We start from the raw sequence: 121,416 nt of genomic DNA on the forward strand, positions 1-121,416 counted from the left end.
AGTAACTACTACATCCTCATTTCTTTTTTTTTTTATTTTATTGGGGAATATTAGGGAACGGTGTGTTTTTCCAGGACCCATCAGCTCCATGTCAAGTCGATCTTTTCAATTTAGTTGTGGAGGGCGCAGCTTACTGGCCCATGTGGGAATTGAACTGGCGACCTTGGTGTTATGCGCACCGCACTCTAACCATTGAGCAACCGGCCGCCTTGGAGTATCTTAACACGCACAACATGGTACCTTTTGATTCCTATAGAAAAACCTAACAGCTTTATTCAATCCACAGGAAGTTTTGTGTGTTTTGTTTTCAAGTGTGCCAGTAAGACTTCTTATTTCTAAGTCAAACTGGGTGGGGGTGGAAAATTACACAAAACCTTCCTTAAGTTCCAACCTTTGTCATTTGCTAGCACTTTAAGCTTATATTATCTCCTGTTCACACTGGTTATTGATGCATGCACAATGGAAGTTCTGAAATCATATTTCTATTTTTTCAAATCAGCTTTATTAAAGTATAATTTACTTACAATAAAGTGTACCCATTTAAGTCTACAGTTTGATGAGTTTTTAAAACTCCGTACACCTGCATCCATAGTTTTTAAAAACTACGTTTACATTTGTGGAATTATGGTTGTAAACGTGGACTTTGAAATCGATCAGACCTGGGTTCAAATTCCAGCTCTGCCCTCTACCAAGCCTCAGTTTCCTCATCAGTAAACTGGATTAATAATATACTCCAAAGGGGTTTTCCTGATGATACAAACGATGACACACTTGAAGTATTTAGCACAGAACTTGCCTGGCATATGGTGAAGTGCTTCATCAGTGGTAATAATAATCACCATTGTTAGTGTTCTCACCATTTCATGATATGCTTGGCTAAGAGAGTCTTTTTTGTCTGTATCTACATATCTTCCCAGGATGATCACACCTTCTCCAAGGCTACAATAATTACTTATACACATGTGATTCCCAAACCAGTGTTTGTAGCCTCCACCTCTCTCTCTCCTGGGCTCCAAAAGAACAGGGCAGTTTCCCCTCAGTCCACCTCAAAGACAGTATGTCCAAAAACTGCACTCTCTGTCTTCCTCCCAACCACTCACCATGTCTCAGACTGCCCATCACAGTCAGTCATCACACCCAGCCTCCTGAGGCAGAACTCTCTTCACAGAAATACCTGGTTCCTTTCTTTCTCACATACACCCTTCATTCATTAGAATATCAGTTGAACTGCATCGAAACAGGCCCAAATGGCTGGAAAGTTATTTTTTGCTCATATAAGTGTCTAGACATAAGCAGTCCATAGCAGATCTGGAGGCTCCAGGATATCTGGGGCCAGGATCTTTCTGTTTGGTTGCTCTGCATTTCCAGTGTGTTGCCTTTGTTCCACAGGGTCTGAGTGGCTTACTACCAAGTCCACTTTTTATGCAGCAGGATGGCTCTTGCTTACAATGCAACATGCACTGCACTTAATCCTTATACCACCTAAGAAACAGTGATTTTTTTAGGTTGAACCATATAAAATTGCCATTTTTGACAGTCAAATATGGTAGAATGTTGGCAATTTCATGTAATTGAACCCAAAGTACCTCAATCTTACAGATAAGGACTCTGAAGCACAGAGAAGTCAAGTAACCCGCCCAAAGTCACACAGCAAGTGAACAGCAGAGAAGGAATTAAAATCTAGAGCCTCCCTGGAAGCTGGGCCTATGGAATATTCTTCAATGAGTAAGGCTTGGTTCCTCTATCCCAATGCGCTCATAACCTAGTTGAAGGGCAATATATGAACACTGGAAAGCTAAACAGAAGTTCAAGAGAGAAACAGCAACAACTTAATATAGCTATGTAAGAATGTCATAAGGGGGGCAGACCCTGTGGCTCAGACAGTTGGAGCTCCGTGCTCCTAACTCCGAAGGCTGCCGGTTCGATTCCTACATGGGCCAGTGGGCTCTCAACCACAAGGTTGCCAGTTTGATCCCTTGACTCCCACAAGGGATGGTGGGCAGCACCCCATGGAACGAGCAACGGCAACTGGGAGCTGAGCTGCGCCCTCCACAACTAAGATTCAAAGGACAACAACTTGACTTGGAAAAAAAAAAAAAGTCCTGGAAGTACACACTATTCCCCAATAAAGTCCTGTTCCCCTTCCCCAATAAAAAAAAAAAAAAGAATGTCATAGGCCATCTATGATTTTTTTTTCCCCAAATGAGTGGAAAGACAAGACATTCTTTTTCTAGAAATTGAAGAGACAGAGCAATGGCTCCAAAATGGTGTGGTCTGGAAGACTCCCCAGAAGAGGGGAGATTTCAGCTAAGTCTTGAAAGCAGAGGAGGGTTAATTTCATGGTAGTAATAGGACAGATGCTTGGTAATAATCTCATTCTGTGTCATTTAACAAAACTTCAAGATGTTATCTTTGAATACTTGGGTCTCTGTCCTTACTTAGTTGTATGTACACATGCACGTGTATATCCTCCTGTAGTGTACCTGTGAATTTCTTCCTGTATGGCGCCCCACATTTCTCACTTTGTGTACGTGTATCTGGGTACATCTTCCCGTGTCTCTATTTGTCTTTCTGTGTCTTAGCATTTGTTTCTCTCTCTCTCCCCTCTCTTCCTTTTTTTATTTCTCTATCACACACTCTCTCATCATCTGTCTCTCCCCATTTTGCTCTATAATTGGCCCCATATAAGTCCTTAGTATATCTTTTATTTTTCATTGCACATATTAAATACTTTGATGTGCCTTTCCCCTAATTTAAAATGCAAAAGAACAGAATGTTCCATCACTCCACCTAAATCTCTTTTCCATTTTATTTATCCTTCCCCTGGCCTTTTACTTAATTTGTTTTTACAGTAGTGCCTCGGTTTTCGAACGTGTCCCTTGATGAACATTTCAGTTTATGAACGCCATAAACCCGGAAGTAAATGCTTCGGTTTTCAAACATTCCTCAGAAGTTGAACATGTCACACAGCTTCTGCTGAGTGCAAGATCCTGAGGCCTAGCTGTCGGCTGTTTTTCGAACATTTCAGAACTGGAATGATCTTCCGGAACGGATTACGTTCGAAAACCAAGGTACCACTGTATTTTTATCAAGTTAGAAATATACATCATTTTAAAAGTCAAGTACAAAAAGACTAATCATGAAGAAAAGCAACTCCACCTCACTGCACTTGACCCACTGATCAAATTCAATGTTTTCAAGTCTTTCAGCCATTTCTTCTGATATAACATGTTTATACAGCTACTTCTTGATTTTTCTTTTTCAGTTTTTGATATGATTTATTTAAACAGAAAGTGAAGTTAATTCTTACACCTCCACCCCCACACACAACTTTTCCCCTTCCCCAACCCTCCCAATACAGTTATATCTTAATTTTAGATTGAGCAGAATCTAAAAATCAGTGTTTTTATTACTATTATTATTTACAGCTGAGCCAATGTGATAGACTATGATTATATTTTATTTGTTAGGGTTTTCTTTCCCTGGAGTTTATCATCTTAAATTTTTGTTTATCTAGTTTTCCAGGTCCCTATCAGGAATTCAGTCCCATCAGGTGACCTATCGGCCTAATTTTTTTCATGGACACATCTGTCCTGCAGCCCTTCATTCCCCGTTACACCCTACAGGGCTTACTGTAGGCTGCAACACAGCTGTCATCATGGGACACTTTTCACCTCTCTCCCTGCTCCTTTTCCAGAGTTCCATGTTTCCTCTTTCTTGGAATAGTCTCTCATTCTATTGGAGCCTATTCTCCAATTGCTTCCTGTGAAAACATGCCTACGAGATCTTGGTGTTTTTTGGTTTTTTTGTTTGTTTGTGTTTGAGACTTCATATACCTGAAAATATCTTTTACCCTAATAGAATCGATAGTTTGGCTAGGTAGAGAATTCTAGGTTTGCAATCATCTTTCCTCAGAATTTTGAAGGCATTGCTTTATTGTCTTCTAGTTTTCAATGATGTTATTAAGAAGTCTGAAGTCATTCTGATTCCCTGTTATTTCTCTCTATAAACTGGCAGGAGTTTTACTTTGGCTTCTGTGTTCTGAAATTTCAAGGTTATTTGTCTTATATATGGGTTTATTTTAATCCATTGCATTGAATACATATAGGCCCTCTCCACCTAGAAATTTAGTTTCCTCAATTCTGGCAGTATTTCTAGAGTTATTTTTTGGACAATTTCTTCCCATCTAGTTTTCTCTTTATGAAACCAATGTTTTTGGATGTGGGATCAATCTCCTAAATGGATCCTTGAATTTTCTTATTTTTTCTCACTTATTTTTGCATCTTTGTCATTTGTTCTACTGTCCATGGGTTTTTTTCAACTCTGCTTTCCAACCCCTCTACTGAATTTTTCATTTTAATGTCATATTTTTAATTTTTAAGAGACTTTTTTCATTCTCTGACTGTTCCTTTTTTATGGTCTTTTGTCCTTGCCTCAAGGATGAAATATCTACTCTTATCTATCCAACAACTAACAATATTAATTTGTTCTTTAAGGTTTTCTTCTGTTCCCGCTTCTTTCAAGGTCATTTTTTCTCTTTGTTGCTTTGGTTTCTGTCTTCCATGCCAAAGGCTGGTGTGACCTTCAATTCTCTATTTATGTATCAATATGCAAAGGTCTTTCCCTTGAGCTGGTTCATGACTCCAGAGAGGACTCCACCAATTATCAGTGGGGGATGGGGGAAGAGGACGTCATAATCCTGGCTTCCAGTGCATAGAAAGGTGAGCTAAGGCAGAGAGGCTGACTGGAGGTCTCACTTGCCCTGTTAAGCTCCCTGCCCTCAACTGTGGTACATCCTCTGGCAAACAAAACAAAAACACACTCAGAGATACAGAGAAAATTTTGTTGGCTGCCATATGGGAGTGGATTGAGGGGTGGGTGAAAAATGGGAAAGGATTAAGAAGTACAAATTGGTTGTTACAAAATAGTCATGGGGATGTAGGTATAGCACAAGAAATATAGTCAATAATATTGTAATAACTATATATGGTGTCAGATGGGTACTAGATTTATCAGGGAGATAGATGAGAGGGGGGTTGGGGGATTGGGTGAAAAAGGTGAAGGGATTAAGAAATACAAATTGGTGGCTCAGGCGGTTGGAGCTCCGTGCTCCTAACTCCGAAGGCTGCCAGTTCTATTCCCACATGGGCCAGTGGGCTCTCAACCACAGGGTTGCCAGTTTGACTCCCGCAAGGGATGGTGGGCTGCACCCCCTGCAACTAGCAACGGCAACTGGACCTGGAGCTGAGCTGTGCCCTCTACAACTAAGACTGAAAGGACAACTTGACTTGGGGAAAAAAAAAGTCCTGGAAGTACACACTGTTCCCCAATAAAGTCCTGTTCCCCTTCCCCAATAAAATCTTAAAAAAAAAAAAAGAAAGAAAGAAAGAAAGAAAGAAAGAAAGAAAGAAAGAAAGAAAGAAAGAAAGAAAGAAATACAAATTGATAGTTACAAAATAGTTATGGGGCTGTAAAGTAAAACACAGGGAATATAGTCAATAATATGGTAATAGCTATGTATAGTGCCAGGTGAGTACTAGACTAGTCAGGGGGATCACTTCTTAAATTATATAAATGTCTAACCACTATGCTGTACACCTGAAATTAATACAAAATAATATTGAATGTCAACTGTAATTAAAATTTTTTTAAAAGGGGTGGAGGTGAAAGGGAATTAGAGGTTCAGATCTCCAGGTATAAAACAAGTCATGGCGACGTAACGTACAGCATAGCGAATATAGTCAATAATATTGTGATAGCATAGTATAGTGTCAGATGGTTGTTGGACTTATGGTGATCACTTCTTTAGGTGTATAAATGTTAAACAACTATGGTGTACACCTAAAACTGATTTAATGTTGTATGTTAACTATATTTTTTAATAAAAATCTTTAAAAAATAAATAAATGTTCATTGGATAAACAAAATGTGGTATATTTATGCAATGGAATATTATTCAGCCATACAAATGAAGTACTGATACATATGATACGGATGAACCTTGAAAACATTATACTAAGTGAAAGAAGCCAATCATAAAAGATCACATATTGTATGGTTCCGTTATATGAAATGTACAGAATTTGCAAATCTGTACTGATAGAATATGGACAACTAGATTAGTGGTTGCTAGGAGTAAGAAATGGGGAATGACTGCTAATGGGTATTGAGTTTCTTTTTGGTGAGGAAATGTTCTGGAATTAGATGGTGATGATGGTTGCATAACCTTGTGAATATACTAGAAACCACTGAACTGTACACGTTAAGATGGTGAATTTTGTGGAAAGTGAATTATATTTCAATTTTTAAAATGTATGTAGGTTAAGAATAAGAGTGAAAATGAGGACAAAAAAATGTAATTTAAGTGATGTAAAACTTCAACAGCACATCAAATTCTCTTTTCGTCATGGATTGTGGAGAGGCAGAATGCAAAGATCAAGATCTGCATTGCAGGCTAAACCTCTGTAGCTCACACCATATTTAACCATCGCATGGCTGGGATTGGCCATGATGCTGAGAAAGGAAGATGCTTTGGTAGGCAACGGAGGACTAGGTGGGAAGATCACAAATAGAAATGAAAAAGCCAGGATTCTGGTCTCTGTCCCGTGAGTCTCTTGTTCTCATCTGTAAAGTGAGAAGGCTAGATTCAATCCGGAGCCCTACTCAGATAAGATTTAGTATCTCTGGGTTGGGCCCCAGAAAGCTCCTTTTTTTAAAAAAAAGTTCCCAGGTGATTCTGAGGCTCATCTAGGTTTAGAAATCTCTTTTTAGAAAATGAAGTGTTCCAATGGTTAAAAAAAAAAAAAAAAACTAATATGTCAAACTGTGTCTGGTCTGAGACCTTGAACTTTTGAAATTCTTTTTATGAAAGGTCAACAGATTAAAAAGTTCAGACACCTCATTGTTTGCTAAGTATATTTTCCCATAGGAAACTTGTAATAAATGTAGTTATTCTAGAGCAGAACTGAGTAGCAAGCCCGTTCATTTCAGACCCTATTCAAAGGGGGTAAATTATCTATGTAGCTCATTCCCCTATTTCGTGCTGTTTTAAGCCTCCCTGCCTTTACCTATCCTGTTCCCTATGCCTGGAATATCTTTCCAATCTTTCTGGATAATTCTTATGCACCCTTCAAGACTCAGTTCAAGTTTGCTTTCCTTCAGAAAACCTCCCAAATCTCTCGTATTGAGTTAATTACCCATCCTTTGTGTTCCTGAGTGCTGTGTTCATCTGTCACCATCATGTTAGTTAACTATTGCTGCATAATAAGTTACCTCAAAACATCATGGCTTAAAACAACAATTATCATTTATTATCTCACGGTGTGTATAGGTCAAGAATTCAGGACATGGTGGGATTGACTTGTCTCTGCTCCACAATGTTTGGGGTCTCATCTGGAAAACTAGAAGTCGGGAGGGCTGAAGTCACCTGCAGGCTTGCCTGAGGCAGGAGAATCCGTTTCCCAGATAGCTCACAACTATGGCGGGCAAGTGGCGCTGGCTATTGGCACAGCCCTCAATTCCTCCCTGTGTGGGCTTCTCCACAGGCTGCTTGGATGGACCCGTGATATGGCAGGCGGCTTCCCCCAGAATGGGAGATCCACAGAGAGCAAGATGGAAGCACAATGTCTTTTACGATCTAGCCTCAGAAGTCACACACTATCATTTCCATCTATTTGTTGGAAGTGAGTCCCTAAGCCTAGCACACATTCGAGTGGAAGGGAAGTAGATTCTACTTTTCAGAGCAAGGAGCATCACAGAATTTGTGGACATATCTTAGGACCACCATAACCATTATGCATTACATAATATTTAATTACATGTTTCTCTGTGTATCCCCACTGGTCTGTGGGCACCTCCATGCCAGGGCTCTGACACCGGGCTTGGCACTGAGGGGGGTGGGCGCTCAAAAGATATTTAGCTATTAATTGGATATCAGAGAATTTAATCTTCTTGACTATGGGGCAGTCAGACCTTCTCCGGCTTCCAAGAATGAGTTCAAGAAACTCGGATGCAGGCTCCAGGCTGTCTGACCTCTCCACCAAATGCCCTCAACACTCTCCGAGATAAACCCTCAGGCTTCATTAAGACATTTCAAGGTTTGAGGTGGGATACTAGTGCAGTCTACAGAACTTAAACTCCAATATACATATTCTAGAGACATAGTAAAATCAACATGCACAAATCATGTGCCTGTCCCTTTCCCAAACCTGCTTCTCCCTGGGTGTCATCATTCCAGTATAGAATGCCAAAGGCCTGGACACCAATCTGTATTCCCACCTCTGCTTTCCCCCTCAAACCACTCAGACACTAAGTCCTGTAATGGGGGGTGGGGACCCAGAGGGAAACAGCCAGTTAGGGCATAAGGGTCTTTAAATCCATATGTACACTGAGTATTGTCTATGGAGTGGATAAACAATATGTCACATATACATAGTTTCAAATTTATATCAATAACATGTTAATAACATATTAAAGTACAAATACACCTAAAAGCATTCCTGAATTCAGAGCAGTCTTTTGTAATGCATGTTTTTTTCCATTAACAGGCAGCACAACTATCTTAATGGGGATCAGTGAAACTTTTTGGTGTTAAAGAGAGAGCCCTAACGTTAATGCCACAAATTTATTTGTACATGAGCAAAGTGTAAATAAATTATCGAATACCCATACGATGGAATATTTGACAGCCATAAAAAGAAACGAAGATGCTCTTTAGGGACTTCTATGGAATGATTTCCAAGATATATTGTTAAATGAAAAAAGTGAGTTGCAAATGCAGTGGGCTACAAATTGTATATACGCCCATAAGATACTGGAGACTCTGGCACACTTACTTTCCCCCAGAGAAGGAGCTGGGGACCACACAGTCTGGAAATTAGTGCTAAGAAGAGAGATTTTTCACAATAAACCCTTAGCACCTTTTGTATTTTGAATCATGTGAATATATCGCCTATTTTTCAAAATCAAATTAAATTGAAATTTTAAGAAGGGAGAGTCTTCCAAATAGATTGGAATTGATGGATTTAGATTCTGTCTCCTCAACATCACTCACACCCATTCAATCTTCTCATAAAATTCTTGAGTAGCTCCTCACTGCTTTTTGCATCAATTTTAAATTCATCAACATGGCATTCACAGCCCTCTTGATCTGGCCCTCTTCAGATTTCTCTCTCTGTCCTCCCTTCTAAACCTTCTGTTCAGCGCTGCTGACCCCTTCCAACGCCCTGAGGGGACCTGGTTTTTCATACGTCCATCCACTGCTCATGTTCTACTTGGAGCCCCCTTCCTCCTCTAATTTCCCTGGCTCATTTCCACCCATGTTCCAGGATTCAACTCATGTGTTACCTCATCTAGGAAGCACTTCCTTCCCCTCTTCCAAGGTGAGTTAGACAATCCTTCTCATTCAGTCAGTCTTCTGTAAAGGTTTATTGTCACCACTTCTGGCCAGGACCCCTACTAGGTGCTGTGGGTACAAAAATTTAAAACATAGCCCCTGCTCTTAAGAAAATAGCCAGTTCATGGAAAGTTACCAGTTAAGATTAAATCAATGCCTCCTTACCAAGTTCTAAGCCTTCAGACTGGGAAGCCAACTTGAGTGTGAAATTTCAATCTTTCAACTGACAGAGCAGTTTCTACCTTCTTCCCTTGTCTTCCTAAGACACTGTGCACACACTAGTCAAAGTATTTTTACATTGTAATACAGAACTCAGTTGTCTCATTTATCCCCTCTACCAGACTGTGCTCCAAAAGAAGGAAGTAAAATGCAGAGACAGACAGAGAGAGAGAGAGAGACAGAGAGACAGAGAGACAGAGAGAGACAGAGAGACAGAGAGAGACAGACAGAGAGAGACAGAGAGAGACAGAGAGAGACAGAGAGACAGAGATTACATGAAGGTGGTAGAATTATCATCAGGCCTTGAAGGACGCAGGTAATTTCAACCCTTGTAGAGGAGAAGGAAGGACATTCCAACTTGAGAGAACAGAGTGAGCAAAGGAGGCATGTGGCAAGATTAAGATTAAAGAAGACATGTGTCCCCTGTGGCTATAATAAAGGATGTGTGTGTGTGTGTGCGCGCGCGCGCGTGCGCGTGCATATTTCTGCATGGTGGGAGAGCGGGATTGTGAAAGAGCTGTGGGAGATAAACTGGGTTCAGATTCTTTGAAAGAATTTGAGAAATAAGGTGACACAGTTAGATTTGGGTTTTAGGAAGGAATCTATGGTGGTGGTTTAGAAGATGGATTAGAATGGGGAGCTCTGTTTGCACTGCTATAACAGAATATCATAGACAGGGGTGTTTATAAACAACACAGATTTGTTTCTCAAAATTCTGGAGGCTGAGAAGTCCAAGATCAAAGTGCTAGCACATATGGTGTCTTATGAGGGCCCACTTCCTGGTTCGTAAATAGCCATCTTCTCACTGTGTCCTCCTGTGGCAGAAAGGGCAAGTGAGCTTTCTGGGGTCTCTTTTATAAGGGCACTATCACATTCATTAGGGCTCTGCCAAAAGGGCCTACCTCCCAAAGGCCCCGCCTCCAAGTGCCATCAGGCTGGGGGTTAGGATTTCAATTTATGAATTTGATGGAGGACACACATTCAGTCTATAGCAGAAGGGGGGCGGAGATAGGCAACAGGGAGATGTGTTAGGAGTCAGGACTCGCTAACTAACTGAACACGGACAGTGAGGGAGACACTGGACCTTTCCCTTTCCTCGGTCCCCATGTGCATCAGTCACCACGTGCTATTGATTTTAGCATCTGCATTGCCACTGCCTTAGCTTAGCTTTCCCCATCTTGGCCTCCTGTCTGGGGCAAGCTGTATAACTTCATGGTGCCTTCCAGTTACATTGCTCCCAACTGCTAAAGAAAAGCAGCCTTGGTCTTTTTTTTTTTTTTTGATATCAGCTTTATTGAGATATAATTAACGTATTACACAATTCACCCACTTACAGTATACATTTAGTGTATTCATAGAATTGTGCAACCATCACCACAATCAGTTTTAGAACATTTTTATAATCTCCAAAAAAACCCTCATACACTTTAGCTGTCACTTTTTAATGGCCCCATCCCCACCCAGTCCTGGACAACTACTAATTTACTTTCTGTCTCTATAGATTTGTCTATTCCAACATTTCATATAAATGAAATCATGCAATATGTGGTCTTTTTTTGTGTTTGAATTCTTTCACTTAGCAGAATGTTTTCGAGGGTTATCCATGTTGTAGCACATATATCAGTACTTCATTCTTTTTTATTGTCAAATAATATTCTATTGTATTTATCCATTCATTAGTTGATGGACATTTGGATTGTTTCCACTTTTTGACTGTTATGCATACTGTTGCTATGAACATTCACATGCAAGTTTTTGTGTGGACATATGTTTTCGGTTCTCATGGGTGTACACCTAGAAGTGGAATTGCTGAGTCCTGAGTAACTGGCAAATTATTTCTCCAAAGCAGCCAAACCATTTTACAATCCCATCACCAGTGTATGAAAGTTCCTAGTTCTCTGCAACTTCACCGATACTTCTTATTTCTATCTTTTTTATTATAGCCATCCAACTGTGTATGAAGGGGTATATCATTGACTGCATTTCCCTAATGACTAATGATGTTGAGCATCTTTTCATGTGCTTATTGGTCATTTGTATATCTTCTTTAGAGAAAAGTTTATTCAGATCCTTTGCCCATTTTTAATTGGGTTATTTGTCTTACTAATACTGAGTTGTAATAGTTCTCTATATAGTCTAGATATGAACCCTTTATCACATATATGATTTGCAAAAATATTCTCCCATTCTGTGCTGTCTTTTTGCTTTTTGATATGCCCTTTGAAACACAAAAGTTTTTAATTTTAATGAATTCCTATTTATTTATTTATTTATTTATTTATTTCATTGCTTATGTTTTTGATGTCATATCTAAGAAAAATTTTCCAATACAAGGTCACAAAAATTTATGCTTATATTACCTTCTAAGTGTTTTATAGTTTTAGCTCTTACATTAGGTCTTTAGTCAATTTTGAATTAATTTTTGTATATGGTATGAGTTAGGAGCCCAACTTAATTCTTTGGCCTGTAGATATCCAGCTGTTCCATTAATATTTGTTGAAAAGACCATTTTTCCCCATTTAGTTTTCTTGGCAATCTTGTCAAAAATCAATTTACCACAAATATTAGGGTTTATTTTTGGACTTCAATTTTATTTCATTGATCTATTTCTATCCTTATGTAAGTAACACACTGTATTGCTTACTCTAGCTTTGTCATAAATTTTGAAATCAGAAAGTGTGAGTCCTCAAACTTTGTTCTTTTCCAAGATTGTTTTGGCTATTCTGAGTCCCTTGAATTTCCATATGAATATTAGGATCAGGTTGTCAATTTCTGCCAAGAAGCTACCTGGGATTTTGATAGGGATTGCATTGAATCTGTAGATCAATTTGGGAAGTATTGCCATCTTAACAATAGCAAGTCTTCCAGTCCATGGATAGAGAATATTTTTCTATTTATTGCATTCTTTTTTAATTTCTCTCAACAAGCTTTTGTAGTTTTCAGAATACACATTTTGCACTTCTTTTGTTAAATTTATTCCTAAGTATTTATTCCTTTTGATGTTATTGTAAATTGAGCTGTTCTTAATTTCACTTTTAGACTATTCATTGCTAGTGTATACAAATGCAATTGATTTTTGCCTATTGGTCCTGTATCTTGCAACCTTGCTGAAGTCATTTGTTAGTTCTATTAGTTTTTAGTGGATTTCTAAAGATTGTCTATATACAAAACCATATCATTGTTAATAGTTTCATTTTTTTCCTTTCCAATCCAGATGCCTTTTATTCAATTTTCTTGCCTAATTGCCTTGGCTAGACCTCTAATACAATGTTTAATAGAAGTGGTAAGAAAGGACATCCTTGTCTTGTTCTTTATCTTAGGGGGAAAGCATTCAGTCTTTCACCATTAAGTGTGATCCTTGCTGTAGGGTTTTTGTAGATTCCCTTTATCAGATTGAGGAAGTTCCCTTGAATTCTAGTTTGTTTAGTGCTTTTATCATGAAGGGGTGTTGAATTTTATCAAATGCCTTTTTTTTTTTTTTGCATCTATTGAAATGGCCATAGGGTTTTTGGTTTTTATCCTACTGATATGGTATACTACATTAACTAATTTTTTTGGATATGAAACCGATCTAGCATTCCACAAATAAACCCCATTTAGCCATGGTATGTAATCCTTTTTATATGTTTCTGGACTGAGTTGGCTCGTATTTTGTTGATGATTTTTGTGTCCATATTCATATTGGTCTATAATTTTTTCTTTGATGTCTTCATGTGGTTTTGGTATCAGGGTATACTGGCCTCATAGAATGAGTTGGGAAGTAGTCCCTCCTGTTTTATTTTTTGGAAGAGTCTGTGAAGAATTGGTATTAATTCTTCTTTAAATGTTGGCAGATTCATCAGTAAAGACATATGGGCCTGGGATTTTCTTTGTATGGAGTTTGTTTTGCTTTGTTTTATAATTACATCTCTTGCTACAGGTCTATTCAGATTTTTTTTCTTGACTTAATCTCCATAGTTTGTATGTTTCTAGGAATTTGTCTATTTCATATAAGTTATCTAACTTATTGACATATAGCTGTTCGTAGTATTCCCTTATAATCCGTTTTATTTCGGTAAGGTCAGTAATAATGCCCCTCTTTCATTCCTGATTTTAGTAATTTGAATCTTGTCTCCAATTATTAGTGATAATTAGAAATTATTATTAATTTCTTGCTCAGTCTAGCTAAAGTTTTGTCAGTTTTGTTCATCTTTTCAAATAAGTAAATTTTGGTTTCAAAATTTTGGTTTCATAGGTTTTCTCTACTGTTTTCTTATTTTCTATTTTATTAATTTCCTCTCCAATCTTCACACTTGCTTCCTTCTTCTTGCTTTAGGTTTAGTTTTCTCTTCTTTTACCAGTGTCTTAAGGTGGAAGGTTGGTTATTGGTTTCAGATCTTTCTCGTTTATTTAATGTAGGCATTTACAACTATAAATTTCCCTCTAAGTACTGCTTTAGCTGCATCTCACAAGTTGTAGTATATTGATTAATTTTCATCCATCTCAAAGTATTTCCTAATTTAACTTGTGATTTCTTCTTTGACCCAGGGTTATTTAAGACTATTGTTTATTTTTCACTTATTTGTGAATTGTCCAAATTTCTCTTTATTATTAATTTCTAATTTTATTTATTATATTTGAAGAACATGCTTTGCATAATTTCAATCTTTTTTAATTTATTGAGATTTGTTTTATGTCATAGTATATTCTGGAGAGTGTTCCAAGTACACTAGAGAAATACACATATTCTGCAGTTCGTGGGTGGAATATTCTATGGATGTCTGTTAGGTTTAGTTGGTTTATACTGTTATTCAAATCTTCTATTTCCTTGTTATCTTCTGCCTACTGTGTTTCCCCAAAAATAAGACCTAGCTGGACCATTAGCTCTAATGCATCTTTTGGAGCAAACATTAACATAAGACCTGGTCTTATATTATATAAGACCCAGTATTATATTATGTTATGTTATGTTATGTTATGTTATGTTATGTTATATTATATTGTATTGTATCTTACTTTAATATAAGACTGGGTCTTATATTAATGTTTGCTCCAAAAGATGCATTAGAGCTGATGGTCCGGCCAGGTCTTATTTTCTGGGAAATACAATACTTGTTCTCTCCGTTATTGAAAGCAGGGTATTAAAGTCTTCTACTATTTTATTGAATTGTGTACTTCTCCTTTTGATTCTGGTAGTTTTTATTTTATGTATTATGGGGCTCTATTATTAGTTGCACATATGTTTATAATTGTTATATTTCCCTGATGGATTAACCATTTTATCATTATAAATTGTTCCTGTTTATCTCTAATAACACTTTTTGTTTTGAAGTTTATTTTGCCTGGTAACAGTATGGCTTCTTCATCTTTATTATTACTATTTTCATGGTAACTTTTTCCATCCTTTTGCTTGAAGCCTTGGGCTTTGAGTAATCATAACTGGACCCTGAATACAGCAGATTGAACTATAGGCTGCCTAATAAAGACATTCTGAGTCTGAAAATGATTAGCCAACCAAATGAGACCCCCAATGCTTAGGGAGGTGATAGTGAGAGAGAGAAGGATGCTATGAGAGAGGCTATGTGCACCATGAGAGACAAAGAGATAATAACCAGTCCCCAGCCTAATGTCAGATTCTGGGTAGATTTCCAGTTCCAGCCCACCTATATCCTTACAGTATACTCACACACTTTTCCCCCCTAAACTTTTCATTTAGACCTTATTTCTTGCAAACAAACTACCAAACTACCCTAACAATCATAGAAGTTTATTCCAGGAGTGAAGTTGCAAGCAACAGAATCTCAGAAGAGGTATGAAATCTGTAATGACATAGTGGAGAAGAAGCAGAAAGAATCTCTGCATCCCTGAATGGGAAATTAGAAGTCTGTGGATCGGTAAAACAGTTAATGGAGTCTTGTATTCAGATATACGTTCATTGAAAGTAAAGCTTTGGTGGACTTTATTGCCATTCCTTTAGAGCACATCCGATCACTGGAAGTACTTTTAAAACCATAGATGCCTGGATTGCATCTTCAGAGATTCTGATTTAATTGTTCTGGGGCCGGGCCAGAGTATTAGGATTTTTCAAATCTTCCCAGCTAATTCTAAATTAAATTACAGTTTGAGAATCACTGCTTGAGAGACATTCTAAGAGAATAAGGAATATAAAGACTGTATGACTAAATGAACATTTTTCACAGCATTAAGTGATTTGCATCAAGATGTAACAAATTTTAGTCCCAGGGTACCTGGGTAGAAACAGATAACAATATTCAAGGCCATTCTCTCGCCCTGCAACAAAAAACACCTTTTACTATTAGTCAATGGTTGGAGACCACTGAAAATTAGATCCCCAAAGTGAATATTGATCATATTCTACTTTTTGAGTGGCGAGCTTACCAGTGTTCATTTATTTTTACACATCATATTTAATATACAGAGGGTGCCAAAAAATGTATACACATTTTAAGAAAGGAAAAAACTGTATTAAAATTGTAATACTCAATATATACCGGTAACAAAAGATGAATACAAATCATGTTTGACTTCTGCAGTTACAAGGGGTGCTCAAAGTGGTTACCATCAGCGTAATTTTAATACAGTTTTTTCCTTTCTTAAAATATGTATTCATTTTTTTGTTTCTGATTTGTTTGTTCATTTATTTTTTTTATGTTTTTTAATTTATCGGGGTGACAATTGTTAGTAAAATTACATAGCTTTCAGGAGTACAATTCTGTATCACATCATCTATAAATCCCATTGTGTGTTCACCACCCAGAGTCAGTTCTCCTTCCATCACTATATATTTGATCCCCCTTACCCTCGTCTCCCACCCCCCACCCTCCTTACCCTCTGGTAACCACTAAACTATTGTCTGTGTTTATGAGTTTGTATTTATTTTTTTTGGCACCCTCCATATGTAATATATATTCTTTGTATATTTTCAAATATGTTATCATAAAATTTTTCTGTCAAATTGTAGGAAAAGGACACAGTAAATTGCCAAACATAGCAGTAGCTATGCTCACAACTGTGCTGGGCTTCTATGGTTAAAATTAGTCTTGATTATCAAGTACTGAAATCTTGGCAGTTGGAGTAGCAATATCTTGAGAGGATGGAGCTCTATAGTCCTCTGGGCCCCTCCAAATAATTTCTACTGCATTCTTGATTGCCAAGCAAATGTGATGAACTCCCTCATCATGAGGGACATCTGGTCGTAGTAGTTTGAAATACCATAAAACCAAGAATGGTGTGCACAATCTGAGCAGGGAAAAGAGGAATTATAGGCAAAATGAATTGCAGGAATGTTCCAGGGAGTTGTTGCAGGACTGACTATGTGGCCTTGAATCCCATGGTGTCAAAATAAAGGAGGATAAAATAAATAAGGGAGGTTAGACTATTACTTTATTTCCTTCCTCTCTCTCTTTATTTCTCTTCTTCTCTGTCCTCACCACTCCCATTTTCCTTCTCTTCCTGCACAGTTAGGCTGATTATACTTCTTTGTCAAGCTGACACTGAAGAGCCTGATGGCTTTTGCCACGCTGTAGATGACTAAATATCAAGATTGAAGGAGAAAGGAATGACAGTCTGTCACCAATGACCTGCTAACATCTGCCTCCCTCCATCCGCATTTCTTCAGAAAATTTCACCACTGATGAAAGACTAATTTAGCAAAGCCTCTTTGTTGTGTGTGGTGGGGGAAGGGTGACACAGGAAGAGCTGTCTCAGCCAGGAACATGGAAGGAGGGCGGTTAATCAAAATGAAGTTACTGGTAACATTGGGAAAGGAGGAAGCTAAGTGGTCAGAACCAAAAGCAGACATGTATTAAAAGCAAAGTGAGTGGACCATCCAGTCTCTGTTCTTTGCTGAGGCCACGCTGACATTCTGCCTGAGGTCATACTGGCTGTTGAAATTCTGAAATGTTTTTCTATCAGTTAGTAAATTGCTGCCTAGACTCTCCTGGTGCCCCCAATCCCATCTACCTGCCTCCAGGCCACCAGACTTCCCTCTCATCCTGAAACTAAAGGGTTAACACTTGGCACAATTGTTGGTCACCAAGAATCTGACTTAGTGCTAAAGTCAGTGTCTATTCTAATTGGTTGGTGACCAGGTAGTAACCAGCTGCTAAATATTTTGAATATCACCCCTAGCTGTGGCCACAAAAAAAATCAAGAGCCAAGTAGGTGTGACCATTTTAGTACAAAAAAAAATGGCCTAACACACTGAGTTGAGGTTTTCGCTTCTGCTTAAAATGTTGACAGGACCAATAGGCAGGCCTGGGTTCTGCTTGATTTACACAGCAAAATAATTCCTTAATTTAACAGACAAAGATGTAACTCAAGCCAGCACACTGCATAGTGGCAGGCCCTCTGGCTGTAATCATCCCTGAGTCATAGACCCAGAGCTCCTTGGAAAGGAGGATGAGAACCTCAAAGGAAGACTGCTACAGCATCATTCAATTCTCCCTGCTGGTTGGTACCAAAGATTGACAGGACTTGAAAAATAATGGAGGGTTACCTCAAGCTGAATTAGGTGGGTATATGATATATGATAAAACTTTTTTTTTCCTGTTTCTCTTTACCCACACCATCAGAAGCTATTTGTCTTCAGCTGGCAGATGTAGTAGCATGTCTTCACAAGGACCTAATCGCTTTACCTAGGGTGACCAATGATGGAGTTTGCCCAGGACTATCTGAGTTCTGCATCCCAGGAAACCCCTGGGTTCCTGGCAAACAGGGATGCTTGATCGTGTTAATTTACTCCTCCACCGATGTCACCCTAATCTTCTAAATCGATGATATCACACTGATTTGCCTTGGACATTAGGAAGTAGCAAGTATCTTTGATATCTAGTTGAGTCATGAACTTAATGGAGATGTGAGATAACACTTGTAGAAATACAAGGACCTGCCATATCAATGAAGCGTTTAGGGGACGACTGTAATAATGTATAATAGACTGTTTCCTGCAAAATGAAAGGAAGGGGTAGGAAGTGAAGGACAAGGTTTATACCTTTTCAACTAACAAGGAGTTTTGGAAGCAGCATGTACCTCTATTTTAGCAGAGCTTTTTTCACGGGAAGAAACAAAAGTTCGTTCAGAAAAGATCTAATAAGGAAAACAGAAGAGAGACTGAGAGAGACCAAATCTCCTAGATCTGAGGTGATGGTGGATTCAAGCTTCACTGACACCCAAGGAAATTCTGGGTCCACAAAAATTCCGGCAATAGGAATTTGTGGATTTTCTTCTATCCCAGATTGTTTACGTGGCTTAGACATCATCTGCCATTCCCGTTGGTGTTTGTTTCCTTCCATCTGGTTCCACATTTCTCACCTGAAAAGCCCAAGAAAGAGAATCTGATTACCTTGTCTTTTTTTAAATTTTTTTTTACCTTTTCTTTTTTAAGTTTATGTTTTTATTTATAATAAAATTTGACACGTACATAATTTAAAGAGTTAACTACTTCCAATGGCTTGGTAGAAACAAAATAATAGAAGACCCCTTTCAACACTTCTCTATGTCCAGCTCCTCAGAAGTAAGCACTTCCAGTTCTTGTGTAGATGCTTGTTTAGTTATTTGGTATTTATCACCATATTTCCAAATAATATGGTTATATATTGAATTCTTGCTTTCTTTTTCAGTTTTAGCCATTATATATTGACCTACTACTGTGGACAATAAGATCTAGCTCTCTTTCACTTCCAGTCTCTCTGTCTCTGTCTCTCTCTCTGTCTCTCTCTGTCTGTCTGTCTCTCTCTCTTTCTCACACACACACACACACACACACACACACACACACACTTCGCATGTCACCATCCTCTGAACATATTTGTCATTTTAATTATGGTTATATTTCTATGACTATGTAATTGCTATTTATAATTGAGCCATACATTATAATGTTATTATTCTATTTGTTTTCCCTGGAGTTAATAATTGTCATGTCTTTTTGTTTGCCTAGTTTTCTAGGTATTTCTTGCTAATTGAACCTCTGATGTATAATTGTCTTCTATTATTTTATTATTTTCAAACATATGGAATAGGCTGTTGCAGATGTAAAGGTTTGTTTTCTGCCTTCAAGGAGAAGGTAAGTTATTGGGTCTTCTATCAGTTTCATCTTCTTAAAGAAATCCCTCCTAGAACCTTCTTCAATCTGAACTGGCTGTTGTCTAGGCCTGCAGCTCAGCTGTCATCTTGTAATCTCCTTTTACCAATCCCTTAGGAATTCCCTTTATCTTTCTGGTGTTTGATATCCCCATTCATGGATCCCAAGCCTTCCTCCTTCCTGCTTCATCCCTTCACTTTGGTGGTATACTCCACCAGTAGCTTCTGAAAGAGTGCTCAGAAAATGTTTAAGACTGTGTAGCAGAGACTGCTACTTATTCCACCCATGTCTGTCTTCTGTTTTTCCACGGTAATAGAGTTTTTAGCCGGACAGAAGACCATCCAAAATAAAGTCTATATTTCTACATTTTCCAGCCTCCCTTGCAACCAAGGTTTGGCTATGTGATCAACTTCTGATCAATGGGATGTAAGCAGAAGTGTTATTTGGCAGTTTGTAAGAAACTTCCTGAAGAGATTGCTGACAAATACCCCTTGTTCCCCCTTCATCATCCCTTCCTCCATCTGGTATCTGTGACTCATATGCTACTATCCTGAACCATGAGGATGACAGCCACATCCTGGGCATGGTGGGGGTGGGGGCTGGAATGAATCTGGGTTGTGGAGAGTTTCAGAGAATAGAGCCCCTCTAGTGACCTGGATTTTTATGAGAGAAAAAAATTGTAACTATTGTTTTGGGTTTTCTGTCACTTGCATCTGAACCTTGAATTAATGAAAATGTCTTTATTCTAGAGTAATTGATAATTGTAGGTTGGCTGTATAAGGAACTGCAGGTTAGAAATTATTTTTCTACAGAATTTTTAATGTATTGCTCATTTGTCTTCTACCCTCCAGAGTTGCTAGTGTAAATTCTAGTTTGGATCATTTATTTGTCCCCTTAGAAATTTACAATACATATAAATAGTTTATCGCCACTATACTAAAAGTTCACAAGGATGTGCTTTGGTGAAGTTCTAAGTTTTTCTCAATTGTGCTGGGACACTTGATAGGTCCTTTACTGCAGATCTCAAAAAGAGCCAGCACAATACATTTCTCAAGAGTGAGGGGCATAACATGAAGCACAAAAGCCATTTCAGGGTCTGTCTCAGGTGTTTGACATGGGGAAACTGGGTAGGCAGAGAGGCAGGCAGAAGCCTCCTAGACCTAGTTTAGCTCTGAGAAGCAGTAGAGGCAGTGGAGAGTGTCACAATCAGACAGGCAGGCATTGCATGAGGAAGCCTCTCTGTCTGCGATAGCAAGGTAAAAGAGGGATTTTACATTATGAAAAATGCTGTAAGTAGTTGGATGTATAAGTAAGAAGTTGGACGACCTCAGTAGCATAAAATAATAAAGTAGATCTGATATTATCAAATACACCTTCGTTTCAGATACTCAGAGAAATCTCACAAAAGTTGGCTACATATTAGGCTACAAAGAAAGCCTCATTAAGTTTAAAAAAATAGAAATAATACATATGTCATTCTCTGATCACAATGCAATACAACTAGACATTAACATTAAAACTAAGGGAAAAAAAATCACCTGATCACATGATTTTCGATCACCTGAAAAGTTTTATTGTTCATTTTTAAAAGAAACTCTTGAGTCAACAAAAAAATGCAAATCAAAATGCTGAATATTTAGAAAATAATAATAAACACCATATCAGAATCTGTGAGCTACAGCTCAAACAGTGCTCAGATGAAATATTTTGGGCCTTACTTAATAAAAAGAGTAAGTGAATTAAGTAGGAGGCTAGATACAGTCTTGAAGCCATAATAGAGCACCTAGCTTCTTGGGAAACTTTCAGGAATCTAGTAGCAGGTTCAACTCTCATAGAGGGTGTGGTGATTTATATGCTCTAGAAAAAACATTTATTCTATACTTGGGTTTTCTTTCCCAGCCTCTGACTACTTCACTATCCCTGGAATTACTGACTTTGCATAACACAGGGTGGTGCGGACAAAATTATCTCCAACCAAGGGAAAGAAATAAAACAGTTGGCAAGCCATGCGCCATTATCATATTTCCCATCCACCAGAAGCAGCTGGTCTTATAGAACAATGAAATGTTGTTCTGAAAACAGATCTGACAGTATCCAGGAGACTGCACCTGTGAGACTAGGATGCTTTCTTGCAGAAAGTGATATGTGATCTCAAACAGTGACTGAAATGCAGTGTCAATTATCCCTCATCCAATATAGAGGTTCAGAAACTAAGGGTTGGGTGAAGAGTGACAGCTTTCACTATTACTTTTCTCTCTAAAAATATTTGCTTTCCATCCCCCAATTCACTCATGATCTGTTGACTTAACTGCCCAAGGGTGAGGTGGTTTCACCAGGGAAACAATAAGGGTTCCACCTAACCATTTGGGATTCTTCCTGCCACTAGGGCAATGGTTCCTGTGCTAGCTCTGCTCCCCCGATTATGAAGGGGGAAATAGCGTTATTCCCCAATAAGGCCTGGGGGCTTCCTTGCACCACCACACTCCGTGGTACAAAGTAACAGAAAACTATCACAATCCATATCAACATTCTAATTTCCCTCCCCCACTATTGTATACATCAGGGTTTTGGTGATAGCTTAGTCTACCAATTTTTCCAAGGTTTCAGGATAGTAAAAATAACCTTTGGTTAATGAGAAACCATACAAGGAATGGGCAGCACTTGGAAACCGTTAACTCTGAAACTTAGAAGGAACATTGAAAGTGATCTGAGATGCCATATCTGCATATCTGGATGTGACTTGATGTTGCCTCCTTTTAGGGATGTTAAAGTGCATTTGTGGCTGTGATAACTAGAAAGGTGGAATAAAGCACACACTGAAGTGTCCGGGCTTAGTTCTGGGCCGTCTTCTCTGTCTCCATGCTGTACCTAAGCAATCTCATCCAGTCCCATGGCTTTAAATAACTCCTCTGTACTGATGACTCCTAAACCTCCTGACCAACTCCTTGGAGGCCTCCCAAAGGTCTCAAATCAACATGTCCAAAGCAAAACTACTAATTTCTGGCTATCAGCATCCTCTAACCTGCTCTTGCTACAGACTACCCTTTTCCAATAAATGGCACCATAAGCCACCCAGTTGTTAAAAAATAAATCTAGAGCTGCCCTGTCCAATATGGTAGTCACTAACCATGTGTGGCTAAATTTTATTTAATTAAAATAAAAATTTCAGGTCCTCAGTTATAGTCTCGTTTCAAGTGCTCAATAGCCACATGTAGCTAGTAGCGACCACATTAGACAGTCAGATATGGAACATTTCCATCATCACAGAGAGTTCTATTGGATGGCGCTTCTCTAGAGAGGTTACCTTTGATTCCTCTTTCCCTCACCTCCCACATGTAATCCATTACAAGTCCTTTGGATTTTACCTCCAAACATTCCCTGAATCAATTAATTTCTCTCCAACCCACTCCTACCATTTCTATTTCACCTGGACTGCTAAACTCACTTCCTAATTGCCCTAATTCCAATCTCACCCACCTATAACCATTTCTCCTATAATGGATAGAATGATTTTTTTCAAAACTGTAAATCAGATCATGTCTTGCCCTTGCTACAATCCTTCCAAGGTTTCTGTGGCTGAGACTGGTTTTATCCTAACATCCTTTCTCTCCTTCTACCTCTGAAGTTTAGATGAGCACGTGGAGGCCCAAAATAAAGAAGACATTCTCCAGAGTCCCTCCTTACACTTACGTGTGGTCATGTGACTGAGTTCTGACCAATGAGGTTGTATGCAATTTCCTGGCTTGTCCTTAAGAAGAGCAGGCTCTTCCTGCTACTGTAACAGACACATGACTGACGCTATAATAGAATAGGTCATGAGGTAAACTTGGGAATGAAGGTAATGCATTATGGAGCAGCTTTACAGGTCCCTGACAAAATGGACCAACCCACCAGCCCTGGAATGCCTACCTAGACTTTTACATGAGAGAAATAAACTTCATCTTTTTTAAGCCCCAATTATTTTGGGTTTTCGTCATAGTGCGACCTAATTCTAACTAATACTGCTTTCCATCACACTTAGAAGAAAATCCAAACTGCTTACCAAAGTCCAGAAGGTTTTACATGATGCGGTCCCACTCCAGTATAATCCCTCCACTTTCCCCTCACTACGCTCCAGTCATTCTGGCTTTCTTTTTTTTTGCTGCTTAAACACACCAAGCTTCTTCATGTTTTAGGGCTTTTGCACATGCTTTTACCTCTTCCTGGCTTGCTTCTCCTCAGATCTCGTCATGGCTGACTCCATTTTGTTATTCAGGTCTCAACTTGCTTTAGACGTAGTTCCTCTGAACAGTTTAAAATACCCAACAAGTCACTCTCTTTTACAATACCTTATTTTAATTCTCTGCACAAAACTTATCACTAACTGATGATTTTTTAACTTGTCTATTGTCCGCGTCCCCTTGCTAGAATGTAAGCTTCATGAAGATGGGAGTTTTGATTGGTTGTCTAGAACAGTGCCTGAAACCTAGTAGACATTCCGTGTTTGTCAAATGAATGGTCAAATACTATTCCATGGATAGTGTGGTTATTAAAAGCAGTTCTAACGTCAGACAACCCAGATTAAAATCCTGGCTGGGCCACGTACCAGTTGTGTGACCTACTGCAAATTATATAACCTAAAACTCTCTGTAAAGTGAGATTTCCTATGGCATAGGGTAGGAGTAAGTAAAATAGCACTTCCTCTCCTTCTCCCTCCCTTGCTCTAAGAGCTCCTTCTCCCCCCCCCCCCCCCACTTCCCTCAGCCCCTCATATGGCCACCTCTCTTTTGCGCTGCTAGCCTCTCAGCAGTCTAGCTGAGACAAGGCTTTTGAAATTTGGCGGGAATAAACATCATCAGACGGGAGGACCAGAGCTGCGCACGCGTGAGACCCCTACTCTTTCTCGCGCACTGACTTTGCAGTCCCGACAGCCAATCACAGTTAGCGTCGGAGCCTAAATTCCGAGAATTCACCAATCGAATCTGGGAGGCGGGCCGCCGTGAAAGCGGTGGCGAGAGGGGGCGGGGATAAGGAGACAGCACGCACAGTTCTCGCAGACAGTTCTCTGCGGGCCAATGGGAGAGGCCTGAGGTCTGAAGGCAGTGAGGCGTGGCATTGGCGGCTCCGCAACTTGAGGCAGTCCAATGTCGGGCCAATCAGAGTGAGGAGACTAGCCAATCATTGTGCAGGATAGGTGAGACTCGGGGTGAGGAGTCTCGCGCGGACGCTGCGGGCTTCCGAGCTTCTGTCAGGGGAGCCGGGCGTGCGGAGGCGACTGAGGAGGCGGGAAGTGGATTGTGGTTAAGGGGCAATAGCTGACTTGCGGGGACGAGGTCCGAGACAGTGGGGCAGCCATGGTGATGGCGGCGAAAAAGGGCCCAGGGCCAGGTGGCGGGGTTGGCGGGGGAAAGGCGGAGGCGGAGGCGGCCTCGGAGGTGTGGTGTCGCCGGGTGAGGGAGCTGGGCGGCTGCAGCCAGGCCGGGAATCGCCACTGCTTCGAGTGCGCCCAGCGCGGGGTCACCTACGTGGATATCACCGTGGGCAGCTTCGTCTGCACCACCTGCTCTGGCCTGCTGTGAGTGGACCGGCGCGGGGGGAAGACCGGGAAGGAGTGGCGGCGAGTCGGCGTGGGGGACAGCGAGGATAAGGGGCGTAGGGACAGCCGAGGTAGGGGACGCGGAAAGGCCTGGAGGGACGCGCCAGGTGTGGCGAGAGGGTTGTCTAATGCAGAGGTGTCGTGGTCAAGGAAAGGGGGCAAGGGAGTCTAGACGCACGATTGGAGTCGCGTTTCATGGGAAGGAAGGACACCGGAGAGAAATGGAGAAACAGCCTAAGGGAAACGAGGAGAACCGAAAATGGGGAAAATTGAAGGGAACTGAGGGGAGAGGGTTAGAGATTTAAAAGGCCAGAGAATGGCATATACCTTGAAAGGGAATTTAATGTAGATGGGGGGCAAAAAGGAAAAAGGTAGGGCAAACTGGGCTCAAGATGAGGGAGTGCCTTCCTTCCTTCCTGCTTGTGCCCATCCTGGAGTGTGAGACGGAGAAACTAAGTTAAAATAGGTAAACTAACCCAGGTTGACAGCACAGAGATACAGGCAGGTAAGGAGCCATGTTCCAGTGTTCAGATGCAGATTCTAATCTTGCAGGGTTTTGAAATGCTACCCAGAAGTAGATATCTTACAAATCTAAGAGATGAGAACTGATGGGTTGCCTTGTTCTGAGAGCTTAACTTTTCCAAAGGTTTGGGGATCTGGATGAGCCATCCTTAAATATAATAATTTATATTTCTAAGCTCCTTGAGGCCAGGACTTGATCCCAGTAGTAGCATCTGGCAACTCTTTCTAGATTGGGGGTTGTTGTATAATGTGATATGCTACACTTGGCACTTGCACTCTATTTGGTCATGCCTGAGCTAATTTAGAACCACATTTCTAGCCCAGATTTCTGATTATATAGTAAATTTCTTTTTCCCCTTAGGGACTTTGGTTAGATGCATGATTAACATTTGATACCAAGCCTGTATCTCTATTTTTTTAATGTTTATCAAGGAATTTATTTTGACTTTTTAAGTATTGTTTTAATACATTGGTTGGTTGGTTTGGTCGTTGGCTTTGTTTTTAGCAAGGAGCACTTTCCTTGTTTCTTTTTATACCTTTAGGAGCCAAGGAGGGAGCAGTGTTGTTCTTGCCTGACAGAAGGGAGAACAGAAGCAAAGAGGTTCAGTAACTTATCTAAGGCCATATGGAGCTTGCTGTTGTCAGCATTTGTTGTTTGATATTAGTTATGATCATGGCAGACCAGAAATGAGGATCCAAGCCTTCCAAGATACAGTTTAGGATTGTTTTCCTATTCAGTTTTTACCTCTTTTGCCAATCTTCTATGTTCTGATCTACCTCACTTATGTGCTGTAGAAGGGACTTGATTTTGGTCTAAGTAAAAACCACTGTGGCTCATGGGACAATGATTTAAAAAGAACCCAAAAGGAATGAATGTGTCTGTCACAAGTTGAGATAGAGACTCAAATGAAGCAAAAGGATAGAGACTTGAGATTGGGATAAGTACTCTGAGAAGAGAAGGAGCAAAGTTTAGGAATATGAATAGCGCAAAGTGGAATGCGAAAGCAGATTTCTGAAAATCTCATTATGAAAAGGAAAATCTGATTAGAGAGTCTGGAGAAAAGTAAAGGGAAGCAGGAAGTTAAAGTTGTTATATCAGAGTCTAGGTCCTAGGAAGAAAATGTTAAGAAACAGTGTTAATTCATTCGGATCAGCTGTGACGGAATGAAAAACGCTGAATACATTGGAAGTGCTGACATCATTATCATTATTTTATCGATCTTGGTTTAAAGTATCCCATTGATAACATTTCCCTTCTATAATGAATCTCCTTTAGTCAGGACAGAAGGAGGGCCACAGGATCTGGGACACTTTAAAAATCTGGTTTCTTTTGCTGGAATAGTTAACTCCTTAAATGTCAGTACACAATTTGCAGAACTTTACCACTTTTCCTTGTGGTCATTATTGTTGATCCCATTAATGAAAAGTCAAACACCTGTGATCTGGAGAGACACTGGGTGGAAGTGTCTATGGCCTGAGATTAATTTAATAGAGAAGTACCCCCAAGAGGCCTGGCTTTGTCTAGGGTGTGTGTACCTCCAACTAGAGGCTTAGCTTTTTATGAACTTAAGTTCAGTGGGAACAAGTGGTAGGAATCTATCCCCCATTTTTTTTTTTACGTTTTTTAGTTTCAAAAGTTTCTAAAAAGGACATTTTGCTTAGTATTTTGGTAAAGCATTGTGAGACTCACTCAGAGTGGTTCTTGAGGTGGTCGACTGTAGGGAACACATTTTGGTGGTTGGGAAATGAGACGCTAGGCCAACCCTTTGTTAGCAGGAAGTGAGAGTAGAGTGAAGGATCAAGAAGAGTCTGGGCCAATAAATGAAACTGAACTGAAGGCACGTTGCGATTATAAAGAGAGAACTATCAAAAGAAACTCTACAAGAAAGCTGTAGTTTCCCTGACTGTCTGGGTTCTGGTGGTACTTCTCATTTGTTAATTGGAGTGCTAATTAGCACGGACTAGAGCAGGGTACATAAAGCTTTTAAAAGGGTCTTAACAAAGTATTACCTGTGTCCTTTGATGTCTTGTGGGAAGGGCTGGGAGTGGGCAGTGGGCCTTCGGCAGAATGTGTGCAGTGGGGCATGTTTATTGCAGCTGCAGAGTGAGGGAGCACACGCGGTCCAGCAAGTGAGGGAGAGGAGAGGCATGGCTCCACGGTGACACGTACAGTTAACATCTTAAATCCACATGGTTGATTGCCCATAGGTTAGGATTTTGTGGTACTGGGAAGTGAAAATTGTGGTAGGCCAACAATGTGCACATACATTCAGTCAGTCAACAAATATTTATTGAGTGTCTATCAAGCCCCAGATACTGTTTTAGGCACTGGAGATATGGTAGTGAACAAAACGGACAAAGTACCCATCTTCATGTAGCTTACGTCCTAGTGGAGGCCGTGGACTTCTATCATTAAATATATAATTGCAGGTAGCGATAAATGCTGTGAGGTAAAATAAAGCTCAGCATGGGCTAGAGAGTGGTAAGAACTCATTGAGGTATGATGATGAAAAGAGAAGAAATATTCTCTGTTAAAATGAAAAGGATATGGGGACGAGGGGGTCAGGAATTGAAGTACCAAAGTTAGCGCCATAGCCAGAGAAAGGAAACAGCAGGATTGGCGTTGTAATTTGAAAGCCAGTTTTCTGTTGAGTATGTTTCAAATATGTCTGTTTCTTAGGGGGATGAAGTATTCTGGAGGCGATGACAATAATTACCAGAGTTCCCAGCTGGCCACATTGGCTGAGGTGACTGTTCCAGCCAAAGTTAAATTTCCCAGATCTGAAGAAAAATTCAGATTTTAATATTGGGGGGTGGGTATGACTATGCCTTCATTTCTGCATATGTGAGCTCATTTTCGATCTCTCTTTTTTAATAAGAAATACTTCTCAGCTGTAGCAAAAACCCACAATGTTGGTGTGAAGGATTGAGAGAGAGGCTGTCAGTTTCTGCAGTTTCTAAATTTACATACATGCTGCCACAATTGTAGGTCCCAAATTTGACCTAGTTTTTACTCATTTGGTTTTCTTCCAATACCTAATTTCCTTAACCTGGATATAGATCCTTTTAATTCGCCTAATATATACATGGGCGTGTTTGTTTAGTTGTATTTCTGACTCTTCTACTAGAGGATGAATCTGCCATTTGAAGCTAGGTTGGGGTAAAAATTACCGCTAAAAAGGATTTATTTCCAAAGCAGTGCCTTGAATGTTCTTTCTTGTTCTGTTTGCTGGCATGCCTCATGAATAAACCACTTTTCCTGAAAAAGAAAATAGATGTTGAGGCCTGAGATCTCATTGACATCAGGGATGGGCACTACCTTGGACACCCAGGTTTTTCAGAAAGTATGTGATGTGCTTCCGCGACCTGGCTGTTTGGATCCATCCTTTAGTCTGTCTTCCTTCAGGTCTCAGTAGTGGATACTTGTCTCTTCTATTTCTGCACAATTTGACTCTGATGACGGGATTAAGTCAGGATTAAGGCCAACAGAGCTTTGAGCTGGGTGTCAAGAGATGTACCTGACAGACAGCTCTTTATTTGTGACAAGTTCCTAACCCTCCTTGTCCCTTAATTTCCCTGTCTGGCTCGCTAGTAGTGGCTCCTTACTGAAGCACTTTTATCTCCATGGAGGGAAAGGTGTAGTATGTTATTCAATAATTCAGTACTTTTCCATCTGTCTGGGCTGGAGAGAGAGACATGTGCCTTGCCCTTATTTTAGTCCCATCCCACCGTCCCCTCCTGCCTCACCTTTCATATTCACCTCTGCCCAGCAGAGTCTCACTAAATTCCAGACTTAAGCACTTTATCATATTGGGGAGGGGGGCCTTGGAGAACTTGAAAAGCCCCTAAAAACATAATAAATTACCAAAGTGATGAAAAGAAAGGGAAAAACAATGTTAAAGGATTGACCTTGAGCCTGAAGAGGAGGGCAGCTGGTAATATGATTCTACATAGAGGACAGCTGTTTATCATTGTCACTGAGGAACAACAACAGGAAATGGGTTGAAGCAGGGGAATTCAGATTAGGAAGAAGTTTCCTAAAATTAGTGAAATTGACCCTGGAGCAGGGTAATAGGGGAACCTTCCTATTAGGAACTATTAAGAATCTGTAAAAGGGACTCTTCTTGGTGATGTTTGAGTTCAAGATAAGAACTGAACTAGTTAACTAAACCCTGCTCAGACTCAAAAGTGCGGAATCCCAGGAGCAAAGAAACACAGTCTGGGTGTATGAATTTGAACACAAATATTCCGAGGTAAGGAATTCCCAACTTCAGATTTGGCACAAGTGAAAGAACTCGGGTGCTGGGTGGAACTGTTTTTTTCCATTGTTGACCTGGCAGAACCTTCTTATCTGAGCAGCTGAGCAGGTTTGAGGCTTTTATAAAGCAAGATATAAGCAAAATGTGGGCCACTCTGAGGGTGATGACCACAGAGGAACAACAGGCATGGCATTTGTAGAAATAGTCGGGTGCTTAATGGAGGGAAGAGAAAGTCTAAGGAAGAATTGGACAGACTTTAGGATCTCTGCAAGTTACTTGCCAAGAGTATTTCAAAGAGTAATTCAGAGTACTTCAAATGTCAGTTAGGTGCATTTCTATGAAAAAGAAACTGAAATGGAAAAAGACATCATGACTGGGCTGAAGGCTCGTGTCCTACTAATGTACTTGCTTTCATTTGGAAAAACTTGTACTATTCTGGGCAAATAAATTTCTCTCTATGTTTCCCCAGCACCTCCTGGTTCGAAATAACAGAGTGGATTTGCTGTGCTAACTGTAGGGCAGGACCTCCTTCTAGCTCTCACTTCTTCTGTTGGGGAGAACCTGAGAGTTAATTTGGGGAGACTAGGTGCAAGTTGGAGAGTTGGGTCTGTTTGGTTTCAGGCTAGTGACTCACCTCTGGCCCATCGAATGACCGTGGCATGCACACTACGAAAAGCAACACTCCTAGATCACTTGATGTCAGCTACTGGAGGGGAGGGGCTCTTGTTTCTAAATTGCTTTTCTCAGCCAGCAGTGGCCTCTCTCTGATTCAGAAACAAATTCTCTGACTCATAAGCCATGTAACTAGGCCCTCTTCCTGGGACGCAGAGTGTTGTGTTGCCATGTAGAGAATTCTCTCTGCCCCCAAACTGTGGCTCTGGTTATTGTACATAGGCAGTCTGTAGACATCAAGGTCAAAGCAATGCTTTCTGCACTGTGCTATGGAAATATCCTGTTCCATCAGATTCATTTGGCCCAAAGCACCTAAATCACTCATTTTCTTTGCCTTCCCTTCATCCTATCTTCCCCCCCCCACCCCAGACCCCAAAAACCCCCTTCAATTTAACCTCAGCCATAGAAAATTGTGTTGTAAATATGCCCTCTAGATTCCTGTGTGGGTCGTTCCCCCCCCCCCCCAAGAGGAAGCACACCTCCCTGTTTATACTTTGCTAATACTTCCTGGTTGTCCTTTCCGGAAATGTCAGTGACCTTTTTGTGATAGGCTTAAAATCTGTTTTTCTAGTGTAAACATGATACATTTTCCTTTTTCCATGGCCATTTCTCTTCCCCCGCTGCTGCATCCTGGTGCCACATTCTTCCTGATTGGCCTGTGTGCCTAAATGGCACCCTACTGCATTGAGAAGTACTGGCATCCAGGCTCCCTGGCTCCTTCTTAGAAGCCAGCAGCTGGTGATCAAGGACAGGATCCTGTACTTTTTGCATCCCCCAAAGTGCCTACCACAATCCCTTGTGTTTTGTCAAAGTGAGTATTTGTTAGTCGGGGGTGAGGAGGACCAGGATCGTCGGGACAGAGAGGTCTGCTCGGGAAGACCTCAGGAAGGTCTGGCATTCTGCGGGGTGAGGGTCTGGTTACGGTGAGAAAGGGGAAGGGAAGGAGTACAGGGAGAAGCAGGCTGTCTGGCCTTCAAAGCAAAACTAAACCAAGCCATTAGTAAGGGAGGCTTTAGGAGAGAAAACTGGAATCTCTCTGAAATGTGATCAGAAGACAGCCTTCAGATCAAGTTTCAGAGTTACTGTTTGACATATAGTAACAAAGCTTCACTTTTGGTTTCCCGGCGCCTGTCCTTCCTAGGGGCATCAGTCCTCTTTGATATTGCTTGGTTTTTAAAGGGGTATTTTGAGACCCTTTATTTAAAAGTCTAGCAGCAGAATTGCTGAAAACGCCCTCAGCTGTAGCCTGCAGTGTTCTACCCTTTGTTAGAATCCGTAATCAGTCATTTATCATACAAAAGGGCACGTGCCCTTTGCTGTTCACTCTGTACTGTGTCATCTGTGCCCCCGCCCTGCCGCCTTCACTTACACTAAACGGAACTGCCATGCCGCTTGCCCTTCCAGACTTGGCAGGGGAGCTTTTATGCTGTGTGTACACCTATAAGTGTGAATATGTGTTTTCCCCACCTTTTTCTTGGTATTTCCATGTGGTGAATTTTGTTATCGCTTCCTTCTCCTTTTGCTTTCCTGAGGGCATCAACAAGGACCCTATTCTAGAGTTACAGTACTTTTATTTTCATCTTGATTCACTCATTTTTTTTCAGGAGTGTAAAGGTCTGAAGAGGCCTCAGCAGTTGAGACTTTCCTGCATGTGCCAGTGGTCTTTCACTCCTGGTCCTAGGGTCTAGAGTATTTGTTTTGGTTCATCCCATTTTTTTTAATCTGATGAGGGCAAGAGGTCTAGACCCAAGGCAAAGTTAAGGTATAAGGAAAGGGTCTCCTATGAAACCCTGCCTGGCTTAGCCCCAAGTTTCCCCTGTTGGGAAGGCAGTTGAGCGGGGTAGCAAAAAAGCCTTCTTCTCTGCTGTAATCTCCACAGGGCTTCTGTGGGCAGAACTGGACTCCCAGGGAGTTAACAGAACACACGGAGCTGGTACAAAAGCATTGCTACAGGATGTGTGTTCTGACTCATTCCAATCTCGTATCTCATTGTTGAACCTCACTTCCTCCTTCACGGAAAGATCGAGAAATGAGAAAGTAAAGAATATTTCTTTTCCAGAGAGTTCTTCCATCCCTACCACCACGCCAACCTTCTGTGTAGACAAGAGGAGGGGCAGCCAGCCTAGGCCTCCTGTTTTTTGTCTCCAAATCTTACCTTTTTCAGTATTACCAAGAAGAGTCATGGGCCTTCGTTTTTGCCTTCCCTCACTCTCGAGGGATTTGTGTCTCATGGGCTCTGGGACCTTGCGGATGTGCTATAGGTGTAAAACAGTGATAAAACAGGAAATGGTAAGTGGTACATCTGAGTTCTCAGAAGTACCCCCTCAGCCTGGAGGCTGAACACTGAACTCTTGGGGTCTGAGTCGAGGGAGAGGAGGGGCAGTCTCCATCTTCCTCTCCAGAATGACTGGGGTCACAACATATCCCTGACTCTGTTGCCCCTGTCTCTTCTAGAAGCTTCCGAAACGTCCTTGCTTCCCTTCTTTCCTTGAATTGGGAAGTAGCTTCAGGCAGGGAGTTCAACCTGAGCTTAATTTATGTGCTGTTTTATTCTTTCTCCCTTCGCCTCCTCCCATAAACAGACCTGCAGTGCTAACTGCGTTATACTCCTCTCTCTCTTTCTCTCCCACAGGAGAGGCCTGAACCCCCCTCACAGAGTCAAGTCCATCTCCATGACAACTTTCACTGAGTCTGAAGTACTATTCCTGCAATCTCGTGGAAACGAGGTGAGCTGCCCGCTGGTGGACTGTTTACAGGCTGTAGATGCCTTAGCTGCTGGGGAACTTTGCCTCAAAATTAAAACCCTGCAGTGTCCTTTTCTGGTGGAATTTCTCTGTTTTAGTATGTAAGATATCTTATGTATATTTGTATATTTACAGAATCTTAGTTATACAAATTGTGGTTTGTCTGGGCCTCTTGTTGGAGGAATCAGGGAAAGGAGCAAAATCTCTGCAGGGGCGTTGCCCCTGGGCACTCGAAGGGGCAAATGGGTCGAGTTCCGCCTTGATGAGCATTTAGAGTTGACCAGGCTACCCCCTCTGAGTAAGATCTCCAGGAGCTGACTTGCGCCTTGGCAACCCAGGTTTATGTCCGTATCATTTCCTGGAAAGTGAGTTAAACCCCTTCCTCAGCCAAATCTGCTGGCAGGAGCATACCATTGTTGGTGTGAGCAGTACTTGGAGCTTACGGGCAATTGGCTTCCCTTTCTTACTGGAAGCCACAGCTCTGAAAATTGCCCCTGACCCCACCCAAATTTAGTTCCTCATAATTCTCATGGCCTTCTGTTTTCTAGGATGTGTCACCACGTGTAATTATAAATTTATTTTTGTTGCTCTAAAGCATGAGCTCCCCATTAGATGACAATGCTGTGAGGATGGGTCGTGTCTGTTTTGTAGACGTGCCCAGATCCTCAGACATGTCCGTGGTCGATAAATATTTATTGATGAATAAATTGGATGCGGTGTCATTCCCATTTCATCTTTCGACCCCAAGTCCTCTGTCACCTAATTCTATTCCTTTAGGTTTGCAGGAAGATTTGGCTGGGTCTTTTTGATGCTCGAACATCTTTAATACCCGACTCCAGGGATCCTCAGAAGGTGAAGGAGTTTCTCCAGGAAAAATATGAGAAGAAGAGATGGTAAGGAAGAAGAAAGAGATTTCTATGGAGACATGTGTCCAAGACATAGTACCTCTGACATTCCAGTTTCCAGAGTTGAATTGGGGCTTCTCTCAAAAGCTAGACTTGGGTAGAGTTTGTTCCACTCAGATGCAGTTAGGGCTAAATTCTGACTTCAAAATCATAAAACTAGATGAAAGGACAACTTGGTCTCAGTCACTAACTTGCCAATTTGATGTCCCCTCTTTTGGGGAGACAGTAGACTGATTGGAAGGGGGAGCTAGGCCTTGGGGTGTGGGTTAGTTTTTATAGCTCAGCCAATGTCACATATGGAGAGGGGTGGCTGGAAGCACATGTCCTATATAGTTTTATGCTTTTAGCTCATCATTTCATTCATGATGTTATATGTTTTCCTCTTCAGGAAAACAGCATCTCTGTTCTCCCTTGCCTTTTCTCTCCCCAGCTGTCACTTCTTATTATTTGATTTCTGGGGTATGTGCATGTTGAGGGGTACCTATAGGGTGGAGAAGAGAATGCAGACAGCAAGGAGATTGATGTGAATCAAGCAGCATTTTGGAGTCCCTACTGGGGATGTCCGGAAGATTCTTCCAGAATAGAGACCACACATACTATAGAGGGAGAGGAGCTGGCAGAAGAGATTGTGAGAACTTAGAAGCTGAGGTGGCAGGAACTTTTTCTATGGGACTGAGAAGGAAAAATCTGAAGAAACTCCCAGGAAATAAAAGGGGGGACCTTGAGTAGGAAGTTGGGAAACAGGATCATCCGTCAGCATTATTACAGGTGTTATTACTTAAAACCCAGATGGTATCAGAAAGAGGAGGGGATAATAGGCACAAGCCAGAGCAAACTGAACATTCTTCAGAAAAAAAGGAGCGTCTGACCGTAAAGGGAAGCTCAAGAGAGGCAGAACTTTGTTACGTTGCTAAATTCCCTTCAGTTCAAAAAAGAGAATTAGTAGGGAAAAATGAGAAAGGATTAACTGCTGTAACCCGTGTTTCCTCCAGCACCTAAGCTGAGCATGGTCCAAGGTTTTACGCCTCTTCTTCCAGCCTAACTATTCTTTCTTGCAGGTATGTCCCCCCCGACCAAGTCAAGGGGCCCGCTTATACCAAGGGCAGTGCCTCCGTCACTGTTCAGGGCTCCATGCCAGAAGGGAAGCCCCTGCGGACACTTCTGGGGGATCCTGTGCCATCTCTCTCAGCTGCTGCCTCCACCTCTAGCCAGGTAACTCTCAGATATGCCCTTCAAGATTATTTTGGGGTTTGGGAGACAGGAGTGTCAGTTTTCTAAATCAAATCTCCTGGACTTAGCAGACAACAGTTCAGGAGCTGTGAGTTGGTTCTCAGCCCTGCTGTTACCTAAGTCTTGCATCTATCACCTTGGACTCGTATCTTTTGGAAGAAAGAACCCAACAGGGTTTAGGGAAGTCGGAGTATGAACTCCAAACCTGACCATTCCTCCAAGGAAACACAGAAGGGGCCGGGACTCTGCTTCAAGTACCTGGGAAAGAGGAGGAGGTAACAGCTTCAGGGGGACCGTTGGGCAACACCCCTGTGTATGTCAGGGTTACCGTGACTGCTGTGCCCTAAGTGTGTGGTTTGGGAGCCGGTGTCCTGAGAAGACAGAGGTAGTAGGTATGAGACAGGCTAAGGCAGCTCCTGCCCGGGCATCCTCGCAGCTGAGGGCAGTTTCTCACTCTCTGTCTCTCCCCTGGCCTGTCTGGGGGCAGTCTGGGGAGCCCTGCAGGGGCTGGGGCATGTCTGGGATTCCAGGTGCTGCATGTAATGCCTTCTCCTCCAAGTCTGTCAGTCAGTCCCAGGCTCGGACATCCCAGCTCCGAAGCGCTCAGCCACCGCCCCCCTCCTCAGTCAAGAAAGCCAGCACTGACCTGCTGGCTGACATTGGCGGAGACCCCTTTGCTGCTCCCCAGGCGGTACCTGCCTTTGCTGCCTTCCCAGCCTTTGGGGGTAAGTGGGACGTGGAAGGAGAACCTTCCTATGACATATGTAGCGCAGTACAAGGAATTCGCTCCCTTTGGGTGACCCCTCGCTCTCTTCACATGAACGAATGTGACTGGAGGATTGGGGTCAGGTGGGTGTGGCATGGATTACGTTTGGGAGTTGGGGCCTCCTAGCACTTTCTTTTAGAACACTGGAAATAACCTTTTGATTACTTTCTCTATTAAAATGGGGGCAAGGGGATGATGTGTTCCATTTCCCCTGCCCCCTTCCTGAAGATCAGCATTAGCCAATAATAGAGTGTTGAATAAAGTGGTATCTAGTTTCCCTCTTTCCTTTTCAAGCCTTTTCCCACCCCCACCCAAAAAACAATTTTTCACATGATTCTGCCCAAACTAAGCCTTGACAAAAATATTAACGCCTTACGATGCAAGGTGGTGGGGAGTGAGCTTGGAGGCGTCTGAGATCCCCTAGCCCCCATATGTATCTGGCTCTCTGCTCCAGGCCCCGCTGTCTCCCTCTGAGGAGGACCCTGTGAGAAGGCAGATGTCCTATCCAGTGGCCTTGGCTTTTAGAATTAGTGTGTATTATATAGATTAATATACATGTTATATACATAACCTTTATATTCCTTGCACCTATAGGCCAAACACCATCCCACGGGGCCTTTGCCAACTTCGATGCCTTTGGCAGTAGCCCCAGCTCTTCTGCATTTGGAAGCATTCCTCTGACTGGCCAAGCCCCGTTCCAGGCCCAGCCCACACCCACAGGTAAACTCTGCCCCACCAGTTCCCTTTCTCTCTCCCAACTGCATCCAGTTGTCCACATCCATTCATCACCCTTCATCCACATCTGCACCAACCGACAGAACTATACCAAGGAGACAGAGAAGAAACTCCAGGAAAGGATGATAGGAATCTGATGAGATTCCTGTAAGGAAGAGGGGTTCTACTGTTCTATTTTTTCATGGAAGGAAAATGGCTAAAATTACCACAGGAGCTGTGGAGGTTGTGTACTGGAAGATTTCTGACTGTTAAGTATGGAGACCTGAGTCCTAGAAAAATTGAGAAAGGACATGATATTTTCTCTAGACTGAGTGCCCAGAGGGCAAGCGCTGGGTCAGAGTCTGAGGCGGTCTCCAGAAGCCCCCACCCATCCTTAGCCGAAGCCTGTACACTCCGTATTGTGCAGTCGATGTGTATGTCGTACAATAGAAAGCGAGTCTAAAGGCCGCCTTAAAGCATTCAGGCCCCTTCTAAGCCCCCAGGCCTCGAGTCTTCAGAGGCTTTGGACTGCCCCTCTTCCTTTGGACATCCTTGGATGCTGGAGGGCAGCTGGAACGTTGTAAAGACAGATGTGTGAGGACAGCCAGTGACGCACGCTCTCTCCTTCTCTCCCCCATCTGCGCACCCTCTCCCTTCCCCACCCTCCCTGCCAGCCAGTCGGATGCTAAGTGGAAGTTACAGCTTTGGTAAGTCACTCTGCCCGCCCCCCCAGCCGGCCCAGGCGGGAGGCTGCCTCGGGCCCTCTGACCCTAGGCTTTGGAGTTCCGGAGGGACATTTCAAATTTAGCCATTTTACAGTTGAGGCAGTTCAGCAGTTTCCCTAGTTGTGCAACGCACAGAGCGGCAGAGCTCAAGCCCGGGCCCAGACATTCTGACTGTCATGTTGCCCACAGTCTTCCCACTGTGCCATCATGAACTGGCTACTTGCTTTTGTTTTTATTTTATTTTAATTGTTTTGAATGGACATTTTATAAAAATAAAAATTAACAAAAGAAGTTCTCACATCATGAAATTCCTAAAGCAAGCACTGTTAGACACGATGACAATCTAATAAGCCAACAGAGAGGGAGACGAGTAGAGTAGACTCTCACAAGATTAATAGATAAAGGTGATAGACAAAAAAGGAAGGAAGGAAGTCGACCTTTTGAGTAAAACTTCAACAAGTTTGAACTAATAAATGTAAGTAGAACTCTGTAACCAAAAGACAGAATATATAGTGTTTTCAAACATGTAACCATTTTATAATTTGACCATATAGTGGGAAACAAAATCTCCATAAATTCTAACAAATAGAAATTGCACAGGTCACATTCTGTATGACAAAAGATGTCCCAAACAAAATTTAAAGGCATGAGACAGATAGAGAGAAGATACTTTCAACGTGGAAGACAGACAAAAAGCTAATAGCCATAATGTGTGTTTTTTAAAATGCCTATAAGTAAGAAAGAATAGATTAATGGGCAAAGGATACAAGCAGATAATACCCAGGGGGAAAAAAAATGAACGTGTCTTCAACCTGACTGATCAGGAAAAATACAAATTAAGGTAAAAATCATTTTGAACATTATATTCGTAAAAATTTTAAAGATTGATAGTGGCCAATATTGTGTGGGGAAATGGGCGCTTTTGTGCACTGATGGTAAGAATGTAAATTGGTGTAGGGATATTCTGTTTAGCAAGAGGGAAGTATCATGGGAATGGGAGCTCAAAAAGAAACAGCCTATAAGGTTGTTATAAATTGGTCTGTTCAGAAATACAGTCCTAGCACCATTGATTGTTTTAAAGACTTTAAAGGAGAGAAAGAAGGCATTGACCCTGGAGCCATCCCTGGCTGAACCTGGGATGAACCTTTTGTTCAGCATCTGACCATCTCAGAAAGCAGAGTCTGCAGCCATGTCCAGAGCCAGCCCACACTTATGAGGCTTTTGCCATGGCGGGGAGCATCCACGGATCATCTCCAGGAGGAAAGAAAGAGTCCACATTTTGCAGTTGAGGAAACTGGCTGAACTTGATCTGTGACCTGGCCGAAACTAAATGGCTGCTAAGTGACAGATTGCATTCACTTTCCCCCACGCCCTGCTCACAAGGTTGTTTGTGTGACATAAAGAACTACTGGGTATGAAGTAGGGAGATTTGGGGGAGAGGTGGGCGTCTCTTCTGACAAGCTTGGTTGTATTTTTATATTTCTGAGGAGGAGTTTGGAGAGGGGAGGTTTCTAAAACTGCAGTTTCCCCCCTGAAATTATTATAAGGCGTGTGTACAAATACAGCTTCCTGGAATGAGGCTCTGAACGTGTATAAGAAGAAAACTGAAGCACAGGTATTCCTGCGGCGTCCTCCTTTCTGAGAATGCGCCATCTGTGCAGGGTTCCCACCACACCTTAGCAAGGGCTGGCTCTGCCCTCTGGTGTCCACAGGAGACACACAGCACTGCCCTCAGGTGGGAGGACAACCTTCTCCAGCCTGGCCGAGCAGAGGACCTGGTCCTCACTGAGCGGAGCTCCCTGACATGAAGGCCCAGAGCAGGCCTGACGAGCCTGGCCTAAGTGAAGACAGGGAACTGTGTTCGCTGAGAAAATCTATGTACTCTGAGTCAGTCAGGTGAGGGAAGGGCCGGGGGCTGGAGAATCAGAAGCTGCATGCAACACCTCCCGGCTGACATCCCCGCCTTCCTCATGGCCAGTGGAGTGCAGAGGAGTGAGGACCAAGCATGCACCCTAGCATTATAGCTTCGCACTTGTTCCTCTCGGAAGTCCAGGGTTGGGGAGGGAGAGTGGCCAAGGAGAGCACTGTCCTTTAAGTGCTGACATGCTAGAAGCAGCCTGTCTTTAGAAGCTTGTAGCAGGCAGGCACTGGGCACCTGCCTTCCCTGCTGGAGTCTCAGCTCCTCCAAGGTAGAGCCTGGTCATGGTCAGTTATGCTTCAGTGCCCAGCACAGGGCAGATACCCTTTAAAAGGGGTTTTGGAGAAATACAGCCTAAGCCTTTAGAAAAGAAAGAACATGGAGATTCAAATTACAGTTCTGAGCGTTCCGGAAAAAGCCCAAAACTACTGACAAGAAACCAGGCTGGTTTGAAGGTTTGAAGTGGCCATAGAGCAACTCGGATTTGAGAACCAGCCTGGCTTTGCCACTTCTTTCCCATCCCTTCTTCCTCTGGTCTCTGAGAGGAAAAGTATCTTCCATCGTGAAGGACACGCCCTCACCTTTCCCCACTTTCTGCAGGGTTTTGTCACATCAGCTTTCTTATCTGAATTTTACCTCCACTTCCTCCATCTTTCTGGCACATTCCCTTTTTCTCACAAATACGCTTAAAGTCGCCCATCCTGCAAAATGTTTCCACAGCCTTACTCATGCTCGTCTCTTGTCTCAACTTCTTCCCACAGCCATACCTCTGGGAAGAGGAGTCGATGGCCTTTGCTTACTCATTTTTTGTTATCCTATTTTATCATTTTTTTTACACATTTTATGGCATAATATACATACTGTTCAGCACCTTGATATTTTTTTTGTATTTAATGGTACTGTTAGATCTTTTTTATCAGTACATTAAGAGCTTTCTCATTTTTTATAGCTGCACAATAGTCCAACATATGTTTATATCATAATTTATTTAATCGATCCCATTGATGAACATTTAGGATGAGTCAGTCTTTTGCTGTTAAACAGTGTTACAGTTAATAACCCTGTATGTTTTGCACTTGGAAGTTAGAGCTGTAAGAAAATTCCTGGCAGTGGAATTGGTCTTGTCCCGGGGACACAGTTGATACAGAAATAAATAAAAATATATCACTACAAATAAGTCAAGTGCTATGAAGGAAAAGAACAAGGTGCTATGAGAGGAAAACCAGGACTGAATTCTCATTACTAGTGGAAAGGCTTATCTGAAGACACGGTTCTGTTAAGCCTGACGGGTGAGTAGGAGTTAAGCCAAGACTGCGGTTGGGGCCTCTTGTTCAAGGCAGAGGCAGAGGATGTGGAAAGGCTGGAGCTGAGGGTCCAGGGGAGGGTCTTGTTCCCTTGTGTTCATGACCCGAGCCAGCCATCCTGTTCCCTTCGAGACCTTGTCTTGCTTCTCTGACCCTGGAAATCATTTCTTAAATCATAGATTATGATAGCACCTCACATTTGTGTTACGCTGTACAGATTTCAAAACACTTACCTCTGAGGGTCTTTACAGCCACCCTATGAGAGAGCGAGTTAAAAATGGCTTAGGAGAGAAGTGGTTTGCTCAAGTCACAGCAGTAGCCAGTGGTAGAGCCACAAGTAGAATCCAGGTTTTCTCACTCTACCTACTCAAATATTCATTCATTCTTGAGCACGGTCATGTGACAGACACTATGCAAAGTGGGTTTCCCTTCAGTAAGACTCTTCCAGCCTCATAAAAATAAACGCTTTTCCCATTTGTAGCTTTGTTTTACCCTCAGAACAGCCCAGAATGGTAAACACAGATAAAGAGGCTTTCATAAAATGACAGGGCCTCAGGCCTTTTCTTGTGACACAAGATCGCTCAGGATTTCCAGGACTCCTGCTCTTTTGTAAAACTCCCTCTTACTCTCCATGCTTTTTCTTTTTAGATGTGAAGACCAGGGTGGGCAGGAGAACCCTGCCGACGGCCCTGCCCAGTGAGCAGTGTGCCCAAGCCCTGATCTAAGCTCATAACATCAGGATGCCCCCCGCCCCCCAGGAGGAGGCAGTTCCCGTGGGAGAGGGAAGGGTGCTGTCCTCGCCTCCACATTCCATGAGAATCTCCCAAGTGCTCTTGGACCTTTCTGCCCTTCACAGCTCCTCCCCGACCCTCTCTACCTGCCCCTTTAGGTGATTTATCTATAAATGGAAATGCTGCTTTGAAGAAATGACAGACTTTTCCATCTCTTGAGGGAAAAGGGAAGTGTAAGTCAGACTAGAGCAGGAGGGACGATGACCTGACATGAGGAAGAACTGCTTTTCTCTCAGTGGTGATGGCTTTGAGCGCTAGGGAGACAAAAAAGCTGAGTATCACGTTGCCTGGAATTCTTGGCGGGAAACAAGCCCTCCAGAACTGGGTGACCCACGGGAAGAGTGGACTGGCTCAGAAACCCCAGCTGGTGGCTCTCACACCACCACTCCACTCTTCCACTGCACCCCTCTGTCTCTTCCTGCCCCTTCCGTCTTGTCTCAGCCTAGCACGCCCTGTTTTATTTCCTATGACTGCCCAGGGAGCAGCCAGGTGACGCCATTTGGTGCCTCTCCTCTTACACCGGCCAGTCAGCCAAGCAGCCTCGCAGACATGGGTGGCCTGCTGGGACCTGGGGCGTCAGCTGGAGTTATCCCTAGCAGGTAGGCCCAGACTTGGGGGTTTGCCTTAGGCCAGGAGAGCTGGCCGAGAAACCTGGCCTTGCTTTTCCCAGCATACCCAGCTCCTCATGTCTGGCAGGACTGGCTTTGCATCTCCCAGCCCCTTGCCCCGCTTATCTCCTTGCTCCTGGAAGATGTGCATGCCAACTTCTCCCCCCATATTGCAGCGTCTTTGGGATGACCAGCCAGATCCCCACACTCCAGTCAGCCACACCTGGTGGAGGTGGCAGCACAGGGCTTGCCTTTGGAGGTGAGTCTTGACTGTGGAGCCCAGGGAGGGGCTCCAAGGCCAAAAGGAAATCGAGGACACTGGGCAGGGAGGGGAGTGGAGGGAAGATTTGGAGGAATGCTCAGTTATCACAATATTAAGCAGATGAGGAAACAAATAACCATCTCTCTTTCTCACGTCTACCCCATTCCACCCTGAGCAGCCTTCACCAACCCTTTCACAGCACCTGCTGCTCACCCCCAGCTGCCTTCCACCAACCCATTCCAGCCCAATGGTTTGGCCACAGGTAAGCCTCCCAGACTGTCCGGTGGCCCTTTCTCTGCAGGGCGCAAATTCCCCAGCACCTCTCGCCTTACACCCCTCTTCTCACACTGTCCGAAGGAGCGGCAGGCGGCCTCAGCTGGCACTTGTGTTCCTCCCAAACAAGTCCCCCTGGCCCCCTTCACCAGCCGAGAGAGGACCGATTTTAATTTCCAGGCCACCTAGTGGGCAAAAAAGTAAAAGCAACCAAGTCACAGACTCAGAACTTCAGAATTAGAAAAAACAGAATGCTACTTAACCCGCAGCAATTCTGAAGCTTGTTTTAGTGTTGACCGATAGTGGCCATGAGTCTCCTTCCCCAACCCTCAGTGTCCTTTAGGAGCCCAGCCTCTCTCCTTTCTGTATCCCAAGGTGAGCCCCTGAAATCATGACCTTATTCCCTGCCCTCATCAGGCAGAGTCCTGTGGTCTCCTCTCACCCTGCTCCTCAACCTCTGCTTTTCTCTCTTCAAACTCATGCTCCCCCTTTGTTTTGTTCTCAAAAACCTTGAGGCCATGATGAGAGAAGAATAATAGCTACCAGAGGTACCCATGTGGCAGGCCCAGTGTGGAGTGCTTTACATGCGTTATTTAATTTTCACAGCAGGCCTTAGGAGGTAGGCACTGCCCCATTTTAGAGATGAGAGAACTGAGGCACAGAAAGGGCTAACAATTAGCTTTAGTTTATGCAGTTGAATAGGTAGCCAAAAGCTGCCCCCAATTCCGTGCCATGCCCACGCTCATAACCACTGTGCTCTCCTTGCCAGAAGTCATGCGAGCAAAAAGGGGGCAGGTTTGGTGAATTGCATGGAAGCTGAAGAGTTCCATGGCTCCTGCAGGGTATTTCCACTGGGTACCTCTGGTTAGGGAAACAATCCCATTTCCCAATCTCGGAGGGATTTCGGAAGAACTGTTCTCCAGCCACCCTTCCAGAACTTCACCTGAGCCTCATGTCCCTCACTCTACAGGGCCCAGCTTTGGGATGAGCAGTGCTGGGCCTGGCTTCCCCCAGCCAGTGCCTCCCACTGGGGCCTTTGCCAGCACCTTCCCGCCACCGCTGTTCTCCTCACAGCCCTCGATAACCCAGCAGCAGAACGGTAAGGGATTCAGACCATGCCTTCCTCCCCACCCTGAGGGACTGTGTGTGCACACCCACCGGAATATTAGGGAGGCAGGCAGACGGGAGCTATTCATCTCGGACCACTGGGGAGGAGTCGGGAGCATCAGACCTGCCTGCGTCCTGTGACTGCTCCATACCTCTATTCGTGTCTCTCGGAAGGGCCCCTGTCACTGCCCACCTGGGATGTGGCTGTGCCTGCCCTGCAGGGAGGCGGTCGGAGTCGGTCAGCACCAGCATGAGGGCAGGGCTCCCATCTGCTGAGTTTCTGCTCTTGCTCCCCAGGCTCTTCCTTCAGCGACTTAGGATCAGCCAAGCTGGGACAGAGGCCACTGAGCCAGCCAGCGGGCATCTCCACCAACCCCTTCATGGTGAGTGCCCAGGCGCAGCATGGTGTGGGGCGTGGCCTCTCCCTCCGGGGCCCAGGGACAGAATCCTTGCAGGAGAAGAGGGTGAGGGGGGCTGGAACTCAGGCCCCTTCCTCATGAAATTCTGCCTCGTCCAAGCCAGGGATTAGTGGGGTGGTTAGTTGATGGCGTCCATCCTTCTGGCCCTGTCATCTCCCACACCCCTGGCCCCCTCCATTCGCTTCTTAGCTCCCCGTGTTCCCACTCCCCTCAGCACAGTAATACAGAGGGAGGAAGGAATCCTGAACTGCATTTCTTCTGTGGCCTCCAGATTTTCTCCCCTCATCTAACAATTTGTGGTGGTTGTTTCTTTCCAGACTGGATCCTCATCAAGCCCATTTGCCTCCAAACCTCCGACCACCAACCCATTCTTGTAGCACTGTGTCCTGGGGGCCCTCTTCCCTGCTCTCTGGGGCCCCTCTACTGCCTGGAGTTCTGGTGACCACAAGCCTGTAGCATTTCTGTGGGTCTGAGACCAGAACGGGCCTTGTTTTGCAGGGTAGGGGTTTTGGAGATGCGGAGGTGCTAATGCTTTGCTTGGGGCTTGCAGATGAAAGGGCAGGAGGCGCAGAAGGAGAGAAGGCAGAGCCTGGCCTGAGGAGCGATGGTGTTTTATTTCTGCAGTTATTCATTATGAGGACAGTGATCCTCCTCCTGTCCTGCCTTCAGCATATGCAGCTCTCCTTTCATTCCCAGCCCCGCGGGTGGAGGAGGCTGTAGGCACAGACTGGCCACGTTCCCCTGTGGGAACCACTCTTTCCCCATGCCCAGCTTTTAAACGCTGTTTCTCCCAGACAGAAGCTCAGTGGGAAGAGCCGGCTAAAGGTGGGCACGAGGCCCAGTGTTGGCGTGAGACAGTCATCAGACAGGCTGAGAAAGCCCTGGGGGGCCAGAGCGCCCTTTCTCCATGTTTTTGCTTCCCCAGCTCCCACCCTCATCCTGGGCACTCAGGATGACTAGTTTTACCTACATACTTAGACATGCCCAACTCCTGTCAAGCACTTTAGTTAGCTGTGGTGTCATGTTTGGATACCAGTGTTTTATATTTATACATAGAGAGAATTTTCTAATATAGCCTATTATATATATATATGTGTATGTATACACACACACATAGAGATATACGCACACACATACACACACACACACACTCAGCCATTCTCCCTCTCCCAGACAGCTCTTTTACATGGGGAATGGGCTGAATCCCCATCCGTGCCTCGACCAGCAAAGCCGGAGCTCCAGGGGGTGGGGGGAGGGCAGCTACATGTCCTGACCACCCCAGAGCCGGGGCTTTTCCAGGGAAAGGCTTTGTGCAATTGACTATTTTTGTTGCTTTTTTCCACATGCCTCCCTGGCCCCCAAATCTCTGCACCAAAGCTGCTGCAGGCAATGTTGGAAAAAGAACTGTATTTGAAAGAAAAAGAAAATGGCTCTCGTGGTCTTGCTTTGGGCCAGCTTGAGGGACCTTGTGTCAGTCAACGTGACTGCCTGGGGGACAGGACCAACGCCAGAGCTCTTGGTCCCAGAGCCAGCCCCTGTCTGAATTGGAGTCCCGTGTTAGTGGGGGGGTGGGACACGGCAGGACAGGGGCTGCCTCTGCCAGGACGGAGTCGGTGATGGTGGTAAGGGGGTGATTCCTCCTGGGGGTGGGCAAAAGAGGAGGCACCAGCTGGAAGGTGGGGGTAGACCGCTCTTACACTGTTTCCACCTGAGGATGTTGTGTCAACAGCCTTGGTGTCTGGGCTGTTTGTGTGGTGACAAGACCGCTGGCTTGGGTTAAACACCTCACCTGGCTGAGGAGAGGCCCAGGACTCAGCCTTGGTGTCAGAGGAGGTTCCTCCCTTTTCCATGTTGCCCAGGAATTCCTGGCCCTTTAGCTGCTCATTCTTGGGGTTTCTGTGGGTCTTTCCACCCAATGACCTTTAACAGCGTAACAGCAAGGAGAGGCGGGGATTGAGTTATCACTTTATTTGAGGATTTTTCTGGAAATACATCCAGCTGCTGCTATTTGCCCAGCCAGGCATGGGCTCCCCACATTTCCACCCATCCTGTCTTGTGTCTGTGTTCCCATTCTCCAAGCCTCCACCCTCCTTCCATCTCCTGGTGGGATCTCCCAGGGTAAACCAACATCCCTTTTTCCCCTGGATTTATTATGTTCTGTCTATTCCCTTTTCCCAGTATTTCTCTCTGCCATCCTTGATTATCTCTGGCCTTCTCCCTGTCTGGCCTTCTCTCCGCTTAGAGCCGGGGAAGGTGGCATGGAGCTGATATCTGTTGTGGTATAGTAGGGGGAGGAGCCTTTTCTTATTCCCCCACCCCTACCCCCTGCTCCCCCCACTCCTCCTTTCCAAACCAAGAAAACTGAGGTTTGGAAGTGCGATTTAAAGGACCAGGAGCTGCAGTGCCTCTCACTGCATGTTTCAGGCACTCCTGCTGTTTCCCAGGATGTCCTTACTGCTTGGTGCTGGGCCCAGGGCCTCCCTCCTTGCTTCCCAGTCACTCTGTCCGACATGGACTCCAGCCAGCTCACTGGCCAGAGCTGGATGACCAGTCGGAGAAGTTTTACTGGGTCAGCCTCAGACCCCAGGACAGAAAAGTCAAGAGTTCCCTGGGCACAGGCCAAGATTTGAACTGCAGCTGCCTCTCGGCCTCAAACAGCCTCCATCGGGCCTCCTGTCCAGGCGAGGTGGCAGAGAATGGAAAAATCCCTGGCCTGATAAAAAAGATCTAAATGACTGGGCTGTGTTCTTCCTGCCTCACACCCTGAGACATCCCTGCACAGCCCTGCCTGGTAGTTGCAAATCTGAACCCCACTACACAAACACTACATAGACATGAAGCTGGAGGGATTCACCCAGGCTCCCACCAGGTTTCTCACCAAGACCTCATGTCTCCCCATTCTCCCACACACAGCACTGTTGTGACCATACTTTTCAGACAACTGTCCTCTGGCTGGGTCCCAGCCTTCAGCAGGTGACCTGCAACTGCCCCTGTGGGTGAGGAAGCAGGAGCCGTCCCCAGGATCTCTGTGAAGAGCTCCATTCTGTCTACGTTGGAGCCGTGGAGCCATGGTGGGGGAGGGCTAAAGGAAGGAAGGGGCTCAATGTATGTCGCAGTTCCTGTATCCCCCTCCCTCCACAAAGGAGTGAGAACTCAGGATGGGGGAGGGAGGGGCACACAGGAACAGCCCAGCGGCCTTGGTACCCCAGCCTCCTCCCTCTAGGTTCCTCGCCTGGGTAACAAGATAATTCCACAGGGACTTAGAATGTGGCGATCACATCCCACCATCCCACACCTGCCCTGCACCTGGCAGGGGAATGCATAGGTGGACCCCTCTGCTTGGGGTAAGTATTCTCACCTAGCAGAGCTGAGGTTCTGCCACTTCCTCTCTCTGGGGAGCAACTCAAGTTACCAGGGCAACAGGCTAGAATAAATCTTGTCTGGGTGAGGCCAAGGGCAGTGTAGTTGCTAGAGCAACTGATTAGGCCAATTGTTTGGTTCCAGGCTTTTCCTGGTACCCAGCAAGCTAAATCACCTGGCGTTGATTACCAACCCATCTACCACTGCTGCTTGCCCCGAACTCAGGCCCTCCGATCCCTGCTGCTTCCTACTTTATCTTTACCCAGCACTTAGGGGTTTGATGACACGAAGTGGTCTGGAGCTGCTCTCTATGACAGCAGCTGTGAATTCACGGGACTAGGGTGCTGCAAGGTGGTCTGGTTGATGGGAAGGAGTAGGTGTGAAGAGACCCTCCTGTGGGTAGTTTCAAATCAAGCCTGGGGAATAAGGCTCCAGGCCAGGAGCAGAGCAGGTGCATGAGCCCTGTAGGTGCCACGCTCTTTGAGGCAGCACCCAGACTAGGAAGGGGAGGGGCCTGCAGACAGCTTTTGTGTCCCTGCCACTTGGCACATGGTGCATATATCAAGGCTACACTGGGGACTATGGCCTTGCACATAATGTTTTGGTTGCCACTTAATGATCCATCACATACCTGCCCCTCCCTGGCCAACACCCATCAATTGTGGCAGCTGCCAATGGCCCCAGTGTGCCTTCTGAGCTGCCAACCCCTCTCCTGCACCTTGGTGGGGCGTTAGCTGACAGGGAGGGGGGACACCTGGAGTAGGCCCTGGGCATCACCTGCCGGCTATCTGGATGCCCATTCTCAGGATACTGGTTGGCTCAAGGAAAAGGACCGCGAGGGGCCACTACAGACCCCTTGCCCTAAATTTCAAGTCGGGACAAGGGCAGAGACGCTAGGAATCAAGACAGGGCATCCCTCTCTCAGCATCACCCTTGAAAAGGTGTTCAAGGATCCTAACCTCCATGCACACTGCACCACTGGCTCCTCTAGTACTCCAGCCCCTTCCTTCCAGGCCTGGGAAGTGGAGAAGCTCTGTCTCCCTGCTCAGGCTGTCCTGGCCCTTGGACTGGTCAGAAAAAGGTTCCTTTGCTTCAGTACTATTGTCATATCTCCTTCTGTACCTGACTGTCCTCCTATACCATCTTTAATACTAGAGGCCACATGTTGCCCTCTTTCCCTTCCCCACCCTCAGCTCCCCCCTTTAGGTATTTTACTTGCCACAAGAGATATCATGAGGTCCTCTAAAGCCCCCCATCTGTATCAACCGCTGGTTTGTCTTGCAGAGTGTGCACTGACTGACCAGCGCCATCTCCCCCCAAGTGAGTTGGTTTGTGAAAGGATCAGAAGTGGGGTGTAAAAATGTCTGAATTCCAACCCTATCTCAAACCTCTGAGGAAGCAAGGGGCAAAGGGGGTACCTCCACCAGAGAGTCTGCACTTCTGTGATCAGAGCCATCAGCTGGCCCATGGTGGCATTTTTGGACTGTGGTGGTGAGAAGGCGCTGAAGGCAAAGGGGCAGCATGAGGAAAATGCCCCCTAAGGAATGGCCTCTTCCTCCACAGGATCTCCTCCAGTGGCCACTTGACTGGGATTCTGGTGGGCATGGGCCGTGCACAGGGACCAATCCAGAAGTTTATTTATCCCAAGACACCTTATCACCCCAAACCCACAGACCCACAGAGAAACTAAACTTTCAGCTCCTGGGAAATCAGAAAAACCCCAATGTTCAGCGGTCGGCTCCTGGGATTATTTGGGAAGGAAGAGAGCAAACCCAGTCCTGGGTAGGAAGCGGTGAGACAAGTGCTGGAAGGCGAGAGCCCGAGTGGCGAATGGCGGGAACTGAAAGGAGGTGTTGCCCTAAGGATGGCCGGACTTAGCCGCCCCTGATCTCCAGGACTGCGGATGCCGCTGCCAGCGCTATCAAGGCAGACACAGTTCCATTCACTTGCGCCTCCCATGGTCGCTTTCCCCAGCAGTCAGCTCAAGTCAGTGGAGACGCCCCCACACGTCCCGCTCCTGCCAAAGCCCAGTACAAGGGGGCGGGGTGGAAGCCGTCTCTCCTAGACTTCCCAACTCAGACTCCGCTTCCATTGCCAGGCGTCCAGCGCCCGGGTCGCGCGAGGGTTAACCCCGCGGGGGTGGGGACTCCGGAGCGGTCGGAGGAGGGAGGGAAGGAGGGAAGAGGAGGCACGGGGAACCGCCAGGGTCCAGTCTCCGAGGCCTTTGGAGACCCGGGTGTCACAGGCCATCGGGCAGTCACTGGGCACACGCTGCGCGCAGCGAGGGGCCACTGCAGACTCCCCGCTCTAAACTTCAAGTCCGGAGCAGGGGAGAGACGCTGGGTATCAAGACAGATGTCAGCCACCTCTACCCCACTTCTTCTGGCCTTTCCCCAGCCGTCTCGGCCCCTCCTCCAGCCATTTTATAGCCTGTGGTCAGGAATGAACCCCAGAGACGGCGGCCCCACGGCAACCCCGGAGTGCGAATTGACCGACGTGCCCCTGGGTCCGCCGCCTGCCTGGGCCTGGCCGGCTGACGTGCGGCTCTGCGGCCACCTGCGGAAGCAGAAGTCCCAGCGCCGCCGCTTCTTCGTGCTCCGCGCTGACCCGCCGCGCCTCGAGTGTTACCAGAGCGAGAAGAAGTTCCGCGCCGGCCGAGCACCCCCCAAGCTTACCATGAGCCTGGGGGGCGCGTGCACCATCAGCAAGCGCATGGACGCGCGCCAGCGCCACCTGATTGTCCTTTACACGCGCGACTGCAGCCTGGGCGTGGCGGCGGCCAGTGAGACGGAGCAACAGGCGTGGTACAGCGCCCTGCTGGAGGCGCGCGCCGCCGCCGGTGAGGCCAGAGCCCGGGGCAGAGAGGGGCTGGGGGCCGGGGTTGGAAGGTCGTGGATCTGGTCTAGCCATAGCCAATCCCTCCCCAAGTTACCGAAATCATGCTCCAACATTAAGCGTTTATACACTTTTTCAGTTCTCGGGGCACAGTGATTCTGACCACCCAGCTCAGGAGCCCTCTGTGACCATCCCATTGTCCCTCCAGATCCCAGTTCCCACGAGGACCCCGGGACCTGGATCCTCCCTCCGTTTCAAGACGTCTGGCCTGTGACGCTGCGGCCCAAGGGGCTGGGGCGGACACGAGGTCTAGGAAGCGGTGGCTACCGACTGTGTCTGGGTTCAGGGGTACTGAGCCTGCTGCGGGAGCCCAGGGGCAGAGGTTCCAGGGACACCCAGGCATCACCACCGCCAGCCCTGCGCCTGTCCCTGCTCAGCGTGCGCCGCTGTGGCCACGCAGACTCCTTCTTCTTTCTGGAGCTTGGTCGTTCGGCGCCCACGGGTCCCGGGGAGCTGTGGCTACAGGCGCCCGATGCTGTGGTGGCCCAAAGCATTCATGAGACTGTTCTGGCTGCTATGAAGCGACTCGGGGACGGTGGTGTGGGTGGCAGGGCTGAACCCCTGCCAAGGGATCCTCTGACAAGTGCCCCTAGGCCGTCATCTGTCCCCCAACCTCATGAGACCCCAGTCTCTGAGGCCCCATCAAGCGGCCTGAGCCATTGGGGGTGCCTGGGTAAGAGGAATGAGCCTGCAACCCTAGAGAGCCTGGCATCACTGGGGGCGGCAGCCTCATACCCTGAGGGGTTGGAGCAGGGTGGGGGCCACATACCTGTGGGAGCTGGGAGTGATTACCAGTCCATGCAGGGCGAGGAAGCGGGTGGCTACATGGTGATGGCAGCCCCTGGCATTCCGGCTGCTGCCAACACCACTGCCCAAGATTGGGAGGGCACTGAATACATGCCCATGAGCCACGTTCCGCCAGGGTCCTTTTCCTTGAGTTCCCTGCCCCTTTCCTACAAGCCTGGGTATCCTGGACACTGGCTCCAAGGCCCCTATCGCGGCATTGGGGACAGCTGGGGTGCCGCAGGGGCTCAGCCCTGCTTGCAGTCACCATCTGAGCTAGCGGGGGAATACGTGTACATCGAGTACCCAGCCCCAGACTATGTAGGAAGGGGAACTGCCATACCGGACCCCCCCGACAGCCACCTCAACTATGTGGACCTGGACCTGGTCCCTCCTCTGGAGGCGCAAGGCAGTGCCCCCGGGGTCAGCACACACTGCCTGCACAGCTATGCCAGAATCCAGTTCCAGAATGACAGGGAGGCAAGGGAGAGAGAGCCCGCCGGGTCTAGCTGACAGGATGGACCAGAGGCGAGGAAGAGAAAATAGGACAAAGTTATAAATGTCTTCCCACCTGTTTCCAGGACTCAGGGGCTCTAAGGCCCAGATACCCCCTAGGACGTGTGACCACAGAGGCCTTGAGCTGCCCCTTACAGCCTGCTGCCCACTCTGTCCATTCCAGCTGGGGTGCCTAGTAAATCTTCAGGAGGAGGTTCCCCAAGAAGTTGGATTCTTTTAAGAGAAAATTCTAGAACCCCTACCAACAAGGAAAACCCTATGAACTTCTGGGCTTTCTCAGCCAAAGCCCTGACCCTCTCTGTTTCCCCACACAGTTCCTGCGGCATTAGTCCACAGTCTGGGGTCAGCCCTGGCCCTTCACCCTGCCTCCTATGAGAACTCCCACATGGACCTGCCCCTCCCCCCACCACACACACACCTGCAGTGCCGCTGAGTGTCTCCTCCAAGGCAAAGAACTAACCTCCAGTCCCAGAGCTGAACTTCTGGGGCCCCAGCACAAGAAGGATGAAAGTACCAGGTATCTCGCTTTTTAGTGCCCCCCAAAAGTCATGTGCTATCTCCTTACTCCCTAATTTGCCTCTCCCAATGCCAGCTACATGCTCACACAATCCTCCCTTCTGGCGGGCCTGGCAAAGCGGATGGAGTCCTTGCTTCTTATGTACTCAGTCTGGGGGACTGTACTGTGGATTCCCCCTCATTAAAGGTGGCTTGACCAATGAGTAACAAGAATTTGAGGGGAGGGCAGCCAAAACCATGACGGAGAAAGAGACCCCTCCATGCCCCACTCTGCTACCTGCCACAAGGAGCCTGTTTGCAAACCAACACTTTTATTAATAGAAACCTGCCTAGAAGAGTAGGGGGCCCACGGAATCCCCAGAGGAGCTATGGCTGATGGGTGTCTGGGGTCTGTGGGAGAGATGGGTCAGTGCAGTGAGAACAGCTAGGGCAACCACTGGGGCCTGGCTGATCATCTGGGGGACCAGTAGGGGGCGGGGGAGCCCCTGAGGAGCCCGAGGAGCTGGACCTTGGCTCCCCCTGGCTCATCTGCAAGAGGCCAGTGAGGGCGATCAGCTCAGGCCCACTGAGCCAGACAGTGGAGCAGCGTGGGGACTGGGGTGGGTGGACCCAGGGAGACATGATAGGGGGTGGGAGCAGCAGCTTCAGAGAGCCCATTACCTGAGGAGAGAAGAGGAGGAAGTGTCTCCTTCCAGGCCTGCATGAAGGCTGGGGGGAGGCCAGGGAAGAAAGAGTGCTCACCTGCTGAGGGGCCTCAGACAGGTACAGGGGAACACGCTGCCCACGGGGCAGCAGAGGATCTGAAAGAAAGATATCTTCACAGCACATCACCGGGAACCCTGGGGAAGAGAAGCTGCAAGGTAACAGACTGGGGGTTCCCATCCCAGGAAGCTCTGAACCAGTTCCCTGCGCTCACACAACCGTCAGTCCCGAGCCTGAGGGGAGCAAGGGAAATTACCTGCATCCCTGGGGGCCTGCTCACCATTCTGATGTCCTGTTGTGGGGGCCAGGGGCCTGCAGCCCCTGCCTGAGGCTGCCTCGTACAGGGGCCAGGAGGGATGATACAAGGTCCGGCCTGAGAAGGAGGCGCCAGACCCACAGCTGGGCCGCTGTGCAGGGTGGGGAAAGATCACGGGAGCTTCAGCCTCCTCCCCGGGTAGCCCTGCCCCACCCCCAGGCCAGAGCCACAGGCACCCCTACTCACCCACACCGGCTGAGATCCTGCTTTAGCCTCATAGTTGGGGTCCCACGGTGCCAGCAGGGTCATCCTTGAGGGGGCCACCTCCCAGGCCATCTGAGGGGAAAGGGGATCTGGGGGGGGACTTGAAGAGATTAAAAGAGGCTCAGGAGTCGGTGAAAGGCTATTGGGGGTAGAGGTGGCAAGGCCTGGTACCTACCTGGGGTTCCTGGAGACTGCTCAGCAGCCCGGCCTGAGGGGGCCCGGGCCAGCAGCTGCTCTCTCCGGGTCCAGGAAGGCCTTGGGGACCTGGGCTGAGGGCTGGGGGGCAGGGTAGGTAAAGAGGTGCACCCGTCATAGCCTCCCCCACTCACCAACCCCCTCCAAGTCTGAATACTTCCAAGGCAGGGCCGAGGGCCCCTGGTGCAGGGAAGCTAAACATACCCATTCTTTGGTACGGTCCTTTGAGACTTCCTCACTGTGGGACCCCCCCCCACGTCGAATTTCCCCCCAAGTGCCCCTCACCTGTCCTGCGGGGGTGTTCCTGGCTCCCCCAGGGCTTCCTCTCCAGAGTTCCAGGCCTGGCTGGGGCCACTGCCCACAGAGGGGCCCTGTTCCTCCGGCGCCTGCTCCTCGCCGGCGCCCCACCGCCGCGAAGGCCAGGGCAACATGCCGCCGCCGAGAGGAGGGCAGGGTAGAGCAGCACCTCTGTGGGGTACCCTGTGCTGCCCGGGCCTCCTGCCCTGCCCGCCTCGCCCCTCGCGGGCTCCCAGGCCGTCCCAACCTCCCTCAGCGGCCAGCACTACCTAGCGGGGATCTGGGAGCCCAGGTCACCCGCCCACCTCACAGGGCCTCGCCTCGACGCCGGCGCCCAGCGCGTTTCCGGGCCACGTGGTGCGCGCTCCCGCCGGCGCTCCCGCGAGCGCCCCCTGGCGGCGGGGTCAGGGCCCCGGGCCGCCTTCAGCCCGGTGTGAAAGGGTGGTGGCGCGGAGCAAGTCACTGCAGAACCTGGACAAGGATGTTGAGGCGACCCCTTCCCCGCAACGCATGGCACGGCTTTCGTTCGCAGACACACACGCACACACACACCTGAGCCGCAACTTAGAGAACTTCCGGCTTCTTTATTGCACTTGACACAACATCTGGCGCCCGTCTTCCATCCCAGACCCTCAACCACACCCAGAGGCAGCCAGGTGCCTTGCTGGGCAGCATTGCTTCCAAGCCCTCGGGCCAAGCGGGGCCTGAGGAAGAGGGCCAGGCCCGAGGCCGCCCTCACCAGTCCTTGCTAAAGAGCAGAGCCCAGGAGCAGCTGTCTTCTCTGTTCCTGGGTCCCAGGCGGGTCGGGGCCCTGCGCCCCTAACAACCCCTAAGACTGTTCCAGCAGTGCGTGGACGACAGCAGCGATGTAGGGGAGGCCCCTTCCCGGGGCCCCCTCCTCTTCCAGGATGTGATGGGGCTGGCACAGGGACTCCTGGGGGGGAGGGGCCCAGGTTAAGTCCCCCTTTACACCTTCTCCTCTGGGATTCCCTGCCCTTCACAGAGGGCAGGGGGGAGACACCCTAAAGGAGCCTGGTCAAAGGGGGCTGACAGGATGGCCCTTCAAAATGTAGAAGGCGAAGGTCAGGGGCACTGGGACACAGCTTGGGGACAAATGTGATGCAAGGAAGCTGCCAGCAGATAACAGAAGGGAGATGACACAGGGGCCCACGGCTCAGGGGGAAGGAGAGACCTGTCATTTCCAGAGGGAAATGCTGGAGTAGGCAGGCTGGCACATAGAACCCAATGGGCACTGCAAGGACTGGGCCTGGCCACAGCAGGAGCAGACGCAAACACACACACACACAGGCAGCCACGGTCTGTACACTTTATACAAGAGACGGGGACCCAGCCTGGGCCCTGCATCCCCTACAAATATAGAGTTCTCTCTACAAAATATAGATAATTTAGCCCCCTATAGCAGGGGTGGGAGGTGGGGGTGGAGAGAATAAAAGTAGGAAGGTTAAGGTCTACCCCATCTCGGGGAGCAGAGGGCAGGGCTGGGTGGGAGAGAGCATCAAGGCACCATCAGCACTGGAGGGGGAGGGGCTACAGGAGGGCAGCCAGAGGCTGGGAGCCCAGGGTCAGGGGGCACCAGAGTGGGGCCTCTGAGGTCAGTGTTTGTGAGGGGAGGGGCATTCACTAGTGTCTTTGGTAGGGACTGAAGGCACCACTGGTGGGGATGGGGGTTGCACAGGAGTCTTATAAATAGAAACAGGGCAAGGTGGTGTGGGAGGGGTGACTTCAGGTTCTAAGAACCCAGGAGCCGAGTGTAGACGACATAGAGCAGCAGCATGAAGACCATGTAGAAGAGGATGAAGCCGCCCAGGCCAGAGGGGGGCCAGAAGGGTGGGGGAGGCCTGCCTCCAACCCGCTTCACGGCCTCCAGGGTGGTCCACAGCCCCTGGGCAGTGCCCTGGAGGAGATCCGAGGGCGAGCACAGGTCAGCCTGGGAAGGGAGAGTAGGCCAGATGGACAAGGACCAAGGGCAGACGTCAGCAGCAGCAGCAGCAGCATGACAATTCTTCCCCGCCCGCCCTCACATGCCAGAGCCAGAGCCACGCCAACATGCAAAGTGCAGGGAAGGGAGGCATGCAGACAAGGGAGCCGTGCAGGACAGGGGCTTCCTTCTGGGGAGCAGACACCCCCTGTGAATGGAACTCTGCCATCCATGCAAAGGGCTCAGCTGAGCCCAGGACACCACCATTCTTTATAGTAGAGACCAGCCCCCCATACCTCAGGCACCCCCATTTTTCGGCAGGCTTCTAAGAAACTCTCCACATTCTTCCGAGACTTGAGGGTACTGAGTTTTGGCTAGGGAAGCATAAGAAAGGAAAGGAGAGTAAGGCAGGGGGCACAGGAGTCCCTTGTCCCATTCCCTACTTCCCACCCTGTGCCCCAACTGACCACAGCAGGTGAGGGCACATGAATGAAGGGCACAGAGCGGGGCCTCAGCTGGTTGGCCAGCTGACAGAGGATGACGCCATTGGCCAGAGCCTCTGCCAGGTCCTCCGGCAGAGGCCGCTGCAGCCGTGACTCAAGGACCTGGGAGGCCGTGGAAGATGTGGAGAGAGGTCAGGATCAGCCGGGAATGCCAGCCCTCCCCTCCCATCCTCAGCCAAAGCACCAGGGTGGACAAAGAGGGTACTGAGCTAGGTTAGGAGACTCCAGGAGGTGCCATGCTGAGCCCAGGCTCCACCCACACAGATTCCACCTTTTACCTGGCGCAGCTGAGCCATCAGCTCCTTCTCATCCGGAAGCTGGGGGGATCGTCGAGGTCTCAAGACGGAGTCTGGTGAGGAAGGGCCTAGAGAAAAGGAGGCTGTGTGGGCTGTCTGCACTGCCACCCTAGACTGTGGCTGGGTCTCAGTGCCTGGCGCCCACATCTCCCGCCTCTGTGCTTGTGGGATTTTCAACACAAAGGGACAATTGACCAGAGGACTCCCAGGCCAGCAGCAGTGATCACAGCCCAGGGGTTAGTGCTGGGTTAGCACTGGGTAAGTGGTGGGGAGGGGAGACCCACCTGAGCCACTCTGAGAAGAACGGAAGAGGAAGCTGTTTGGTCTCTGGATGGAGCCGAGTAACCGGGGAGCAGGCGCTGTTGCTGGGGGCCAGAGCCAGGGAAAAGGGGCAGGTGAGAGACAGCCCTCAGTGTCGTACTCCTCCCTCAGGCCACCTCACCTATACAAGCCCCCATCCTCTTCCCAAAGCCCCTGTCCCACCTGGTCCAGATATAGGAAGGGGCTCCTGGGAGGTGGGGGCTGGGGCAGGGGCGGGGGGCCCCTGCGCCCCTGAAGCTCCCAGTTGGGTGGCACTGGACTTGGGCGTGCCGCTGAGGAAAGACAGAAAGGGAATTAGAGGGAGAGGCTGTTTAGGGAGAGGGCTCAGGGAGGTGGATTCTGTGGGGACACATACTTGTAGGTGACCTGAGCGGACGAGGCAGCAGCACCTCCACCAGCAGCCCTGACCCCCAGCTTCAGAAAACTAGAAATTGCAGGAAATATGGGGTCAGCAGTGTCAGGCAGGGGGCTGCCAACCCCAAGTGACTCGGGGGTTCATTTCCACTCATTTCCAGGGCCCACCACCTGGCAGTAGCCTGTGCCCACACCTGTCCTTTCTGGGGGCTCCCCACATTCCACTCTGCTGCTGCTGCTGCCGCCGTTCACGCTCCTGCCACAGCTGCAAGGTGTCCGGGCGCCGCCGCTCCTCCCCAGTCAGTTCTTCCCGCCTGAGGGGCAAAGGCAGGATGAGAAGGGTAGAGAAGTTCAGGGAAGAGGAGAGTGTGCAGGGAGATGGAGTACATGGAGGAGGTGCCAGCTCAGGTGGCTCTGGGTACCTGCTGCTTGATGCCCTCTCCCCGTCCCCTGCCACAGGGCTTAATTCTGGTGGCCGCTGCTCCTGAAGAAAGAATAGGGGAGAGGCTGAGGGAGTGCCTGGTCCTCAAGCCTGCACTGGGCCCTCCTTCCTCACAGCAGAAGGACATAAGGACAAGGGCTGGCCCCTCACCTCGGCAGCACCTCGCTCTTCGTCCTCCCCAGGCACATGGCTGTCAATGAAGTCAATCTGCTCGGGGTCTCCGTCAGCTGGGGAAGCCAGGACACGTCAGCAAGCAGATGAGGGCCTTCAAGCTTATCCGTTCATCTTAGCCCCGGGCCCCTGACCCCACTACTCACCAGAACCATCCTCCTTCCGCTCTCGGGGTCCCCGAGGCTCCCGGGCCAACTCGGAGATCCGGAATGACAACTCCGAAAAGTCATCTGTTGACTGTAAATGTAGAAATGCAGACATAGGAGGCAGCCTCTCTGTAGTACTGGGGACCCACCCATGGGGTTCAGGGCCTTGGGATCTGCTGCTGAGCCAGCTCTTCCCCGGAATACTTGGGCAAAGGAAGGAAGAGGACAGCTCCAGCCACCATGTGTCATTCTGAGATTTAGAGGTACAAGGCAACGGGTCCCGGCTCAGATGCTCCCCCGGGGCCAAGATCACCAATGTCCCTTGGAAAGGAAGCACTTACCTCGTTTCCAGACCACCTCTTGCTGCCACTGTCAACACTGTGGAAGCCTGAGTCCAGCCCACCATCGTACCGACGTCCAGGAAATAAGTCCTCAGCTGGGCTGGGGCCAGCCAGGGAAACCTGGTCAGTGCTATACTGGGTAGCAACCCCTATCCTCCCTCCAGAAACTATGGCGACCCTGGTGCCAGAAAGGGGCATTAAGGCTCCAGGAGCTTCCTTCCTTCCCACATAGGACTTACCAGGGACTGAAACTCGGGGGGCGGGAAGGGGCCAAGTCCCCCAGTGCAGCACCCCCACGCCGCCCAGCCTCTGTTGACAAGTACTTGAAGATGTGAAGTTTCCCCTTCAGGCAGATCTAAGTGTAAAGAGGAGCATGAAAGGAGTCAGGTGGAAGCAAGGGGGCACCTCAGATCCTGCTTGGCTACCAACGGGCCCCCCCCACTCCTGCCCAATCTCAGCCCCGTCCCTATAGCCCTCCCCCAGGCCCACCCCTCACCTGGGCAGGCGGACTCTGCAGGGGGTTGCTGTCCAACAGGATGACCTGCAGGTGCCTGAGGCGGCAGAAGGAGACTGGGATGCGGCAGATGCGGTTACAGGAGAAATCCAGGCGCACAAGAGGAAGGTCCCCCAGCTCTGGGGGTGGGTGGGGAAGAGTCAGAAGTATCCCCAAAGTGGGGTGGCCTTGTGCTCACTTCCTCTGCACTCTGCTCGGGCCAGCCAGTCTCCCGTGGGTCCCCCACAACCTGTGTCCTGGCTGGCTGACAGCACCGCCAGGAACAGCCTCCCTGCGCTCTTCCCCCTCAGCTCTCACCCACCTGCAGGCTTCCCCTCACCCATTAGGCCTGACTTCAGCCCCTGCCCGTCCCAGGTCCTTGCTCCTGTTTTCCTCCCTGCCCACTCCCGACTCCAACTGCTCCTTCATTCTCACAAGCCCCAAACCAACTGGGACACTACTTTGCTCAAAAACTTTCCATGATTTGCAGCTGGAGCTACTGAGGGTGAGTGGGCTGTGCCCCACACAGGGGCGCAGTGTGCAATCCCACCTGCCCTGCCCCTGGGCGAAGCTGTGCCTGCCCATAGGAAGGGGTGCCTCTGCCTACTTCTCAAAAAGGCACTGTTGGATTAGTGGTGGCCCGAGACACAGAATAAAAATCACCATTCCCTAGTCAAGGATATCACATCAGACAACCCTCCAGCCCATCAGCTTCTAGGCCTTTTCACATGCTGTTTACTCAACTGGGAGAATGCCATTGTTCTGTCCACACATCTTTCAAGGTTCAGCTCAAGTGTGTCCTCCTCCAGTCAATCTTTCAAGACACTAGGTTGGAATTCACTGCTCCTTCCTGTGTCCCCAGGGCATTTTGCTGGGGTCTCTTTTATGGTCCAGCAAAAGCCCTGATCAAAATGCTTATTTGTATCCCTACTGCCTTCGAAGGAAATACGGCCAGCTTAGGAGTAGGGGGAAGCCCAGAGAAACTGGATGACCACCTGAGCTCTGTTTCTTGCTCTTCAAAACCAAGATTGACATGGCACAGGTCCTTCCTGCCTAGCCTGGCTTGCTTTTCTAATCACACCTGTGCTGGACCCGGCTCCCGCCCACCCGCATGCTCTGCACATGGGATTTCCTCTCTACGATGCAGAGGGGGGAGAACTCTCCCTTAATGGTCAGCTCCCTCTGTAACTCTGGGGCGAAACCTATCTCAAGTTGCCCAAGCAGGGCCTGTGCCTCCTCTAGCTCCTGCAGCTCTCTAAGTATCCTGTTCAAACACTTTCCTCTGCTTGTTTCTCCCATTAAATTAAGATTTAATTAAGCCATTACATTTTAAGAGTTGGCCCCAGATCTGAGTGACATCACTCTACCTGGTCCCCACATAAAACACAGAAACACACACACAAAACAATGCTGGCTGAATTAAAGAAGGCGTGCCTGCTTTGGAGCAGAGGCTATCAAATGTTGGGGTGCACCACAATAAGCTCATTAAAATGGGGCTGCTTGGGCTCCAGCTTGTGGCCCCACTGATTTAGACTCTCTGGGGAACAGGCGCAGGGCAATCTGACGCAGAGCTCCTGTGGGGTGAGTGGTGGTACTGAGGTAACCCTGAAGGCCCCTTCTGACCTTGGATTCTACGGAGTGCCCCCTTCCTGTGTCTTTCCCCACATTTGTAAAATAGATGTGTGGAAAGACACAGAAAGGGGGGTAGGCCGCTGCAGATGTGACTCAAGGACCTGGGGCCTTGTCAGCCTCAGAGGGTTGCTGGTCAAGAGCAAATAAAATAATTTATAGTCTGTTTTATACACTGCAAAAACCTGGTCAAATAAGGCATTATTTTTCTGTGAAGATCCCTTTTCTCTGACTTCTCCAGAGTAGTGTCTCTACAGTCTGTCTGTCTCCCTCCCTCTCCCACCACCTCTCTTCGTTTTCCTTACCATCAGGCAGGGCGCTGAGCTGATTCCTCCGCACATTGAGATCCCGCAGGGAAGGGAGGCTGCACAGCTCTGTGGGGAGGGACTGCAACTCATTGCTGCTCACGTCCTGGATGAGGAAAGAAGCGGGGAGGAGCCACAAGACCAGGAGCATCAGAAACTGTCTCAGTCTCTGGCCACCTCCCTTAGTCCCGGCCTTTCCCCGAGGGCGCCTCCTGCTTTTCCCCAACTTCCCCCCAAAAGGGCCTGGTGCCTGGCCCAACAGCCCCGCTTCTCGCCCTCCTGTCCGTCCTCACAAGCTGTCGCAGGCTTCCCAAGGTGCTGATGTCGGGAGGCAGGGCCCCCAACTTATTGTTGCTGATAATGAGCACGCGCAGGGGCAGCTGGCAGATGTAGGGTGGCAGCGACGACAGCTGGTTTCGGCTGTGGAAGGGAGACAGGCAGCAGGTCACACTCCCCAGGCACGTGTCCGAGCATGGCCCTCCTCTAAAGGTCACGCCACACCCTCCCCTGGCCCTGCCTCCCTACCTGAGGTTGAGGTAGGTGAGGGCTGTGAGATTTCCCAAAGCTGGATTCAGGCATCTCAGGCAATTGTGGTAGAGACTCAGGCCCTCCAGGGACACTAGCTGGCAGGCTGCCTCCGGCACCTCGGGGAACCGGTTCCGGGACAGGTCTAGGGGAAGCGAGTGTCAAGGGAGAGCTGTGCAGTTGCCCAGCCCTGGCCAGGAGGACCTTGAATTTCTCCAGAGCCAGCTGCCGAGCCCTCTACCATCCTCGCAGACCTGAAGAATCAGGACTCTAAACCTGGGCTCCTGGAGAGAGCCGAAGGTTGTGTTCCTACTGCAAACTGGAGCACATTCCAAACATAACCAGAATGGCAAAGGGGAGGCAAAGGCCTTAGGGTACCGGGCTGGAGAAGCCCAGTTGGGGGAGTGGGGATGAGTCCACTGTCTTCAAACACACAAATGGCAGACTATCCTGGAAGGGTGGCTGGATCCTATAACTCTTGTGCCTCCTGGTGCTCTGTGATACCAGGAGAGATGGAAGGCAAAGGTGGTAGGAGAGGGCTGGTACTCCAAGGAAAATAGCAAGTGATGGGCTGGAAGGCTCAAGACAAGAATATGGACCACCTCTGCGGAGACCACTGAGAAAGACCATCCCTCCTCAGGGGCTGTCTCCCAACCTCAGCCTGTTTTTAACTCAGGGGAGAAACCAAGGGTCATTAAAGCCTGGCTCTAGAGTTAAGGCTCCTGACAATGGACAATGGTTTGTCACCAGCCCCTGGGATCCACAAGCCAGGTCCAAGACCCTACGAAGTAACAGACCAGGAAGAAAAGGCAAGTCAACCAAGCGGGAGGTGGGAACTGGAGTCCTCTGGTCCCTACCATCTGGGCACACCTTCCTGGGCTGGCTCCTTCCCACCCTCCTCTTCCAGCCCTCCTCTACCTCCTCTCTTACTGCCCCAGACTTCAGGCAATCAGGACCATTGTCTGTGTCCCGGGCACAGAGAGGAGTGGAGAGCGTAGGAAGGAGGGTAGAGTCTGTGACAGCCCCCTAATCTCAAGTGGTGGCTTGCTAATCCAACACAAGGAGTCAGGCAATTGGGGTTCCCAGCAGTCTGGAGGCACTCACACTTAGACCTCTACCAGCCTGGGTTTCTGTTTCCTTTGCTCAGCCTGAAGGGCCCAGGGCCTGATGGGGGAAGTCCTGGGTAGTAGTACTTGTGTGAGCTTCTTAGATGGCCCTCCTCAGGGAGGGGCGAGCAAAAGCTGAGGGGAGGAGAAGCTGGGGTATATCCCCCAAGGAAATGAGTCTTGTGACAGGAAATGTAGTAGAAACAATCTGTCAGGTTCTGTCTCTGGTGGGCCCTGTGTTTGCCAGGGCAGATGAGAGCCTGATGCCCCAGAAATCGCTGTCTCTCCCTCTCTGCTCCCGGCCCTGTGGTGCACACAGACAGGAGACCTGTCACGGGAGAAGACAGTTCCAGAGAGGGTGGGAGGATCACATGCAGTCCTCCTTCTCTCACCCTCCACTGCCTGCTTTCTCTGCACCCACCACATGTGTGTGCACGCATGCATGTGCATGAAGGGGGAGGAGAACAAGTGCCCATGGGGTAAGTGGGTGTCAAGGGCAAAAGCATGGAGCGGAAGGGAGTGCAGAAGGGAGCGCAGGCAGCAGGAGGCAGGGCACAGGAGGCACAGGATGTGGTCTGTGAGAGAATGAGCTGACTTCTCCTTTGTGAGAGTGGCCCCTCCCCCATCTCAGGAGGCATCCTACTATCTGGCCCCAGGAACAGAGTCTGCGGGATATCAGGGACCTGTGCCACAGGAAACATGCACCAAAAACACTGGTTCAGACAGAGCTGGGAAAGCAGGGGGAGAAGGTTCAAAATGATTCCAGCAGCAGCGAACTGAAGCTTTTAGTCTGGGTTGGAGGGCAAGGAGGTGTGGAGGGCAGGGTATGGGCAACCCTGTGTTTCTGTCACTTCCCCTTTCCACCCCATGCTATAAGCACCCTGCTGGTGGAGAGGGGACAAAGGAGAGAGTTCTGGACAAGATCGGCCCCACTGGGCTTAGAACCTGGGCCCTGAAAGGACTGAGGATTCTTGTGTGAACAGGGCAGAGAGGGGTTCTCAGGAAGCTGGGATTTTCCCACTTCACACCAAGCTCACTCACAAGAGAACTGGCTGCACCCTGAGCGGGAATGCTGGGGGAGGAGGGTGAAAGAGGGGAGAGCTGGGAGGAGCAGGGAGTTCTTGGTAGTTTTCCCCAGGAGTCCACTCACAGAGACAGAGCCCTAAGGAAGTAAAGAATAACATTTGGTCTTTGTCAAAAAACAAGCAAGGGGGAGGGGAAGGGAACAGACGGCGCGAATGTCACACAGCTGCCGAGGTCAATCTGGAGCTTGGGGGTTAGGTAGCTGGAGGAGACGGAGAGGATGGCTCCTGGGGCTCACCCGTTTCCTGAACTCACTCACTGAACAATGGGCAAGTCAGTTTACCCCGCAACCCAAGAAAAGTGGAGAGGTTTAAACTGGTTCTCCCCAGCACAGTGGGAGAAGAGAGAGTGTCTGTGCCCACTTGAGTGTTTGCGAGGGAGCAGGCACCTGCTAAGGGAGAAATGCAGTCCCAGGGCAGTGTCAACAGGAAGACACTCAGCCCCAAATCCTACCCTGGGCCAGGCCGGGGTGGGGCTTCGGGAATGCAGTCCTCCTCCCCACTTCCAATCCGCAGCACCCCCCAGCTGCCAGCCCAAAGTCATAGGTTGCCTCCAGAGCAGCTAAGGCCTGACTCACTCACTGTTCTAGTAGAGTCCCCCAGACCCTACCAGCAACAGACACCAGAGTGGAGGGAACATGATTAGAGGGATCCACGGGTGGCGCCGTGGGGGCAGTACGCCTCCAGGTCCCCAGCACTCCTGGCTGGGAGATGAGCTTTTCCTTCCTTTCAGCAACTGCCTCAAAGTCCCTCTCCCTAGGGATAGCAGAAACTGCAATGGGAATTCGAGGGTCCCTATGAGGTCACAGACTTCACAGTGACCTCACACACGCAGGAAGGGGGAGTTGTCTCAGATAAGGGGGGTCAGGAATAATAGGCGGAAGAGCTGGGGAGAAAAGAGTTAGGGGAGGTGGGAGATTAGCTTCTTTCCGACAGGCTGGCTGGGCGAAGAGGGCCAGCGACTTGAGGGGGCGGGACTACAAGCAAAGTAAGCAGAAACATCAGGTTGTTCGGGACAAATTCATGGGAAGCGGGAGCCCACGTCTGCTCGGATCTCGGTGGAACCGGGGGAAGAGTTGCAGACGAAGTGGAGGAACAGAAAGGAGTCATTAGAGGGGCTCGTGGGGGCTGCTTTATGGAATGTTCAGAACTGAAGTTGAAGAAGTCATGCAAATGAGCCAACCAGGTGAGGGGCGGGACCATTACACAGGTGCGCCAATATGCAAATAAAGAGAAGCGGAGGGTGCGGGCTCTCACATTCGTCCAGGGACGCTGGGCGTGCCGTGCAAACGAGCAACACGTTCATTGTCTGGTAGTTCTTCAAGTGGGGAGGGGGTGGCAGCAGGCTTATGCAAGTCAGCAGGGTCGAGATCCCCGACGGCCAGGTGAAGGGGTGGGCCAGACTCCCGGGCCCCAAGAGAAACAAGCGACGGGCGGGACTATGTAAATGAGGGTCCCGGCAGGGCTCGGGGCGGGGAGCACTCACCAGCTTGGGTGATGTCTGACAGGTCGTAGCTGCGGGCCGCGCCCCGGGGGAAGTGCTTCAAGCGCCGGTTAGACAGGTTCAGGGTCCCGGTGGCCACGGCCTCCTCGAGGGCCCGCTCTGCACTGCGGCTCCCAGGCAGACCCGGAGACCCTGGAACGGAGGTTGTGGCCACCGACTCTTCACCCCCGGCGGCGAATGGGGCCGCTACCGCCGCCGCCATCCGCTCCCGGCGGCTCCCGCTGCCTGACTGACGGGACCGGCCGTCCCTTCTTCCCCCTCCCCCTCCTTGGAGCCGCCGTAGTGGCTTCAACCGGGAGGAAGTGGGCCCAGCGACCCGGCGGACCAATCGCGGTCCCCAGACGCGTCGGAAGTGGCTAATCAGAACCCGCCGGGGAGGTGGAGACTCCCGCGCTGGAGTGAGGCGAGAGAAGGGAGGGGGACTAGAATGGAGCTCTCGCCAACTGCCGACGCTCCAGCCCGCTCATCGCATCCAATCACAATGCTTAGGGCTGAAGATGAAGCCAATCAGGTCCAACCAGGAGGCGGGGACGCCCGCGCTCAACTAGAAGTGATAGAGGCCGAGAGACCGCAAGCCCGGGACTACTAGTCCTCTTCCAATGAAGACCAATCGCAAGCCAGATACAGGAGAGTGACTGTCAAGAAAACCAATTAGATTATCCAGAGGGAACCTGGCCCTACCTCTTCTCTGAGGGACGACTCTAACTACCAATAGCATGGGCGAGAAGGCAGTCCCTTCGCTGAGGAGGAGGCGTGAGCTAGAACTTTGAGACTGAGGTAAAGAATGGGAGCTCGGCGCGCCAGGTGCGATGGGAGCATTGTAAGGGCAGAGGTGTGCGCGAACTGGACGTGTTAGGAAGCGAGTCAGTTTTGAGCGCCTAAGATGTACCGGGAGGGGGGGTGCTAGGCAACTCCTGAGTCCAGTGCGCAGAGGGTCGTCGTAGGCGAAGGGACTGTGGAGGCCTGGCGGGCGGCTGGCTTCCCAGAGCCTGGAGAGACCCTGCTCAGCTTCTGGAGGGAGGGTTCCAGGAGACCGGGAAAGCCTTGAGAGCTGCCGCCCGGCCTGCCAGCCCACCCAGAGGAGCGCGCCGGTGCAGGAATTGTGATGATAAGACTGGGGATTTAGTCTAGAGGGGACCGTCTCATCTAGAAGTCCTCCTTTTTACAAATGAAACAGGTGGAGGAAAGTGGGCAGGAGCAAACAGCAAGGTACTGACAGCTTGCACTAGAACCCAGGCTTCCCACTACATCAGCTTTTACGGTGGACTTTTTCTTTTCTCACTCTCTTTGCCTCCTGGGGTGAAATGAAGTGTACAAAGGGGACCCAGTTATGAGAGGAAGCTGATGATACTTTTGGTCTGCTGAGAGATCTAACATGCTTTTAGATGCATGAAGACCTTTCGTAGTCCACTGAGTATGTTAATAGTTGCCTAACCACTCATAAGTCACATCTCAGATGCTGACATTCCTAAACATTTATTGAATTATTAAAATTCCGTCCTGGGTATCCCAAAGCAGCTGTTTACTAGTCACCGTGAATAAGGGAGTTTGGATGGGTGATGGTCTGTTATGTTAGCACAGTAAACAAACGAGTCTGTAATCCTGCACAGCTCAGGGCTGCCTGTGAGCCCCTGGAAGAGCCCGCTGCTCCTTAGATTTACTGGTGCAGATCTTCTGCCCCTATCTGGACAGAGACAACCCCTGTTTCTCCTCATAAATGTCACCCCGCCCCCCAACATAAAAATAAGTGAATAACTTAGACTCTGGGAGATACCCTAAACTTTCAGAGTAAATTAGCCCTTTCCACCATAATGGGTTTCCCTTCAGACAGTTACTGTCCCAAGAAAGCAGTCTGCTCTTGGATGTATTTTTCATGAGACTATAAAGAGTTTGGCTGAACTGTTCCCACTTTCATCTGGTGCATGCTTTTGGGAGAGAGATGGTTATCAGCAGGGTCACCTTCCCCCGCACTTGTTAAACTGAATTTATGCTTTCTGTTTTTTGAGTTTATACTCTTGAGCTACAAATCTTCTGGAGGCCCTGGCCTGCTGAGATATGAAGAATTCACCAGTGTTTCTCTACAGAGTTAGTACTAAAAGGACCTCAAGTGGAAAAACCTCCTACTACTCCCTGAAAGTAAAGGCCTCATGTACCAGTAGTTCACACTATTTCTCCTGTAAAATGCATATCCCAGGAGCCATTGGGTGGCTACAGCTGAGGTAGAACTGAAGAGCTAAGACAGAAAATCCCAGGCAAGGTTGGGGAAAATAGGTCACAGTGGCTAGGCAGTGAGGTCACAGAGAGGTTTGTCTGCCCCAGACTCCATGGGGAGGGGCCTGGGAGGCAGAGGGGCCCCAGAGGTCCCCCAAGTCCAGGCAGGGGACATGGTGTGGGAAAGGCAGCAGGGACAAGGCCCAGGACGGGTGCCAAGGGGCCTGGAGAAATGAGGGCAGGAGCAGGGAGGGGGCAGTCAGGATGGTGAGGAGAAGCCAGAGAAAGCTGCAAAATTTCAGTGGGCTGTGTGCAGATGGGAAGAGAGGCTCAGGGTGAGGGGTGGGGGCAGGGCAAGGGAAGGGCAGGAAGAGAGAAGCAAGAGATCTGGGGAGGGGTTACTTGAAGAAGTTGGACCCAGGAACAAGGCAGACAGGGAGAGGCTGATCCATGGACCTAGAGAGAAAGATGGGAGGATTTGACAGCACAGAGCTGAAAGTCAGCGCTATGAGCCCCCCAGATAGTAATTAATGAAAGACAGACTGAGAGAAGGAAGAAAAAGAGGCACGATCCTCATGGAACCCCTATGCTCCCCCTTCTAGGTAAAGCGGAGCTGCCCTTCATGTGGCCCAGAGCTTGAGGTTGAAGAAGAGAAGAAGGGGAGAGGGAACCCTATTTCTGTTCAGTTGTTTCCCCCAGAGCTGGTGAGTCCTTGGGGAGGAGGTATTAAGAATAAAGGACTGGGGGCCAGACCACTGAGGGGCCCCAATGATCCCCACTTCCTCCCTCCTGTCCCCCAGGTGGAACATATCATCTCATTCCTCCCAGTCAGAGATGTAGTCGCCCTAGGCCAGACCTGCCACTACTTCCACGAAGTCTGCGATGCTGAGGGCGTGTGGAGACGCATCTGTCGCAGGCTCAGTCCTCGCCTACGAGAGCAGGGTTCTGGGGTCCGGCCCTGGAAGAGAGCTGCCATTCTTAACTGTACACCTTTCCCAGAACCTCCCGTTCTCTTTGCCTCTGTCCTACCTTATTCTGGGATCCTTCCTGCTCCATAGAGTTGCCTGATGACCTCAGCGTTCCCAGCTCTTCCAGAGCCCCTTTCTCTGGAAGAAACTGTTAGATTCAAACATAAGTCATCGAGTACTTCAAGTCTAGAAGCTTAAAGTACTAGAGCCACCCTCTGATAGACATCCCACCCAGAGCTCCCATTAACTAGCTAGCATCCCTTCCGTGTCTCCCTCCATATTCAAACTCGCTCCAAAATCTTACCCTAGAGACGTCTTCCACTCCCCAGAAATGGAGTTTTCCTTCCTATAAACCAGGGTTTCTCAACCTTACCACAACTGAGGTTTTGGACCAAATAATTCATTGAAGTAGGGTATTGTCCTGTGCATCACAGGATGTTTAGCAGCATCCCTGGGCTCTACCCACTAGATGCCAGTAGCACCTCCCCCGGGGTGACATCCAGTGTCCCCTGAGAGAGATAATCTCCCCCAGGTTGAGAAACATGCTCTAAACCCCCTCCCTTCTCAGGGAGCCGTTATCCACTTGCTTCATCTCATATATCAGAGATTAAGGGAGATCCAGGCAGGAGATCCAAAGCTAGGCCTGAATGAGGGTTACTGGTCTTTCTGAGTCATTCCTTTTCACTCCTCTCTGCTTCTTTTCTATGTATTTATTACATTTCCCTCGATGTCTCTGATGCAAGCAAGGTTGGACCAAAGAAGTACTCACTTAGATGCATGTTTATGGATCTGAGCTGAGGTGGGCTAGAGAACTAACGTTCAGGCAGAGTATAATTGAGGATATCCTCTAAACTTTCTATATGTCCTTTGGAAGGGTCTGTTCCCTAGTCCTAGGGATAGAGAGGAACTAAATAGCAGAGTATCTGAGAAATCTTGATTGCCCAAGCTCTGATTCATCTCCCTTTGTCATTGCAACCCCTTGAGTCTTCCATATCCTTCCCTTCTCCAGACACGAAAGGACTGTATTTCCAGGCATTTGGGGGCCGCCGCCGCTGTCTCAGCAAGAGTGTAGCCCCCCTGCTAGCCCATGGCTACCGCCGCTTCTTGCCCACCAAGGACCACGTCTTCATTCTCGACTATTCTGGGACCCTCTTCTTCCTCAAAAATGCCCTGGTCTCCTCCACCCTTGGCCAGATCCAGTGGAAGCGAGCCTGCCGCTATGTTGTACTGTGTCGTGGAGCCAAGGACGTGAGTAGCAGAACCCTGGTAGCTGAGAACCCACCCCACCTCCGGGGCCCCAGGGCCCCCACCCTTCCTGAGGTGTCCTCCTCAGGACAGCTGCCTTTCCATACAAGGAACCAGAGAAAAGTCCTCATTTCCCAGTTGTGTACCCAATTATCTCATCTCCCACCCCAACCTCATCCTACTCCAAGCCCTAGATCCCAGACGCCTTTGTCTTTTCCTATAGTTTGCCTCAGACCCAAGATGTGACACAGTGTACCGTAAATACCTCTATGTACTGGCCACTCGGGAGCAGCTGGGAGTAGCAGGCGCAACAGGCAGCCGGGCCTGTGACTGTGTCGAAGTCTACTTGCAGTCTAGTGGGCAGCGGGTCTTCAAGATGACCTTCCACCACTCCATGAGCTTCAAACAAATTGTGCTGGTTGGTCAGGAGACCCAGCGGGCTCTCCTGCTGCTCACAGGTGTGGCTTTGAGCATTGCTGCTTTGCAAATTGTTCTCTGCAGATTCTTCGGGACCTGCTGCAGGGGGTGGGGGAGGGAGACCTCTCCAGCCGCCTTCTGCATGCCACCTCACCTGGTCTCCAACCAAATAGCTCTGATTTTGTCTGACTCCTGTCTAGGATTCTGCATATTTCATATGAGTAAAGGGCCCTGATTTAAATTCTAATCTCCCTAACTTCCATGGCGGGCACCTCACTTTATACCGCAAATGGCCCCCCTACTTTCTCTGTGTTTCCTATCCCTGACCACACTCCCAAGCCTAAGATCTTCTGGACTTCTTAATTCTGGGCAGGGCCCTGAATTCCCAGACATCATTCCCAACGTTCAGATTGAATTCTGCCGAATCTAACTAGGTGTTTTTCTCCTCTCATCTCTCACACTGAAGGACTGCCCTGATTTATTTTTGTTGGTAAGCAGTTGGACTCTGGGAAACTTGAGGTCACTCTTCCCTTATTTCATCTCTACCCTTTTTCTCCCAACCCCACTCTAGGGCAGTAAACATTTCATTCTGTATGGCTTAGGGGGTCTTTTGGGAAGTTAACATGGATCTTGGAGAGTCCCCTCCCCCATATAATTGTCTGCCTCTCCTCACCCCGCAGAGGAAGGAAAGATCTACTTTTTGGTAGTGAATGAAACCCAGCTGGACCAACCACGTTCCTACACAGTTCAGCTGGTCCTGAGGAAGGTGTCCTGTTGCCTGCCTCACCTGCGTGTGGCCTGCATGGCTTCCAACCAGAGCAGTACTCTCTATATCACGGGTAAGAACCCCTCCCTTGTTCTTCAGACCCCAGCCCTGGACAGATCTTCCAGACACAGACACCATCCCCCACCCCCCCCGCAATTCTTCTTCCAGCTCTGTGGTGGACCCGTAGGGCATCCTAGTAAAAGATGTTTAGATTCCCAGACATCATAGCTGGGTAATTTCCAGTGGGTGGGAGACTCCCTGGATCTTGCAGCTTTCATCCTAGGTGGGGCCTTATCACTAGGAAATGGGTGCCCAAAGCTGCTGAACTGAGGGCTCCCGACCCCCCAGACCAGGGGGGAGTGTATTTTGAGGTGCATACCCCAGGGGTGTATCGTGATCTCTTTGGGACCCTTCAAGCATTTGACCCCTTGGACCATCAGATGCCACTTGCTCTCTCACTGCCTGCCAAGGTAGGATCCTGGAGGACGGGGTAGATCAGAGGGGAGGAGCTGTAGGGGTTGAAATGTTCTGAAGATCTGTAATAGGAGCCGGAACCAAGTGATTGATCAGGGAGGCACAGGGGATCCAGAGAGGGGGGTGATACAGAGGGCAAGGCCAAAAGAGATCAGCCAGGGATAGCAGGTTAGTGGTTGGGAGGCTTTGGAGTTCAGAGGTCCTCTGGAGGGAACTGAATGCCTACCTCCCCTTTCTATCTTACCCGCTAGGTCCTATTCTGTGCTCTTGGCTACAATCACCTTGGCCTGGTGGATGAATTTGGCCGAATCTTTATGCAAGGAAATAACAGATATGGGCAGCTGGGAACAGGGGACAAAATGGACCGAGGGGAACCCACACAGGTGAGACTGTTTCCTAGCAACTCTCATCCTGACCCCCTTCCTCCAATTCCCTGACCCCTGGATCACTCCACTTCTCCAATTACTATAGAATCCACTTCTGCTGCCTAGGAAGTTAAGCCAACCAGTATGTAATGCCTGTGGTACTGTTGTGAGTCTTACCCAGGGTTGGCACTGAGGTTCGTCCTGTGCAGTGCATGCTCTAAGTGCAGTAGGAATTGAGTGAAGCGGGGAGACCTGAGTGGGCTGGACTAAGTAGAAGAGGCGAGATGCGAGCAGGGTCTAGTGGGTTAGGTGGGATTCGGGTGGGGATAGGGAAAGGCATCCTGTGTAACGGGAACAGGGACAAAGCTTGCACATACCTGGGACAGTGAAAAGACTGGCCTGACTAAAGGAGAGAGGGTATTTTATAAATGGGTAGATACGTGGTGGTAGAGGTAGGTGTGAGCTTGGAGAGGTATAGATTTGGGAAAGAGTCATTGCAGGTTCTGGAGCAGGAGAAGGCAACCCCCACAGGTGATTGAGAGCAGGTCAGCTGGCCGGAGTGCACAGGAAGCTTTCAGTGAGAAGCCCACTGGGAGGATGTTGAGTAACAACGGCACTTGAGACGAGGGCCTGTGGCTAGTACACGGGAGGAAGAATGGAAAGGAATGGAAACAGGAGATGCTTTGAAAAAAAATGAAGAAGCCCTGGAAACTGATTAGATGTGAGCAGAGAGGTGTAGGACATACGTGGCTCCGGCTGTAGGTCCCTTGAAGCAAAATGGTATTAGCAACAAACGTGAATTGAAAGGGATGCTGCTCTCAGGAAAGGCATGAATGTAGACTTTCTGCAGTAAAACACTGAAGTGGAAATGTCTCACTGGCAGTTAGATTCTAAGTTGGAAATGACAAAATTAGAGCTAGACGAGAAAACCTGGACAGGAGCTGCCATAGTAGGCAGGGGGAATGGAAAAGTTGTCGCTGAGATAGGAGGCAGGCTCTCAAATGCCACGTCCCAGAAGCCATGGGCACGAGAAGTTTCAAAGAGGAGGGAGTGGTCAATAGTGACAGTGATACTGTCGGAATATATTTTATGGACCTGGAAAGATGGTCAGGCTGTATTTTTAGGCGGGAGAGATCGCTGCTGATCTGCGTTCAGCAGGGCAGACCTCCGGGGCGGGGCGGGGCGGGGCGGGGGTATGTTGAGTCCCATTTCTCCCCTCTCTTATTTTCCCTAGATTCTTCCCTGAGTCTTCTTGTCACCCTTCTCCAAGCTGGGCCCCAAGTCCCTTGGTGTTCCTCGCCTTACGGACTCTGGCCCTGTGTCCTCAGGTGCATTATCTGCAACGTCCCATTGCTCTGTGGTGTGGCCTCAACCACTCCCTGGTGCTGAGCCAGACCTCGGACTTCAGGAAGGAGCTGCTGGGCTGTGGCTGTGGGGCTGGAGGTCGCCTCCCTGGCTGGCCCAAGGGGAGCGCCTCCTTCGTCAAGCTCCACGTCAAGGTCAGAGCAGGGTCAGGCGCGCTGGCAACCAGGGAGGGCAGGTAGTCCACAGGACTGTAGTTGGGGCTCCTGCAGGGACCCAGGGACCCCATTTCTCCAGCACCACCCCCCTCCCTTTCCTGCCGTACACCGTGGCTACTGGCTGTCCCTTAGCAAATCCTGCTGGCTGTCCCTGACCTCACACAACCTTGGCGCTCAGCCAGCCAGCTCGTTTGCGGGCTCATGGTTGATCTGAGGGGGAGGAACACAACAGCTGGGGCTTCGTGGGAACCCCGCCGTAAAGGCCCCACTCAGCCACGCTCCTTCTCCTCCAAGGTCCCTTTGTGTGCCTGCTCCCTCTGCTCTACCAGAGAGTGTCTCTACATGCTGTCCAGCCATGACATTGAGCACCATCCCGCCTATCGAGACCTCCCAGCCAGCAAGGTGGTGGGGACCCCCGAGCCCAACCCCGGGTCTGGAGAGCCCCAGGACCCTGGGGGGACAGCTTGGGCCTGTGAGGAGTACCTCAGCCAGATTCACAGTTGCCCCACATTGCTGGACCGCATGGAAAAGATGAAGGAGATTGTGGGCTGGATGCCCTTGATGGCTGCACAGAAGGATTTCTTCTGGGAGGCCCTAGACATGCTGCAGAGGGCTGCGGGAGGGGTTGACCAAGCCCCCCCAACCCCTGAGAGTTGACCCCTCTCCTAGTCTCACCCCTGGAGGGAGAGTCTGGCCCTGGGCCAAAGGCTAAGGAGAGATGGAGCGGTAGCAATGAACACTGTATGTGTGCATGGGGAGGGGGACGCATTAGGCTGAGGACTGATAGACACGCCAGGGTGGGCAGGGAGCTATTTTGTAAAATGTTCAGGGGGCTGCCCAGGAGGGACCCCCAACTTGACTATCATGGACAAGAGATTTGATGGACAAATAGAATAAAAGGCTAAAGAGAGCCCCGGTTTGGAACCCTGGGGCCTGGGAAGACCATGGGGGAGGGGATGGGGGACCTGATGCCTGACTCAGTGGGCGAGGGAGGGCAGGAGCGTGGACGGGGCAGGCAGAGCAGAAGCAGCTCAAGCTTTCAGGCGCTGCAGAGTTGACAGTATCTGAATCCTTCAGCTTGCTTTCTCCTTCCATTCCCAAGACCTGACCCGGTCTTCTTGACTGGAATTCCTAACTCCACCTCTGGAATAATTCAGTCAACATGTGCTCCTTGGTGCTCTCCGCTTGGATCCTCTTATTCCCATTCTGAGGAAGTCACTTCGGACTTCAGAAAGCTTCCCACCCCTTTCCCTTCATCCCTGTGAAATCAATCTCCCTTCTCTCCGCTTCCTGTTTACCTTCCAGGTCTGGTTTCACATGTCCTTTTCCCCTACTTTCAGCTTCATCCTCCTCTTTATCCAGATGCCATGCCTCCCTACCCCGCTCCCATACCTCCTTTCTCCTTGGCCTAGTCTGGCCCAGAGGTGGAGAGAAGACAGTGGAAATTTGAAGTTGGAAAATAAGCTGGAAAAGGTGATGGTCAGGAAGGGGGTGAGAGATTGGGAGTCCAGGAAAGGACTCCTGGATGCTGAGGAAGCGACAATGGGGAAGATCGTGAGTGGGCTGGACAGTGCTCGGCAAGGACCAGAGGCTGTGTTCACAGGATGCGCAGGCACTGGACGCAGCGGACTTCCAGATGACATTACTTGATGCCTAGATTATAGCTGAGGCCCTGATGCTCCCTCAGCCCTTCATTGCTCCACCCCTTACTTAGGTCGATATTTATGTGTCCTGGACCTAGAGAGGCCCCTGGACTCTCCACTGTCCCAGCTCTCCTCTCCCTGTCCCGCCTTCCCCGCCGCCCTCCCCACTGGCCAGTCCCCACGCCCACACAGCCCGGCTGCCTCATCTGGCACTGATTAGCCCTGCTGCTGCGGCTGCCGCTGCTAAACTCAGCTGCTGCCTCTGTCTGGAGGACCCCAGCGCCTCTCCCCCCAGCCATGCTGCCTGCTGCCACAGCCTCCCTCTTGGGGCCCCTCCTCACTGCCTGGGCCCTGCTGCCTTTTGCCCAGGGCCAGACCCCCAACTACACCAGGTAGGTCTCTTAGCACCTTCCAATTAGCTTGAGTAAGCTTCAAAAGCCTGGTGGGTTATGCCTGTGGATCTTGTAGATGCTTTTGCTAATAAATCATCCTAGAGCACTCCTGCAGCCCCCTACCCTTTTCTGGCCCCCAAGTTCTCCCCCCCTACTGCAAGACCACTGTCTCCTGTGGATCGCCAAACCCCGTTCCTTCAGCCTCTGTCCTCTGCCCTCTAAGTCTCCCCATACACCCAGACCGTTGGCCCCCCATGGAACCTTAGAGCGCCAAGACCTTGAACTTCCCTGGTAGCTGGACATCTGGATTCCAGGAAGGAATTAGAGATTGTGGGGGGAAGTGGGGGCAGTGAGTGGGAGATTTGGGAGTCAGATACTCAAGTAGTTATCTGGAACAAGAGCAGAGCAAAGGTTGGGAGCTCAGGGAGCCTAGTCTCCCCGTTCAGTTTGAGGGCCATCTCTGCTGCTTCTCCCTCATCTCTCCACCCCCTCCCCCGCACCGCCTCGTGGCTGTGTCTACATCTGGAAGTAGTTAGGCGGCTCCTGTCCCAACTGCCTGGCAGGGTGAAGGGGGAGAGAGAGGAAGGGGGGCTGAGGAGGATTCCCGGAATTCCTGTTGGGGTGGGGGCGGGGACTGGGGTTGGAGGGATAGACACATTGCTGGCCCCACTTTTTTCTGATCCTCTGCTATAGTGTTTCCTACCCCCATTCTCTCCTGGCTGGCTGAGACCATCCCCCCTTAGGCCTTTCTCCCTCATGCTCCGGGCTTCCCTCCCTGGCCTCCCCATTCTCATGACCCTATCGGTTGGCCCACTGCTCCCGACCCATGGCTGACCCCTCTTCTGTCCTCCAGACCCGTGTTCCTGTGCGGAGGGGATGTGACTGGGGAGTCAGGTTACGTGGCAAGTGAGGGTTTTCCCAACCTCTACCCCCCCAATAAGGAGTGCATCTGGACAATAACGGTGAGGAGGCCCCTCTGCTCACGACCCCTTTTCACTCACGAGGCCTGGGTGCAGCCAGCACCACCCTTCTCCCTGGGAAGTCCAAGCCCCCTCCCCTCTGGACCCTGATGGCATCAGTGTCCACAGCGATACCACTCTTAACCTGTCACTTCAAGCCTGCTTCTCCGTCCCCCACTTCGTCCCTGGCCCCTGTAATGTCCCCACACACCTCAGGTGTTGGCCCCTGCACAAGCCACCAGCCCTATGCAGAGCCCAGGACCTCTGCTCTGCACCGATGGCGTTCCTTCCTCTTCAGGCCCAAATTCCTGTAGGAAATGTTTGGGGAAAGGGAGATGCCCTTTGCCTGTGCTGTGTGTGGCCTGACTTTGTGGGTCCCCGCCCTGTCCCTGCAATCAGGTCCCCGAAGGCCAGACTGTGTCCCTTTCATTCCGAGTCTTCGACCTGGAGCTGCACCCCGCCTGCCGTTATGATGCTCTGGAGGTATTTGCCGGGTCTGGAACCTCTGGCCAGCGGCTCGGACGCTTCTGCGGGACCTTCCGCCCGGCGCCCTTAGTCGCCCCTGGCAACCAGGTGACCCTGAGGATGACGGCGGATGAGGGCACTGGAGGACGAGGCTTCCTGCTCTGGTACAGCGGGCGGGCCACCTCAGGCACTGGTGAGACCTCCCTCACCTCCGCCTTCCCCCTCTCCTGGCCCCGCCCCGGCGCAGGCCCCGCCCCCAGCCTTAACTTTCACCCCAAGAGCCTAGGAGCCCATTATCTCCCTTTCCCTTTTTCCTCACTAACTGCCCCTCCAGTCCCTCCTCCCCGTCTTCTCTCCCCTCTCCCGCTCCCCACCCACCCCCTCTTCCAGGCCCCCCCCCCAGGCGCGAGGCGGAAATGGGTCACCGACCCACGGGTGGAATGGGCGGCCTGGGGTTACTGGGATGGTGAGTAACTGCCCGCCCCCGTCCGCAATCGGGCTCCCTCAGACAGGCGTGAGGGGGCACCCCAGTGGTAGGGGACCAGGTTCCCTGACCCGGAGCCCCCTACACCCAGCCCGGGGCTCCCGATTGCGGTCCCATCACCCGCTCCTGGCGGCAGAAGTCTCCCCTAAAATGTTTAAGGCAGGTGCCTCCCTAAAGGGGCCTAGGGGGGTGTGCCCCATTTTAAGGGGATCCTCACAGCATGAGGACTCTCCAGCCTGCAAAGGGGTCTTCTCTGTCTGGCGGGGGAGATGGGATCTCCCAGGGGAAGTGAGGTGTGGCCGCGGGTCAGGGGGCGGGGCAAGTAGGGGCGTGTCCAGCCAATTCCTCCTCCCCCTTCCACCGCCCGCCTGGGTGCCCCGCGGTCCAAAACTTCCCTGAGCCTCGCTCCTCCAAGCCCCCTCTCTGCTAACCTCTTTCCTCCTCTTCTCGTCCCCTCATCCTGAGACCCCGACATCCAAACTTCCTGCACGGACAGGCTCCCAACCTAGAGCTCTTCTCGAGCTGACCCGCGTCTCCACCGCCCCCCACCCCCACTCCTCTCTCCCCTCCCCAGAGCACCAATTTTGCGGGGGGCGGCTGGAGAAGGCCCAGGGAACCCTGACCACGCCCAACTGGCCCGAGTCTGATTATCCCCCGGGCATCAGCTGTTCCTGGCACATCATCGCGCCCCCGGACCAGGTACAGACCCCTGCCCGGGCTGCCCTCGGGGACCCGGGCGGCGTCCTCCAGCATGCAGCCAGCAAAGATTTATTGAACATCTATGTCCTGAGTCCTGAACTTGCGCTGGTGGGGAGTCAAAACAGAGCAACATGCTTGCGCGCAAAATAAATAAATAAGTAAAATTACACCTAAGACGAGCGAGGTACACGATGCCGATAAACTGGTGTGGGGAGGGGGCGGGGGATGGATTCCGGGTCTGTTCCTTGAGAATGAGTCAGGACTTGACTTCGCCAACGATGGCGATGGACACCACTGCAGGGTTCCGGTGTGTGTGACCCCTTGAGTTGTGGTGTGAATGCATTAAGAGGAGGGAGCAAGGGGATGAGGGAGGTGAGAGAAGAGGCTGCTGCGAGCGTCCAGAGGCGGCAGTAGGTAGAGGAGTTGAGAGGTGCCGAGCTCCTGAACCCTCCGGCAACCCGGGGACCCACCGCGCAGCCTCGCCTCTGCCCTGCTGCCAGGTGATCTCACTGACCTTCGGGAAGTTTGACCTGGAGCCCGACACGTACTGCCGCTATGACTCGGTCAGCGTGTTCAACGGAGCCGTGAGCGACGACTCCAAGAGGCTGGGGAAGTTCTGCGGTGACACAGTCCCGGGGTGAGGGGGTGGGAACCGGCTGGGTGGCGCGGGATCGGGTGTATCCACCTTCTCAGGTGCAGGAGTGAGTGGACCTCACTGCTGTTGGGAGGGGCAGGGCTTAGCTGAAGAGGCAGGGTCTGAACCTGTGAACCCCAAACCGGTGGGTGGAGCAGGTAGGGTACCAGGCTTGCACCAGGTCTAGGGTCTGTGGATCCAGAGGCCAGTGGGGCCTGTGAAGCTGAAGTCAGGAAGCTAATGCATCCAACTGAGGGGCAGAGGTTAAAATGCCACTGGCCCGGGTAGAGCAGGGTGCACAGCCCCCTTGACATCTACCCCCAATGTCCTGCCGCCCACAGTTCCATCTCCTCCGAAGGGAATGAGCTCCTCGTCCAGTTCGTCTCAGACCTCAGCGTCACAGCCGATGGCTTCTCAGCCTCCTACAGGACCCTGCCGCGGGGCGCCGCCAAAGAAGGGCCTGCCCGGAGTCCAGAGGAGGGTGCCCGGCCAGGTCCCCAGCTCCTTGGTCCTAGCCCCAAGCCGGGAAACCGACCCAAAGTCAAGCCTGAATCCCCACCTACTGAGAAAAAGAAAGCCTCACCTGAGGCTGAGGCGACCCCGGTGGGCCCCAGTGAGTCTGGGAAGGGGGAGGAAGGAGACGCAGACTAAGACGGTTGTGTCAGAGTTCCTTTCTTGGCTCACTTGTTCATTCATACAATACTCACTGCGACCTCCGTGCTAATGTCTGGTACTGGGTGCTGGGACCCAAAGCTGGACAGAACTCTGAACAAGTTCAAATCAATGAGGCTGTTCTAGAGAAAGTGACCTCCCTGCTGGGTAGGTCACCCTCCACACACTGCCCTCCTCTCCCTCTTAGATGTATCCAGTGTCACCTGCCCAAAGCAGTGCCGGCGGACAGGCACTTTGCAGAGCAACTTCTGTACCAGCAACCTGGGTAAGAAGCCTCATCCCTAAGCTCTGCTCTTCCAGCTCCTCTCACCTTCCCTCCTGTCCCCAAAGTGCCCCTTCCTTCTGCTTCCAGCCCTGCCCTGACCTCCTGTCTCCTCCCACTCACCTTCACTCTCCCACAGTGGTGACCGCAACAGTGAAGTCCATGGTTCGGGGTCCAGGGGAGGGCCTCACTGTCACTGTCAGTCTCATTGGTGCTTACAAAACCGGAGGCCTGGACCTGCCCTCTCCACCCACTGACACCTCCCTGAAGTTTTACGTGCCCTGCAAGCAGTGCCCTCCCATGAAGAAAGGTAACAGAAATATGGGGAGGTGGGGACTGGGTCTTAGCCTCATAGAAGTGACAGAGGGACTCAGATGAGAAGATACCATCTACAAAGTACATAACATGAGTTTTTAATCCCTCTTTCCCCTCCCCCAGGAGTCAGTTATCTGCTGATGGGCCAGGTAGAAGAGAACAGAGGTCCCGTCCTTCCTCCAGAGAGCTTTGTGGTCCTCTACAGGCCCAACCAGGACCAGATCCTCACCAACCTCAGCAAGAGAAGGTGCCCTTCCCAGCCTGTTCCGGCTGCTGGGTCCCAGACCTGAGCTCCAGGCCGGCCTCCAGCCCCTGGCCCTAGGGACCCCTTTTTTATCCAAATAAATATTCCTTGACTGAGGAAGGGATCACATCTCCATTTCTGTGGTTTTGGTGCCCATCTTGGGGATTTCTTTTCATGCATTCATTAAACTCAAGACATTTACTATACAGAAGAATATTTTAAGAATGTAGGTGGATCTTGTCACCCCTTTGCTCAAAACTCTCCTGCATTCTCAACACACACACACACACACACATGCGTGCGCGCGGGACTATTTAGATAAATATGTTAATGAGCTTGATTGTGGTGATCTTTTATATATACACGAGGTCAGACAATTATGTTTGCAAATTTTCCACCATGCACTTACACGGTGGGAAGTTTACAAACTTAATTGTCCGACTTATGTGTGTGTATAAAAACATCAAGTTGTAGACCTTAAATATATACAATTTTTATGTCAAAGATATCTCGAATCTGTTAAAAAGAAATTTTAAAAACTCTCTCATAGTTTTCCATCAGTCTCAGAATAAAATCCAAAGGCCTACTGTGTGCTCAAAGGCTCTAGGTGATCTGCATCCTGCCTCCCACCCCATTCACCTCGGACTATTGTCTTCCTTACCACTGTTCTAGTCACACTGTCTCCTTGACCATTTCTAGTACACTGGCTTTGCCTGTAGTATTCCCTCTATCTGGAATTCTCTTCCATAGATAGCTCATGGCTCGCTTCCTAACTTCAATCAGAAGTTTGTCCTTAGTTACTCAGCCATTTGTTCATTCCAAAAGGCAGGCACTGTTTTAGGCACCAAAGATACAACAAAACAAAGTCTCTGCTCTGTGGAAAGGAGAGTACATTCTACTGGAGCAGAGATGAACAGTAAAATATACAAGGTCAAACAGCTCTGAGTGCTGTGAAGAAAACAAAAGTGTGATTAAGAGGACAAAGTCAGATTCTACATTTGATATGGTGCTCAGGGAAGACTTTTGGATAAGATCAACTTTGTTTTTGCTCCACTGCTAACCAATTGTGTGGCCTGGGGTGAGATTGTCACCTTGCTGAGGTTTCCTTGGCTGTAAGATTTGAAGATTTGGTGTGATGATGTAAATGGCAGAGTTTGTAAATCTTAATCCCTGTGCAAATGTGAGTGATTTTCAAGTTTCATGTAGGAAGGAGAGAATCAGGAGAGGAGTCCTAGGCTGGGACCCAAATCCAACTGGGAGCAACCTCGAACTACTACTATTGTAGGAAACAGCTTTGATTGCTGCAGAAGCTTCTAAGAGAGCCTGGGATTGAAGTGGAGAAAGAGGGCGTCTTTATGGGATGGAAGTCTAGCGATCTGGACAGTCTGAGTGGGGAGGAAGGAACAAGGCCTGTTCCCAGCCTCGCCCAGGTCCACCAGTATAACTCCAGGGCTAGAGTTCTAGCTAGAGACACTGGTCAAGTTTTATGTCACCAGGATCAAGTCAATTACGTCTTTAAGCGCACCCATCGGCGTATACTTATGGCGGAAACGAGGTTGCCCTGACCAATGACAGGGGCCGTACGGCGGAAGTACAGAAAGCGTCTCTTCGGCAGATGGCTGCTCCGATACGGTCACAAATTGACTGGCAGGTTCCGTGACCAGAAGGTGAGCATCGTAGCTTGAACGGCCGATCGGAGGCGGAAACCTTAAGGAGCGCAAGCCCGAGCTCAGGGAGGGGTCGGAGGGACAGTAACAGGTCTCTGGTAGCCTGAGGCAGGAAGGGCAGAGCCTGAGGCAGGAAGGGCAGGTCCAGAGGAGACCTCTGCGGTAGGCGGAGTCTGGCGGGAGAGAAGGGACGGAACCCCGGGACGCCCGGAAGGGGCGGAGCCTAGTGTGGGTGGGGCTTATGGAGATAGCCCGGTTGGGAGCCGCGAGGGGACGGGTTTACGGGGTGGGAGTGACCATGGAGGTTGGGCTTGGGGGCGGGGCCTGAAGGGACTGGGCAGAGCCAGAGAGGGCAAGGGTTTGGGGGCTGGGTCCTGGTCTACGGGAGCCTCATCTAGTGAGGTTTCGAGGCCGCGGTGGCGGCGGCGCCATAAATCCAGGCCCTGCCCCACGATCTCATCCCTTTCCCCGCTTTCGCTCCCCAGCTCTAGATTCCAGGCCCTGTCCCCCGAGCTCTGCTCTCGGATGTCCCACCGCCCAGAGCCTGCATGCGCCGCGGGGCGCCCCAGGACCAGGAGCTCGTGGGTCCGGGGGCTCCTGGGCGGGGATCCCGGGGCGCCCCTCCTCCCCCGGTACCTGTTATCCCGGTCCTCGTCTTTCCCCCGGATCTAGTATTCAGAGCGGACCAACGGAGCGGACCCCGGCAGCTGCTGACCCTCTATAACCCCACGGGAGCTGCGCTTCGCTTCCGAGGTGAAGGGATGGGCGCCTCATGCTATGGATGTGGAGGCTGGTGGCAGGACATTGGGGGCGTATATGGGCTGGAGGAGTCAGATGAGTGTGGTCAGATGTCCAGCCTTGGCGGACTGGAAGAGTCATGGGGTTGAAGGCAAGGGGAATTCTAGTGTCCCGTCATGGGAAAGGCTTGTGTAGGGTCTCTGAGGCAATAGTCGGTTTCTCTGTGCCTTTATCCCCCAGTTCTGTGCACAGCACCTGCCAAATACACAGTGTTTGATGCAGAAGGATACGTGAAGCCTCAGTCCTGCATTGACATGTGAGTTGGGAGGGTGGCGAAGCCAGATGTCACTGCCACCTTCTCTGAATTACTGAGCTGTAGTCTTAGGTCTCAGACATGGTCCTCTTCAAACCTGTGTTCCTCACCCTCTGTCTGCGACCATATGGGAAAGTTTCCTGGGAGGGTGGCACCTGGGTTCACTTGGATCACTGCCTCTCACTCACTTCCTCTCAATTGGCTTCTCTCCTATCTTGGGACCAGTGTGATTCGCCACGTGTCCCCCATTCCCAGTCACTATGATGTCCAGGACCGCTTCCGCATCGAGCTGTCTGAGGAGGGAGCTGAGGGCCGAGTGCTGGGGCGCAAGGACATCACCTCGGTTCTGAGGGCCCCAGCGTACCCCCTTGAACTTCAGGAACAATCCAACCCAATGCCCCACCCAGGACCTCCTTCCTGGACAGCGCCACCCACAGCCAGACACCTCCCAGAAAGTAAGTTTTGGGGGATGGGAATTCTTTAGTTTAGGGAGGGAGAACCTGGCATTCCCTAGAGATAAGTTCAGCTGGAGTTGAAGACGTCTTCTGGTTCAGACTTTTTCTTTTTGGTGGAAACATTCCTGGGAGTTGAGATTTTATATCAGGTTAGGGAATAAGCAGACTTTGCAGTTTCCCTGGTTTCTGGCCTCTACTTAGATGGAAAAGTTCTTCCTTAGCTCTAACTTCTGTACTTTCTACCATGTGCCAGCTCAGTTCAGCTCATAAGAAACTTGTACTGAGCAGTTATGCTGTACCAAGTTGTGTGCTGGGTCTGGGAGGTGGAGGTCCCTGCCGGACACACAGGCACACAGGAACTAGTATTCAGGCAGAGTGAAGTAAAAAAGAATGCTGAGGGGGCGGACGGGTGGCTCAGTTGGTTAGAGTGGGAGCTCTGGGCAACGGGGCTGCCGGTTCGATTCCACATGGGCCAACGAGCTGCACCCTCCGCAACTAGAATGAAGTCAATGAGCTGCCACTCAGCTCCCAGATGGCCAGATGGCTCAGTTGGTTGGAGCACGGGCTCGCAACCACAAGGTTGCCGGTCCGGTTCACTCCTTGACTCCCCCAAGGGATGGTGGGCTCCGTACCCCCACCAACTAAGATTGAACACGGCACCTTGAGCTGAGCTGCACCCTCCACAACTAAGATGAAAAGGACAATAACTTGACTTGGAAAAGTCCCAGAAGTACACACTGTTCCCCAATAAAGTCCTGTTCCCCTTCCCCAATACAATCTTTAAAAAAAAAAAAAAATGCTGAGGAACCAGAAGAGAGAGGGTTTCTTGTGGCTGTGGGGACAGAGGCTCCAGGAAGAGAGACGACACTTACCATGCCCCTGGAAGAAGGCAATAAAAAGTAGATACAACTTCCATTTTCAGCCTCCTCCCTGGAGGACCTTGGGTTGGGCAGGAATGGGGGCTGGAACTTGTGCTGATCCTTGTTTCCCAGAATCCCACTCGCAACTGGCCACCAGCTCCTTCCTCCTCTTCTTGCTGACGGGCATAGTCTCGGTGGCCTTCCTTCTGCTCCCGCTCCAGGATGAACTCGGCAGCCAGCTGCCCCAAATCCTTCACGTCTCCATGGGACAAAAGTTGGTGGCAGCCTACGTCTTGGGTGAGCACAGGAGTGGCCAGGGGATCCAGGCCCCAGAGAAAGGGGGATGAGACCTGGGAAGAGGGCTTCCGGAGCCCCAGGGCTGCTCCTAGGACCTTGCTCTTTCTCCCCTCTCCAGGTCTGCTCACCATGGTTTTCCTCCGGACCTGAGCACCCTGCTCAACCTCCACCCCCTCCCAGGCAGGGATGTGGACATGAGAACCACTGTGATGCTCAGACCTTGCCTCCACCCCTACGCCCTCTTCCTTCTTCCTGCCCGCTTCCCCCACCAGCCCCGACAAAAAGTACCCAGGGATTTGTATTCATTTTCCAAGTTGAATAAAATAAATTTGTAAAATTAAACTGAGAAATGTAGGGCACATGCCCCTTTCTTCCTACTTCTTTTGCTCCAGTTCCTCCTACTCCAGTTCCCTGGGGACCCAGGACCTGAGGCAGGGAAGAGGCCCAGTCAGGATTTAGGAGAACTAGGTTTTAGTCCTGGCGCTACACCAAAAAAACTGACCTCGAGCAAGCCCTTTCATTTCTCTGAGCTTCAGTTTCTACCTCCTAAACGAGGGGATTGGGAGAGTTGGTTCTGTTTTGTCTCACCCATCTTTTCACCCCACCCCCTTTTGGCAACATCAGCTTGTTCTCTATACTTTTGGGTCTGTTTCTGTTTTGTTTGGTTTATTCATTTTTAAAAGTTTTTTAGGTTTCATATGTAAGTGAAATACAGTATTTATCTTTGTCTGTTTGACCTATTTCAGTTAGCATTAATGCCCACTAGGTCCATCCTTGTCATAAATGGCCCAAGATTTCATTCTTTTTATGGCTGAGTAATATTCCAGTGTGTGTGTGTTGTGTGTGTGTGCACGCACGCATGCCCGCGCCACATTTTCTTTATCCATTCATCTATTGATGGACTCTTAGCAGCACAGGTAGATTATTGACTGGGGACGAAAATCAGCAAGGTAATGTTGTTAAGACAGACTTAGTCTATTAACGCTGCTGGAAAGCTATCAGTTGTTTCAGCTTTACTTTGGGGGCCTTGGGAGGTGCCCCACTGCCCAGGGAGTCTTGTCCTTCCCACACACGGAGCTGGCCCCAGTGGGGCATGGCCCCAGTAGTGTGCAGAGAATGGCTCTGCAGCCTGTGTCAGGGAGTATGGGGGAGGGCTCTCGCTATGGTCCAGTGAACCCTTCACCAAATTACATGTGTATGACTGATAACCATTCATACTGGGCTGGCTGTGCCCCTTTGGAGGCCAATGGTGACCCCAAAGTGCATTTGAGGTATCACACACAAATGACCCTGTTGGTATTTGCTGTGAAAAGGCCTTGTTGTGGTGGGATCAGGAAGGCTTTCTGGGACATAGTTTTGAAGGGGGCAGCTATAGGGATGGGAGGGGCTCGTGACACAGACCTTTTCATTTAAGTAAATTTCTTTAGAAGACAATACTGAGCTTGCAGCAGTTGGAGTGGGTATTAGTTTCCTGTGACTACTCTTAACAATTTATCACAAACTTAGTGGCTTAAAACAACACAGATGCGTTCCTTCTGGAGGCACCAGGGGAGGATGTCTCCTTGCTGCCTTTTTTAACTTCTAGAGTCCATCTTCATTCCTTGGCTTGCAGTCCCTTCCTCCATCTTTCAAGCCAGGAGTGGAAATAACGAATGACCAATATTTTAAACCACTAAAGAGAAAAAAAATAAAAAGCCAAGAGTGTAGCATTTTCAAATCGCTCTCTGACTCTGACACTCGGCTTCTGTTGTCACTTCTCCTTTCTCTATCACTGATTTTCCTGCCTCCTTTTATAAGGACCTTAGTGATTACATTACCCCACACACACACACCCAATCCGGGATAACTTCCCTGTGTTAGTTTGCTAAGGCTGCCATGTTCTGTGTGGCTTAAACTACAGAAATTTATTTCTTCACAGTTCTGGAGACTAGAAGTCCAAGATCAAGGGGATAGCAGATTTGGTTTCTCCTGAAACCTCTCTTCTTGGCTTGCAGACGGCCGCCTTCTCACTATGTCCTCCCACAGTCTTTCTTCTGTGTGTGCATCCCTGGGGTCTATGTGTCAAGTTTCCTCTTCATTCACAGTTTTTGGGGATTAGGACATGGACCTCTTTGTCCAGAGCGGTATTCTGTCTACTACAGGGAGCAAATGAACAAGGTGAAGAAGGGCTGAGACGCCACTTTGGAAAATTTGTTCTGGACTGTGTCAGGGAAGCAAATAGTCAAGGAGGGTTCTGGCCCTGGCCCCGTCTCCTGAGATCCCACCAAGTCAGGCTCAGGGGGCTAAGGAAGGGGCAGTTTCATCCTAGAACCCAGGGGCTGGGACATCCCAAGCCACACAAGAAGTCTTCATGTCCCACATCCTGAGGAGCTGGGTAGGACCCTGAGAGGTGGGCACTGGGAGTTTTGCAGCTGCCCTGGGAGGGAGAGGCAGGGCCACAGTGTCTCTGCCTTCTGAGACAAAGACGAAAGGTAAAGTGGTGCCACCTGCCCTTGTAATTCCCTACCTTCCTGCAGCTTCCAGATCACTGGACAAAGATTGGCCAAAGGGGAACCTAGCAGGAGAGACGTCCTAGGCCAGGCCACCATGTGAGCACTGCAGTCTCACAGGACTCCATGCTCAGAAGGGGTCCTGTGTTTGGGTTTAAGGCTCTGTGGTCGCTATCTTGAAATTCTTACTGATTCTACCTTTGAATTTATGTTTTGGAAGTGCAGTCCAATGGGACAGTAGAGCATGTGCTTGGGGTCCTGCCTCACCTGAATGGGGTTCTTGCCTGCCAGCTCCCTTCCCCATCGAGTGACAACTGCCACATTCCTTCCCCAGCAGGAACCTGGGCACAGGTACAGGGAGGGTCCAGGTCTGGATCAGGGTCATGGTTGGGTATATCTGTACCAAGTTGTGGGACAGAACCCTGGGTGCCTATGGGGATCTTCCCCAGAGTAATTCCCTGTCTGGGGGATTTGGGCATTAAATAGCAATGACACATTGAGCAACTGTGGAAGAAAGAAAAAAGCTTTCTTCTTGCTTCTTCAAAAGGCCCTGCATTTTCATTTTGCACCAGACCTTACAAATTATGTAGCTGTGCTTGGTCTCAGGAGAAGGTTCAGAGCCAGTCCCCCACCCATGGTGGTTTTTGGAGAAGGACCCTCATTTCCTTAGGCAATTTCCTTCCTTAAGTAACAAAACAGCTCAGAGTTTCCCCCATGGAGACAGCATTCCTACTTGCAAACTCTCTGGCCCCTTCTGCTCAACCCTTCCCTGGGTCTCAGGTGAGCGATGATTGGGTGGATGTGAGTGAGGAAGCATAAAGGTGCTTATAAACAACAGGTGCCCATGTGGTTTATTGAAGTACAAATCCCAGCCCCCCTACCACAAGCTGCCTGTTGGCCATAAGGTTATGGTTTCAGCCGTCTCTCCCACCGAGAGCTGGCCAGGTCCCAGGGCCTAGGAAACCTTCCAACGTGGTCTCTAGGTTTGGGGGGCGTGGCTCCTGAAGGGGGAGGGACTGAGATTGATGGAGCAGCTGCTGCTCTCTAATTATCTGACAGTATGACCGTCCATCATGGAAGGCACTGTTCATCTACTCCTACACTGTAGGGTCAGGGGTGTGTGGGTGTTTACACTGGGCCCTAAGGAGAGACAGGAAGGGCTAATGAGTAATTGGTCAACAAGAGGTGGTGCAGTCACCCAAAAATCTCTCAAGCAGAGAAAGTAGGAGCTGTCGGCTAGGAGCTGGGGCATGTGACCCCCACCTCACATCCCCACGGATCTCAGAAGTTGTTATCAATGTTCCAGACGTCTCCGCTGAGTGCATTGGCGGCCCCCTGCAGCGTCCAGGTGAGCAGGGCCAGCTGGCGCCGAAAGCGGCTCTCCTGGAAGGCCAGGACGGGTGCCACCCCAGAGGAGGCAGTCCCCAGAGCCTTAGAGCCGCTGGAGCGCAGCAGCCGCACGTGGTCGAGCAGGGCACCCAGCGTGTGGTCTCCATGACCCAGGAAGATGTGTCGGAAAGGAGAGTCCGCCGGTGACACGTACTGGGACAGGAAGTAGAACTCCACCTGCACAGAGAGGGGGCTCAGGCCGAAGTTGGGGTTCTTCCCAGGAGCGAAGACCTGAACAATTCGAAACCAAGATGGGAACCTAGTACTTGCTTGATAAATATGGTGGAGCAGCTTCTTTAAGTCCCACCTCCCTTTGGCTACACAATCAGGAATTGCTACTCTGTGAAGTCACAAGTAGCCTGGTAGGATGTGTTTTCCAGCTTGTTTTAGGTTGGATCCCTTCCTTTCTATCCCTTGAACCTCCAAGTCTGCCTGTAGGCCTCCCAGCCTTCCCTCCTCACCCATTCACTTCCCTGCCCAAAGCCTCAAAGAATAGTCTATCGTCCCTGTTGTTCCTCCCTTTCCCACACGCCAGCCATTCGCCCCACCTCCACCAAAGTCCACAGCCCAAACTCAAAGGTCAAGGGGACAGCCCAGTCCTAATGAAGTGCCTCACTCTCCGTCCTCACCCTCTGACTCAGATACTGTTTGTTTTTCTGCGATGGCCTTGCTCCTAGCCCAGCTCTCCTCCCACCTTTCTGCAGCCTCTCTGTTTCTTTCTGCTCCTACCTGTCGGCAGGCCCAAGGTTCAACCTCTACCTTCTGTTCTTCTCTTTACCTACAATCCAGTGGTTTTCAATCCTGGCTGCATATCAGAATCACTAGGGGAAGGTATTTAAATTACCACTGCCTGGGTGCCACCCCAGCAAAATCAGAATCTCTAGGGGTTGTCTCACACACTCGTATCTTTTTAAGGCTTCCACCATTCGTTGAAAGAGCTCATCCACGTCCCTGACTTCAACCAAGACCTTGTGGGGACAGTTGCCAAGTCTAATTGACAAATCACCCACTGGAACCCTGCCCTCAGCCCTCTGGGCCTCCCCACTGGGGTAGGGGGCACCTGGACACAGCCTCACACACAAGTGGGCACCAACTTCTTCCAAAACCTGACCCTCGCACCCACATTCCCTTATGAGCACCAGTCTTCCCCAGGTGCCAGGCTCTCAGTCTTGAAGGTGAGGGCGAGTGGGGCGAGCACAGTCTTTGTGGTCAGACTGCCTGGTTTCTAATTTTGAATCCACCACTTACTGTGATCTTGGATATGTTATTTAGCCCATCTGAGCCTCAGTTTCTGTGTATGATACTAGCAACCTCACAGGATTTGGGAGAGTCCTGTGAGAGAAAGTGAAGTAAAGCCCTAGCACATGGTAGCCCTCAATAAATGGCAGCTGCTATGATTATTCTCCTCCTCTTCTCTGAACACCCATTCTGTCCATTTTCCTTCCAAATGTCTCACATCAGGACAGCCCCTCACCCACAGGTGGCATAAGCTGCCACCTACCACCCTCACCCAGAGCTCAGTCGTCATTAATTTTATTCCCTCTTCAGGCCATTTACATTCTGGCCAAATCCTTCCTAAAACTCCACTTTGCTTACATCTCCTCCCTGCTCAAACACCTTCCTAATTTCCTTGAAGCCCAGACCCTAAAAATTCAAATTTCTTATCCTGGCATTCAAGGCTCCCCATAGTTGGTCCCTAGGGCCTCTGTTCAGGCTCTGCTGGTCCATACCCTGATCATAAGGAGAGTCAGGCCTATTTCACTGCCTCGTCCTTATTCTGGGGCTTTCCACCCTGAAATGTCCTCTTTCTTTGCACCAACTCAAGTTCTGTCTGTTGTTCAAGACCCAAGTCACAGTCTAAAGCAAGAGTCAGCAAACTTTTTCCACAAAAACCCCGACAGTAAATATTTCAGACTTTGCAGGTCATACTGTTTCTGTTCCAACTACTCAACTTTGCTGCTGCAGCACAAAAGCAGCCATAGGCAGTATGAAAACCAGTAAGTATAGCTGCGTTGCAATAAAACCTAATTTACAAAAACAGAAGGCAGGCCAAATTTGGCCCACTGGCTGTAGTTAACTAACCCCTGGCACAAAGGCCCCTGGGTCTTGCCCAGTCCTGCGTTTCAGGTTCTGAAATCCTAAGTCTTTCCCTCTCCAGCCTGAGTCTGAATCATTACCTTATACACAGATGTCATTATCCCCTTAGGGGACAACTTTGGGGATGGGGTGAGGGGGGTGTCTTTTTGTGTCCTGGAGTCTGGCATAACAGGGGTTAAAGCAAGATCTGTGAATGAGAATGAACAATGCCCAACCTCTTGTCTCACTGGCAGGGTCACAGCAGGGTCATGTCTGGGTGGAGGAGACAAAGGGAAGGGGAGAAGGAGACATCAGGAAGGGGGGACAAAGAAGAGAATTCTGAGGTAAGAGAAGAATGAGAGAGACCAGGAGCAAGGGGCTAGAAAGAGCAAGAGGGATGGGTTTGTGAACAGAAAGAAGGAATGAGGGATGCGAAGGGAAATGGGCAGGGGCCCAAGCAGGAAAAAGGAAGGGGGAGAAAGAATATGAATCTACAAGGATCAGACATGTTCTCCCACCTCACTGAGGACGGTCCTGCTTATAATTTTGCCATATAGACTTTTTCCCACACCTACAGTCCCTAACCACCCATTTACTGAAATCAAGGGGTCGCAAGGTTGAGTTCAGAAGGAAGAGGAGGGGTTTGAACTGGAGATGGGGTTCGGGTTGCAAAGTACTAAAGCTAAGCAGGTGGGATTGGTGAGGGAATAAGATCTAGTATAAATTTCAAGTGACACCTCCTCCAAGCAGCCTTTCTGGGTTTCACCCATCTCATTACTAGAAAGAAAAGCGATCTCCAAGCTCTGAATTTCTTAAGCCTTTTTCACCTCCCAGGTCATAACCCCGTACCTCTTGGACCACCATGGAATGCTTTTACTCTCCAAAGGTGTGTGTGTGTGTGTGTGTGTGTGTGTGTGTGTGTGTGTGTGTGTTGGGGAGGGGTTCCAGCTCTGTCCTGGGTAGGAGGGCGGGTTCCAGCTCTGCCCTACGTCGGCCGAGCGACTGTGGCCAAAGGGCTGGCCCTCTTTCATCACTTTGTGGGGCCTGCCTCGGTGGTTGCTCCAGCCTGGCCGGTCTGTGAACACTGAGCATCCAGGACTAGGAGCGCTAGAGGACAGGGACCGAGGGAAGGCAGTGAGAGGGATAAGGAGCACAAAGACAGAGGGCCAGGCTGACAGAGAGAGCGACAGCGCGAGCGACAGCGCAGCAGCCAGGGGGCGGGGCCTCACCCGCATGATGCGCACATTGTACATGCGCATCAGCCTCTCGTCGCTCTCTTCAGAGCTGTAGATCTCCTTCCGCAGCTTCTCCGCCGCCCGGATGTAGTCCCCCCGCGCCGAGTACACCCACTGGAGGGTCAGCCCGCGGGCCTGGGTGTGGAAGCATGGGCTGGGGCCGGCGGCAAGGGCCAGGACCCAGGCTAGGATGGATGTCAAGGGGCTGGGGGACAGGGCTCACCCTGGTCCTGGCAGGAGTGGGTAGGTATAGGGGGACGGCTGGGGGGCATAATGAAGTCAGAGGGAAGACCTGTGCGGTTGGGGGAAGCAAATCCCAGGGGTTTGGGAGGGGCTTAGGTAACTGGAGCAGAAGTAAAGGGGCCAGGTTGCCATAGGGGACCTAGACTCCAAGGAGGGTGGGGGGACCAGACCCCTTGGCCTGGGCCGCACTTTAAGAGGATATAGCGACCCCACCCCCAGAAGCGCTGAGCGGGGTTTGCATCTTGGACCTTGAGGTCCCCCGAGAACTCGTTGAGGCTGCTGATGTGCCTGAGGACCACATCCCCATAGCGGCCAAAGTCGAGGGGCAGCAGGTGATCATGGCTGAGCCGGATGAGGAGCTGTCCTGTGAGCTGAGCCACAGCCTGGGCCACCGCAGGCAGGCGGCCCTGCAACATCTTGTGCAGGTTGTCATAGGTGTCCTCCTTCGTGTGCAGGAACGGGTACGCCTGGCCATCCTGTTAGGACAGGGGGTGCTAGCTCGGGGGCATGGTGCAGACAGGCTGAGGGGCTCTGCTCTGGGGCGAGGCCAGTGAGTCTTACCTCCACAAAGGAGAACTCAACAGCGGGGACCCCTGCAAAAGCTGTGAAGGAATAGGCACTGCTGTCCATGGGAAGCGGCTGGATCCTGGGAAGGGCACAGGTTACAGTGCCCTGTGGCTTCAGGCTTACCCCAAATCACCCCCAGCTCTCCTCCCTCCCCACTTGCCCCAACTTACACCTCTGCATCCCAGCTGTGATTGTTGAACGCTACCTGCTCGTAAAGAGTCTGCCCACTTTGGTTCGGAGAATCCACCTGAGGGCAGGTTGGGAGGCACGGTCAGGCTCTCTGGCCCGCCCCCCAGCTTCCTTCCATACCCCGCTCCTGGCCGGGCTCTTGCCTGCTTCAGGATATTCTCAATGAGGCTGATCAGAAGGGGGCTGGTCTTGGCATGGAACTTGTCATCCCCTGCAGAGAGGGACACCAGGCTCAGGGCTTGGTCCTGAGGGCAGGTGTGCACCTGAGGGGGCCCCGGGGTGACACTGCCCCTGCTCACCCAGCACAGCGTTGTCCAGGCTCACGTAGACCACGGCTTTGAGATGCAGCAGGCTGAGGTAGCCCTGTGGGTGAGGGGTGTGGGATGTGAACACACCCCACTTCTCCCCACTGCCTGACTATCTGCCCAGGACCCCACATTACCTCCAGCCACTCCGTGGAGCCCACACTCCCAAAGTCACCTCCATCCCAGCTGATAAAGAGAAGACTTCTGCGGGGCCGGAAGCCTGGGGACAGAGAGGAGGGAGGGTGGGCTCAGCTGGGGGCCAAGCAAAGACCCCCTCTTTGTCTTCCTCTGTTCTAGTCTCCTGGGGTCTCTCCTTCCCTCTCCTCAAGCCCCCAGCCCAGCCCATCTCACCTGGGTCTGTCCTGCCACAACTCTAATAGTGATGAAGATGGCTTACATGTAGAATCTCCTGTTTAATCTACACTCGACCATGGACTGTTACCACTTTCAGGTTTAAATGGGGAAATGGAGGTACAGTCACTTGTCCAGGGCCACGCAGCTAGGATGTGAGTGGCCAGGTTTGGAGCCCAGGTCTGAGTGGCCACCCTGCAGCCCGTGCTCCTAACTGCCTCTCTGCCCTATGCTGACTTGGGCCACAGCCCTCGCTGCCCGGCCCAGGCCCAGGCCCAGGCCCTGACCTTACCATTGCTCACCATGGAAGAAAAGGTCCGCACCAGCTCCAGCAGTATGGCGGTCCCCACAGCAGACTTGGCGGTTCCGGGGCCCCACGCATCCCTTTGGGCCCCAATGACAACATAGTGATCTGGGGGAGGGGATGTTTGGGGTCCACCTCTTACACTGGCAGTACCCAGAGGCTTCTCCCTCCACCTTGGAGGGCAAGTGCCCACAGGCCTCAACACCATTTCTCCAGGCCCCTCATCTCTGCATCTACCTCACATCTCTGCAACCCCTGCTATCCCTAAGGAGAGTGCCCCTCTATACCTGGCCCTGCCTGGATGGCCTCCTCCTTCAGCGGAATGCCTGGGGTCATTCTGCACTCCATTACCTCCCAGGTCAACCATGTCCCACTATTTGCCAGGTCCTGACAGGTTTTCCCCTTTTAAATCTCCACCCCCTCCCCACCCATATTCCCACCACCAGCATTTTCATCTGAGCCTCATTCCAGGCCGCCCTGTGCCTCTCCCTCTATGCTTATAGGTACCACTCTCTTCCCAAGCTGTTCTCATGACCCCACTCTTCAGCTCAAGAACCCGCTTTGATTCCCCACTGCTATCCACATCTAGTTATGCTTGAAAGGCTCATCTACCTTATCTGATTTCCTTTTCATGATATAACATCACCCAACTATGCTTGCCCACCTCCGGTGCTAGATAACTCACTACTGCACAAAGCAGCCCATTCTGTCTCTGGATAGGCTGGACCTTGAGATCTCACTGCCACCCTCCATGGTCTCAGTTTAGACCCAACTTGCCAGCTTTTCTCCCCCGCCACACCCTCCACTTCAGCCAAAGCTGCCTCCCTCCCCTGGGCACCACTCTGACCCACTCTCCTGGGCCTCTTGCTCCAGGATCCTCTCTGGCAAAGGTTTATAAGCAGCTCCCCTCCCACAGGCTGGGCAAGCAAGCACACCTGGCTCCGATCGTCCCTCAATGCAGCCGAAGATGTTGTTGATGGGGGTAGAGACCCTGTGGTTGTTGACCCCTAGGTGCAGGCCTGGCCCAGGGCCCAGGCGATAAGGGGAGCCTGGGAGCCGCCCCTGCCATTCCTGTGGGGTCACAGGACCTTCAAGCTTCCTGGAGAGGGGTGGGGGCCGAAAAGTTTGGAAGTAGCAGAGAGGCTCGGGCTATAAAAGAGACCAAAGCCTCCTCTTTACTTTTTTTCTCCCTCCCACCCTCTGGCTCTACTCTCTGCCTCTGCACCCTGCCTGAGGGGGCAGTCCAGCCAGGGCTGATTGGACAGTTGTGCAGGTTGTGTCCTGCTCAAGGGTGCCCAGCAGAGGTGAGTGTGATACCCAGCAGGTGCTCCACTCACCAAACCTTGGACCCTAACAAGAGGCTATGCCCTCCCAGAAGACGCCTTTTTTAAAATTTCATCCAAAGGCACCTTATTGGCTAGCTGCAGCCTACCTCTCCCTGCCTTCTCTTCTGGCTCCCACATGCCCCTCACCTCAGCAGGAGGGAGGCAACGTCAGCGCTGATGGGCTGGGCTGGGATGCTGGGGAGGCCAGAGGACTGGACTGGAGGGAACTGGGTTTGATTGAAGGAAGGGAAGCCAGGCGTGTAGGGGTCCCCAGTTCCCAGGTGCACCTGTGGAGAGAGGGGTGCCCACTGAAACTGTGGGCTGAGTTTCCAGAAATAGCGTGCCAGCCTCATCTGGAGCAAGGTGCAGTCCCAGGAAGTCCTAGGAAGGCACTGCCAGCTCCCCCTAGACTCACATGTCCATACACAGCCCGGTGGCTGGACAGCCCTGGCTTGTGTGGATCCTGGGAGAAGTCTGCTGGGTCAGGATATATGAGCACTCCTTGGGCCCCAAAGTCCTGGGCACTGGCCACCTGGGGAAGGGAGGGGCTGAAGGACTCCTTTTCCCAGAGACAACTGATTAATAAGCGCAGGAGAAGCAAGTAAAAGTGAAATGGCATGGCCTTGATCTGCAGTAGTGGATCTACAGAGAGCCAGTGGGCACCCCCTGGCTCTCATCTTGCGCCTTCCCGCAGTGCCCTGGCAGCCCTCCCTGCCAACATTCTCTTATGACCCACTCGGTTTTCTGTTTTCCCTCTGACACACTCCTAGACGCTATCCGATCCTGGGGTTCCCCAGCCCCCCATCCAGGGACCCTCACCTTTTGGGCAAAGCTGATCAACCCCAACCGCACCAGCAGGAGGCGCCCGGCCGGCTCCACACCCTGGGTCCGGAGGCGCTGTAGGTCCTCCGGCCGCCCGTAGTGGGCGTACACTAGCTCTCCCTGAGGGTGGGGAGTTTGGTCAGGCGCGCTCGCCACGTCCCTCCTCCGCCAGGGAAAGGGGGCGCGGCGGGAGGCGCTCACCGTGGCGTTGCCCGTGGCGCTGTAGGGACAGTAGACGTCGGGGTCCTCCAGCGGCAGCTCCTCCCCGGGCTCCCCGGCCGCATCGACCCAGTGCAAGGTGTTGGGGTGAGCCCTGAGGAGTGTGAGTGATGAGCGTCCCCCACCCCGCGCGCCCCCCCCGCCGCGCCCCTCGCCCTCCACGGACTCACCGGTCCGGGAACTGCAGCCCCACGTAATGAGTGTCAGTCCACACGTGGTCCAGCTTCTGGCGCAAGAGCGCAGCGCGGACGTCCTGAGCCAGGGCGGCCATCCCCGCAGAGCCAGCCATCCTTTGCCGAAGGCTGGTTTGCCTGAGCGGGGAGAGGTGGGATTGGGGCGCCAGAGGGGAGAGGGGCTGGGACTTCTGGGAGCCTGAAGGAGAGGGAGGTAGGGGGGGAAGGATGCCAGAGACATGGGTCGCCGTGGGCACCGGGTGCTGAGGGGCTCCCAAGCCTGTCCCTGACCCTGCCATTACCATCCATTCCATCATCACCAGGCTGCGACCTAGTGTTTCCAGGGCCTCCTGCTTAAAACCTTAGCTGCCCATAGCTAGGGGGCCTGTCCACCATCCCTTAGGTTCTTCCTGGCTCAAGCATAACTCACCAATCTATCTACTGCCACCTCCACACATATGGACACTGGCCTGTACTCTGCCCTAGGCACGAAAACTTTTCTTCCAAAGGGCTAACTGGACCGAGGTGGGACCCTCCATCTTTCCTGTCCTCCACCTGGGCATCACGGAGACCCCTTACACCAAGGTTCCCGGTGGAATCAATGGAGACCCTGTCTTCTTCCATAGTCACCACCTAGTAACTAGTGAACAGGAACTCTTCCTGTTCTTCCATGTCACCTCTGCCACAGCCCCCCCCCACCCCCGCCAACCGCCCCAACCCATGACCTCTGTCTACCTGCTCTACCTTTGCCCTCTCCACGGCAAACAAACTCCTCCTTCCTTAGCATCGTCACTGAATACCCCTTCTGCCCTTTGCCTTGTCAGAAACCCTGCTCTTCCCTGAGAAGCCAGGTCTCCTGTGGGACTCCTGACGGTGGCTCAGGTTCACATACCACCTGGGCTTGGACTGGCGGCATGCTCCTGGCTTCACTGTTTACATTTGTGACCATGTCTCCTGTGGTAAAACTCTTTCCTTTGAAGCCTGTGCCCTCCAACTCTCCCACCCTCTGTCCCACTTCACTGCTATTAACTTCTAGCCAATTGGTCACTTGGCCACTTTCATTGAGGACTTTATCATTTTTCTCCCCATGCCATGGTCCACTAAGCTTCTGCACTGCTTCAAAAATCCATGCGGATGTGCCCTTTGGTCTCAGCCACCATCCTCTCCTGTCTCAAGAGGACTGTTGCAACCCATGGTCATAGTGGTCTTAGTACCATTCCTGCACTGTTCTCCACCCCCAGGAGCTCAACTGTCTTGTTTGAAAGTGCACCTATCAATGTGTTCATAAAATAGAGGATGCACACTGGATTCCTGCACAACAGTAAGAAACAAAAAACTAAATATATACTTGTACACTGCAATATAGATAGACCTTGAAAACACTGTTAGGTTAAAAAAAAGTTTATCAAAATTAAAAGCACACACTAGAGATGGCTATATCTGAATAGTAAGTCTTGGAGTGATTTTCTTGAAAACATTTTACTTCTTTGTATTTGTCCATGTTGCTTAAATTTTAAAATAATGAACATATAGCATTTTATGCAAAAATTAATGTTTTGAAAAATCTACATGTGCACACATAACATGACATGCTGTATTTTGCCATGTATCACGCGCAGTGTTTTGCCCAAATTTGTGCGGGGAAAAATAAGGATGTGCATTATACATGGGTAGTACTAATTCCGTATTTATATAAATATTTTTTAATCTTTTATTTATGCTTATGAGTTAAAAGTATGACTCTAGAAATCAATAACGATATCTGTATGCAAACTAATACCCTGGAATATGATAATCAGTTTTGTTGAATTTATGACAAACTTGCAACGACGAAGAGTTCTTGGCCTTCTATGCTGCGTAAATATCATAAATTTGTTACTGGTACATAAAATTTCTTGTACCTTGTATCTGTTCTTGTGTTTTGTAATTATTTGTTGCATAAAATTTCTTGTACCATAAATGTTTTAAAAAATGCTAAAATTCCTTTATAATACAAAAACAAGTCCTTCAATGTAAACAAATAAAATTTTGAATTAAAAAATTAAACCGAAAGATTTTTTTTCCCTGAAAGTTTGGGCCAAAAACGTGGTTGTGCATGATACACAAGAGCGCATTATACACGTCAAAATATGCTTAAAATCACATGTGAGACAAAGCCACATGTGTATTTAAAGGCACACATCAAACACATTAGGTAAGGTGCTTACGGGGGAAGGGAGTGGGGAGGAATGCTCAGGGATAGGGAGAGAAAAGTAAACAGGAAAGCCTTTTCACTCTCCTTGACCAGTGAGGAAACTGTACAGTGGTCTCAAGGGTATAATCAACTCCATAGCTTAAAAAAAATCCCTCCCCCCAACATCTGATCATGATACTCTGTTGTTTGAAACTTTTCAGTTTTCACTCTTTCCTTTTAGAATAAAATCCAAAGCTGTTCATGTAACCAGTAAGGCCCTTTTTGCCTGAGCCATATCCACCTGGCAGCCACATGGACTTTCTTTCACTTCCTCCACTAGACCACCATCTTTCTGCTTCAGATCCATTGCACGTGCTGTTCTCTGGTGTGAAATGTTTCCTACTTTGTCTTTGCTTGGCAATCAACTCACCCCTCAGGTCTTAACTTGTCACTTCCTCAAGGAAGCTTTCCTTGACCCCCCAATCTAAATCAGGTTCCCTGGGTTATAGCCATTCCTCACCTCCTATACTTTTCCTTCAAAGCCATGATCCTGGTAATAATTATGCAGTCATGGATGTGATTATTACTGTAGTATCCATTTCCTCCAGTAGACTATAAGCTCCAAGAGGGAAAGGTCCTGACTATTTCATTCTCTCCTATATTGCCACCAGCTACTTAGCCCAGCACCAGCCACATAGTAGGTACTCCCAAACATTTGTTAGGTAAAGGAATGAATAACCTCATCATTGCCATTTCCAGGCCAGCCACCCACTTCCCTGGCCTCACCCCGGATCTTGTCATTACCCAGAACTCCATCTCCGGGATATCTAGCCATTGAGGATGTACTGAGCACCTACTAAGTGCCAGGCACTGTGGTAGGCGCTGGAGACTCCAAAATAAACAGGATACAGTTTATCACATGAATCTTAAAAGCTCCAGAATCCCACTCTCTGACTAGAGTTTTTCAGGTTCCAGCTTACTCCCTTACCCTCATTATACTTGTTCTTCAACTGTATCGAGCATTCCAGACTGTCCAATTTCTCCAAGGCTGTCATCAGCTCCTAGTTTCTTCTCCCTTTCCCCAGCCAACCTAGAATCACTTCATTGCTTGTTATCCTCTTGCCTCCCTGCCCTTTGATGGCATCCACAGTGCCACAACCCACCCTCAGACCTGTCAAACCATCCACCTGCTCAGCCTGTACCCAGACTGCCAAGCGTTGCTCAAAACAACAAAAAAGCCCTACATGTCATTGATGCCACAGATTTAAGGTCTTTTAGCAAGGTGGATCCAGCAGAATCAAAAGAGTAATAATACGCCTTGATCAAGTTCAGTGTTGATCTCGTGAAGAAAAGGAAATCTACAGAGGGTGCCAAAAAAACGTACACGTATTTTAAGAAAGGAGAAAACCGTATTAAAATTGTAATACTCAATATACGCCAATAACAAAAGATGAATACAAGTCATGTGTATACATTTTTTGGCACCCCTGATATTAATACAAATGACTACATAAACATGAATAAAAGAACAATTAGGTGATTATCTCAGTACACTCTTGAAAAATAAGTGAAAAAAGTCCCATACTTTTTCCTCCGTTCCTGATCATTAAAAAAAAAAATCCCAGTGAGCTAAGAGTGAAGGAAATTTTTCAGGGTCTGTCCCACCTCATGTCTGGACCCCAGTGTTCTCATTCAGTGAGCTCCTAAATCTCCCAAACTGCCACCCTCAGAGCCTGAGCCCTCTTTCCTCTCAGCTCCAATGCCTTCCATCCTTCCCAGGAGCAATGAACAGGAGGACCAGACAGGCAGGTGGAAGGACTCAGAAGGGGAACCCCAACACCAGGGTCCCAGGAGAGGAAGCAAAGAGGCGAGCCTGGCAGACGAGGGTTTCTGAAGGCCAGGAGGGGGCAGCATGATCCTTACCTGATGCTGCCCTCCAGGCTCCCCTCCCCCAGGTGCCGCAGGAACATGGCCTGGAGGTCGCTCCAGTATAATGTGCCCTGGTGGGCATCCAGGCTGGTCTCGTAGTTGACATCCTCGCTGACCACCAGCACGTCATCCCCGCATGCCTGGCAGGACCCTCGGAAGGCCACATAGCCCAGAAGGAAGGCTGGCGGGTGACAAGATGGAGATTCTTCTTGTGCCCTCCTCTGGACCCCAGAAATCTCCCCCAGCCCAGGCAGTTCACTGTGGGGGCCAAATGATTCTCACCCCCAGTGAAGATCAGCAGGGCCATCAGGACCAGGTAGGGGGTGGCCCTTCGTCCTGCTGCTGCCCAGAGTCCAAGGTTTTGCCGCCCTGGTCGAGAGCCCCGGGGCTCAGGGCCCCTCAGCTCCATGGGACAGAGGTGGGCTGGTGGCTCAGCCGCCTCTTCCCCGTCTTCCTCTTCCTCCTGCAGTTGCCCCTGATGGGTGCCTTCCACATGCTTGTAGATGGTCTGAGAGGGTCCTGGGGACAACCTTTTCTGTGGGGGGCATGGTGGGCATGAGATTGGGGAAAGAGGTGTGGAAGACAGGGAGGGATCTAGAAATAATTGGGTCAGTGACTTTGGGGTGCCAAATGAGCACAGGGCAGAGGAGAGGGTCCTGAGAGGCAAGCTGGACGGTAGAGATTGAGGTGGGAAAGGGAGGGCCTTGGGGTTTAGGAGGAGGCTGAAGGACCTGGAGAGGAGGCCTAGGGTATCCCCCGACCCCACTCAGTCTTACCGCTCCCTGGAGTAGACCCCAAAGCCGCTCCATGCTCGTGCCCCCTCCTGAGTCCTGCAGGCTGTCCCCCACCCCCAGTGATAAACCGTTTGTGGGAGCCGCAGGAGGGCCCCTTATCAGCCCTGGCAGGCAGCCTGAGCTCAGGCGTTCCTTGCCCCTCCACTAAGGGTGGGGGCACAACCCTGGCCTCAGCCCAGCCTTCCAGACATGGCCCCCCAGCCCAGGCTAGAGGATGAGGGGCTGTACCCTTCCCTGCCAATCCCTCCACAGTCCCACTCCCTGCAAAACAATCAATTTTTTGACCTTGGAGCAGACTTTGGCCTTCCAGTTACCGTCAGGGGTGGGGGAGGGGGGCTGATGGCTGGGGAGGGCAGAGGTATGGATGCCGCAACCCCTTTCCTGCTTCCACCCCTCTCAGTGTTCTAGGGACCCGTCTAGCTCCCCATCCTGAAAACCTCTGCCCCTCCTCGTCTGGCTCGCAGGCCCAATGCCCAGGGCCTGTAACACATAGAGGCTCCCCTGTCTATGCCCCAGTGGGATCCTAAGCTGAAGGTGCCACAGTGGTGTGACCTGGGGGTTTGATCTGGCCATGTGGGTATCTGTCTCCTGAGAATCAGGCTGAAATGTGGGTCTCAGGCTCCTACCGGTGCTGGGGAGGGAGGGGCATGGGTGGGAGCCCATGGTCAGGCAAGACCAATGTGTTCCAGGATGGGAGTCCTGGATTCGGGGATCTGTGGGTCACCAGGCATCGTGGAAAGAGTCTTGGCCAAGGCGTAGGCAGAGCGGGGTGACCTTGGACAAGCCATGGCCCTCTTTGGGCACCTATGACTGTTTGGTGACCAAAGGACTTGGACCACACGAGATTCTACCTCTTTTAGGCCTAGGGACCCCAGTAACACATCACAGGCACAAACCGCTAAGTTTTACCCACAATTTCAGGCAGGCGGCGCAGGTTCCCAAGCCCCACCGAGGACTCCAGGACAAGTAGTGCTGGAATAGGAGGGCTGAGGGACCCCGTGTTGGAGTCACCCCTGGGAAGCCTCAGCTCTTACCCAAGTCGGGAGAGAAGTTCTGAGCTACTGGGGTGCATCAGTGCCCCAGTCCCCGCCCTACTCTTGTTACCGCCAAGAGACCCAGCGTAGCCCCAGCTCACCTCAGCTGCAGGTCTGGAGGTGTTGGGGCCCTGTCTTCCTGAGGCCCGAGGCCCCGCCCACCTATGTCCTACCTCCGCCCCTCCCACTCTAGGCCCAACCTCTGGCCTTGCACTCACTTCAGCCCCTCCCCTGCCTCAGCATCTCCTTTCCAGCAACCCCTTTCCTCCCCAACTCGGCCCCTCACTGGGGGACTCATTGCGCGGCTCTGCCGGGTCCTCGCGGCGTGATCCTCCTTGTGCGATCCTGCCTGGATCGCAGCCCCTTTGAATCCTGCGTCATCCGTGGCTCCTGCGGCTTCGACCCCTTCCGCAGACCTTGCCTCGCTGTCCACCATGGGATCACGAATGGATGTAGGTGTGCCCCCCCCATCACCGACTCCCAGACCCCTGCACCCACTCTCCATTCCCCGGGAGGCCAAACTCTTTTTTTTCGTAAAACACTTTTACTCCTTTCAACCCAGAAACATCACAATCTAAGAGGACGAGAGGGATGGGAAAGAGAAAGGGACGATGGGGGCTTCGATCTGCGCTGGAAGAGGCCAGGCGGGGGGAACACCCTCTCCTCCTTTGAGCGCCCCTCCCCCACCGCTGCGGTGGGCCTGAAGAGGGGGAGACCTCAGGGGCACTTCCGCTCCACGCACTGCTTTCCGCCCTCTTCGTATTCCTGTTTGGAGATCCACATCTGCTGGAAAGTGCCCTGGGTGCGGGGGACAACATCTACGGTCAGGGAGGCCCTGGAAGAGTGGGGGGAAGCGCCTCCCCACTTTCTACCCGTGCAGGCTCAGTGCCTGGAAACCCTCCTCCTGACCTCCCCGGCCCCGTCAGGCCCACCTCCCTCCTGCAACGACCTCCCGCCCCCATTCTTCCACCAACTCCTTCATATTCGGAGGGCTAGTACCCCTCGTCATATAGGTCAATCATAATATTGATTCATTTATTCAACAAGTATTTACTGCGCACCTGTCTGACCTGGGCCAGCCCCAGGCCAGTCAACCGGCACCCCAACAGCGCACACACACACACACACACACACACACACACACACACACACACACACTCCTCCTCCACCAGGTACCCTGTCACTCCATCAGGCCTTACAAACGTCAAGTCTCCCTCATTCCCAAGAAAAAAATCTTTCCTCCACCCTCACCATTTCTGCTCCACCTAACTCGTGATGGAGTTGTCTTCACTCTGGCGCCCCATCCCCACACCCCTGTTGAAACTTGCCGCTTGAGGGTCTCCTGCACTGGACATCCCAGAGTGTCCCTTCTCTTAGATGGTTCCTCTGTCTCTGCCTGAAAGTTAGTGTCTGTGTCCCTGGTTCTGCCTGTTTCTCTCCTTGCCTCACAGAACAAGGTTTCCTGGATTCTGCTCATGAGCTAAGCCCCCCAATCCCCCCTTTTCCCTTACAGATCTCCGTGCTGAGTACCACACCCAAATACTCAGCTGACACCTTTTCCTGAGTATCCCTCAGGACCTCAAATTTAACATGTCCACGACTGAGTTCTCTGTCTTCTCCAGGTCTGGCCCAACCCTGCTTCTGTGGTCTTTTTCACCTTCTACAGGAGCGCTGTCCAAAACAGTGACCACTGACCACATGTGCTTATTGAGCACTTGAAAGGGGCTGGTCTAAACTGAGATGGCTCTATGTGTAAAACACACACCGGATATTGAAGACTAAGTCCAGAAAAAAGAATGTAAAATATATCAATAATTTTTCTATTGATCGCACATTGAAATAATATTTTGATATATTAGATTAGATAAAATATATTCTTTAAACTTACTTTCACCTTATTCTTTGGATTCTTCTGGCTACTAGAAACTTGACATTGCCTATGTGGCTCGCATTACATTCCTATTGGACAGATCTGCCAGAAGCTAGCATCCTGAGCGTCACCTTGGACTCCTTCCATTTTACCTCTTATAGCCAGTGTCCACATTCTGTCAGTCAGACCTCTGATAAGCTCCCATTTCCACCCCAAAACCACTCCTCTGTCAAACTCCAGTCACAGTGGAGACCACTGAGACCAAGTGAGCTTCCTAAACTCACATGGCCTCTGGTTTTGGCCTGCCTGCCAATCCCCATGGTCCAAACACCCTCTCTCCCTCTTTGCCTTGTAAGTTCTTACTCAGTCTTCCCATCTCGGCTTGAATGCTCCTTACAGGCCTTTCATGACCCCTGAGCTGGATCAGGTCCTCCCTTAAAGGAACACTCCCATACTTTGTGGTGACTCTGTTTAATGGTCTTGGCTTCTAGAGTGTCCGTGCTCATGGAGGCAAGGACTCTTTCAGGCTTTGTGTCCACTTCCAGCATACAGGAGGCGCACAATAGCTGTATAGCTAACATGCTCCCAGCCCTGAACTAACTCGATTGTTAGTCTCTCTCTTTCTGACCCTGGGGACTCCCTCTCCAGTGGATGTCCTCTTTGTCCTGTCATGGCCCTGCAGTCCCCTCTATGTGACTGACACCTCCAGATGCATTTTGCATCTCCATCTCCCTGCTCGACATCCTTCTCTGCCCAGCAGTAGGTCCAAACTGAACTCACCACCTACTGCCCAGAACCAAGCTGCCTGCCTCCTTCTCTATTTGCCCTTTGTTCTCCTCCTCACCCCCACTTCTACCCACTCTATGATTCTAGGACAATAGAGCTTCCATGCAAGGTGTCCTCTCATCCAGCTCACTCCCCAATCCCCAGAGACAGTCTTCCCAAACATGTCTGTAACCATCACCTTGCCTTGCCCCAGCCTGTCAGTGTCTCCTCTCTGCTGAGTATAGTGGGTGCCTCACCCTGGCACACAGACCACAAACCTCGTCCCAACCAACCTCCCAACTTCCTGTCCCTCTGCTCCCCGATTTGTGTCCTGATGGAGAATTCATCCCTCCGGGAGCACTGACTGCCCTTCCTCAAAACTAAATGTTTGTTGTGTGAATAAATGAGGCGACAGGCGAGGCAGTGGGGCTGCCCCTCGTCTGTAGTCAGAGCGAGGACAGGCCCCTGTCCACTCACCAGCGAGGCCAAAATGGAGCCCCCAATCCAGGGGCTGAACTTGCGCTCCATGGTGCTGTTGCTGGCGATCAGTTTCAGTCTCATACTCTGGGGGGAAAGAAGGGCTAGGGGAGCAGCCCCTTGGGTTCCGAGGAAGGAGAAGGCTTGGGGTGGGCAGACTGCGCAGCCAGAGGGGGAGGGGCTACTCTGGTGGCCAGAGCAATAGATGTTTGGGAAGGAGGGAGAGCTTGGTCCTAAAGGGCTAAGCCAGGACCGGAGACCGGGACCCTGGCTGCAGGTGGGCTCCTACCGGTGGGGTCTTCTGGGAAAGCTCTCGATTGAGCCTGTCAGTGAAACCCTGTAGAAGCGTGTTCCCGCCTGTGACAATGACACTGCCATACAGGCCCTGAGAGCAGGGAAGAGGAGTGAGCAGACAAGAAACAGCCCTTCCCTGTCTCCCCACTTTTCCTGGGCCCCTTTGCTCAGCCACAGGCTCAGGCCTCACCGGGCGAATGTCGATGTCACACATGCCAATGCTGGTGGTCACCACATGGCCCACACCTAACATGGTGTTCCCCGACAGGCCCTGCAGAGAAAGGCAATGGGGGATTTGGGCCCTCTGCCCCTCTCCTCAGACTCCTGGGATCCTTCCAGCCTCCCCCACACCTCAGCATCGGGAGCCCCCAGCCAGCCCCACCCCAGTGCCGGCCAGCCAGCCCAACCTTGACATTGGAGGGATCGAACAGGCCCTCAGGGATGCGGAGCCGCTCAGCACCATAGTCTGTGTTGTAGCCATTGGGCATTTCATAATGCACTGTGGGCATTTGCGCAGCCACCCTGCCCAGGAAGTAGCAACACTCTGTCGAGAGTGCTCACAAAGGACAAGAGGTCCCTCCTGAGCCTCTTTCCCACCCCCCAACTGCGGGCCCCACTCACTGCTCATCGTAGGGAGAGTCTGACACCTGCAGCACGGACGCCTGGAAGTCCTGGATCACCTCCTGAGAACCCAGGGACGGGGTGAGGGCCGGCCCCCCTCAGACCCCCCAGCCCCATCCCAGCTCCAGGGCCTTTGTCCCTTCCTCTCTACTCATGGCAGGGGGGCTGGGAGTTGGGGAGGACAGGGTGTTTCAGGGGGCCCTCTCCAGTGCCTCACATTGCACATGTAGTTATGCCAGGACTTGGAAACCTGGGGTAGCTTCTCCTTCTTCTTCCAGTTTGGGGGGGCGCCCTCCCGTACAGGCTCCTGTGGGGGCACAACCTATCAGCACCCTTCCCCGTCCCACACTTGCCCAGCCCACTCTGACCACACCTGCATTCGCAGCACTTGCTGGCTCTGCAGCTAATGGGCACCGGGATCTCTGCTCTGTTGCCCATGAAAGCTGTTTCTCCCCTTCCCTGTTAGAGAAGAGACAATGGGGAGAACCTGTCTCCATGTGTGCCGTGCATGAATCGCCTACAGCTGATCTGAAAGTCCGGACTCAGAGAAAGCTGAGAGCATGGGGAATACGGTGGAACCAGAACCTAAGGAAACAGCCTTTACTGAGCTATGTTCACGTTCCGTGTGTGTGTGTGTGTGTGTGTGTGTGGCGGGGGGGGACAGTGTGCAGGGTGCACCCTTACATGCAGTGTGTCATGTAACACTCACAGCAGCCCTATGTGCTGTAATTCCACTCTGCATGGGAGGAAACTGAGGCGTGGGGAGTTTCGGTCTCATGCTCCAGGTCACACAGCTCTCACATGGTAGAAGCAGATCTTGAACCTGGGTCTATTGGACCCCACAACTCACCACACTGGCCCTACACATCCTGCTACCACCTGGCTGTGTGACCTGGTCACATCCCTCAGCCTGTCTGGATCTCTGATGCCTTGATTGTAAATTGAGGAACTGGATCCAGGGTCCTCTGGGGGCCCTGCTGCTCCGATATCCTGGGGGCTCTGATATCTGATGCGTCAGTGGGTTACAGGGTAAGTGCCCAGGACACCCCAGAGGTCCCACCTTGGCTGCGATCATGTAAGGCGGAATGATGTCGATGGCCATTTCCTGGAAGAGCTCCCGGCACTGCATAGAGATGAAGTCCCCTGCCAGGGGTGATTTGACGATGCCTGGAAGGGGAGGGGTGTCAAGGTCTGGTCCCCCAAGGCACCCCCGACCCCTGCCGAGGCCCCACCTTGCTGCAGGACGTAGCCATCATGCACTGGTATGGCTGTTGTATGGGTGGCCCCACTGTCCAGCACGAGGCCCGTGGAGCGTCCGTTTGCAAAGCTGGCATGGGATGGGTAGGTCAAAGAGACAGCAGCACCAAAGGAGGGGGCTGGCACCAGGCCTGACCTGGTCACTCTCTGCTCTCCCAGGGTCCAGCCCATTCCCAGGCTGCAAATCAATCCTGGTTTGTGACCTATCTGCTGGAGGAAGGCTCCTGAGACCCCTGTCACTGCTTCGCTGTCTGAATTACATCTTTCTCTATTCCTTCCTTCTGAGCTCCCGGCCTCTCTTTAGTCTTGGTCTATGTCTTATGGGCTCCCTGAAATTAGGGGCCGTATTGTCACAGTGCCTAGCACAGGGTTCAATGCAAGGCAGATCCTTTAAAAAAGAAATGCTGATTGGCTGTTTGGGAAGGAAACTCCTCAGTGTCATGGACCTCTCCCTCCTCTCTCCAGCCCCAGCCCCAGCCCCTGCTGTCTACTTGGCCCAAATCTCTCTCTCTCTTCCAAGGAAATGGAAGGGGCTACTGATCTGGCCACCCCAGGGTCCCAGGTACTTAGCCCACAGGGGATATCTGCACTAATAAGGGTTAGGGGGGTGTCTACCCATCCAGGACCTTATCTCCATAGAATCAGGCCTAGCCCTCAGCTCAGCACACCACGCACCCCACCCTGGCCCTCCACCCAGGTGGAGCAGCTCAACCCAGAGGATACGCGGTGAGCACAGCTGTCTTGCATAAGAAGAAGGCAGGAATGTTGTACTGCTCGAACATCAGCTCCGTCAGCTTCTCCCGCTTGGCCCGTGTGTTCCACTGGGGAGAAAGTGCAGGACGGGAGGATTCAGGAATGGAGAGGTCCAGACCCATGCACGTACACACACACACACACACACGCACACACACATATACACAAACAAAAAAGAACTTTGGGAGAAGAGGTCAGCCCCCTTGACCCTCATAAATCTTTAGAATGTGAGAACTATAAAGAATTTTAAAGATCACAATCCAAACCCAGCTGGAGAAGACAAAAATCAGACAGGGAGAGTGACTTGCCCAAGATCACATAGAAAGCTCTTGGTAGAGCTGACTCTAGAGTCATAGTCTCTTAACTCTTGGCCCAGTGTTCTTTATTGTACAATACACACACTTCAGTCTCCTCTAAGCCCCAGAACATTTCTCTTCTTTCTCATTCTAATCATCTCAGAGGCAAGAAGCTGGAGAAGAGGATTTCTGGGTAAAAATGGTGGATTGAATACAAACATCTAATTTTATTCCCTTCCAAGTTCTCAGCAAAACTATAATAAAGGGGCAATTTAAAAAGACGTAAACTCACAAAAGCCAATGAACATATAGAGAGATGCTCAATACTATTGGCCATTAGGAAAATGCAAATCAAAAGCACAATGAGATACCACTTTACACCCACTAGGATGGTGATAATAATTAAAAAACAAAACAAAACAACAACAAAAAAAACAACAGAAAATAACGAGCATTGGAAAGGATGTGGAGAAATTAAAACCATTGTCCATTGCAAGTGGGAAGGTAAATTGTTCAGCCATTGTGGAAAATAACTGGCAGTTCTTCAAAAAGTTAAACATAGCATTACCATATGACCCAGCAATTCCACTCCTAGTTATAGACCCAAAAGAATTGAAAACAGGCACTCAAACAAATCTTATACATAAATGTTCATAGGAGCACTATCCACAATAGCCAAAAATGGAAACAACACAAATGTCCATCGATGGAGGAATGGACAAATTGTTGTATATCCACATAATGGAATATTTATTACTCAGACATAGTAAATAATAATGTATCGATATATACTACAACATGAAATATTGCTCTGCCATAATAAAGAATAAAGTATTGATATATACTACAGCATGGATGAACCTCAAAAACATGCTAAGTGAAAGAATACAGACACAAAAAGTCACATAATGTATGATTCCATTCGTACAAAAAATCCAGAATAGATATATCCATACATGCAGAAAGCAGATTGATGGTTGCCAAGAGCTTGTGGCAGGAGTGGAGAGAAACTGCTTTATGAAAACGGATTTTCCTTGGGGGTGAAAATGTTTTGGAACTAGATAGAGGTGATGGTTGTACAACATCGTGAATGTATTAAATGCCACTGAATTGTTAACATTAAAATGGTTAATGTTGTGTTATGTGAATTTTACCTCAGAGAGGGAAAGGGAAAGGGAGGGAGGAAAGGAAAGAGAGAGAGAGAGAGGGAGAGATCCTTCAAGGACCGGGAATAAATAATAAGAAAGGAGAAAATGGCAACATATTTTTGCAGGTTAGAAATCAGATATGTGAGTGGTAACTGACTTAACAGATTCAAGAATGCTGACTCCTAAGCCAGTAGTGGGGAAAAAAACCAGGAATAATCTGTGTTAAATCACAGAATACCCACAGGGCTCAGGAATTGGTAGTTTCAGGTATCTCTGGAAGTGGAGATGAAGGGAAAGTTAAAATAAGATTACTTAAAACTATTTAAGTAACAGATCCCTAAACTCTCTCCCTAATTCCGTGTCACTGGGCTATTACCCACCAAACTTCAGCAGAAAACGAAAAAGTTTACTCAGGACAGAGTAAAACTTTGGATCTCTGAACAGGTCGGACATTTGACACAGTTGGGAGTGAGAACACCATACTTAAAACAGGGCAATTAAGTGGAGCCATACATACGGAAACCTGAGAACATCAGCCTTATTTCCTCACTTGGCTCTCAGAACGGGGTGGCCAGGCCTGTGTTCAGGGTGGAAGTCTTCCCGGTGGGTTACATCAAAGATCTAAAGATTGCAACTACCAGAGGCTGCCTAACAAACCTCCCAGTTAGATCAACCTATAGCAAAGATCATAGTCAGTATTCATAGTCCTCCACCCCACACAGCTTCCAATCAGCTTTTTAGTCCCCACCTCTTAAACAGAAGTAGACAGCAAGGTGTTGCAGACACCTAAGAAAAGCCTCTACAATTAGAGAGACCCTCCAAAAAGAGCAGAAAAAAGCAACTTGGAAGAACAGAGATTATATAGAGATGAAAACTTCCAAAAACAAAAACACAACTTATAATATCCTTATGAGATAATAGATGATACTGCACCCATGAAACAAGAATAGGATGCTAAAAAGTAATATTCAGGCCGGCCCGGTGGCTCAGGTGGTTAGAACTCCATGCTCCTAACTCCGAAGGCTGCCGGTTTGATTCCCACATGGGCCAGTGGGCTCTCAACCACAAGGTTGCCGGTTCAATTCTTTGAGTCCCGCAAGAGATGCCGCTGAGCTCCCAGATGGCTCAGTTGGTTGGAGCGCATCCTCTCAACCACAAGGTTGCTGGTTCAACTCCCGCAAGGGATGGTGGGCTGCACCCCCTGCAACTAGCAACAGGAACTGGACTTGGAGCTGAGCTGCGCCCTCCACAACTAAGACTGAAAGGACAACAACTTGACTTGGAAAAAAGTCCTGGAAGTACACACTGTTCCCCAATAAAGTCCTGTTCCTCTTCCCCAATAAAAATCTTTTTTTTTTTAAAAAAAGGTAACATTCATGTAACAAAAAAAGAGCTCCTGGAAATTAAAAACACAGGATCAGAAATGAAAACCTCAATAGAAGGGTTAACATTTGCAACCATATGGACAGACCTAGAGAACATTATGCTAAGTGAAATAAGTCAGACGGAGGAAGACAAATGCCATATGATCTCACTTATGTGTGGTATCTAAAGAATAGAATAAATGAACAAACTAATCAGAAACTAATCAGTCTCAGAGATATAGAGAAAAACTGAGGGTTGCTAGGTGGGAGGGGGGTGGGAATGAGAGAGAAGGTGAGGGGATTAGAAAGCACAAATTGGTAACCACAAGATTGCCATGGGAATACAACAGTTTGGGGAATATAATCAATAATGTTGTGAAGATTTTGTAGGGTATCCAATGGACACTTGTCTTATTAGGGAGAAAACTTCATGGACGGTGTAGATGCCTGACCACTGCAGTGTACACCTGAAGCTGAAGTTGAATAATACTGAATGTCAACTGCAAATATATATATATATATATGTGTGTGTGTGTGTGTGTGTATACATATATATATACACACACACACACATATATATACACACACATACATATATACATATATATATACACACATAGTCACATGTATATATATATATACACATATGTGTGTGTGTGTATATATGTATACACACACACACACACACACATAGGATGTAGAGTGCAGCTTAGGGGATAGAGTCAATGGAATTGTAACAGCTATATACGATGTCAGAGGGGAAGTAGTTTGGGGGAAGGGGATTATCACTTCGTGAAGGGTTGTAAATGTCTAACTATTATACTGTTTTGTACATCTGAAACTAATAAAAAATAAAATAAAAAATAGAAGGGTTAAAAAACAAAGCTAAGGGAGTATCTTAGAAATTTGAGGAAAAGAAAACGAGATGGAAACATAAGAGAAAATATATGAAAATTCGAAAATCAGTTCAGGAGGTGTGAAATCCAAATAATAACATTTCCCAAAAGATAGAACAGAAAATTGAGATAAATAAATAATTTAAATTACGGAATTGAATAGTTACTAAACTAGTTTTTCACTGATTGAAAGACAGGTTTCTAGATTGAAGGGACATACTGAGTGTCTAGCGCAATGGGTGAAAATAAACCAATATGATGTGAAATTATAGAACACTAAAGACAAAGTCAACAATCTATAAACTTTCAGAAAGAAAAATTACATCAAAGGATCAGGAATTTGGATATTTTCAGCCTTTCTGATGGTAACAATAGATTCTGGAAGACAATGAAGAAGTGTCTTTAATATTCTGAAGAAAACTGATTTCCAATTTGAAGTGTTATACCTAGCTAAGCTATCGATGCAAGGCCAGACATGCAAGGTCTCAAAAAGTTTACTTCCCATGACTTTCCTAAGGCAGTTACTGGAGAATGTGCTCCCTGAAACTAAGGGAGTAGATCAAGAAAAGGAGTCATAAGATATAGGAAACAGGACTTCTAATACAGGAGAGAGACAAAGGAATTCCCTAAGATGATGATGAAGGGAGATGTCAGAATGATAGCTATGTCCTCTGAGTAGAAAGCAACCAGTCCAAAGTGGAGCAAAGCAGTGGGTTCTTGGAGAGATTTCTTCAAGAAGATGAAATTGATAGAATACCTAAAGGAACTAATGTTTTGAGAAAAATATAAATAACTAATGAATAATTTAGGGTCACATTATTAATTAGATAGAAAACTATGCAAAATAAAAACCAAGACAATTTTCAGTTCTAGGAAAAACAAAAGGTTATTCAGGAAAGGAAAAGTAACCACAGTTTACTGCCTGGCTCAGCCCTGATTAGCATACATAATAATAGCAGCAGTGTAAATACTGAATATGGATCTTTTAAAAACCTAAAATGCAACTGTCCTAAAGGTAGGAGTGAAAAATCATGTGTGGTATGGGTTGGGGGAGGAAAGAGAGCTAAATGCCTACTTTCTATAATCAGAAATCTATAGATAATGCCTAACACTTAAAAAATCCATAAGCAGCAATTTAAGTGTAATATTCATGGATTTGAAAGAAAAATGACAAAAAAGTTAGCTAAAAGAGAGAAAAGCGTTGCCTGTGGAAAGACGAAATTGAAGGAGGAGCATAAATGGCATTTTTTTCTTAACATACTTTATGTACATATATAATATTGATAAAAAATTAAGTTAAAAGTTCAAAAAAGGACTTTTGGGGGGAAGAGAGTAGTGGATAAGGCTGATTGGGGAAAGGGTGAGTGGATCGAATAGGAGGAGAGAGATGGAGACTAAATCAGGGAGGAAGGAAAGTGGATGCAGTTGGAAAGAAAGTCTGAAAACTGAGGTGGAGTGATTGATGGCAGGGCTTGAGGAGAGAGATGAATGGTGGGCCCTAGGGCTGGACTAAGGGCTTGATGAGGCACTTACCGGGGCCTCAGACATGAGCACTGGGTGCAGGTTTGGCTCAGACTTGACGTGTTTGCTGTAGGTGTGATCCAGAATGGCACGGAAGCATTCCCAGTCCTCGACTGGGGTCAGGAGACCAGCGGGAAGAGATGAGGGTGGGCAGGCAGGGGTCCAGACACAGGAAGAAAAGGAAGGGGAAAGACCAAGTCCAGGGAAGGGGAAATGAGACCAGCTGTAGCAGAAATCCCCCCTTCTCAGGTATCTGGCAGGGCCCCTGGGTTGGGAACCAGACAGCTGTGGGAAGCAGTGAGGGGATCCCTGGGACTTGGCAGTTGCAAAGAAAATTCCATGGGTGTGGGGTGTTGTGTCCCGGGTTATGGGGTGGGCTCCAGATCTGTGTCAAAAGGCGGTGGGGGGGGGGGGCCCTTACTCATGCCATTCTTGAGGGGTGACATGACCTCTGCTCCATCCCGAGGCACATGCAGGGCGTTGGTGTCGATGTGGAAGATCTTTCCTTTCTTCTCTTTCTCCCCCTCCAACTCCAGCCCGCCCCCCTCCTCCGCGGCCAGCAGCCCCACCGTGGTGGGGAAGTCAGCCTGGAGGGGTGAATGGGCAGGGAGAGGGAGAACCCTCTTGACCCTGTACAGGCACATGGCAGGACCCTCAGCCCGCCCCTCGGTTTACCCCCACATTCCCCGCTCAGCAGAGCTCTCCGGGCTGTGAGAGCCCTGGGTCACAGGGAAGCCTGGAGGGGAGTCCGGAGCCGCTAGGAGCCCCTAGGGCTGGAAGGCTCACCTTGGGGCAGTCCTCTCCAGCGTACCCAGCGCGGACTGAGAAGGAGCCAATATCAAAGACCAGCGCACCCACCTCATCTGTGCGGGGAGACAGGATTGTGAGGGGGGGTCTCTCCCAAACTCCCTGCCCCTGTATAGCTCCGAGGGGAGGCCAGGGCAGAGCCACAGTCTTGCCACTTTTAACACCCGCCTGGGCAGATGGGAGCTCGGCCTGGAGTCCAGGATCCTGAGAGTGGGGGTCATGCCTCTAGAGTCCCTTCTTGCCCAATGGCCTTGTTTAAGCCACTCTCTTTTCTGGGAAGGAAAGGGCCGGGGGGTCGGGCGGTGGTGGATTGAATTGTGGAGAGGTTGGGCCCGGTAAGAGCGAGCGTCCGGGGAGGACCGAAAGTAGGAGTGGCGCAGGACCCAAACCCGGGCGCAGAGGTGACAGGCCCCGGGGTGGCCAGAGCTTGGGTCGCGCGGGTTCGGGGCGCAGGGCTGCAGGTGAGGCCTCTTCAGGCTGGGAAGCCCGATGCCGGAGGCTCGCTCACCTCCACCGTAGACGCCCCCGCTCATAGTGCCCTCTTAGCGCTGCCCTCGGCCCGTGGGCGACGGCGGGATCAGCACCGAGGCGGCCGGACAGCTCCCGGGATCTCGGTAGGGGCGGGGCGCGGGGCGGCCAATCGGGAGGCCGGATCCCCCGCCCCCAATAGCACCGCGGATTGGCTGTGAGGCGAGACAATAACCCCGCCGGGGGCCGCTGCTTTAAAGGGCCAGACACGTCCACCGAAGGCGGCGGAGAGGGGACTAGCGGGACGAGAGCTAGGACGTTGAGACTGACCCTAAGGGATAGACAAGCAGAGAGCAGGAGTACTCAAGCGATGGAGACTTTGTCCATCCAGAGACCAGTACTCTGAAGGATGACTGATGGGGTCCCAGCTCCCTTACTTTTTTAAGTGGAGTCGAAGAGAGGGCGCCATAGACCGGGAGAGTCGTCCATCCTCAGGCTCCTGAGCAAGGTTCTGCCATATCCAGGCCTGAATGCAATCACTGGGAGAAGGAGGAAAGGGAAGGAGAGGGAGAGGTACGGGAGTGGGTGTGTCTCCATCGTCTCCGTTTCTTTCTACCCTTGTCTTTCTCATGGTCCCTCTTTTCCTCGCCCATCCCCTGGTGCCTAGGCCTTATACATACACACGTGTTCACACGTGTATATACATTCACACAGGGCGCAGCTTTAGCTTCCTTGCCCTACCCCTCTGTCTTCATATGTTCTCCTCAGAAGGCATTTATCAAGGAAGCCACTAGAAGGCTCCTAGGTTCATCTGCACTCCTGGCATGAGGCCACCTCCAGAGCAGTTCTGATAGCGAAGGTGAGGGAGCACCTCTGACAGCCTCTCTTAGATGTGAGACTTTCATGTGAGCATGTGTGTGGGGGTGTGCCTGCATGCATGTGTTTCTGTGTGTCAGTATATGTGTACATATCTATATGTATGTGTGTGCAAATGTGCATGTGAATACATGTGCGTGTTGGGGGCACTCCCACCTACTTGTTTGGGGGTGGGAGGAGCATTAGATCAGAGATAGCAGAGGACGAGGGTACTGTGTGAGGCAGCATGCCCCTGAAGGTTCTCTGCTCACCAGATGACCATTCTGGAAGAGACTCTACCCATCCCAAGCCAAAGGACGATGGCTTGAGCTGGCTTATCGGTTACCCACTAGTAATGTGGGTATTTCACATGCCCAGGGTTGGTTCTGAGTCCAGGCGTCGCTCCCCAGACTGGAGGGGTCCAGGCTTCATTGGAATGAATGAGCTATAGGGAACAGAGCTGACTCAGGAGCTGGGGAATTGAAATATTCCTGAGTGACCTTAGGTCAGTCATTGACCTCTATAAACTGAGGCCTGGATGAATTCGATGAGCCCCTTAACCTCTCAGTGCCTGCATTGTTTTATTTTTCAAAATGCTAAGGTGAGAATTAAAGGGTCACTAGAGGGGTAAGTGATTCTATTCATGGCCTGCACCTCTCCATTTTTTGACATTTAATGGTGTTGCTTCACTTCTTCTGTAAGTTCACCCTGTCAATTCCCACTAATCCCCCAACCCTCCAGTCTGAATCTCACATTCAGAAACTACCCCAGGCAGGAGAAACCTTACTGATAGAGATCCAACTCCTAAATTTTACAGGGATTTTCCCAGATAGAGGTGGGACCCTGTCTTGGGTCACACAGGCCGTTGGGACAGAGCCAAGACTAGAACTCACATCTCTTATCAGCCAGTTGACAGATGACCTTGTTTCATAACACCTCTGTGTCCCTCTCCAAGCTTCACTGTTCCCATCTGTAGGGGCTGGTGGTGAGGACTCAATTTGGTGTCAGAATCAAGTGTTGGGCTAAGTGTTTGGCACCCAAGACTATTCACTAAACATTGGGTCCTAAGAAAGTCCCTGGGGAGTTTTTGAGTCTTTAATATTATTACTTATAAGTTAGGAATCTGTAGTCTACCTGGTAATGATAAGTGAATTTTCCTGTCATGGTTGGTGGAAAAGCTGGTCGGCTAACTACAGAACTAGACTTGATTTACCTCCCAGTCAACTGTGGCCAGATACATTTGTCATGGTATCTGACATGCCATTCTATTATGAAAGTAATTAAGGAAGAGGTTATTAATTTATTTCATTCATAAATTAATGTCATTCATTGATCCAACAAACATCTTTTATGTCTACAGTGTGAGAGGCATTGTGCAAAGTATGGGAATACTGAAGTGTGTAAGATGTATCCCTGCTCTCAGGGAGTTGGGGTGTAGTGGGGAGCTCAGACATGCATGAAAGTGAGGTGAAATGGCAGCCCAGAGAAGGGATGGGCCACCTGTCTCTGAGCGTCCATGGTGGCTTCTAGAAGTGAAGTTTGAGCTGAATTGTGAAGGATGAATAGTGGTTTACTCATGAACAAAGTGGGAAAGGTCTTCCACACAGAAAAAAACATGTGCAAAGGTCTAGAGACATGAACATTTCTGGCATATGTGAAAATTGTTAGGAGCTCAGTCTAGAAGGAGTTGGTGGCAGAGACCACTGTCACGAGGAGATGAAAGTGGAAAAGTAATCAAAGACCAACCCATTCATGCCTGAACTCTATTTTTATTTAGCCCACACAAAGCATCTACTATATGCCAGGCACTGTTATAAATGCTTTACAAATATTAAGTAATTTAGTCCTCATAATGACCCGATCATTACCCCCATTTTGCAGGGGGAACAGAGGCATGGATGGGTTAAGTGATTTGCCCAAGATCACTCAGCTGGTAAGTGATATTTGAACTGAGAAAACTATTGATCCTGGGGGTAATGTTGCTATACTTACAGTCATTTCATAGATGTTCTCTAAGTGCCTGATAGACACTGGGAATAAAATGGTTCATATAACTTGATGAGACTCTTGTCCAGTTTAATGTCTATCCTGGAAGATAAATGAATAAACAATTCAATAAAGTCATCAGGAAGTTCTCACATTCCAGGCCCGCATCCAGGTTGGCCAAACCTGAGCACTTGGTAATGACGTCAAAAGTGGTAGGGCCAGGACCCTCAGACCCCACACTTTGGAAATGACTTGGCATCTTGTGCGAGTCTGCTCATTTCTTGGAGAGTTCTCCCCCAGCCCTCTGCCAGATAAACCAAGTGCTTTGGCTTCACAGGGAACCCCTAGCCTAGTACAGGTGGCTAGTGCCCAGAAATAAACAGTCCAGCAAGGCTGCAATAGGAATGGAGCCAGCATTGCAGTGGGGCACAAACAACAGTGTGGTCAGGGAGACAATACTGAAACTAAGCCTGAGAAAATGACCTGAATTTTCATGGCTGACAAGGAAGTAGAGTTAGAGTGAGGGTGGAAGTCGGTTTGAGTAGCATAAACAAGACCCAGCCTGTGTGACATGCAAAGAAGTTTGGCCCTTCTCATGGAATTGATGGGTAACGACTGCATGGTTTTGAACAGTAAAGTTATACGATCCAATTTGCATTTTAGAAAGATATTTCTGGCAGCTATTTGACAGGTTGATTGGAGAGGGACTACCCTAGAAGCCAGGAAATAGGCGAGAATCAAGGTGACAGGAGTTGGTATACAGTAGAAGGGATGGATTTAAGCAATATACAAGAGGTAGACTTGATAAGATGTATCCACCAGTGACATAGACTGCTAGCCTTACATCAATAGCCATCTCCCTTCTTCAATTCTTAATAATGTTTTAGCTGGGTATATGACTAGAGACTACATTTCCCAGCCTTCCTTGCACCTGGCCAACTTCTGAGCAGAAGTTAGTGGTGTCCTTAAACAGCAATATACTTGTGCTTCCCACCCCAACCTCCTTCTCAATGGATGAGATTCAGATATAATAGTGGAAGCTGCTTGTGCCACATTGGACACAGAGATGGAAGCTACATTTTGAGAATGGCAGAGACGCCCCCCCCAGATCTGGAGGATCTATTTTGGGGTTATCACTTAAGCCATTGAATTTTTGGGACTCTTTGTTATAGCAGCTTGGGCTGTATTAATTAGTTGACCATCCTTTGGATATGCTCAATAAAGAAGTGAGAAGCTCCTGGATGGATGATGGTGCTGTTAATTGGGCCAAGAGATACAGAAATGGGGTAGGGTTGGGTAGAGTGGGATGGAGTAGAAGATTAATTTAGTTTTGAATATGTTGAGTATGAAATGTCTGAGAACAGTGGTGTGTAGTAAATGTTTTAACAACCAGTTCTTTTGGAAAGGGGAGCCCTGATCTGAAACACTTGCCAATTTCCATGATGTAAATACACCCACCATGATGATTACAAGTTACTACTGTCTACATGACTTCACTGAACAAGGAGTGTGGAAGAGAGGTACACAATGGGCTCTTGTGAGCTGGCCTGAGCTGGCACAAGCTGACTCCAGCACACCACTGTCTATGAGCATCCAGATGGAGATATTCAGTCTGCAGTTGGACATATACCAAGTCTGCACATGGGGAAAGACATCTGGGCTGAAGATAGAGGTTTGAGAGTTATGAGCAATTAGGGGGTAGTTAAAGACACAGTAATGGATGAAGTCACCAGTGAATAACATGGAGAGTGAGAAGAGGAGACTGAAGTCAGGATCCTGGGAAAAACAATGTTTACAGAATGCCCCGTGGAGAAGAAGGTCAAGGAGAAGCCTGAGAAAGAACAGTCAGAGGAAGGAGGAAGTGTCCCATTACCTGTCAGAGCCAGGTTCTTCCAGGTGCTCCAGGGCTTCTGACTTCTCAGAGAAATTTGTCATCCACTGGTCATCCCCTACCTGTCCGTATCCTTCACCTCTCCCTCCACCCACCCCATACCACCTGTCATTCCCATTATCATCTAAACAAACTCCAGTAGCTACCATCAAAAACAAATACAACAATACCACATTCTCCTTCCACTGATGCCGCCCCTTTCTACACCCCCTCCAAGCCAAGATTCCCAAAGCCTTGGCCACTTTGTCTCCACTGCCTCATTTCTCACTCACCCTCAGCCCACTGCAAGCAGAGCATCCATTGCAAATGTTCCAGCAAAGTCACCAGTGGCCTCCACGTTACTCAATCCTATGCGCACTTCTCAGTCTAGTCTTGCTTCATCTCTCTGCAGCATTCAATACAATTTACCATTCACGTTTTGGAACACTCTTTTCTTTTGGATTCCGGATCTCCACATTTTCCTGATTTTCTTCTTAGCTTTCTGGCTTCTCCTTTGGCAGCTTGTCTGCCTCTGCTTGACCTCTAAATGTTGGAGCTCCTCAGAGCTTGGTCTTAGGCCATCTTGTCCTTTCCCTGCACCTCTTTATGATTTCATCTGCTGTAAAACGCCACTCACTCTCAAGGCTCTAATCCAACCCAGACTCTGCTGCTGAGCCCCAGACCTGCTTGGACAGCCACCTACTGAACATACTTCCTTGCACCTCTCCTAGGACCTCAAACCTAACGCATCCCAACTTAAAACTGATGGTGTCCCTCCCAAATGTTCTGCTCTCAGTAAGTGGCACTTCCAGGACACCAGTACTAATTGTTATTTCAATAATCATCTACCATCTCTTTCCCCTGTAAACTGTAAGCTCCCAGCAGGCAGACCAGGGTGCATGTGTTCACGTTTGCATCCTCAGCACCCAGGACAGTGCCTGATAGAACACGGATCTGATAAATATTTGCTGGATGAGTTAAAACAGGAAAGCCTATTAGCACAGAAACCAAAGTGAAAGGAAGCAGTCAGATGCCCTATAGAGATGAACAAAATTGGGTTCTAGTCCTAGGCTGATAGTTTTCTAAGTGACGTTAGGGAAGTCACTCTGCCCATCTGTAGATTGAGAGGAAATCGAAGTATATTATCTATAAGGTTCCTTCCAAGTTCTAACATCTAATTGACATCTATTATCTACTGTTAATATAACACTGAATTGGTAAGTGCACATAAATGGAATTTGGACATAACTAAGAATGTGACTTTTTCTTTTCTTTTTTTTTTATACTTCCAGCATTTTTAAAATTTTATTTCTCTAATACAGTTGACATACAATATTTTTTCTTACTTTCTTTAAAAAATTGTGCTTAGGGAACTATTTGTAATGCTTTAACAGAGGCTAAATGAAAAGTGTCTGTTTTGATACTTTACTTTTAAATTGCATGAGGACTCAGTGAAGGTTATTCACTGATTTAAACTTTCCAAAGCATTTTTACAATCCGTGGGGAATCATAACAATCCAACGTGACTTGGACAGGTCAACATTCTCATTTTACAGAGGTGGAAACAGGCCTATACAGGTACTTACATTTTCATCCCTTTACAGAGATGGCCCACAGGAGGTTTCATCAAGAGTCTAGACTGTTTGTTATTCATTGCACAGTGAAGTCGCTAAAGCTGCCTTGGTTCATGTCACAGTATTGTCGTGAGGATTCCACAAGTATGAGTTATTATTACAGTGTCATGCAGATCTGTAAAGAGTTCTACAAAATCCCACTTTTGGTGGGAAACTGCCTGGGCAAGACCCTTTTCAAGGCAGTCCCACGTTCCCGAGAGCCGGCAGTGGGCCCCATTCATTCCTGCTCAGGGACTTCCAGAATCACAGCCCTCTCCCTCCGCCTCCTGGAGGCCTCCTCCTACCCAGTCCTGCCAGGGTCAGGATCTCTGAAACTCCGTCCCCTGAAGGGCGTGGTCTTACCAGGGTGGGGGCGTGGTCAAACCGAGAACTGGGGCGTTGAGCTTCCCTTCCCAGTCTGGAGCCACCCAATCCGGGAGG

The 121,416-nt window shown here is 49.6% G+C and overlaps 9 protein-coding genes across 18 annotated transcripts; 5 read left to right on the forward strand and 4 right to left on the reverse strand.

The window, feature by feature from the left end:
• The first annotated feature begins 24,788 nt into the window (after window positions 1–24,788).
• On the forward strand, window positions 24,789–46,010 carry AGFG2 (ArfGAP with FG repeats 2). Of its 3 annotated transcripts, none has more exons than XM_033110705.1 (13): window positions 24,789–24,870; window positions 33,358–33,451; window positions 34,247–34,362; window positions 35,433–35,586; window positions 36,164–36,329; window positions 36,965–37,090; window positions 37,759–37,791; window positions 42,301–42,421; window positions 42,607–42,689; window positions 42,871–42,954; window positions 43,936–44,064; window positions 44,370–44,455; window positions 44,809–46,002. In XM_033110705.1, exons 2-13 carry the CDS (start codon window positions 33,398–33,400, stop codon window positions 44,866–44,868), a joined length of 1,212 nt encoding a protein of 403 aa, XP_032966596.1. In that variant the 5' UTR covers window positions 24,789–24,870; window positions 33,358–33,397; the 3' UTR covers window positions 44,869–46,002. The 3 variants fall into 3 exon arrangements, with proteins under 3 accessions (XP_032966596.1, XP_032966594.1, XP_032966595.1); XM_033110703.1 differs by lacking the exon at window positions 24,789–24,870 and adding an exon at window positions 24,894–25,251 and having other exon boundaries at window positions 44,809–46,007; XM_033110704.1 differs by lacking the exons at window positions 24,789–24,870; window positions 37,759–37,791 and adding an exon at window positions 24,894–25,251 and having other exon boundaries at window positions 44,809–46,010.
• Window positions 46,011–49,198: 3,188 nt separating this feature from the next.
• On the forward strand, window positions 49,199–52,747 carry LOC117024512 (insulin receptor substrate 1-like). The gene is made up of 2 exons (XM_033109881.1): window positions 49,199–50,690; window positions 50,895–52,747. The coding sequence occupies exons 1-2, from the start codon at window positions 50,207–50,209 to the stop codon at window positions 52,040–52,042; spliced, it is 1,632 nt and encodes a 543-aa protein (XP_032965772.1). The 5' UTR covers window positions 49,199–50,206; the 3' UTR covers window positions 52,043–52,747.
• A 128-nt stretch (window positions 52,748–52,875) lies between these two features.
• On the reverse strand, window positions 52,876–54,673 carry SAP25 (Sin3A associated protein 25). The gene is made up of 6 exons (XM_033110141.1): window positions 54,264–54,673; window positions 53,959–54,059; window positions 53,766–53,872; window positions 53,520–53,670; window positions 53,303–53,400; window positions 52,876–53,221 (listed from the first exon to the last, which is right to left on the reverse strand). The coding sequence occupies exons 1-6, from the start codon at window positions 54,407–54,409 to the stop codon at window positions 52,928–52,930; spliced, it is 897 nt and encodes a 298-aa protein (XP_032966032.1). The 5' UTR covers window positions 54,410–54,673; the 3' UTR covers window positions 52,876–52,927.
• Window positions 54,674–54,855: 182 nt separating this feature from the next.
• On the reverse strand, window positions 54,856–65,770 carry LRCH4 (leucine rich repeats and calponin homology domain containing 4). Of its 2 annotated transcripts, none has more exons than XM_033110136.1 (18): window positions 65,415–65,770; window positions 61,741–61,885; window positions 61,509–61,635; window positions 61,216–61,321; window positions 59,285–59,421; window positions 59,028–59,143; window positions 58,789–58,888; window positions 58,448–58,538; window positions 58,281–58,357; window positions 58,111–58,172; window positions 57,883–58,002; window positions 57,690–57,758; window positions 57,497–57,606; window positions 57,298–57,378; window positions 56,996–57,081; window positions 56,682–56,819; window positions 56,511–56,588; window positions 54,856–55,209 (listed from the first exon to the last, which is right to left on the reverse strand). In XM_033110136.1, the coding sequence occupies exons 1-18, from the start codon at window positions 65,632–65,634 to the stop codon at window positions 55,105–55,107; spliced, it is 1,968 nt and encodes a 655-aa protein (XP_032966027.1). In that variant the 5' UTR covers window positions 65,635–65,770; the 3' UTR covers window positions 54,856–55,104. The 2 variants fall into 2 exon arrangements, with proteins under 2 accessions (XP_032966027.1, XP_032966026.1); XM_033110135.1 differs by having other exon boundaries at window positions 55,118–56,223.
• Window positions 65,771–65,894: 124 nt separating this feature from the next.
• Window positions 65,895–74,398, forward strand: FBXO24 (F-box protein 24). 3 transcript variants are annotated; one of them, XM_033110137.1, is made up of 11 exons: window positions 65,895–66,209; window positions 67,439–67,568; window positions 68,246–68,347; window positions 68,444–68,627; window positions 69,621–69,859; window positions 70,080–70,314; window positions 70,954–71,112; window positions 71,388–71,509; window positions 71,765–71,896; window positions 73,207–73,377; window positions 73,693–74,398. In XM_033110137.1, the coding sequence occupies exons 2-11, from the start codon at window positions 67,488–67,490 to the stop codon at window positions 74,053–74,055; spliced, it is 1,788 nt and encodes a 595-aa protein (XP_032966028.1). In that variant the 5' UTR covers window positions 65,895–66,209; window positions 67,439–67,487; the 3' UTR covers window positions 74,056–74,398. The 3 variants fall into 3 exon arrangements, with proteins under 3 accessions (XP_032966028.1, XP_032966030.1, XP_032966029.1); XM_033110139.1 differs by having other exon boundaries at window positions 67,439–67,517; XM_033110138.1 differs by lacking the exon at window positions 65,895–66,209 and adding an exon at window positions 66,229–66,252.
• An 808-nt stretch (window positions 74,399–75,206) lies between these two features.
• PCOLCE (procollagen C-endopeptidase enhancer) lies at window positions 75,207–80,291 on the forward strand. Its single transcript, XM_033110140.1, has 9 exons — window positions 75,207–75,433; window positions 76,287–76,395; window positions 76,792–77,050; window positions 77,916–78,040; window positions 78,541–78,677; window positions 79,016–79,287; window positions 79,534–79,611; window positions 79,748–79,918; window positions 80,047–80,291. Exons 1-9 carry the CDS (start codon window positions 75,339–75,341, stop codon window positions 80,211–80,213), a joined length of 1,413 nt encoding a protein of 470 aa, XP_032966031.1. The 5' UTR covers window positions 75,207–75,338; the 3' UTR covers window positions 80,214–80,291.
• A 1,460-nt stretch (window positions 80,292–81,751) lies between these two features.
• On the forward strand, window positions 81,752–84,839 carry MOSPD3 (motile sperm domain containing 3). Of its 3 annotated transcripts, none has more exons than XM_033109800.1 (6): window positions 81,752–81,834; window positions 82,320–82,587; window positions 82,813–82,888; window positions 83,111–83,340; window positions 84,333–84,497; window positions 84,616–84,839. In XM_033109800.1, the coding sequence occupies exons 2-6, from the start codon at window positions 82,383–82,385 to the stop codon at window positions 84,645–84,647; spliced, it is 708 nt and encodes a 235-aa protein (XP_032965691.1). In that variant the 5' UTR covers window positions 81,752–81,834; window positions 82,320–82,382; the 3' UTR covers window positions 84,648–84,839. The 3 variants fall into 3 exon arrangements, with proteins under 3 accessions (XP_032965691.1, XP_032965693.1, XP_032965692.1); XM_033109802.1 differs by lacking the exon at window positions 81,752–81,834 and adding an exon at window positions 81,855–81,925; XM_033109801.1 differs by lacking the exon at window positions 81,752–81,834 and adding an exon at window positions 81,870–81,996.
• Window positions 84,840–87,808: 2,969 nt separating this feature from the next.
• Window positions 87,809–102,280, reverse strand: TFR2 (transferrin receptor 2). 2 transcript variants are annotated; one of them, XM_033111198.1, is made up of 19 exons: window positions 102,216–102,280; window positions 101,063–101,123; window positions 100,569–100,821; window positions 100,281–100,467; window positions 96,182–96,322; window positions 95,994–96,105; window positions 95,790–95,912; window positions 95,386–95,502; window positions 95,118–95,257; window positions 94,581–94,744; window positions 93,634–93,753; window positions 93,128–93,210; window positions 92,985–93,048; window positions 92,829–92,896; window positions 92,667–92,743; window positions 92,491–92,575; window positions 92,178–92,405; window positions 91,681–91,821; window positions 87,809–88,552 (listed from the first exon to the last, which is right to left on the reverse strand). In XM_033111198.1, the coding sequence occupies exons 2-19, from the start codon at window positions 101,093–101,095 to the stop codon at window positions 88,268–88,270; spliced, it is 2,421 nt and encodes an 806-aa protein (XP_032967089.1). In that variant the 5' UTR covers window positions 101,096–101,123; window positions 102,216–102,280; the 3' UTR covers window positions 87,809–88,267. The 2 variants fall into 2 exon arrangements, with proteins under 2 accessions (XP_032967089.1, XP_032967088.1); XM_033111197.1 differs by lacking the exon at window positions 102,216–102,280 and adding an exon at window positions 101,994–102,181 and having other exon boundaries at window positions 88,268–88,552.
• Window positions 102,281–102,744: 464 nt separating this feature from the next.
• On the reverse strand, window positions 102,745–114,824 carry ACTL6B (actin like 6B). 2 transcript variants are annotated; one of them, XM_033109824.1, is made up of 14 exons: window positions 114,692–114,824; window positions 114,163–114,239; window positions 113,798–113,963; window positions 113,389–113,489; window positions 108,122–108,219; window positions 107,374–107,468; window positions 107,202–107,308; window positions 106,359–106,448; window positions 106,142–106,203; window positions 105,928–106,042; window positions 105,711–105,791; window positions 105,516–105,611; window positions 105,227–105,313; window positions 102,745–102,912 (listed from the first exon to the last, which is right to left on the reverse strand). In XM_033109824.1, the coding sequence occupies exons 1-14, from the start codon at window positions 114,714–114,716 to the stop codon at window positions 102,832–102,834; spliced, it is 1,281 nt and encodes a 426-aa protein (XP_032965715.1). In that variant the 5' UTR covers window positions 114,717–114,824; the 3' UTR covers window positions 102,745–102,831. The 2 variants fall into 2 exon arrangements, with proteins under 2 accessions (XP_032965715.1, XP_032965714.1); XM_033109823.1 differs by having other exon boundaries at window positions 113,798–114,006; window positions 114,692–114,803.
• Between the last annotated feature and the right edge of the window lie 6,592 nt (window positions 114,825–121,416).

Source organism: Rhinolophus ferrumequinum, chromosome 7 (genome assembly GCF_004115265.2).
Source record: "Rhinolophus ferrumequinum isolate MPI-CBG mRhiFer1 chromosome 7, mRhiFer1_v1.p, whole genome shotgun sequence".
NCBI classification, from domain to species: domain Eukaryota; kingdom Metazoa; phylum Chordata; class Mammalia; order Chiroptera; family Rhinolophidae; genus Rhinolophus; species Rhinolophus ferrumequinum.

Coding starts and splice junctions, on each gene's coding strand:
- AGFG2 (XM_033110703.1), top strand. CDS start 25,031: ATGGTGATGGCGGCGAAAAAGGGCCCAGGGCCAGGTGGCGGGGTTGGC. Junction 33,452..34,246: donor TGCAATCTCGTGGAAACGAG/GTGAGCTGCCCG, acceptor CTATTCCTTTAG/GTTTGCAGGAAGATTTGGCT. Junction 37,091..37,758: donor GGCCCAGCCCACACCCACAG/GTAAACTCTGCC, acceptor CCTCCCTGCCAG/CCAGTCGGATGCTAAGTGGA.
- LOC117024512 (XM_033109881.1), top strand. CDS start 50,207: ATGTCAGCCACCTCTACCCCACTTCTTCTGGCCTTTCCCCAGCCGTCT. Junction 50,691..50,894: donor GGAGGCGCGCGCCGCCGCCG/GTGAGGCCAGAG, acceptor TTGTCCCTCCAG/ATCCCAGTTCCCACGAGGAC.
- SAP25 (XM_033110141.1), bottom strand. CDS start 54,409: ATGTTGCCCTGGCCTTCGCGGCGGTGGGGCGCCGGCGAGGAGCAGGCG. Junction 54,060..54,263: donor GGAACACCCCCGCAGGACAG/GTGAGGGGCACT, acceptor CCTGCCCCCCAG/CCCTCAGCCCAGGTCCCCAA. Junction 53,401..53,519: donor GCAGGCCCCCAGGGATGCAG/GTAATTTCCCTT, acceptor TCTCTTCCCCAG/GGTTCCCGGTGATGTGCTGT.
- LRCH4 (XM_033110135.1), bottom strand. CDS start 65,634: ATGGCGGCGGCGGTAGCGGCCCCATTCGCCGCCGGGGGTGAAGAGTCG. Junction 59,144..59,284: donor TGCAGAGTCCGCCTGCCCAG/GTGAGGGGTGGG, acceptor CTTTACACTTAG/ATCTGCCTGAAGGGGAAACT. Junction 58,173..58,280: donor AAGAGCGAGGTGCTGCCGAG/GTGAGGGGCCAG, acceptor TTCTTTCTTCAG/GAGCAGCGGCCACCAGAATT.
- FBXO24 (XM_033110137.1), top strand. CDS start 67,488: ATGAAGAATTCACCAGTGTTTCTCTACAGAGTTAGTACTAAAAGGACC. Junction 68,348..68,443: donor AGTTGTTTCCCCCAGAGCTG/GTGAGTCCTTGG, acceptor CCTGTCCCCCAG/GTGGAACATATCATCTCATT. Junction 70,315..70,953: donor GGCTCTCCTGCTGCTCACAG/GTGTGGCTTTGA, acceptor CTCACCCCGCAG/AGGAAGGAAAGATCTACTTT.
- PCOLCE (XM_033110140.1), top strand. CDS start 75,339: ATGCTGCCTGCTGCCACAGCCTCCCTCTTGGGGCCCCTCCTCACTGCC. Junction 78,678..79,015: donor TGCGGTGACACAGTCCCGGG/GTGAGGGGGTGG, acceptor TGCCGCCCACAG/TTCCATCTCCTCCGAAGGGA. Junction 79,919..80,046: donor GTGCCCTCCCATGAAGAAAG/GTAACAGAAATA, acceptor CCCCTCCCCCAG/GAGTCAGTTATCTGCTGATG.
- MOSPD3 (XM_033109800.1), top strand. CDS start 82,383: ATGCGCCGCGGGGCGCCCCAGGACCAGGAGCTCGTGGGTCCGGGGGCT. Junction 82,889..83,110: donor CCTCAGTCCTGCATTGACAT/GTGAGTTGGGAG, acceptor TCTTGGGACCAG/TGTGATTCGCCACGTGTCCC. Junction 84,498..84,615: donor GGTGGCAGCCTACGTCTTGG/GTGAGCACAGGA, acceptor TCCCCTCTCCAG/GTCTGCTCACCATGGTTTTC.
- TFR2 (XM_033111198.1), bottom strand. CDS start 101,095: ATGGAGCGGCTTTGGGGTCTACTCCAGGGAGCG. Junction 93,754..94,580: donor TGAGGGACGATCGGAGCCAG/GTGTGCTTGCTT, acceptor CCCCTCCCCCAG/ATCACTATGTTGTCATTGGG. Junction 88,553..91,680: donor ACAATGTGCGCATCATGCGG/GTGAGGCCCCGC, acceptor CTCTCTGTGCAG/GTGGAGTTCTACTTCCTGTC.
- ACTL6B (XM_033109823.1), bottom strand. CDS start 114,239: ATGAGGTGGGTGCGCTGGTCTTTGATATTGGCTCCTTCTCAGTCCGCG. Junction 105,792..105,927: donor TCGATCCCTCCAATGTCAAG/GTTGGGCTGGCT, acceptor CTTTCTCTGCAG/GGCCTGTCGGGGAACACCAT. Junction 105,314..105,515: donor TTTCCCAGAAGACCCCACCG/GTAGGAGCCCAC, acceptor CTTTCCCCCCAG/AGTATGAGACTGAAACTGAT.